Source organism: Camarhynchus parvulus, chromosome 8 (assembly GCF_901933205.1).
Source record: "Camarhynchus parvulus chromosome 8, STF_HiC, whole genome shotgun sequence".
Classification (NCBI taxonomy): domain Eukaryota; kingdom Metazoa; phylum Chordata; class Aves; order Passeriformes; family Thraupidae; genus Camarhynchus; species Camarhynchus parvulus.
In genome coordinates, this window is record NC_044578.1 from 8391340 (window position 1) to 8530801 (window position 139462).

Below are 139462 nucleotides of genomic sequence, written 5' to 3' on the forward strand. Positions count from 1 at the left end.
AACATTTGAGACTGGTGAAACTGCAGCTGGGTGTTAAAGGACACATGGAAAGTTATTAAACATTTGCAGAGAGCCTCTGGAGGGTTGTCTTAGTGCTGTGGATGTCCACGTGATGGCAGTGGGGTCACAACAGTTCAGGCTGTCAACAAGAAACAACCCACTCACACTGGAGAATTTCCATCCCATACCACAGCCATGGACACAGCAGGCTGTGGGATGTGGGATTTGCTTTCTGGGTCTTGGGGATTTCTCCGCTCACTTTAGACACCTAAGCAGAAGAAGGAGAGGATCTTCCTCACTGATTTAACTCACGTGGTCGGAATTCATGGCAGAAAAAGTGGTTTACTGAGCAGGTGAAATGTAGGTGGCAAATGGGTGCTTTGCCCCAGAGGCTGCCCTTGCAGCAGCTGCTTTCCCTGGTTGTGCCTGTGTTTATTCAGATAGGAAGAAGAGTCCAGGCCCATCTGTCCCTGTGTGTTCCTGCAGCACACAGTGATGACAGATGAAATGCAGCAGTAATGCCAAAAAAAATAATAACATTTCAAGCTTCCAAACACATGATAGATGAGAAAATCATGGCAAGAGCCCAGCAAGTGTTGCAGAGTAATGCAAGCTGCCTGGATCCCATCTGACCACACATGTCTTGAGGATGAATGTATATCTGGAAGCATTTAATACAGCTGCCTGACAAATATGTTGCAATACTTATTTAATTTACAGGCTGCTTCCAGTGTAAAATCCCAGTGGAGTTTAGATGAAATTGCTGGTGCCATCTGACAGTAAATTTGCCTGGAGAGCAGCGTGGGTTCTGTGCAGGCACTGCATTCCCGGTGCTGCCAGCCAGCTGCTCTCCCTGCTGGTCCTGCCACTTCCAACATGCCTGGAAGCACCCAAAAAAGTGCCAGTGTGGAACTGAGACAGACAGACACCTTCCTGTCACCGGGATGTGGCTGCACAGCGCCGGTGACAGCCTGTGGGGAGAGGAATTACTGCAGGAGTAGGTGGCGTCTTTGCCCTGCTGCCGTCGGAAAACCAAGCAATGAGAAAAACCCAAGACGTTTTTAAGTGAAACCAAGACTGACCCTTGTTGCACAGCCACCACCAGGAGCTCTTGTTACAATAGTTATCTGAAGGTGTGAATCACACAGTCCAAGGTCAGCTCATCATCTTTGCAGCTACCCTTTCTGCAAAAAGTAGGGAAGGATGAAAGAATGAGGTGAGCTCTCTGCAGCTTGACTGCTCTACAGCAATACATCCCATGTAACCAGGTGTTTTTATTATTGCCATATCTCTAATACCTGGGAGAGGAAGGTAGATTTGGGGAATTGCTGTTGGGAATCAGGTTCTGGCTTGTTCCAGAAGCCCTGCTGCAGCCTCAGCCCTGCTGTCCAGTTCAAAGCAGGGCAGCCTGCTTTGCATAGAAGATCTGTGATGCAGGACATGAGATGGTGCAGGATGTGGGATGATGCAGGATATGGGATGTGGGATGCAGGATGTGGGATGCAGGCTGGCTGGCCTGGCATGCTGTGGATCAGGGAAATTGTGAGCTGGGCTGCCATGTGGGGTGTTATTTAACAGAGTGTCCTTGGTTCCTGGCCTCAGGGGGTGACAGCGCCATCACAGGAGAGATTTGTGAGCAGATTTTACGCTGGGCTTGGGTGGCTGCAGGGGAATCCAGGCTCTGCCCCCTTCTCATGTGAAGAGGCCACAAGCACAACTATGAGAGGACAGTGAGAATGCTGCAGGGCATCTTCCCTTTTCCTCCTCAGATATGGAGAGGCAGCTTTTTAGTGAGTCCTAGAAGTCAGGAGGGAGACAATGACTGAACAGGATGAAGACAGGAGCAGTCAGGCTTTTCCGTCCCAGGGCCAGGAACATTCATGAGTTGGATGGTCCAGCTGGAGCAGCAGCAGTGCAGCTTTTCCTGTTCCCCCAGTTCAACCCACTCACAAAAACAAAACCAAACTTGCCCCAGCCTTCTACCACATCCATTATCTCCTCTGGCCTTCTGGAGTATTTAGTAAAACCAGTCACCAGCTTTTAAAACCTCTGCAGATTCTCCAAATAACCTATGCCAGGGCTTTAGAAATCTTAGGGAGTGCTTGATGTTGGGCAGTCTGTATCTACCCAAATGCAATTTAGCAGCTGCCATGTATCTACATGGGGTATGTCAAGTTCCTCTGGTGCGATCCCCTTTAACCCACTCTCTTTCAGTGGGTACACCATGATTTCAGCCTTTGCTCTTGCTCATTAGATGCTTGTGCTTTAATCTTTCACATTGGAATGCCAAGATTCATCCACTCCTCTTTAGATCCTATTTTCTTCAAATCTTGTCTTTGTAAGAAAATTGCATCCAATACAGAGATGTATGCAATTTACTTCTGGCAACTTCAGTTATTTTAATTAAAATTTTTCTCATTTTGCACTTTAGAGTATGTAAGCTTGGAGCAGATGCTGTTGCTTTTATACTTAAATCTCCAAAGAAAGTTGAAGGACACTGTGTCATTTCATCTACTGAAAGAGACACAAGTGAAAAATTTTTGAGAAATATTTGTGCTTATGCATCCAAGCATGATGTTTGCTGTGATTGCAAGAGCAGGATATTATTGATTCATATTACCTTTTCTGTGTCTCTGTGTACAGAACATCCACTGGAGAAATTGCTGCCTGTCAGTCATTTTTTCTCTTGGTTTTGTGCCATGCCTGTGCCTGCTCTTGTGCTTATGGACTCGCATTCCATTCACAGCAGCAGTTTTTCAATTTATTAAAATAATTTTATATCCTGACATGGCCCTCCAAAGAGCTCGTGGTGTCTCATAGTTTCATAATTTTTGACATTTTGATAAGCATACTCTGCCTCTCTCCATTGCATAATTCTGATTTCAGCTCAAGAGCTGCACCTTGTGTCTGAAGAGGGGACAGGCAACTGGAGCAAGTGGATTTTCTCCTGAGCTGTCCCAGCACACCCCTGCAAACCAGACCCTGTAGGTGAAGGCTGTGTGAAGTCAGCTGCTGTCCAGCTGCACAGCAGCCTTCTCCCAGCTTTTGGGATTTCACAGTTTGATGTGTTATATTCTATCCCAATAATGATTCCTGCAGAGGCAGAGGACAGCTCACTAGTGTCCTCCAGTATACCAACTCTCATAATTTTATCAGCTTAAGAAAATAAAATAATACTAAAAATAAAGATGGAACTCACCCCCAGACACACTTTCTAATGACGAGAACTTTGATTGATGATTGATTATTGGGCCCCTGTTAAAGAGTTGCCCATGGAAGGAGATGCTGTGTTGGCTGGAGACCCACAGGCAGTTTCCTGGCCTGTCCAGGGTAGTCTCTTGCTGCTCGTGGGCTTCCTCTCCATCTTCCATTTCTAAAGGAGTTTTACACTGCATTTGTGATGAAGCAGGCAAGCACCAGCAATATAAAAAACACAGCTGCTGTTGCAGGAAAAATTATTGGTTTATTAAGACAAAAATTACAGAGTATTTTGCAATTTGGGCACGATTTCAGAGCCCAAACTGGAATCAGTGCTTTCAACAAATCAGAGGCCCACTGAGTGTGAGAAGTGAGACAGAGGTCTGTCACAGCTGTCCCCACTGCAGGAGAGGAGGGCTGACCTCCAGGCACTGAGGAAGGTGCTGATGACGGAGCAGGGCTGGAAATGGTCACAGATTTGGCCAGGGCACGAGTGCGAAGGCAGGATTTGGTAAGAAGGAGGCTGGTGGGACCTGCAGATGTTCCCAGACCAGGCCAGGCCCGCTCTTATGGCAGCGCAAGAGGACAGACAGCGTGGCCGAGCCTGGCTGCTCTCAGATCAGTGCCCTGGAGCAGATGGCTCTGTGCAATGGCATCCCAGCCACCTGGGCCTCGCCTGAGAAGGGCTTTCAGCTGGTGGATGAAATCAGGAATCCTCATCCCCAAATCCTGCCCTGCGCTTCGACCCCAGGGAAACGCTGCCCCGTCATCTGCTCGGTCCCTCCCTCTGGTGAAGGCAGGATGTCTGCCAGCATCAGCGGATCTTCTTTAAATACAGGTGGATCCCGTTCTTGGAGCGAAGGATGATCCGAGTTATTTTGAGGGGAGGCGTGGCAGGGTCGGGCAAGAGCTCGAAGCGCAGCAGGGTCAGAGCCAGCGCCACCTTCATCTCGTTCATGGCAAACTGCTGCCCGATGCAGTTCCTGCAGGGAAAGGGAGCAGCTCAGCCAGCCCCATCCAGTGTGGAGAAACCCCACAGCCCATCCCACACAGCTCCATCCAGTGTGGGGCACAGCAAATCCCACAGCCCATCCCACACAGCTCCATCCAGTGCTGGGCACAGCAAACCCCACAGCCCATCCCAGCCCATCCCACACCAGCACACATCCTCCCCCTCTGAGCTCAGGGGGCCCCAGGGGCATGGGCTGAGCAGGAGGAATTGAGAGGAACATCAGGAGCTCCATGTGTGGTCATGGAGAAGGAGGGAGATGGGGAAGCCAAAGGACTGGCCAGCAGGGATGAGGTGGTGGGACTCCAAGGAGGGAAGGTCTGTGATGTGTTGGCCTTGAAGGAGTCAGCACAGGGCAAAGGGAAGGATTGGGAGGAGGGGGGAAGGAGGGAATCAAAACACAGGAGGCTGGGATGGGGTCTCTGCATCAAGGAGAGGAAAGCAGGTGAGCTCAGGAGCAGAATGCTGAAGGCTCCCTGCAGGATGCCAGCAGGATATCCCACAGCTTTGGGACCCAGTTCCCTGTCCCCAAAAGGGGCTTGGCAATGCTGCCTTCCCATTTTGCCTCCTAGTGTCAGAACCCCTCTGTTGCACAAACACTTATACCCTCATTTAACTATTTAACTGTGTAATTCTGCAGGGCCAGGACTGCAGGTGGTGGTCTCTGCCCACTACTCCTTCAGTGTTCAACTCCCTTTACCTCATTCCAGCAGAAAAAGGCAGAAAGGCATGAGAGTGCCTGCCAGAGACATTCTCTGGGGAAAAACGCAGAGGGTCAAACACCTGGAAATGAAGAATATGCAGCAAGAAAAAGCAATTATTTAAAGACACATTACTGGCTGGTTTCTTGAGAAATGTGACACCCCTTAATTTATGAAGAACCCCATAGCAGAGACAGAATTATTCTCTCCTGATAACAGGTGAAGGGTACATGGGAAGAGGCACATCCCTGTCACAGACATCTTTTATGAAAAATCCTTTCCTTAGGATTTTTTCTCCTGAGGAGCTGAGAGGCCTCAGGAACAAAATGTAAACAATGGTTATCTGCTGCTGTGGAATGCAACAGGTGCATCTGTGATTGGTCCCATGTGGTTGTTTCCAATTAATGACCAATCACAGTCAGCTGGCTCGGACTCTGTCCGAGACACAAACCTTTGTTATTCATTCCTTTTTTTTCTATTCTTAGCTAGCCTTCTGATGAAATCCTTTCTTCTATTCTTTTAGTATAGTTTTAATATAATATATATCATAAAATAATAAATCAAGCCTTCTGAAACGTGGAGTCAGATCCTCATCTCTTCCCTCATCCTAAGACCCCTGCGAACACCGTCACACATCACAAAGGGATAGAACTATTAGGAGATCAAAAGAAAACTCACCAAAGGATCTTTCCATACTTTAGGGTTTCTGTGAATGAGGTAAATGCTTATTGCAGTGACGCTGCCTGGAAAACAACAGAGGAGGAGACAAGGGCTCACTGACAAAGGAACAAGCCAACATCTACACAGCCCTGCCTGAACATGTGTGCCAGCAGGACGCAGCTGGTGCCTGAGAGCAGCGCCCTGTGCAGCACGAGGGGGATGTTCAGACCTTCGGGCAGGGTGCGTCCATCGGGGAAGGTGATGGGCTTGCTGAGCTGCCGGGACACACCAGGCACGGGCGGGTAGAGGCGCAGGCTCTCCTTGATGCACATGGTGCTGTAAGGCATCTTGCCCAGGTCCTCCCTGTTGGGACAGGCAGGCTGAGCCCCACATCCCCCCACTGCCTGTGCTGGGAGGTCCCTTCACACACAGCCATCCAGCCCCTGAGCAGACTGCAACAGAACAGAGGGACCCACAATGCCCAGCCACAGGCTGAACAACCTGAACAGCCACTGAACAAGCTCAAGTGCAAAGCGACAGGGAAAAGTGAAAAGCACATCTATGATGCCCTGTGGTGAGAAAACAGGAGAGAGCAAAGAGCAGTGCTGGTGGCCCAGGACTTGGGATGGCATCCAGAATGTCTTAGCTGAAGGATCTGTGAAGTCCCTGTGCATGCAGCAACCTTAAGCACCCCCAGCTTTTGAGCCTTGAAGACATCACTCCGAAATGGCAGCGATAGGAAAGGAGTGACCAGCAGAGGAACTGGTGCACCCTTACCACCGGATTGTCTCTCGGTCCCCCAGGATGCCCTGGATCTCCTCCCTGCAGCGTTGCTGGTGCTCAGGGTGGGTTGCCAGGCAGTAGAAGAGCCAGGAGATGCCACTGGCTGTCGTGTCGTGGCCCTCAAACATGAAGGTGTCCACCTCAGCACGCAGGTCCTCATCAGACAGTGCAGCTCCATTCTCATCCTACAGTCCAGAGATACTCTCAGTGGCCCATACATATAAAATTTATATACATATATTACAGTAACACACACACACATATATATATATAAATATGTAAATATCCCAGTAGGGGCCATTGTATTCTTTCAGCTATTGCAAAAGGGATGTGATGATGCCTGTGGGAGGAATGTAAACAAAATCAATGTCTGTTTACACTGAATTCAGAGCTCCTTTCCCTTCACTTTTAAATCTCTTTACCCCCCCATATTAAACCACCAGGACTACAGAATCCTTCTGCATGCTGTATATTCAAAAAGACACTGCCAACATTTCAGCAATGGGAAATTGAATCACCTCAGCCTCTCTTCAACTGGGTGGGACTGGGCTAATTTTTTTTAATGGCTTGTGCAGTCCTGAGGGTCTCTGGTGGCTTGTGGCAAAGACTCCCTGCAAAGACTGACTTGCTTCTGCACTCTGTGCCCTGTCACACATACACTCCTTGCCACTCACTTTGGCACACAGCAGAATGTCCAAGAAGTCCAAATGTCTCTTCTTCTGAATCTTTTCAAATTCCCGTTCATCTTTAAGGGATTCCTTTCGCTCCTGGATCACCTTGTCTGGGGCAGAAAGGGTTAAAGGTCCAGCTGTAAAATCGTCCTTCCTTTGAATGCAAACCACACCCAGGGAGATGAGCACTGCTCAGTGCATGATGCATTTGACCTGTGCTTCTGCATCCCAGGCACTTTGGCTTTTTCTGTAGAGTGGCAACAAATGCCATGGATATTATAATCCTTTTCTTTGTTCACTATGGACTTCTCAGCCTACTTTACACACCTCTCATGCATTTAAATCACACCTGGCTTGGAATGGAAAATCATTCCTTGCACTGGTGTTGCCTGCAGTGCCCATTCCTTGTCTCACCAGTCTCTGGCCATTTTACAGAAGCATTTCCAGAGGGCAATTCCTCCAGTTTAATGACCAGGAGCTGTGAGACCCCTTTGCTTCTTGCCTAGGTCAGATCACTACTGCAAGGTGATGCCCTGCTTGGATCTCAGCCCTGAGCCTCTGGGCAGGATTCACTGCACAGGCAAGGAGAACACCTGACTGCCTCTGTCCAAAGTTTTGGGAGAGGATGCCAGCAGGGAGTACCTGTGTGGTCATGAGCGATCCTGCAGGCCTTCCTGAACTGAAATCCATGAGGGCTGAGCCAGTAAATGATGTCATTGTGGTAGGGGAAGATGCGGAGGCGCTGGTCCACCATGTGGCAGAGGTCGTAGACAGCCTGGATGTAGGTGTTTTTCCTGGAGAGAGGGGAATAGGAAGCTTGTAAACTTGGGAGCACAGTGACAAGCAATTTGCCCATTTCCCTTCTGAGCTGCAAACTTCCTGCCAGGGTCTGGGGCAGCCAGCACTGACCTGTTGGTCTGGCAGTCGCTGTGAAAACTGAAGGCACATTTCATGATGCTATCGAGAGTCATCAAGCTGACGTGCTCAAAGAGCTCCACTGGCTTCCCATCTGCTATCAGCTTGTCCCACTTATCCTAGGGCACAAAAAAGACAGAAATGAGAAGAAAAGGGTCAGCTCTGCATGGTCTGCAGTCACCCCCTGATTAAATGAGTGCTCAGATAGAGATCCATCCCAGAGAAATTTTTGGTAGTTGCCAGCAAAATCCCAGAGAAGCCAAGAGCAGGATGGTTAATATGAGATTTGCCTCAGGAAGCTGCTGTTCTTGGATCCTGGTGGTGGTGAGCCCTGCTGCACCTTATCCTGAGGCAAGAGCATCCTGGAGAAGCCCAGGACAGGTGCATTTCTGGGTGATGGGGAGTTACCCAAATCTTTCTTAGGATATAGTGTATTTTTCTGGCATTGGGCTTCACTGGGTGCCTTCTTGAGCAGATTTGAGCTTTGTGCTCAAGACACAAATTTTGGAGCAAGTTTTTTTTCTGTCACTTGATCTCTGTGCCAGCAAGTAATACAGGAGCTCTGGCTCAACCTTTCACATAGGGCACCCCCAGAGAGATTATAAATCCTGCCTCTCTTCCCCAGCAGACATGAAGTGATGATGAATCTTCTGTCCCCTCAAGGCTGTAAGGAACGAGTGGACTTCAAAGCTGAGAAAGGGAGGGGAGGGAGGAGCACGGTGACATCTGAGCTCCACAGCACCAAACCAGGCTTATGGGGACAGATGCACGTCAGTAGCACAGGCTACGATTGCCACCTGGTGGCACGGGCTCAGACAACTGGCGTTGTGCACAAGGAATTTCAAACTCCTCGGCACTTCTGAGCCTTGCAAAAGCTCTCCTGGCTCTCCAGCCCCCGGCTCCTGGCTGCTCCCTGGGCCAGTAGGAGGAATCCAGCTAGGATCTATTTGAAGCTGGCAGGGAGGTTGGAGTGAAGGAGGTGAATGAGAAGGAATAGATCCAGCATCTAGACTCCTCCAGTTCACATGCACAAGGCTGGTGCCCTTCTCCTGTGATTCCTACTGGTTTCCATCCTGCCCAGCACCAGTGGATTGAAGAACAATGCAGTTTCACTGTTTATGAGGCATGGAAGGGTTTGCAGTCTAGTCATGGGTATGCTGACAGCAAATAATAACCTTTAACCTTAGGTCACAGTATAGCTCTGCTCCAACCTTTATTTTTGGCAGATTTATTATGAACATTTTTTTACCTCAATTCTTTATTTAGACAAACACCTTATAAGAAGTTGCTGCTGGAACTGACATCATGCATGGGATGGCAGTAACATCAATCCTAAAATCTCAGCCACAGATCCCAAGGCAGTAGTACCAGAGACACTGTCATTGAAGGGAGGCTCAACCTGCTCATCCCTTCCAAGGGATGCTCATCCCTTCCAGCTCAAGGCTGTGGATTTGGGGTGACTCAGAAAGACTGACCACCAGGACACAGCACATCCTTACAACTACCAGATAAAGAAAACCCTGCTCCAGCATTTACCTCCTAACCAGACAGGATGGGGAAAAGCAAACAGGGCAGAGAGAGGAGCATCATCAGTCCTACCAGCATCACATTTGTAGATTCCGCCATCAGGGCCACGTATGGCTTCAAGACGTCGTAGTGAAACCCTGGGGTCAGGAGTTTTCTGTGTTGGTGCCACTTGGGCCCATGTAAGATCAGCAACCCATTCCCTGGGGAAACACAGGCAAGGCATGTTTAGCTGGGCACAAGCAGGCTGCTCTCAGCTGCCTGCAGCTTCAGCCTGCATGGAGTATGATTAAATCTGCTATCTGAGCTGCTGTGAGAGGGTATTTCCAAATGCTGCCATCAGCCCCAGGGTTCCCAGAGCTGAGCAAAGCCCTGCTCACCAAAATGGCACAGCGGTGTCTCCGAGAAGAAACACCAACACTACTGAAATAGAGAAATTCAGAACAGCAGATATATTTTTCACCAGTCCTCCAATGAATTTAAGCTTCCCCCGTCACCAGTCTTTGCTATCTATGGACATGTAAGTATTTGTATATATGTTATGTCTGAACTTTCCTTCCTTGAAAATAAATAGAACTACTTAGAACCTTTTTCAGTAAATGTAATAATTTCAGGAAGCTTTTAGCTATAACTCCATCAAGGAACAGGTACAATGATGTTTATTTAGAGCATGCTTTTGAATAACTTCAGAATCATTCCTTGCAGGCAAAGCCGTGGGAATACATACCAATCCATGGGACAAGATGTTTATAACTGATGTTATCCTTGGGATCTGTAAAAAAAAATAAAGAAAGAGAAAATAAAATGGTAAATGTTTCAATAGCATGAATCCAGGTCTGCAGCTCAAAGCTCCCTCTGGGCTCTCACTTTTGGTTGGGTATGAAGCAAAATTAATGGCATCCCTGCAGAACTCCCAGTATTTCAACATGAAACAACTTTGTCTCTGCCAGCAGCAATAAATACATATAAAAGCAGATGCTCACACTGGACAAAACAAGAATATTGGTAGTCCAAAGTCTGTGCAGTGTGGTAAATGATTAACCCTCTCAGACATCACTGTTCAGCACCTTTTCTTCTTGATGCACTAAAGATACTTCTCTATAGTAGGAGCCAAAACTTTGAATCTAGAAAAAAGCTCCCAAGTGTTTTCTCCTTGCTGAGATCCTTAAATTTTCAAGGAGCACTTGAGGAAGTCTGATTTTCCAGCAATGGATTTAGAGTCAGGTCAGTCCTGCAGCCCTTTGCCTGAAGCACCCAGGGCACAGCATGAAGGAATGGTATCTCTCCAGGCCTTTAGAAGATTTCTGCAAGAAAACCTCTCTGTGAAACCCTGCCTTGCTGTAAATTTTGAGGCTGGCGTGGGAAATCTGCAGGCTGGGGTTGCTGCTTCCCAGCTGAAACCATAATCTCTCACCTCCTCTGCCCAAGAGAACCTTGGCATAGTCGGGATCAGTGATAACCAGGAATGCTGAGAAACTCCCAAACCACATAGGGTGAGCAAGTGGGTACTTCTGGGTCCAGAGCTCTGCCTTGTCCAGCACCTCTTCCTCCTTGAGAAACTAGTTCAGGAGAAGAAAAAAAAAGAAAGAATATACAGATTTGGAGGGGAAAAAAAATCTCCCAATACACTGTTTTAAAAGTTGCGTGTCTTTCTCAGCACAAAACCAGGTAAGGATAAACAAGGGGTTTTCCCTCCATGTTTGCAAAGCATGGGAAGTAGAGATGTTTGCTACTTTTAAAGCTCCTATAAAATAATTCTTCCTTATCACTTGAACTTAAGCTGGAGAACATCCTTAGGCACCGTGGTGGTGCCTATCAGCTCATATGTGTTATCTGCCCTTTTTCCATGGCCATCCCATAGAAGACAAATTTGCCCCAGACAGCATCTGCACTTTATGGCATGCAACTAAATTCTCATTTGCACATGGCTGAGCAATTAGCACCCTGCAGCTGGGAGAAAATAGAGCAGCCAACAGCATCACTGCAAGCCCCAGTGCAGCTGTGGGACACCACAGCCCCCTCCAGACATTTCAGTGGAGAAGGCCAGTGTCCAGGAAAAATGGAACAGAATTAATCCAAAGTCACTAATGGATCATACAGAGGAGGGAACATTGGTTAATAACATTACATTAAGAATTCATTGATTTCTGGGAATTGAATTTTATAGGCAATGAAGAGCTGGTGGTCCTGGGAAGATTTATCTCCTGTCCTTGGAAGCTGCAATCTCCAGCCTGCAGCATTGTCACCAGCCTTCATAGCAGCAGCAGTGGCAGGTTCACTCCAAAGTAATCTCTGCTTTATTGCTTTTACAGCCAGTGTTGTTGTGTACAGGAAATAGACAAAAAACAAGTGGAAAGATCCACAATCACAGGCAGAGGAAGAAAAACACAGAGACAAACCCATGTAAGATTCTTTTTTCTTTGAAGAGAAACTACTCTGGGCCAATAAGCAGGGGGAAGGATTTTGGTAAGCTAGGTCTGACATAGCTGCTGCTGCTTTGACTTGAAGATTAATTAAATCAGCATACTGGTGCAGAAATCAGCCTCAAAGTTATCCTACTGGCTGTATCAAGTGAATATTTGCACAGTTACTTTAGTGCTGAGTTATCTCAGCTCAGCTGTATGGCTGCTTTTAGTCTCAATCCAGGACATGGCTCATACTCAAATAATCACCCACATCAAATATTCAGCCACATGTGGCTTGTCTTGGAGAGGATACTCCTGAGTCATGGGGTGTCTGCCAGGGCCATGTTCAGGTTCAGCTCCAAGACTGAGCCCCCCTTTCCTCACAAGCTGGGGTGTCCCTGCAGCACACCCCATGTGTCTCCCACATTCAGCAGAATCACATCCATCCCATGTGTGTCCCACATTCAGCAGAATTATGAACTACAACCAGTTATTACAGAAAGCTCAACTTCCCTCGCTCATGATCAAGATTTTGAACTTAATAAATAGAACCATCAATTTCTCTGACTTCGGGAATCAAGTTTTGGGGCAAAAGGAGGCAGCTCTCCTCAGCACCCACCTCTTCAACAAATGCCAGCAGAAGCACTGCTTGGCACGGTGCCTTTAGCTAAATGACACCTGAACATGTGAAAGTCCCTTTGATACAGCAGCCTGTGCTTTTCCTGTTGTGAATCACAAAAAACATAATGGAAAGTAACTGGGAGATGCTGAGCAAATCTCATTGGCAGAAGTCCTAATCCTAGAAGCTTTTGCATCCAACCTTGTTTTGGAGCAGCACTTTAGCTCGTGCTATCAAGAACCACCCCTGTGCTGGCAGAGGATTGAATGGGTTTATCTGAGAGGAGTGGTTACCCTCAAGGTGAGTAACCTGCTGCATGAAGCACTCCTGGAGCAGAGGGTGTAAAGTTCTGTGAGCTGCAGAGGGACAGAAAGCTCTCACGCCTTAATCACGGCTCCAGATACCCAGCTCTGCATGAAAGACCATTACTTCTACTTCTTCTTCCCCTGGGGGCTTGAAAAGAAAAGCATAAACCCCACTTGGGTCTAAGAAAGAAAGGTAATTGCCTGATCTCATGCTGAAATGCAAGTTTTGAAATGGATCCAACACTAAAAGCATCCGGGAAGAGGCTTAAGGGCACTTTTTAATGACTACACACTGATAGCAAATGAAAGAGAGAACACAGGAGCTGAAATCTGAGCATGAGGGTGTGCTGCCTGCAGCCAGAGGGGCTGGCTCCTCTCCACACAGGGCACAAGTGGACAAAGGGCTGCCGAGGGACTGATGGACACCCCCCCTGGGCCAGCAGGGCAGTGACCCTGCCCTCCTCTGCCTCCCACCAACCCCGGCCATGGGGAGTCAGTTTGGTCAGCTCAGGGCTGGCAGTCTGGGTTTAACTAAGTCATGCTGCTGCAGTGAGACTGAACAGCTCTACACAACCTCTTCCTGATATCTTAATGTCATTTCTTCTGAGTGATTTGGATAAGCAGAGACTAATACCCAGAGAATGCCTTAAAACAAAGTGATGTATTCCCAGGAGATCCACCCAGAGAATGACAAATACATTTGAGATTTTAAACTGGCCTGGATCAAAACTGGGAAACAATCAGTTAAATCAGCAGAACAGGAAATGTCGGTGCTCTCCCTGAGTACAGCTCACAGGTCCTCCCTTGAGGTGTGTGCAAACTTTGTACTCATTGCGTGCCCAGAGCATTGCCAGTTTCTTTGCTGGCTGTGTGAACTGTTAGGCTTTGGGGAATTCAGCAGCATTAATCAGCAAATTATTAAATCAGAAGAAACAGAAGAACACACTTTATTTAATTGCAGTTTTAAAGTCCAACTGGCAGTGTAACAAAGCTCTGAACTGGCCCATCTTCATGCTTACATTGCCAAAAGACTGCTTGTCCTGTCCAGCACAGCAAAACTGGCACTGCCACAGCATAGAGACAAGTCCTGTGAGGTCTGCTCCTGATTTCCCAGACACTTTTCAGGGTGCCAGCTATTTAATGTGCCACAGAGGCGGCCACGGCAGGACACCAGCAGAGCCCAGTAGAGGGCAAGGTGATTTTAGGCAGCCTTTAGCACTTATGGAAAAACCTTTTGCATCAGGCAAGCTCATGAGGCTGCTGCTGAGTTGTGAAAATCTGTTTGCCAAGGCAGCCATGGTGATCTGTGTGGGCAAGTGCATAGCTCAGGGAATAATCATCCCTGACACCAGTGACTAGAACCAGGCTCGCCTACGTACGTGGGTTTAGTTACCCATGACCTTAATGCAATTGTAAGAAGATCCACGGCCCCTGTGCTGGATGCAATGCCTGTGATGCGTTCTGTGGCTGAAAAGTGGCTCAGAATGACCAATCGTCAGGTTCACATGTCCCCGACTCAAGCTGGCAGGGGAGATGAAGTGCCTGTGGATAACGGGAGCAGCGAGCATCTGCCCAGCATCTGATCAGCTCAGCGCCGCAGGGAGAGCTGCAGCGGCCCTGCGCTGGCTGTCAGAGGAGCAGGGAGGTGACACTGGAGCCTGCCCCGGGACACAGCAGCGCGGCTCGGCTGCCTCCAGCACCGATGCCAGCTCTCAGCCCGGCACGACCTGGCCTATGCCACACCGTGCTACCGCTCTCTTTACTTGCGAGCCAGCCAACACCCTTTTCAACACCGCGCAGTCTGCAGCAGCCTGCGGAGCTCAGCGTGAGCCGTGCTCTCGCTAGGCATCACCGGCAGGGAAAGCACGTTGGTCTGGCTGGGAAAAGGGATGCCCACCTCTCACCCGCCAGCAATTCTCCCGGACAAGTCCCACCAGCATCACTCCCACACGCCCCTCGGGAAAGCTGCTCCCCGCACTGCCCCCGCTCCCGGCAGCGCAGACCCGGCTCTCCCTTCCCCACCTCGTGGACGTGGCCGAAGAGCCAGTGGGTCGGGTGCCCGGGGAAGTCGGCCAGCGCCCGCAGCAGCTCCCGCCGCCGGTGGAACAGCTGGATGGCTTTCAGCAGCACGCAGGTCAGGCAGAACACGGCGGCCAGGTGCAGGACCCTGGAGACATCCACGCCCAGCCACAGCAGCTTCATGGTCCCGGTGAGAGCCGCCAGCCGCTGCCTCCGGTGTCCCCCAGAGCCCCGGCGGCACCGGCCGCGGCAGCCAATGCGGGGCGGAGAGGCTGGTCCAGAGTCCGAGCGGCTGCCAAATCACGGCAGCGCTTGTTGGGAGGGACGGGAGAGGAAGGGAAAGGGAGCATCCCGCGGGAACGCTCCGCTCTCCGCCGCACTAGCTGGGAGCTGCTGCCCGCCCCGAGACCCCGCCGGCCCCGGCTGGCTCCGCGCCGGGACCTCAGGCTGAAGAGAGAGGGAAAGACAGTGCCCTGGGATTGCTCCTCCCGAGGTCTTCATCACCTATTCCTGCCTCACGAGCTTTCACCCTCATCTCCACCCATTCCCATCGCGCATCCCGGCTGACAGCTCCCGCTCTCCTTCCCTGTCTCCCTCCCCGCTGCCGGCACTGTGAGCCGCATCCCAGCGCCGGCCGGGACAGCGAGCGCGGGGAATGCCGCACCGCACGATGCCGTGCCTTAGCCGAGGGCCGGGCACCGTGGCAGCTCTGGCACGGCAGGTGGAGGGCAGGCAGCTGCCGGGCAACACCGCTTCCGTGCCACCGCTGTCTCTGTCTCTGCGAGCAGCAGCTCCCGCCGACCCTGGTGGGCCCCAACCGGGCCGTGCCCCGCCGCGCCTCACCGCCCCCTTCCCCGCCCGTTCCACCCGCCGGGGGCGGGACTCGAACCCGCGGCCCTGCCCGCCCCCGGCGGCCCGCGCGGGGCGGTCCCGCGGCGGCCAGTGGGAGCGCGGCTTGCTGGCAGGCGGGCGCGGCGCGGCCCGAGCGGCCATGGCGCGGGGGGGCGGGCGGCGGCCGCGGGGCCGGGCGAGCCGCCGCGGGGCCGGCGGGGGAGCAACAGCCGCGGCCCCGCGGAGCGCCTGTAAGCCGCCGCCGGGCCGCAGGCTGGCGAGCCGGGGCGCGCTGGCGGCGGCGGCGGCCGAGGAGAAGGAGGAGGAGGCGGGCGGGAGCCAGCCGCCGGCCGCGCCGCCGCCCCACAAGAGGATGAAGAAGCGGAAGGAGCTGAACGCCCTCATCGGCCTGGCCGCCGACGGCCGCAGGAAGAAGCCCGCCAAGAAGGGCTCGGGCCACCGGCTGCTGCGCACCGAGCCGCCCGCCTCCGACTCCGAGTCCAGCTCCGAGGAGGACGAGTTCGCCGGGGCGCGGGGCCGCTGCGGAAAGTGAGTCCCGGGCGTGCGGGGCGCTGCCCGGACGGGTCCTGCTCCGGCTCCGCGGCGGGGCTGCGCTGCCTTCGGCGGGTCGCGTTCGCGGCTGGGGCTAAAAGGGGGCGTGTGGGTCTGGGGACTGCCAGGGGACACCCGGAGCTGCACTGAGCGTGTCCGACCCCCAGGTCGCCTGTCTGGGGATAGAGGTATTGTCGGGTCTCAGAGTGGCTTGAATTGGAAGGGACCTTAAAGATCATTTAGCTCCAAGCCACGGCCAGGGACAGCTCCCGCTCGACCTTCTTCTCGTTTTTTAAATTTTTTTTTTCTGTTTTGTGCTCCACGCAGCACAAGCCCTTGTGGACTAAACTTGGGGGAGATGCTGGGCGCAGTTACCCGCGTGTGTGTGTGTGCTCAGCGTGGCACCGTCCTGCGAGCTGGCACAGTGCTGCTTTTCTCGGGGGACGTGCTGTGCTTTTGCCACTACATAAGCTTTTCAGTTAAGTAACAGCATTAATAATGGGCCTCTGTGCATACCTGAAAGTAGGCATGTCTCAGGGAAACCTGGGCTTTCACAGTTTAGAACGCTCTAGAAGTAACATTATGGTAATTCCTTGTCTTGAAGAGTGTTTTTCAAGCTATCAGGAGATGTGCCTGGCATAAGTTGATGTCGGTAGAGCAGGATATTTTAGTAAAGGAAACCTGACAGCTGCTTTTAAATATGCTAGATGTGCCTACTGAGGATAAACTGAATAGAGAGCAACAGCCCTGACCTGACTTTATAGCCTTATTTATTCCTGAAAACGCTCTTTGTTAGCCCTCGTCAGCCAAAATGTGTGTGGTTAAAATGCTGTCCTTACTTTGTAGCATTTAAAATATCACTTTTCTAGACACTGCTGTATATTCACAAGCTGTTACTTTGTTTTCTGCAGGGGAGACTACCTGCGGTGCTGCAGGTTCTGTTACCCTTTATGCGCGTTTGTCATTCTCGCTGCTTGTGTGGTCGCGTGTGTTGGCTTAGTCTGGATGCAGGTGGCTCTCAAGGAGGATTTGGATGCAATAAAGGAGAAGTTTCGAACTAGTAAGTATGAATGTAGCTACCATTTCACATTTCCTTTGGTTGCTTGCTCAGTCAAAGTCTGAAAATACTGAGTAGACGAATAACACCTGAATTGAGGAGTGCTCTGAGCCAAGAACAGAGAGACGTGGTGAATCTAAGGTGAATGCTAGATAGTCTTGCCTGCTCTGTATCTTCTGAGGAGCAGGGACACTGGACTGGGTGGGCCTGTAGATGCTTGTGTATACATTTCTAAAATTCCTGACTTTGGTCTTCAGAGTGATCTCTTCCAGAGGACAAGTTCTGATCAGACCTGTCAAAGCACTATAGGGAATTCTGAAAAAAAAATTAAGAAAAATTATGGTCTTGTCTTGAACTCTTTTAAGCCGCCTCTGTACTTGCTATGAAATTACTGCCATTTGAATGTTGTTTCAGTACTATATTTTCTCTCTGTATCCTCTGAATGTTTATTTTGCTTGCACTGACCTGTTCTTGTTCAACTTTTATGTCAGATTACATGTGGTATGGAGCTAATATTTTTAATACTTTGAAGTGTGGAGTTAGGATGAAGTGTTTTGCTTGTAAAGCTCAGGTTTTCTCTGTCCATGTCGGGATTCCCATGCCAAGATTTTCAATATAATAACTTCTGTAGGCTGAGGTATAACAAATGGTGATATGTGCATACAAGGTATGCTCTTGGCTCTCTGTACCTCAGCTCTGGGCACAAGATGTGTTTGAAACCCTCTGTAGATTGAAAAAGGTGAGCAAAGGAGTTGTCTTGGTTGTGATAAAAGAGGCATTGAGGAAGTGTGTGTAGAAATTCTTTGGTGTTGGTGTTTGGGTGTTCCTGTTCAGGCGTGTGAGGTGGGAGTTGCCTGCCAAGGTGGAACAGGCTGGCTGGGTGACAGAGAATTGCTGATAGATGTGCTTTTGTGTTGACTGATACTGAACTCTAAAAGTTAGCTGTAGTTGCTGTCCACCCATTCTGCAGGATACCTTCAGTTCCAGGCGCTGCTTTGTGGCTGTGAGTGTTCCCAGCAGTGGCTGTTTCTGTGTTCTGGGTCAGCAAGTGCTGCTCTTCATGAACTGCTCCCCTTAAAGGGTGTGCTGCTGGTAAAAGTTTTGCATGAGGACAGCATTTGTTGGCTTTGGTGTAGCTAAGTTTCATCATTCCTGCTCAACACAGAGCTCTTTGTTAAAGCAGCTGTTCCCCCTGAGCGTGTTCTCCCTGTCTGGCAATTACAGATGGTCTTGTTTTCCTCTTAATAGCTCTGATAGAAAAGCTGTGCATTTAATGCTTTGCCTGGTGATAAACGTGTCAGATTTCCTTGCCATCATAATACCATGCCTAGGAGCTGGATGGGAGCCTCATAATGAGGAACAGCATTTAAATACAACAACAAAAAAAGCAAGCAGCGAGAACAACCTGGTTCCCAAAGGTAACATTTTGCCTTGGTGAAATGTGTGGGTGAACAGAGAAACAAAGGCAGGTAGCCCATCTGTCATACAGCAAGTTTGGAAAAGGAACCTTTCTCTGAATCTTCATCCATCTTTTTTCCCCATAAGAGCAGGTGTTTGTGACAGTATTTGGTATGTTCTGCCATCCTTTGCACAAAGTAAGCATGGGATGAGTGCTTTTTATAAACAAGATGTCTTTGCGTCAAGTATGTTTGGAACAGGAGGAAGTCATGTAGTGTTTTCCCTTCAGTTGTCAGCAATGATGCTAAGAACACAGGGCATTTAACCTTCCTAGTGCTCCAAAAAACTCTTCAAGTGGAGTCCCACTGTTCACAGTGAGAGTGACAAAATGGAAAATAATTTGTCTACAAGACCCTATGAATACATGAGGCTTAGTGTGAGCTGCTTGTGTCAAATGCACACATTAGTTCTCAGTCTGTTTTGGCTAAAATACACTTTTCAAAGTCTTACTTAGCCAGAAGTGTTGTTTGGACCTTGGGTGATCCAGTGCAGATTTCTTTGCACCTAGAAAGTATTTTTAGAACTTGCTTAAAGAGAAGTGAGGTGGGTTTCTGAATATGCTCAGCTTTCCAGTTTTGTGTATTTGGGCTTCTCCTTTTGACTGGATGGGTCACACTTGGGAGTTTGTTCTGGGATCTGCCAGCTACACGTCACACAGGTGCCCTTGGCAGTCTGCTCTGAACAAGGGCTGATTGTTGTGGAGCCTTCCAGTGCTGCCTTACAGGGTGGGTGTGCAGATTTTGGAGAACTCTGTCATCTTCATCTCAAAACCTTTGCTTATTTGTTTATCAGACCTAAGGATTTAGGATTGCCTCACAGCACAGCTAAACAGCTTAGTCACTGCAGATCTGGAAGAGCTGCATTTCTGAGGCTCACTGGAATTGCTTTGAGCTGCATGTTTCCCCCTTCCTGTAATATTAATTGCAGTAATAACTGACTTAATTTCCAAGGACCTTGTTTACCAACAGGCATTAGTGCCTAAGATTACACATTATTTTTTCAGTTGTCTTTCTGTCAGTCAGAGCAACTAATTACATTAATCTCCTTGGAATTCACTTCATTGTCAGCAGCCCCTCTGCAGGCTTGAAAAGGACACTGAGGTTCATTTCATCTGCCTCCTTTGCCCTGGGATTGTTGGCAACTCTTTATTCACAGGCCCATTACTATTTCATGTTCCCCTGTGGAGGTAATGCAAAGTAACTGCACTAAATAAAGACCTACTGAGGTTTGCCAGAATGACAGGACTATGCAAAGTGTTAAATTTAGTACAGTCTCTCTGGGTCCTCTCTGCAGATATTGCTACTCTTAAAACAAAAAATAGCTGTCATTCTGAGCAAACACTGAATCCAGACTGGCAATAAACCTGTATATAGAAACTGTTATTGCCTTCTTTCACTGTTGTAGATGTTGCTGTTTGTAATTTGTTTTATGCCTTTTAGTGTTGTTTGCCTGGATTTTTGTTTTGGTTTGCTTTTAATTATTTTTTCTTTCTTTTAGTGGAATCTAATCAAAAGACTTCATTCCAAGAAATTCCTAAACTGAATGAAGATTTGGTGCAGAACCAAAAGCAGCTAGAACAAATTGAGACTGGAGAACTGGGGCTGAGTAAAATTTGGATCAATATCACAGAGATCAATAAACAGGTGAGAGGGAATCAGTCCTTGGTTTTTAATATTAATAAAATATTCCATTCAGTTCTTTTTAATGGAAATTAATTTTATCTAAGGACTTCTGTGGCCATATATGTAGCTTTTATTTTTAAAGTTCAAATAAAGTATAAACCTCATTATAAACAAGCAAAAAACAGCTTGAGCATCCAGCTGGGCTGGAGACTGATCACAAGAGGAGAAATTGCATAACTAGTGGAGGGAGTTCAGGCAGAATTTAAAAGAACCCAAGAACTGTGCAATTCTTAATTTTCCTGCCAAATAGTTGTGATGTTTATGATGAGAGATTTGACATTTCAAATTTCTGAGAACATTTTGTAAGTGTTTGAAAGAGTTACCTGACTCAGAGCAAGCTCCTGTTGCTGCAAACGAAGGCCTGGTGTCCTCTGAATATAAAAGCTGCTAACACACACTCAGCCTCTGAGCTGGTGTAAATCTTGGCTCTGTTGATGGGGCTAGAGCTAAGCCACTTAGCAGAGAGCTCTTTGCTCAGCTGCTCTATTAACTCACACTTCAAATGAAGCATCCAGCAGGTCTTTTACTGCAATTTCTGCCCTGGAGGGTAAAAGTTCAGAGCTGCTCACAGTGAATGGTATCAAGAGGTGTGTGTGGGGAACTCTTCTTGACCCAGCTGCTCTGGTCTAATTTGTTAGAGTACTGTGGTGCCTGCTTAGATTGATTTTTCTTCAGTCCCTTGTGGTGGTTAAGTGCTTACTGGAGCACATCTGAAAATTTGATTTGCTTTCTTTAGCATCTCACTGTTTTAGCCACAGTTATTCAGGCTCTTCATGAGACTTGAAATGCTCTTATCTGCACCTGGCTGTTAAAGATACTTGCATGTGGTTCTTGCAGGCCCTCAGGTTACTTCAGGGTCTGGTTACACTGAGCCAGATCTTCAGGGGATCAACATTTTCTTGCTGGTTTTTTTATCTGTGAATTGTTGGGATGTGCTGCTGGGAATAATCTCAGCTGGTGTTCACAGCTGTGAGCTAGAGAGTCTGCATGCCAGCTGGTTTACATTGATCTAATGTAAAATTAGGATCTTTTCCTCAACATGCAAAACAACTTTGTTTTTTAACCAGAAGAAAGTGAATTTTAGTCTCTGTTCCATGGGTGTAGTAGCGGAGGGTTTGGATGATGGGTGCAAATTTGTCCATCACTCAGCTGGAGAGGTTGCATGGCTTTGGTGGGTTTTGTCAGACAGGTTTCATTGCTAAATACAGAAGTGGGTGATGGTTTCCTCCACATGAAGACTTCTTGCACAATTCTTTAAGTCTTTCTTGGTCATCAGCCTCTCTAAGAGGATGAATGTAAAATTGGCAGAGGGTACCTTACTGAAAAGAAGGGTTTTCTGTAGCTTTCATTTGGTTTTAAAAACTAGTTAAATAAAAACTTGCTCTTTTGTAAGAGGCAGAATATTTTTAATGTAGCCTAGGCAGGATTTCTAACCTAGAGACAGGGTTGGTTTTTGTGTGTGCATGTATAATTTTGTATTGCCTGATGTTTTAATGTTACACATTAAGCCATCAGTATTGGGGGAGGTCAGAATCAGGATTGTGTTGCCTAATTCTTAGTCCTTTTTGGTTTTAGATATCACTATTGACCTCAACAGTAAATCATCTCAAAAACAATATAAAATCTGCTGCTGACCTGATTTCTCTTCCCCTCACAGTAGAGAAACTTCAGAAGGTAAGTTCTGTAAATGTGGCTATCACTAAATGTGTTCTGTGTGTTAAGCTGCAGCTGGGCTCTTGGGAGCAGCACTGACAGCAGGAGCTACCTGAGTTGCAAGGAATATTTGTCTCTTCTGTCTTTAAAATTTGACTTCATAAATTGTATGGTCCTATGATAATGTGTGGTAGGTAAAAAATTTAAAGGCTTTGTTTATCCCTTTTGGAGATGCATTTGTTTGTATTGTGCTGTCCCATGTGTACCTTGGAGCTGATCTTTCTGGTTGCTTTCCTTCAAGTTGCTAATTAATATCATGTGAGACATTTGGAAAAGGTTTTATAACTGCATGCAAATAGGTGGTTTGTTTAGCTTTTTAAATTGGAAAACAAAATTTATTGCTGTCTGTTAATATGATGTCATTCTGTGTGCCTTATTGAGCATTCTTTACCAAAGAACTGTCCTATTTATTTAGGTTAAAAGAATGGCTTCTTGAAATCTGCCTGGTTATTCCATGGCAGTTCTGTTTATTTAGCAATAAACATTTATGTTGGGCTAACACCTAATGTTAGTCCAGTCTTTGTGGCATTATGGGTTGCCACATCTCATTTCCTATCCCTACAAAATTAATGTATAATTAACAAGATAGTGACATGCAAAGCAATGAGTGTGGTTTGGCTGATGGGGCTGCCAGGATTTCTTTTTCTGGGAGGAGTACAAAGCTGTTTCTAAGCTCCTTATTTGCTGCTACAAGCAGGCTGGATTTTCACTGTGTCCTGGTCAGAAGCAAGTCTGAAGGCGTGTTGCTGTCAGGAGGAGTGTGGCCAGCAGGACCAGGGCAGTGAGTGTCCTCCTGTACTAGGCACTGCTGAGACCGCACCTCGAATCCTGTGCCCACTTCTGGGTCCCTCAATTCAGGAAGGACATTCAGGGGTCTGGAGCACAAGTCTGAGGAGGAGCAGCTGGGGGTGTTTAGCTCGGAGAAAAGGAGGCTCAGGGGGAATTTTATCGCTCTTTACAACTCCCTGAAAGGAGGTTGCAGCCAGGTGGGGGGTCAGTTCTCTCACGTGACGCAGGATAGGACAAGAGGAAATAACCTAAAGCTGTGCCAGTGGAGGTTTAGATTGGATTACAGGAAAATTTTCTTCACTTTTGTTAAACAGTGGAGCAGGCTGCACAGGGAGCTACTGCAGTTGCCATCCCTGAGGGTATTTAAAGGACATGGATGGAGCCTGGGGACATGGATTAGTGGTAGACAGCATTGCTGAGTTAACAGCTGGACTCAGTCTTAGAGGTCTTTGCCAGCCTAAGTGATCCTATGACAAGATTGCCTTTCTTATGTGGGATTTGGTTATCTTGAGCCTTTTTCCTTGTAGGTACCATTCCTGGAAATAAGGATGCCTGCTGGTGTTAAAATCTTGAAGGATTACTGAGGGAATTCCTCTTGGGCAGTGGCTTTTGTCCTTACTGCTGAAGGTGTCCTGAGGTCCTCCAGGGCACAGGTTTCATTGGGTGTAGTTTGCAGTTTTGAGTGCAAAAATCTTCCAAATTGAAAGTCATGTGCTTGATTTTGTGGGAGTCTGCCTGCAGTTTCATTAACAAAACATTGTGTTTAGCTGATTGGTAGTTTGGGACAGTGCAGTTTGGGGAAGGCTGAGATTTCTGTCATGTTTTTTATTGCAGACTGTAGCCAACATAGGTAGCACCCTTACCAGTGTGGCTCATGATGTTGAAAATATACAGACAGCTATTGAGGAATACAAGAAATCCATAGAAATACTCCAGAATGATGTGGTAAGAAAAATGCACTGCTTTCACATTGCCTAATAAGAAGCAAGTTAAAGAAATGCTTGAATTTTGGGGTTGTCAGAATATTGATATAGTTTGTTGATTGAATTAAGAATCTCTGTAAGGATGAAATGACTGACTGTCTTCAGCAGAAACTACTCACTGTGTTTATCCTGACCTCTCACTTGGCATTAACAAACTGAACCAATAATTGCAGTTTTTCAGCTAAACTGCAATACAAGAATTCTTGCAGATAAAATCAAAATTAGACACATAATTAAGCTTGATTCAGTCACTTGGTGCTCTGAAAACGTTGCAGATATGGCAGGGTGTGTGGTAGCAGTGAAATGTGTATCATAATACTTCATTAAATGGTGAAGAGTTAATTAGGAGGGTTTAATGAAAATAAATTTGGACCTTAAGTGTTTAAGTATTAGCCTAGTTAAGATACTGCATGCATAGCAGGCCTGAGTGACTGTACATGTAACAAATCATTCTTTAGCTACAGTCTGCCAGTTATTAAACACTTATTCATAGGGATTTTGTAACACATTTTTCTGCTTCTTTCCTTAGAAGGAATTAAAACAGCTGCCTTCACTTCCCTCCACTGTTGTGCCAAGGACTGAGGGAAATCAGACAGAATACTGTAAAAAGGTATTTTTCTCCCTTGCATAAGGAATTTTGTTACAAGTGTCATGGATATGTAACTTACCAGTGTGTTTTGCAGTACTGTTGTGTGCAAAAAGTATGTTTTTTATCAAGACAATGCAAATAGCATGCTTTAAAGCAAATAATAAGATAATTTTGCTCTAGTTTGTTCCTGTGTATGTGCAAACAGGAAAGTGCCCTAGTCTGAGAGAGGGGTATTTTGTATTCTGACTGGGTGAGTAGTAAAAAGAGTGAAACCAATGTCTGACAAATTATAGGTGTGCTTTGCTAAAGTAAATGAAAATAAGTTAAAGGCTTTTAGTGGAGTGGATTTTATGGCAGCCACTTGCTAATCTGAGCAAACTTGGGAGTGGCATGTACTGAGTCACTCTCACTGTAATGAGGTGTGGAAAACATTAATTCAGCAACCAAAAAAAATAAAAAGGTTAATGTGTAGGTGTTCAGCTGAATGGGTTAGAAGAGAATGACTGCATTTACTTACATTTAATACAGTCAGTATCTTCCTCAAAAATAAATCCTGTATATAAATATGCCCAGTACATGCTTTCTTGAGAAAAATCATTGTTGTGCTTACAAAGCTTGACCTGGAAAATGAGATGAATAGACTTTCTGTGTTCATTGCACAGCTGAAGTGATTCTATTAGCAACAAAGAGGTTAGCCCTGGGGGAGAATCTCAGTTTCAAACTTTTAGATAGCTGGAATAACTTTCTGGAAGCTTCCAGTTGGATGTTTTCAGTGGTGTCAGTGGAGAGCCAGCCTGAAGTCTGCTCAGTTAAACTGGGTCAGTCGTGTTGTTAATAGCAGGAGTTGCTGCAGAGGTTGGGAAAACTGACACGTGCTCTGTTTATATTTCAGGAAAGCCAGGCACTGCGTGCAGCTTTGGAACAGCTAAATAATACTGTAGTGGTGTACCAAAAGTTGAATGACATCAAGCTTCTAAATGTGGATTCAGCCATTGGCAACCTCAGCCGGAAAGTTACGCTGTTGGAAAACTCTCCCCTGGTTGTGAAAAGCCTGGACAAAAGAGAGAACTCATCCACCATTGTGGTAAGAGTCTGATGGCTCAGGGTGTTTCCTCAGGCTACTACTTCCCTTACACTGCAGATACAGCTTTTCAGAGCTAACTCAAGAAAATATGAGAGTGAAACTTGAGATGTTTAGGACTTCATTTATAAAAGGCTGGAGTTTGTTCCTGAGCAGATAACCAGTATTAAGAGTGTCTGAGAAGCAGTATTTAATTTCTTTTCTGCAATATCTACAGGAAAGTGTCCAAAACACTGTGACATTTAAGAGTTGGGTGGTTATTTTATGAGGCAGGACTCACAAACTGAGCTATGTTTTAGGAATCACTCTGGCATAGATATGTTAAGACCCACTGAGGAACTAAGTGGGACTCTGCATTTGTTCAACAGTGGTTAAATTCTAAAAAAACCCAATAATAAAAAATCCCTCCTAAATAAGTTCTTAAATTTTCCTTCATAAATTCTTCCAGTGTTTTCTGTTGGCCACACTGGGGTCAGTCTGTGAGAACATGTTCTGTACGTTTAGCAATAAAAGCATATGCTGACGTTGCTGTGGTAAATTATATAACCCATTTTTATGACTTCATGTTTATTCTATAGTATATCTGCCCTGGTTTACCTCTGCTTAATGTTTGCCAAATTTGAAAGAAAGAAACTCTGTTGTAGAAAATAAAAGCACATGAATAAACTCTGCTCTGTTTTTTCTCTAGGGGAATAATGCAACTACCTCTCTAAAAGTGGAAAATGAAGATCAATTAGATAGTGAAACTCAGTCAAATAAAGAACTGAAGGTAAAGTAAGGAAATACAAATTACAGTGGATTAGTAGAGCATGTAATTGTCTTTCTAAAGATGTTTTAAATGGACCTTAATTGAGCAAAGGTCTGCAAAGAGGCACTAGTGGAGTCAAGGACTTGCTGAAAGCCCCTCTCAGTAATGGTCCATCTCTGGCTGGGAGTGAGTACAACTGAATGGCCAAACTGTGGGCTGGGAATAGGAGGGGATGCTGCTGAGTTTAATTTCCATCTGCTGGAAAGAAGGTGGGTGAGTGAGCAGGCTGCACTGTCAGTTCTGGGCTTGTACTGATGTGAACTCAACCTGTCCTTGGGAATGTACCAATTAATAGAGCTAGGAAGCTGCAGATTAAAAAATATGGGAATTTTTCTTTAATAGAGATGCAGTGGCTCCTGCACAAAGGTGTTCACTACTGCAGACAAACCTTTGAAACAATGATGCAGTTTAGTTAATTTGTAAGTGTTCACTCCGAGTATGCTTGACTGTTTTATATTACACCTTTCCAGTGTCTTGCTCTTTTCTGTAGGAAATGCAGAAAGTAAACATCAGATGCTTTTGAAATGAGTGTATGCAAAATAATTGACTGTTTTTCAGGTTGAGGTACTTATTCTGTTGTTTTCCTACAGACCATTGTATTGTTTTATAGATTATTTATTTATTTATTGTTTTTAAATCTTGTTTATAATTTTAAACTTGATCGGCCTGGATACCTCAAAGTCAGTCAGAAGTGCTGACATATTTTAAATGACTACATTTTCTGGTCTTCTACATTTACTGAAGAGGTGCATTTTAAGGTTTTTTTTTTTTTTTTTGGTACATGTGCAGGAAGCAGGAACTACTAGAGATCCTCAGGTATCAAAACTAAAAGAGACTCTTCAGCTGATCAGTGCTCTCACAGGCAAGTCAGAAAATGACAGACCCATTGAGGCATCAAAGAATGGTAAGAATGTCTTGTAACAGTAATCCATGAACCTGGAGCTTCCTTGTGTAATTAAAGAGTAACTAATTAAGGTGGATAATTAGACTGTTCCTTAAGATTTTGATGAAGGCTTTTTTAGTTAAAGTGGTAGGAAACTGATGTTGCTAAAACAGAAAACTGCTTATGGCTCCAAAAGTTTGAAGGTGACTTAAAAGGTGTATGGCAGGATTCACATGGATCAATCACTGAGGGCAGGCAGTGATTAACTGTAGAACTTTATAACATCTGGTTTTGCTTTTTCAAAATGTAAGTGTGACAGGGAGGAAAGGTCTCTGCCTCTGCTGACTTCAGTTCTGCACTTCTGCTGAACATCAGATTTTTAAATATTTTATTACAACAGAACTGTGCTGCTTGTTCATTCCAAGCAGGTGCTTGGAAACTTACGCCTTGTTGTTGGGGAATGTTGGTATTGATAAGGTGAAAGCAACCCAGGTGGGCAGATGCAATTTGCTTAATGAAGCTTCTTCAGCACCCTCAGAGTGGGGAGCAGAAAACACTCCCAAGTCATTCTTTGTATGGGAGTTTATAAATAGCAAGTAAATAAACACCTCCTAGTACAGAATGGAAGATTAAAGCTGTGTGACTGTTCTTTCAATTAAAGTAAAAAGGGGCAATATTGCTGCATTCTGAAATATTCCAGCTACAATATTGCTACATTCTGAAATATTCTTATCCCATAGAGCTAGTGTAATTAAAAAAATCAGTTTTATTGGATTTTTATTTGGTTTAGGTAGCTGTAATTCTGTGGAATTAGTAAGACTAATAGAAATTGTTTCATAACAGTTGAAACTAGTCAGAGTACTACAGCAAAACCCACAGACCTTTCAAGGGTGGCTTCAAGGTCAGCTGGTGACTACACAGAGAGAAATGGGCAGCTGAGCCATCTGTCCTTACCAGGAATTTCCAGCATTGAAGGTATGTCCGTTTTAGGCTGACCTTTTCTTCTGAGTATTTCATGTAAATGTTTAGGAGAGGATAAGTATAAACATTCTGGGAGGTGTGAGGTCAATTTTAAAAGCTTAACGATAATGTTTTGTCTTTTTTTAAAGCAATTAAGAAAATAACTGAAAGAAGAGTATGTGAAAAAAAAAAAGAAAGTGATATTTAAGGAGAAGTGTGCATTATTAGTGAATTATAATTGTTTTGAGTACCAAAGTATTACATTGAGTGCCCCAGAGACTGGGAGAAAAGTCAAGGGCAGAATTAACATGCTGAAGGAAAAAGAAGTAGCTATGAGTGTGTATGTTCTGGGGCTTTTTTCTGGTCTGTATTTTTTTTTCCAAGAGAACACTGCCTGGTCAGATGAATGGTTTCTGGATCTTGCTGTTCAGTCTCTTCAGCTCCTGAAAGGGCAACTCTTTGCATCAGGAAGTGAATAGACACTTTTCCCTTTATATCATCTGTCCTGTTGGTATAGCAACAGTCATTCAGAGCTTGCTTTATTGGGGGATAACTGCATCTGTATGCAGTTAGTGGTTGTAAAATGGGCTGTTAGTTGTAGCCCGAAATGGGGATTACTTTCTTCAGATTTAGTGTAATTTAATCCAGAAATGTTCATGTTTTTTTCTCCTAAACTGCTACCAGCAGCTTGTGACAACACAGGAGGCAAACTCCTCACTCAGGGATGCTGTTTGTAATCACTGGGTACTAAGAGCCAGTGCTGTAAAACTGGGAAAGCAGCTTATAGGATATTCCTGTGTACTTAGAGGAGCTGTTTCTCAGTCCTTGTTCTCTTTGCAGATCTTCAAAAAGTGTTTGAAAAAGCACCTGCAGATGCTGATGGAAAACTCTCTTACAAAGACCTTCAAAATCTGTTTGGCTCCACAGCCCAAGAATCACAGAGCTTTAGGGAGTTTGACACAGATGGAGATGAAAAATACACGCTAAAAGAACTGAGATTAGCATTAGGTCTATAGGGTATGTGTTTAGGAATGTGATATTGGTGGATGTTACTGTAGCTAAAGGAAGCTACAGACATGAAAAACTATGGCTGCACTTTCCCAGTGTTTTACTGATCTTTGGAGCTAAATTACTGTACACATTACCACCTCTTTTTCAGTTGCATTTATTGAAAAGAAATTTACAAATTTGTATGTCGATAGGACATAATATTGGGACTTTGTTAAAATCAAGAAAATTCCCAAACTTGGAAACATTTTCCTCTCGTTATTTCCTTTTCAAGGGAGTTATTGCTTATAATTTAAAATGTATACATACTAAAATAAAACTATGGTTTTATATTTCACTGAAATTTGCCTTAAATTAGAGAGCTGCACTTTATGTAGAGCAGAAGGGAAATCTGTCTTGTGAAGATGGGCTGCTTCTGCTTGTAAATATTTGAGATAGAGTAAATTATGCATATTTAAGGACAAGTTGTGTCAGGGGCTGTGTTGGTAGTAATCTGTTTATGAGAAACTGAGCCTGGAATGGAGGTTTAAGAGATTCAGCTAAATTTCTGATTTTTGCTAACTATATCCATGAATAAATTTGGCCTCAGTCAGAGGAAAGCAGGAGGGGTTAGTCATGCCCATCTATAGCAGGATGTATTTTTAAAGGGAAGAGTTGAAAGTGTTTTTATATCATGAGCCTACAGGAGCAATTAACTTGCTGAGTGCTTGAGTTTTCACTTCAGCGTTGTTTAGGCTTTGCTGTGTTGCATTCAGATTATATTTTGTGAGATGAGCCTGTCTATTTATTTTTTTTAAATGAACATATTTAATAGCTTTAATAGATAGCTTGCTGAGCAGCACCGGAGCAGTTCATATCTCAGTGGTGCTCTGATACACTCCAGGAGTGTGAGCAGGTGGGAAGGCCCAGAGAACACTTGTGAGCTCTTTCCTGGCTGTTGTGACCGTGATCCCTTCTTGGTACCTTTATTTTTTGTCTCCTTGCCAACAGAAGGATGTAAAAAGCTGTGTAGGCATGTGCAATCACATCATCATTCTGTACTGACACACAGTTTGTAAGTGAGGTTTCCTTACTAGAGGAACTTAGATCTGTCATAGTAGTGGATCTAAACTCAGAACATAGAAAAATGACTTTTGCAGAGGGGATTCTCTCTTGCAGACTAGATCACAGGGCCAAGTTGGGTGATTTTGCTCACAAATATCACTGATCCTGTTAAGAGTTTTTTGCATGATTAGTGAGTTGAAATTTCCCACCTTGCTGAAACATCAGCTTATGAGGAAGTCAGTTCATAATTGTTGACTTTTATATTACTTCAGACTGGATGTTTTATCAATAATTGTATTTTGGAAGTATGAATCAGCAAAGGAATGTATAAATTGGAGCCTTGTTACCCATTTCCTAGGCTTCTTTCACTGTTGCTCTTCTATCCTGCTTGGGTAATGCAGATGCCACCCAGTACCAAAATGCTTTTGATGTGACATTTGAAAACGCTGTATTTTAAAACAAAACCAAACCAACCAACCTTGGCTTCAGAGAGGACAAGAAGCCAACACTTGCTTCTTGCCACTTCCCATACCCTTTTATACATTACTGTATAAATCCTTAACCAAATAAAGAAAAAAAGCAATAAAATGTAACCATTCTGATATTTTATTTGTACATACTGTATCATAGCCATATGCCAGAGTTTGCAAAATATTTTTGGAAGTTTATTTGTATGAAATTTAACTTTACCTTAAAATTTAAAAGATTATAGTACTGCCTTGTGAATCTTTTAGTGTTTTGTTTTGTTGCAGTCTGCTTTATTTTTAGAAGGCTTTTCAGCAAGCAGCAGTAGTGAAAATGCCAGCTAGACCTGATGTGTGCTGTTGCACTGCACTGCCCAGGGAGCTCAGCTGGTCACTGCTGGGACACGGCTGCCCAGGGCTGCTTCTTAACTTGCATGTCGAGGGCACAGTCGATGGCTGAGTGCTGTGGTCACTTGTAGGATGGGCTTGTGCTGTCAATTAGACAAAATCCGAGCATCCCTAAGCGCAGTGGTCTGTTCTGTGCTGCAGCCTGGGGGCACGGGTGCCATCCCAGCGAGATTTCTGCTATGCCATTGCTCTCCATCCCGCACGCTTCCCAAAGCCCTGATGCCAGGTGTGGGCAGGGCTCTCCCTGTTTATTCACAGTGCAGATGAAGAGCCGTGAGTGTAGTAAATACATTCGTCCGGATCCCCTCCCTGCCCTAACTCGTGCAGCTGCTGGTGGGGTACCGGAGGGGCGGCTGGATGCTCTGGGCAGCGAGTCCTTGAGAAAAATGCGATATCTGAGTGAAATCAAAAACAAATTTTGAGAGCAAACTGTAACAGAAAAAGAGCTCTGCCCTGCCGAGACTTGCTGTTGTGCCGTGATTCCTGGGCTCGCTTTCGGGCTGTACCTGTGGGTTTGGGTGACCACTGTGTCTCTTCCCCTGCGCCGGGAGCGGGGCCATGCCTACCGCGCTTGTTCGCTCCGCGGCGCTCCAGCATGTAACGCGGTTTTGCTCTCAATAAAAGCTCCTTTCCAGCCTGCGGCTCCGGCCGGTTCCTGGCGGGGGAGGTGGGGCCGAGGGCGGGCTGAGGGGAGAGCGGAGCGGAGGGCGGAGCGGGCTGAGGGGAGAGCGGAGCGGAGAGGAGGGCGGAGCGGGTTGAGGGGAGCGGAGTGGAGCGCGGGGCGGGCTGAGGGGAGGGGAGCGGAGCGGAGGGCGGAGCGCGGGGCAGGCTGAGGGGAGCGGAGCCATGGCGGGCCCGCTGTGCCAGGGCTGGGGCCTGGGGGTGGCCCTGCGGAGCCGAGCCGCGCTCCGGCCGCTCGGGCTGCTGGCACCGCCGGCAGGGGGGGTGCTGGGGCCGGCAGCGGGATCGGGAACGGCAGCGGGATCGGGAGAGGCGGCGCTGGAGGAGAACCCCTTCTACGGGAAGTACCGGCACAAGATCCAGGAGCTGCGGAGGTGGGCCCTGAGGGAGGCGGCGGCCGGACCGGGGTGGGCGGGCTGGGTTTTGCGAAGCGGGCGGGCCTGGGGAGCGCTTTCTTGGAGGAGAGATGTCCTTCTGTTTTAGCTTTTCGCCCTCTTGAGAAACTCGATTAGTTTAGGCCAATTGCCTTGAAATTCACATGTATTTGACAGCAGGTCAGTGAGGATCGTCTCCCAGCGTGGTCAGCTTGACAAGAGATAGGTTTGCGTAGATTAAATTAAAATTTTAAGTTAAGAACATGAGTCAGTATCACAGTAAGCATTTTAAAAGGCCAAAAGATGTTAATCACCCAGCACTGCTCTCCACCTTTGTAAACCTTTGGAACAGGCAAAGAATACTCCAATTTTGGAAACCATTGGAGCAGGCAAAGAGTATTCCAACTTAAAAGTCTTCTGTCTTATTATAAAGGAGGATTTGAACAGAAAATGAGTAGGCAGAAGTTGAGTCTTATTTTAGGTGTAAGTCCATCTGCTGGCAAGGCCACAATGAGAACAGCCCATAGAAGAATCATGGTTTTGAATTATCCTGATAAAGATGGATTACCTTACTTAGCAGTATAAATCAATGAAGCAAAACACAGACTCACTCACAGAACCATGGAATGGCTTGGGTTGGAGAGCACTTCAGAGATCAGCCACTTCCAACCCTCCTGCCATGGGCAGGGACAGCTTCCACTAGGACAGGTTGCTCAGAGCCCCGTCCAACCGGGTCTTGTTGGAATGCAGTGCCAAAAACAAATCCAAAGCCTTGGGTCATAGGAGATATTGTGCAACAGCTTTCACAGTTTCTTAGCTGTGCATTGATTTTTCCTGTTTATCATCATAATTAAAAACTTAAGGTTATTTAAAAGCAAACTGGAATGTTTTAGTTACATGGATTTATGTCCAGTTGGACAAGGAGCAAGGAGTAGGACTTGGATGATCCTTGTGGGTCCCTTCCAACTCGAGCTGTTCTATTGCTCTGTTGTACTGTTAACAGCCCCTGTTCCAATTCAGGTCCAATCCAGATGTGTTTGAGTCCCGTATGGAAAAAAGAAGCGAAGTGAAAAAGCAGCCTGTGGGACATTCCAAACAAGGAGAGTTTATCAGATGCATGGAGGAAAAGGCAAGGACAATTTTCTTTGTAAATCACCTACATTGAAGCTCTAATGTTATTTTTATGGGATCAGAGTAATGCTACAAATTGGAAGTATCCCTGTCAGTAGGAACTCTGAAATTTTACTGTGTGATGGCTAAAAGCATTGTTCTGTACTCCTCTGTATTATTTTTTAGACTGTAAATTCCCTCCTTGAAACCTTGTTTAATTAGTTCCAGATTAGTTTGGCCAGAAGAATGACACAATCCTGCATCAATCATTTTTTTAGTGAAAGCAAGAAAACTGTTCAATAATATTGGATCCAAAATGCATAATAGTTTCCTTTTGACTAATCTTTTGTGGCCTTGAAATTCATAATTCATATTAGGTTACTAATCTTATTTACTTCACCTAATCAATCACTTATTTTATTAAAAACACACTGCAGTAATCTTCAAGTATCTTGAGCTCCCACTGAGGAGTTTTTGTCAGCAGGCACATTATGTGTAGCAGGGAAGGCAAATCAATGGTATGAGCTGTAAAACTGAAGAAGAATGTTTTCTTGCAGGCAGAAGGCTTGGGCAGCAAGGCATTAAAGGGAGGATTCACAAAGGATAAGGTAAGAGAAATGACCCCAAGTGTTAGGAGGGTGGCAAGGCAAGAGTGTCGATTAACTTGTATTGCCACAGCAAGCTTCAGTCAAGAACACTTTGATATAATTCTGGTGTTCCTTATGCTGCGTTTGAGTGTAAGATCTTGGTTAACTGTTGGGACCCCGTTCAACCTTAGAACTCCTGGCATTCTGGGTTTTTATTGCCCTGTGCTTCTCTGTGACACCCTGGAAATACCTTCCAGTTGAGGCATCTGTTCTGAACATTAAATGGAAAGGGTTAAGCTTCTTTTTGCAGCATGGAAATACATTTGTAGTGATCAGCCAGCCCAGGGACAAGAGAATTCTATTTCACATTCTTGTATTCCAGCGACTCTTCAGTGTAAATCTGCCAAAGATCACATCTTTGAGATGGCTGAAGGCAAAAGCTGCTCCTCTTGCAGCGTCAGTAGAGATCTGCACAACTGGAGCAAAGCATGTGCTGTGTCCTGAAAGAATCTATTCTGCCTCAGTGTGTGAATCCACTTCTCAGTGTGTTGCTGCTGTATTTTATTTGGCAATTAGAGGGACTAAGTAACTCTGTAAATTGAATCAAATTCCCCTAGGTTCATTTTGTTCTCTATAATTGCATCCATTCATTCTGGATTCTTACAAGGTCAGAGAACTGCCATCATGCCAGGTTCTTTATGCTTTCTCTTACAGACACTTGATTCAATTCTTAACGTTGAGATGGTGAAAGAAAAATCAGCAGAGGAGATAACACAGGTGATGGATTTAAATGGAATAAACTTTGCTTCACATCTGTGCTTAATAGTAATCTATGTGTAAGGATGGAAATTTTACTTAGACTGAAAAATAAAACACAGCTGTGGATGTATATTTACAAAAAGCATATTCACATGGGGATCCATAGGAGAAGATAAAGTTTTCTCCATCTAGGTAAGTCCTCCTAGGGGGTACAGGTACACTGGGTGCTGCCATCCTGCTGTGGTGAAGAAAAAGGCTATCAACACAGAAAAGCATCATGCAAAGACTTGTCCTCTGTTGAAAATGTTTTCTATGTTCTTCATTAAAAAAAAAACACCAGCACCAAAAAACACAACCAAAAGTCACTAGTGTGATTGTTGGGAAAGATGTGAGAAGCACTTTCTGATGGTTAATAAATACTGAGCCACCTCTGAGCCCACTGTTGATTTCTGTTACCTGGTTGGAATCTGTCCTTTGGTACATCTGGAACCTTTGCAGAAGTACCTTGCATTAGCAGGAAAATCAGTCAGCCTTGATTGAAAAATGACTTCCCAAAGTGCTTACAAAGGTTAATTGACATTTTAAAGCATTTAACATTACTGCTAAATGCTGGACTTTAACTATATCTCATCTTCTTTGTTTCCTACAGATTTGGAATCAGTATTTTTCTGCAAAAGACACAGTTTATGCTGTTATTCCTGTAAGTAGTTCTGCTATAGTTCTGCTCTTGAAAAGCCAGCATGCAAGGCTTTCCACCTGAGATTCTGCTGCTTTTAAGAGCAGTTATTAAAGTGAGGTTTCAAGAACAAGCTTACTTTCTAGGCTGAGTGATTTTATTGTCCCAAACAAAGGCTTTTGTTTTCAGAAATGCATATCCCTTTTTTCCTCACTCAGAGGAGTCTCAATAAATCAAGGACCTTTTTCTGCACACCTGGCTGGAATTTCCAGGCTTGTTTTAATACAAGCCTCCAACACTTTTTGCAAGGCCCTAGTGTTTATTAAGTAGCATTTGTATTTTTGGAGTTCTTTTTCTCAGAGTTGCTTGTTCCTTTGCCCTCTTCCCCACAGCACAGGCAGCTGCCTCAAGGTTACTGTGGCAGTCCAAGAGCACTTGGCTGGTAACTTGCATGTGGCTAATCACTTAGGACTTATTTCATACATTTACAAATATTGGCAACGCTGTCTTTCTTGAGATTGCAGGGTGTTTCCTGAGATAAGATCATACTTCGTATTCCTGATAACTTTTCCAGATGTTAATTGTTCTTAGTTTGCATTAGGCTGAAGGAGACTTTTTTCACTTTGGGGATTTCTCTTTATTCTTTTCTTCAGGGTCATTCTGTGATTGTGATCTCTTAAATCTGTCTTTTCACAACTGTGTGTTCCTTGAGTTCTTGAAGCCTCATTTAGATCTGGGGTCTGATTTGTAATTGTATTTGGCCCTCTGAGTTGCAGCTGAACTCAGTGGGAGGCAGTGTTCTAGATGTGTGATGTGCTGAATGCTCTGAAAGTGGAAGTGTGGGATTTGAAGTCAAGCAGCCTCATGTTTCAGTTTACTCAACATGTGGATGTTGTGAAAATAGTTTGATTTGCACTTTTACTGTAGCAGAGGGCCAAAGCCAGGGACTCCAGCTAAAATGTAGGTCTTTCATTAGCAGGGCTGGCACTGTGCTTTGGTGCACTGTTTTAGAGGAGTGTTGGAAGCTTTTTAAGACTTCAATGCAAACCAGATCCCAGGCACATTAGGAAGCAGTTCATGGTGTCATCGAGGGGAAAAAAAAACCTTTGTCTTTTGCCAGAAGCTTTTTGTTGGCTGAAAGAAAGGCCTTGCATAATTCTCCCATGCTCAAAAGTACACATGAAGGAATGTCTTCTTGATGAATGGCATATGTTTTCTTTCCTGAACACCTAAGAGTAGATATTAATACAGTGCTGGGAAGCAAAAAAAAAATTAGGCAAAAGATTTGGGGAAACACAGGGAACACTGAATGAAATTGCCAGGTTTCATCAGGGCTGAAATAGAGTTGTGGTTTTAATTTAAACCTGAGCAATAAGTATGTTATTGAGTGTATAGATGGGCTGCTTTTTTATACTAAGAACAGATGACAATGATGTAAATCCACAATTTGGAGCCAGGGATGTGTTGTCTCGCTCAGCTGTTGACACTACGTGATGCAGTGGAGCAATTACTGAAAGAGGATGTAAGCCTCAGGCTTGGGGCCCCCACATCCAAGGCATGAAGCTCTGGATCCAAGGATTTTGCTGCTGCATCTTAGAGAAGCCTTGTTAAAACAGGATGCTGATGACTTTTAGGTAAATAAGAACTAAATGCAGCTTTCCAGGCACTCGTTGCCATCTGTGCCCCCAGTGGGACCTTCTCCAGATGGAAGCTGTGCCCTCTAAAGGTTAATGAGGTGATTGTGAACAGCTCTGCATCCACGTTTGTGTTACAAATATTGAACTTCTCTTTCTCCTTCCCCAAAGGCAGACAAGTTTGATTTGATGTGGAAGAGAGCCCAGAAGTGTCCATCGGTACGTACAGCAGTGTGTGGTTGTAGAGCTGTAATGCTTCTCTTCAAAGCCTGATCCATTAACTTTTGACCCTCCTGTATTCATACCCGTTGTATCAGCCTGATTAGTAGGTGTTCAAACACTTGTCCTGGTGCTCAGATGAAGCAGTGCCTATTCATATGTGTGACACAGTTTGATCTAGATAGAAGAGATGGAGGGTTGAGAGAGCAGCAGCACAGAATCTCCCAGGGAATGGAGACTTTACTGGGCTGATGGATTAGTCCTACCTACTTCACTTGCCAAGAGCAAGATCAAATGTATCTGGCTTCCCAAGCTACTTGGAGATTGGGAAGTTATTTATAGCCTGAAGTGCATTTCTGTGCACTGCACTGAGATTCAGTCAGGGGTTCTGCAAGATTTTCTGCTCCCATGTTGTCCTTCCCTTGGTGTGGTAAAACACAGAACTGTACCTGTGGAGCTGGATAGGCTGTAAATGTCTAGAGAGGAGATGCTTGCTGCCTGTTCTGGAGCAGCTGATAGAATGATGGGATTAAATGCTCTGCTCCATATCTTATACTTGACCATTTCTTCTGTTAGTTTTCTAGGTGAGAACAAAAAGGTCAGAGGTTGAATGTTCTCCATTCTCCTTTCCTTTTTATGTCTGAAAATACTGACAAAAGTATTTGTCAAGATATTTGCTAATGACTTAATACTGATAGGGTAATTCTGATTTATTGTGTGCTTTGAAGTCTGATTCTTGCTGTTCTGTCACTTGTAGTGAGGCAAAGAAACTTCTTTCCTATTGTGGTTCTCTCACTAAAGCATTAATGCTTGGGGCCAGTGTGACATGGGCATCATTTTGTTCTATGTAAGGGAAAATTGGTTTGGTTTTTATAATTTCTTTGCAGTTTCTATATGCTTTGCCAAGAAAAGAAGGCTATGAGTTCTTTGTGGGGCAGTGGTCTGGAACAGAATTACACTTCACTTCCCTGATAAATGTTCAGGTGAGTGTTTGAGTTAAAAAGTTCAAAACTGACTTAGGATCCAGAAATAGATAGTATCAACATATTGCAATATATGTTATTTACCAAGTAGTTTAGCCAACAGGTTGTCTAGCTTAACTTGAAAAGACTTCTCATGACAATAGCTGTTATTAATTATGGTTTAATTGTACATTAGTTACAGGTAAATTAGTAAAGTTATGAGTATTAAGTGTCTCTGTAGTGTAGAGGATAATGAGGCAGAAGTTCAGTAGACTCCAAATATGGGCAAGAGCCAAGCTTTTTAGAACTGTTTGTGCAAGCTAATTAAAATAGCAGTAGATGCTGTAAGATTAAATATCTTCCTAAAAATTGTGGGTTCTTTTAAATGCAAAATGGTCTTCAGTCAAATTAAAAAACAACCTAACTCTGCAAATCCCTTGTTTTCTGTAAATACCAAGAATAATAAACTTTTAATTAGAGCTGACCCTTAAGCCCTGGGAAGGAACTGCCTCTGTGGCAGTTAATGCTCAAAGGTTTGAAATCAAGCACCCAGATCTGCAGTGGACTGAACGTTTTTATGGGATACTGACAGGTTTCTTTCTCTCCTTCAGACCCAAGGTGAAACTGCTCCAAGCCAGTTGGTCTTGTACCATTATCCTGATCTGCAGAAGGAGAAAGGGATAGTACTAATGACAGCAGAAATGGACTCCAAGTTCTTGGTAAGAGAAGTTTGCTCATTGGCTTCCTTCATTTTATGCTGCAACTCCTCCTACAGTTTTGAATTAAAATTAAATTACAGTGAAGCCTTTCAAAGACCCTTTGCCAAAGAATGGTCCCATTGTCTTTTTTTACCTAATGTACTTCAGGCTAGGGAAAGCCAGGAGGGAATCATCAGTCTTTGGTGATTTCAGTTCGTGCATTCTTTTTTTTAATTTGGGTGTTACAGGTGGTAGTTGTAAAAGAACAAAGCTACTGTTTTTCCTTCTAACAGAAGCAAATTTAAATGAAAGCTGTTGCTACCTCCAGACAAGTTAAAACAGTGTTTGAAGCTTAATTCTGTTTGTCAAAGCAGGAGACTCCAGAGTTGTGTGTTCAGTTTGTGCACACCCGTGCTCTTTCCCTCTGTGTGGGCACACCATTATTGGTATAACTATACCAGTGCCTGGACTGGTGGCACTGGGCACAGTAGTGGTGGAACAGAATGATTAAAATAGCCCTCCTCTAACTGACCTCCTGCCACCCCTTCTGAAACAATGAGTGGAGTAATTGGTAATGTTTTTCTTTTTCCCTGTTGGATCTCAGAGCAAACAATCAATCTTTGCAAGTAGGTTAGCTGTAAGAAGGGAAGAATGAGGATTTGGTGCATCTTGGAGTGGGCAGGGATCACAAAAGCCACACTTGACCTCTGAGGCAGATGCACAGCAGGAGAGTTGCTGAAACACACAGTGCTGGAGTGTTTAAGTAGGTCAGCAGCCACAGGGAGGTGCTTTGTTAAGAGATTTGCTGAACTAAGGTGGCTTGGAGTTGAGCCACGTGGTGAGTAGGATTGTGGCATTTCTTTCCCAGTGGGACAATGGCACAGCCCCACCCTGATGGTGACAGCTCTGTTCTCACTGCCAGGTGGTCCATGATGCCCAGTGCTTGTGACAGCTCTGTTCTCACTGCCAGGTGGTCCATGATGCCCAGTGCTTGGCCAACCAGGTGCAGCTGTTCTACGCCACGGATCGCTCCGAGACCTACGCATTAGTGGAGACCTTCAACCACAGATCCAGTGAATTCAAATACATGGCAGTTATAGCAGAGCTTGAGCAAAGTGGCCTTGGAAGAGAACTGAGACCTGGGCAGGCTTCTGACAAGTCATAGAGCCTGGCCTGTGGTGAAAGGAGCCAGCAGTAGCAGGGGGTCCCAGGAGGGGTGGTCCGGTGTCTTCTGTTTTACAGCTTGGATTTGGCCACAGAAGGAGTCTGCAGACATCCTGGGAGAGTGACAGTCACGCCTGTCTGCTGCTGGTGCAAGATGAGGACTTGGGCCATTTGAACAACAGTAACTAATTGCTAAAAAATGGAGCCCAGTGCTTCAGTGTAACTTCATCAGAAAGAGCCATTTTCCCAGTCTTGTAACTTCCTGCTGCCTGCTGGATTGTGGAAATCTGAAATAAAGTGACAAAAGGGGAGCTGTGTAACGGCTGTACTGACATCAGGAAGGAGATGACAACCAATGTTTCTTCTCAGTAAATGCATTTTAAAAGCCCTCCACCATTATAATTGCATGGTTCAATGCTTTTTAATCTGTGTGGAATTCATACAGGCTTGTCCATCAAGAAGAAAGAATAGGAGCAATGGTCTAAGACAGACACCTCTTTGTTTCTTTGTGAAGTTTCTTACACAGATGTATATTGTGGTCTGAGCTTTTCTCAGGATTAAAAAACCAGAGTCACTAGATTTGTTCTGGGAATTTACTGCTTCTTAATTGATTTATTAATTGTATCCTGTCGTGATGTTTCTGTATTTAAGTTGTTGTTTTTGAGCGGTATGAACATAGTTTTATTTTTTTAATATATTTTTAATAGTGTAGAGGGATCATTGCCTGTTTTACAGGATTATTTTTTTCTCAGGCTGGCATCTAGTCAGCCAACTCACAAATGACATTTGAAGGAACAAAAAATAACTCTTGTTCCCACTTCAGGAAAGGCACTATCCATAATAAAGGAAAGATGGACTGGCATAGTGACAGAGAGAGTCACCAGCCAGCTTCTTGTTTGTCAAGTGAAAAAAATGTCTTGGTATGAAAATGAAGAGCTGCTTTAACCTAGAAGTGTTAGTAAGAGCCTGGCTTTACAGACTGCAGCACGTTGGGGGTTTTAAACCTGCCCCCAGCAAAAGAATCCCAAAACTGATGCTTTGAGCTTCTCTTGTGAAGCTCAGAAACTTGTGAGCCAGCACATCCATGGACAAGGACACTGCAGCAGTGTGATGTGCAGCCTGTGGGGGTTACCAGCACTGCCACCACTGCACAGGGGGACACAGGACAGCCAGGAGCTTCCAGGAGCCACTCTGAAATACTTCCCATGTCTACATCAGACCCCCAGCACTAACTCATCCTTAGCACTAATTAGCTCTGGTCCGCATTGCACCTTGTCAGCCTCCTGGAGCTGGCAAGCATCCATCCCCTCCTTTGCCAGGGAAAGGGGGAAAGAAGGACCTGCAGTTTGTCTCTCTGTTGGAAGGCATGCCTGGTATAAGTTTTCTTCATTAACCACAACCTGATATGAAGCTGTGATGAATTACGAAGGTTTCTTGCAGCATCTTTTTGCTGTGTAGTTGTAGGATCCTGTTGCTGTAATGCCCACTGTCACTCTGTACTTTCTCAGCTCATTCTTTGCCCTACATGGCCTTTGAAAGTCCCTTCTAACCCAGCCCATTCTCTGATTTTATGACATGAGGCATTTCTGCTTCTGGTTTATGGTGTTCATGCTCTGTTTATCATTTTTCCTTAGCTGATAGAAGGGCTGTTTTGATTTATAATTCACTTCCAGCTTAGAAAAAGTCGAAGTTGTTGCTTTCATTTTTAATGTAGCTATAATGTAACATCCCCGAGAGTGAAATCTAAGGCTTCCAAATCCACACCTCAGCCTCTTTCTGAGCATAAAAGATCAAATTCTCAGGTATAAGGCTATAGTGATTTGCCTGTAATTTTGAGTGGTGCTTTTAAAACCCATAGTGGGATTTTTTCCTAAAATAAGAACTTCTCCCGGGCTTAAAAAAAAGGCAGAAATGGCCAGTGATGAGCCTAAAGCTGGGATGAAGACCCATAATAAAAAGGTCCAGCAGAATCTAATCCTCTGCCCCACTGAATGACTGCTGCAAGGGAGAGTAACCCAGCTGAAGAACTGGCCCTACAATCCACCCTTGCTGCAGAAGCCAGCAGTGAATTGTGGCTGTGTGGCTTCTCCAGTGCCTGGGACACATTTATGCATGAACTGTGCTGCTGACCACAGGCATGGATGGGCACTACAGGCTGCACAGTGGGCACAGACCCCCGGGGCTGTCTGGCTTTGTGCAAATCAGCAGCTCTGCTAGTTTCAAGCCACTAAAAACTCACACAGAGTTTGTAAGATTTGATGCCCTTAGGATCTGTGCTGAGCCTTAGGGCTGGTGAAAAATAATGCTGTTAGGCTTGGCATGGGGAGAGAGGTAACAGAGGGAGAAGGTGGCTGTGGGATTCGTGTGCCATCCAGCCACTAGAGGGAAGGTTTGTCTCCTGATTCTGAGCTGTGGGTACTCACACAGCTTGCCTGAGCCTGTCTGCTCAGCTCTGTGAACTTTGTGAGTTGTGTGCTGAGAACCATACAGATGCTCAGGCTGCTGTATGGTTCATAACGAGTGGGCTGTGCTGAGTTCAACCCATGGTTCCCCCAGCCCCATGTCCCCGATCGCACCTGAGCTGCCTCGGGGAGGGCAAACATCCTGCAGTAGTCTCCCAGCATGTTTTGCTGATTGCCAGTCTTTCTTGGGCCAGCACATTCCCAAGATGGATGTGTCTGGTTTTAGCAGCCGTCAAATGGGCACATTCAGGGAGAAGAAGCCCAAGACTCCCAGTGGCCCCATGTAAACTTCAGCCCCTGCAGTATCCCGCAGCAAGGTGCTGTAGGAGCCCCCTCAGTGCTGGCTGTGCTCTGCCTCCAGCTGGAGGAGAGCCCGGGATGTGTCAGGAATTCCCGCTGGGAGTGGCGGAGCAAGGGCAGCAGAGGCCCTTTGTTACCAGCATCCCAAACCTCTGTCTTGCCCACCCAGCCCTGTCACCCTGGGGAGATAAACCCAGAGCCCTCCTGGGTTTATCTCCCCAGGGTGGAGGTGGCAGTCGAAGCAATCAAGGAAGTGCAGATTGATGGACGACGTTCTTACCCTCCCTTAAAATGATGACTCCAGTGCTTTTTCATCTGTGCCTGGCTTTTTTCCCTGTGCCTTAGAAAATGGCAAGACTCCAGTGGCCTGTGACCCACGGCTGAAGAAGCTCTCACTCCCTGTCTCTGAGTTTGTGCAGGACACGGTGGAGCAGAGCAGAGCAGGGGAACTGACTGTTCCCAACGCTGCAGAGCTGTTTTCTGGACACGTCCTGTTCCCCTCTGGGAATAACCAGAGCAAACCCGCTGCTCCCTCTGCTTTGTCTTCTGGTCTGCACAGGCGTTCACAGCCTTCCAGCCCTGTCTGGGAACAAGCACCTCCCCGGCTGCTGAAGTGGCAGTGCCCAGGAGGCGCCGTGCAGGGCACTGTGTGAGAGCCCAGCACAGTGGTGGGGCTGGCAGGGACTGCCCCCTCCCTCCCTCCGGTGCAGCCATGTCCTGACAAGCCTTGCGAAGCTGCTTCGCTGCCCGGGGCCTCTTCCCGTGCCTGCCCCTGAGCTCCGATGGAGCCGCCCAGTGCTCCGGGCTCACTTCCGTCCCTGCTTCCTTCCCCCGATAAATCCAGCCATGCACCTGCCTTCAGGAGTGAGGCCAGCATTCCCCTCTTCCTTCCTCCAGGGCAGACAAATGCCCTCTTCACAATAACGCATCCCTCCTTCCCCAAAGCTGTCCCTCGGACCTTTTCCTCTCTCCCAAGTGACTCCTGCTTCCCCTCCCCACAGCTGGGACACCGGCTGGCTCTGGGACCATGGACTCTCTGGTTTTGGAGGTTTTCAAAACCTCACATGAGGGGTAAGTCCCTGAGCAGGAGGTGCTGCTCACCCCTGTGGACTGGTGGGGCTGCAGCTGATGTAACTCCAGCCCTCCTGCTGTTCTCCTGGCCCCTCTTGTTTGGCTCCAGACTGCTGAGGGTGGGAGGACCCCATCTCCCCTCCAAGTATTTTGGCTCCATCTTGCCTGGATGTAAATCCTGGCTATGAGTTGCTTTTGGGATCTTTGCTATTTGGCCAAGCCCCCTCACTTTTGGATTTCTGCCCATTTTCTGCAGGGATTTCAGTTGAAAGTTTCCTCCTGGCTTGGCATTTGCTGTTGGGAGTTACATCTGCTCCACAGACCTGCACTTCCCACTCACAAGGTCTGAGGACATTTTGTTGTTTCCTGCATCCCAGGTCCCCGGGATGGAGGACAGCCCTTGCTGGGACATGGGATGGCTGTAATGAGCATCCAGCGCTGGGAATGGGAAGACTTTGCCTGAACCTGCTGGAGTCAGGAATGTGGCTGGTTTGCTGGTGACCAGGAAGAGTCTGCTGGAATACTTGAGCTTGATGCTGATTTTAGGGGTGTTACTTGGACTTGAGACTACCTGCAATGACTGTGAGAGATTCACTCATGAGCAGGACAAGGCTGATGTGGAAAAGGCTCAGCCTGCAGGTCCAGGGAGGATGCACACACAAAGCCGAGCTCTGGGGTTATGGCTCTTGTACTGGGTTAGCTGGTGATGGTGGTGGTGGGAAGCAGCTGCACAGATGAATTTCACAGCTTGTGCTTCCCTCCTGCCTCAAGAGCTGTGCAGGGCACTTCACCTCAAGGTTTTACCTTTTCTGCAGATGTGAGACACCTCAGCCATCTCATGCTGAGCACAGATGAATCCTGCATGTCCTTGGTGTGTGCTTCTCCTGCCACCTGGATCAGGACCTGCCCTTCAGCCATGTCCCAAATAGGGACAGGAAGAAAAGCAAGGGGCTTCTGGAGTATGCAAGCTCCAATTCCCTTCAGCTCCAGTCAAAATTGTTCCACCAGTGGCTGCTGCCCAATTAAATGGACCCTGCAGTGTCTTCTTCACTACTAATAAGATGCTGCTGCAGGTGCCAAAGAGTTCCTATTGCACCTGCACCAAACCAACCTCACAGACAGAGGGAGGAAAGCAGAGCAAATGCCTTGCAGGGCTGGGCTGAGCTCCCTCGTGGCTGATTGGTCTGGGAGGCTGCTGAATGAATTTATTTTTAAAGACTGCCTCTGAACATTGTGCCTCAAGCAAACCCTGGCATCACCTCCAACTGAGAAGCTGTGTTCTGGGGAAAGGAGTATGGATCCTGCTGCCGGACAGGGTTCAGGGAATCAAACCCTCATCCTAAACCCTCCAGCTTTATGCAAACGTGCCCATCAGCCACATCCTCCTGGCCCTGTGCCCCACTCCCCAGCTCGCCCCATCACCTGCAAACGCTTGGCTTGACCCGAGTTTAACACACATGTAAGAAAGGCCAGAAGCGTTTCCCTCACTAGAACTGTCCCGCTGCCAAGCAATTGCAGACGTTTCAGTGAGGCCAGAGCATCACACATCTCATCCCCGGGGAGCGACACGTCACCGTGCCCGGAAGGGAACCGCGAGTGTCAGGGCCACGCTCTGCCTGCCCTGCCGCGACACCCACCCGCATCTCCCGCGGGGTGCTCAGCGCTGTTCCTGCCCCACCCGGGACTCTGACCCCAAAGCAGAGTGCGGCTCCTGCCAAGCCATCCCACGCTGGCTGGCCGCTCCTGCCGGCGCCGAGCGTGCTGGCTCAGGCTTGCCTTTGCCGAGCAGGATTTAAATACCGCAGCGCGCTTCAGAACTCACCCCACCTCCGACAGAAACGGAAAGTAAGTGCTCTGTGCAGAGAAAGTTTTTCTCTTTCTTTTCCCCTCTCCGGCATTTCTGTTTTGGGTGGCATCCAGCTTGGCCTGGCATGGAAACCCCCGGCTGTTTCTGTGTGTGTGTGCAGAGTTGGGAAGGATGAAGGGAGAGGGACTGTGAAAAGATGGGGGGAGGAGGGGTGGAAAACACTCCGGGATTTCATCTCCTTTCCCCAGCTCCCCGCTGTCCTGTGAAAGCCGGAGCCAGCCAGCGGCACGGCACTGCCCGCCAAGCAGGATCTCAGCATCCAGGAATGGAGCGTGGGTGCGGCTGTGAGTGAGTGCCCACCCAGGAGCCTGCGAGCCCACGGCGGCGGATGCTGGGGGCTGGCAGGCTCGTTTCCAAGCGGGTTTTCCAGGGACAGCTGGAGCTGCCGGCAGGGTCAGGATGTGACATCACTGACCGGAGAAAAGCCCTCGGCCCCGGCTTCTCTAACGAAACCCCCGTGAGCGCTGGGGCGAGGCGGTTCTCCCTGCCGCTGTTGCTGCTGCGATCCCCAAACTGCCAGCAGTCCCGACAGAGAGCCCGGCTTGGACTTTGTATCTTTTAATTTTTTTTTCCTTTTCCTGAATAAGAGCACAACGTGCAGCGGAGGGATTTGAGACTGGAAGCCGCCGTGCCGGGGGATGAGGTGAGTCCTGGGAGGTAAAAAGGCAGCACCGCACTCCTGAGGATGCTCCTGGGGTGCTTTTAAGCACAGGATGGGCAAGACCGGGGTTGGCATTAGCCTAGGAAAGAGCAATTCTTCACCCAGACGGGCCATGGACGCCTACAGAAGGCTCTTCCCCTTCCTCCGGGGTGTCCCAGCTCGGCAGCCAGTGTGTAAATACTGGGGATCCCCTGTTTGGGAGATGCTGGGCAGGGGTCCGTGCGAATGACCGGCGGTGCGCAGGGAAAGGGGGTCCCTCGGGGGCAGGGGACAGGCAGGGGAAGGCAGCACACGCGTTTCCCGAACGGGACAGCCCCGCAGCGGCTTTGCCGGTGTCGGTGTCGGAGGGAGGGTGGAAGGTTGTGGGCGGGGGAACTGGGTGAGAGCAAGCGGCGGAGATGGGTTTTCCGCAGCTGGCTTATCTCCTCTCCGTCTTCTTCCTTGAGCTCGCAGGCCTGGAGCTCCCGGTGTTTGGAATTACGGCTCTGACAACGGAGTAATCACCCTTGGGACTGAACCAGAACTGTTGGACCCCACTGAGGCCGTTGGACACTTCTTTTCAGGGCTTGCAGCAAGTTACTGCTAGTAGCAGTAAGATCTCAGCTCCCAGGAATGAGGTACCCCCAAAAAGCCCCCAGCCCCACTGGGTAGCATGCTTAAAACGAATGGGCCATGCTGCCTCTAACCTGGAGAGATGCTGCTTTGCTTTTCTGCTTGGAGGTGTCTTGTGTGATCTGGGAAAAACTTTTTTTGGTGCCTTAGTGCCAGAGAGCTGCTGCTCTGTTGGTGGTGTGGCAGGGAGGCAGGGCAAGGAGCAGGACAGAGCAGGGGGACAGCAGGGGACATCTGTAGGGCGGGTGTAAGCAGCCTCGTTCCTGGAAGCCATCCAGGTCCGTTTCTCACGAGCTGGGGATTTCCAAGCACCATGTGAGTTGGGGGAAGCACCAGCACAGCTTCCCCCTGGCAGCTGTCCCCAGCTGGAGTGTGGGGGCTGAGTCCTGCTCTGCTCCAGGGATTTGGGCTCATGGATGCTCTCATGGGTCTCTGCAGCACCAGGGGAGTTTGCACAAGGAAGGTTTGGCAGCAGGGAGATACTGCTGAGAGCCCAGGGCTTCTCTGAAGCTCCCCCAGCCCATGTGCTGGGCCTTGATCCCCCTCCCGGCATCTTGCCTTGGCTCATTTCCTGGAATTTTCTATCGTTTAGGTTATATTTGGGAGCAGCAGCCAATAACCCCGTTCTCACGGACAGCCCAGCTGGGGCTTGGCTCCAGCAGGAAGCACAGAGGGAGTAGGGCCAGTGCCCCAGGACTCTGCTCCCCAGCACCCTCCTTCTGCAGCCCCCCTGCCTTAGATGATTACAAGGCTGGTAAGACTTATAAAAAGAGGGAATATGCTCCCTTCCCTGGAGCACCATTTGCCCACAGTCCCTCCTTGGGTCAGGGCTGCAGTGTCTGCAGTTCAGGGATGCCTGAGAGAAGTCTTTGGGACATGAGTTCCAAGGAACAGCCCTGGTTGCAGAGATGCTCTAGGACAGGCTGAAGGCCAAACTGCATCTGGACTTCTTTGGGCTTGAAGGGAAGCTCAGAGACAGGGCTGCTGACTCCTCAGCCAGGCAGTGAGGCTTCCTAGAGCAGTGAAGCCAGCTGGGGCCTGCAGGTTTCTGGGCAGACTGTCCATCTGGAGGCTGTCTGTCTGTCTCAGGGCTCTGGCACATGGTGGCTGAGCTGATGCTGTCCTTCTCCATCTGGGATGGGGCTAGGTGGGACTTTGACATTGCCTATGGTGGGGAGAAGGGAATCCCCTAAAGCAGAGAAGCAGTAGATATCTGGGTGCCCCAAAAGCAAGATCCCCTGGGGAAGCCCGAGGGGGATGTGCAGAGCTGGTGGTAATTAACCTACACTTTGCTCTGAGGTGCCTGGAGCTGGACAGGTCTGTGCTCTGCCTCCTTGGCCTCTTCCCAAAGCAGTGGGAGCTGGAGTCTCCCTGCAGGCTGCCACAGTGCTGGACCCCTCATTGTGCTCCCCAGTGGCGGCACTGCCCACGAGGGTTGGAGTGTGCTGCTAACCCAGCAGTTTCCAGGCAGATGCTTCTGCCAGGGTGTCGCTGTCTCGGGATGGATCCAGGGAGGATGCACTTGGCACTGGAGCATGGGAGGTGCTGGTGTCAGAGCTTTCCTCTCTCCTTACCCTTCACGGTTGTGAGTACTTCCCAGAGACACTTGCAAAGCACTTTTTCCCCTGAAGCCTTTGTTGTTGCTGCCCTTAAAGGGAGCCTGAGGAGGGAGATAGTTTTGAAATTGGGGACCCTGAGGCAGGGAGCAGCACTGTGACCATCCTGGAGTCTGGCAGTGCATCTCTCTGATCCTTCCTTCTGGTTTTCTGACTAAAGCTTATTTAGGCTCAAAACCAGAGGTTTTCTTTGGCGACCTTGCCCCCATGCCTGCAGGACTGTGAGGAGGAAGCCACACTCCCACAGCTCTGCCTGCTCTTCCTTTTTGTTTTGTCATTTCTAAACAGATCCTTCGGAGTTGTTTTTAATTTACCACAAAGCCTTCACCTTGTTGTGTTCCTCTGTGGTTTTCAAATGATAAGAAAGAAAGAAAGAAAGTAAGAAAGAAAGCAAGCTAGTTTAGATAAAAAACAAAACCAAGCCTCAAACCTGAAATTAGCGCCTAAGTCTGACCCTGAACTTGCATCCCTCCCATCCAGTTAATTTCCTTTCATCTCTGGACTTGCCAGCAATCTAGGACATCAGTTTTTCACATGTCTGTGCCTGCTACCTCCCCAACAATGGTTCTGCCTTGTCCTTGCACAGCTGAACCCTGTGCTTTTTTGGTTCTTGCTAAACCCCACTGAGTTTTGCTTCTGCTGCTGCTTTTAAAACCAGCAGGACTGAAGCCAGCAGCAAAAACAGGGGTAGGACTGAAGCCCAGCAGCCTTCATGGACAGGGATGCGATTTGTGGTCACTCAGCTGGGTTTGTAGCCAAGCTCCTCAAAGCCAAGGCTATTTTGGGAGCGTGGATGGGGGGTGAGCACTAAGGACACCACAGCGTGGATGTCCCATGGGAAATGCCAGTCTCTCTCCTCCCAGAAACTTCACTCATCCTCTTCCAACCATTCTCTGTGGGGACACAGGGTGACAGCAGGGCAAGTCTCCAGCTCCACCTGCTTCACTCCTTGTCTACTCCAAGCGCAGGACAAGGTTTGATTTGGGGGTTTGCAGATACTTCAGAAAGGGGATTTGTGGACGCCTGGAGTGCCAGCAGCACCCTGTGATGGGAACTGTGGCGTGGGGAAGAGGGTTTGCAGCCTTTGCCAAGGTTCCTCTTGGAAAGCTTTGATTTTGCACGTGGGAACTGAAGACAGGGAGCTGCAGGCTGCTGCCATGGCGCTGGCCCAGACCCTGCCGCGCCGGCCGGGGCGGGACCTGTAGGATCATGTTGTAGGAAGTTGCTGCCTAAGCTTGCTGGATAACACTTTGCCCCTAGGATTTCCCAAAACAGGCAGGGTGAGCAGAGATTAGCACTTGGACGGGTGTCCTGCCCCACCCCAAGCCCCAGTGGACCACAGCATGATTTCTAGGAACACGACAGCCCTGAACATCAGACTCAGCTGAACTTTGCACCATAAACCTTGGAAGATTTCCCATTTTCCATCTCTTTACGTGGATCTGCCCCAAATACTTGGTCAATGATGGAAGAGCACCGGTCGGGCCGGATGCATAAAGGTGGAAACTTGGAAAATCTGATTTTGCATTGGCTGAGGACCTTTTCTATCAGTTAGACTCAGGATGTGTCTGTGTCCATTCACAAAGGATTTTGCTTTTCTTCCCAGATAACAGGTGGGTGCTGAGTCTCGGCCTGAGGGGAATCTGAGGCATTGGTGACCTTGCAAAGCCTGTTTGCTCCAAGCTGGTGCATCCCATCTCAGTGTCCCATCTGCAAGGGCCAGAGCTGGGATCTCATCTCCCGGTCCTGGCCACCACTGCTCCCATATTTCCCTCTACATCGATCTCTCTGGGCAGTGAAAGCTCTGAAGTGGGGTAGAGAACAAATGTGTTCTTTGGCTCAGTGCCTCTCTCTGCTTCTTCAGGTCATAAATCCCAGGGTGTATTTTTGGCTTTGTGCTAAATGTAATTTCTGGAGAACATTTTTCTCCAGTAAAGATTAACAAGGTTGTTTTAATGACTTGGTGATTTGGTAGTGGTGATGGTGAGGATCCTGAAAAGAAAACTGCTGCCTGGGGAGCAGAGAGGCTGTGGTGCCATGCTGGCATCCTGCGGGCTCAGGGACAGGTCAGCTCCAAGCACTTGGGCAGCAATGGGTTTTACTCTCCATTCCCACTTGAACAGATGAATGGTAGAAAAACACCTGGCAGATGTTTAGCAATCTTGTTGCTCTGAATTTCTTTGAACTGGTGTTTTATTCAGATGATGCTGAACCACGAAGCACATTCCCACCTGCCTGATGAGTGAGAGCAGCTTGCAGGGTAACACAGGAATCCAGCTGTGGATGATGCAGGGATGCAGTTGTAGATGAGTTACAGGTCTGGCTTCAGCAGATGAAATGTTTATTTCCCAGTGGCTCAATATTTGCAGAGGACTTACAGTGTGGGCACTAAAATAGAACTGATTTCACTGCTGTCAGCCCCTGCAAGTGACATGTTTGATGGGATGTCATCTGCCAGGGTGGCTGCTCATCACTATGGAACAGCCCAGTCTCTGCATGGAGGAGTCTTCAAACAGCAACAGCTCCTGAAGCAGAGCAGATGGAGCCAAGGCCAGCAGAAATGGTGACACAGAGAAATGTTTGTTGGCATGACTTCCCTAGCTGAAACTCCAGGGAACCTGCCTGCAGGGCCAGGCACTGCTCAGCCCCATCATTCCCACTTTGCACTGCGGGCAAAGCCTGCTGAGTGCCTCATCCTGAGGGTATCCCAGCACTTCCTTCATTACCAAATTAGGAACCCTGTTGCAGTGGTTATATATAAATATATATGTATGTATGCATACATGCTTTTGAAAGCGTTATGTGTTAGCAAACTCCCCAAAGCGTTATGTGTTAGCAAACTCCCCAGAAGGCTTTTTTTAGAGGTGTTATCAACAGGATATGCTTGAATATGTGGAATCCAGGAAGTCCTGGATAAGGGCTTTTATTTAGAACTTCACTGTGCCCAGAGCCCCCTGGCCTCCCATGGGATCCATAGGGATTGCTGTAGCATAGGCCATTCCTGAGGGACAGATGGGAGTCATGACATCATGCTGGCTGCATTTTGGAGAGATTGTGCTCTTTTCTGAAGTGGGAAACAAGCTCCTTCTCATGGTTGGAGCCAGTTGCTTGGAGCAGGGAAGAAAAAGCATCCAAGAAACAGCCCCCAGTCATTGCCCAAAAATAAAAGAGGGTGACAGCGATGTGGCCCTTAAAATCCCACCCAGTCAAATGAGATGGGGAAGGTCTGCAGATACCCTGGTGTTGAAGTCATACTGCATAACCTTGTGTGGTGGCTGTGACCCCCTCTGGGGAGCAGAAAGCACCTAAAAACACACAGAGTTTTGTATTTGGGTACAGCAGAACGTGGTGGGGTTCACACTGTTCTGTGAGCTGTAAGAGTGGCAAAGCTCTGACTCCAGCTTGTGGGAAAGGCTGTGGTTGGGCACTAATGGCATTCATGCTGGGCTTCTCACCCACGTCAGGGTGTGCATCCATGAGAGGGTTTTACACATGCTGGCTGCAGTGCAGAAATCCCTGCCAGGCAGATCCTGCAGGCATTGAGATGATCACTAGGTGCTGCTCCCTCCCAGTGATAACCCTCACCCTTAAGGGTGAGCCTTAAGGGGGAGCAGAGGGTATCACTTGAGAGATGTTTAGCTGATCACAAAATAGAACCTGCCTCGGGCTCAGGATTGAGTTTAGAAAACAGAATTTAAGTAGCAAGCTTGTGGTTAAAGTTATCTTTTTAATGATCAATGTTCATCCAAGGTTTGTACCATTCCCTCCTGCTTGTGACTTTGGGTCAGTAACTTCCCTTTTCCGTAAATATTTTCCTTCCTTTTTCTTAACTGCTTCTCCATCTCTTCCCATCAGAGGGAGGCTGTTGGAAGACTTTCTCTTCCCTAAGCCTCAGCAAGGCATTTAGCACAAGGAGGCTTTGGTCTCACATTAATACCACTGGTGATTAATGCAGGTAACAAAACACCCAATTCCAGCCTGTCCAGGACAGCCTTGGGCGGATGGGATTTCCACTGGATTTCAGGGAGGAAAAGGAAAATACAACCCTCATCTGTGCTGCTACTCTTGTGCAGGAAGGGGTGAGCTCAGCACTTTGCTGAGCCCTGGAGTCACCCGGAGCATCAGCTGCACCACCCGAGGGCTGCCGTGTGCATTGTGTGCATGCCGGGAGAGCCGGCGGCATCCTGGCAGCGTTGTTCTGCTGTGCTGGGCTGCGTTTCCCTCCTTCGGATGTGGGTTTTGTTCTTTTGGACAAACACACCAGGCAGAACAACAAAAATAATCCCCCCTCTTCCCATTGATCCTGGCGCTGGGGCTGTGTGAACCAGCAGCCAGCTGCGGTCGCAGCGCCGTCCCCGGGGCCTCGCTTGCCAGCCGCTGCTGCAGGGTCGGGGGTTGTTTGTACTGACAAGTTCCTGGGAAAGAGATGCTTCCCCTTTGCCAGGAGAGGAAAAGGCCACCAGAGTGGGACTGCCTGAACTGGTGAGCTCTGCTGATATCATGGCTCTCACTTTATTGCAGCACTTGTTGGTAAAAGCCTAGAAGGAAGAAGTTGGCTGGAGCCTGGTGAGCTCCTGGGGTGCTCAGGAGGGAGAAAGGGCTCTGTCTGCCATCAAGTCTTGCATGGGGCACATGTGGCAGGGCTTACCCTCTCCAGTGCCAGGAGCTGCTGTGTGAGGTGGCAGCAGCTGCTCCAGGTGACTCTGGTGGGTGTGAAGGGGCCAGAAGCTCACTCCAAATCTGTGTCCCCACGTGCTGTCAGAGCAGTGGGGTCAGCCCTGCAAACCCCTGCAAGTATGTCCATGCATGCAGCTGTCTTCATGTGTGACTGAAATGTGTCCTTCTCCTCCCAGAAACCTCCATCCCTGAAGACCCCAGCCCTGGATTCCATGTTGCTCTGAGTCTCTGCCCTCACCCTGGCTGGCCCTGCCCACAATGGCCCTGTGTCTCAAGCAAGTCTTCAACAAAGACAAAACGTTCCGTCCCCGGAAGAAGTTTGAGCCGGGCACACAGCGCTTTGAGCTGTACAAGAAAGCCCAGGCCTCCCTCAAGTCTGGGCTGGACCTGAAGGCAGTGGTGCAGCTGCCTCCTGGTGAGAGCATCAATGACTGGATTGCCGTGCATGTGGTGGACTTCTTCAACCGCATCAACCTCATCTACGGCACCATGTCGGAGTACTGCACCGAGAGGAGCTGCCCCATCATGTCTGGCGGGCTCAAGTACGAGTACAGGTGGCAGGATGACAGCAAGTACAAGAAGCCCACCAAGCTGTCGGCCCCACAGTACATGTGCATGCTGATGGACTGGATTGAGATGCTCATTAACAATGAGGATGTCTTCCCCACCAGGATAGGTGAGTGGGCTCTGGTTCCCTGCAGGAAAGCTGGGCTTGTAGCTGGTGCAGGTTCCCAAGCTGGTATTGATGAACTTTGTGATTCAAAGTATTGTGGTATTTCCCTTTCCAGGTGTTTCTGTGTCTGTCCCACACCCTTTTGCTCCAAACTGAGTTTGGGATTTCTCATCCTACTACTAGGGGATGAGGAACACAATGTTCTCCTTTTCGGTGCTTGACCTTATTCTGTGTTTGTGAAAAATGACGGCTGCTAGGTCATTAGCTTCCTTGCCTTTCCTCAAGAGGCTGAGCTGCAGAGCTGATTAGAGGTGGTCATCACATCCCTGCTTTTCTTTCAACTAATCAACTCAGTTTCTTTCTGGTTTTCTAAGAAAGGTTTTCCACGTAGGTTCATGGTCCCAAGATCCAACCCTTGCTGCTCCGCTCCTCAGCCCCTTTCCATCTCAGCCCTGATTAGACCTCACATTTTGCCAGGTAGCTGAGGCACTGCTTGAGCAGAGATGTCCCTAGGATGTGGCCTTGCCACTGCCAAGGCCCAGGGTGTATGATACACGTCCTAAAAAGAGCTGCCTGGAGCAGCTGCCAAAGGTAGCACAGCTTTCCAACTAACCCCTCTGCTGCTGACCTGCAATGCTCAGCAGTTGCCAAGGCTGATATTATCTGCTACTTAGCTGCTTTTTGTCATGTGGGGAGATGAGTTCAAGGGTTGGAGCTGGTGGGGCTTCCAGAGTGTCAGGTCATGCCTTGGAGAGGTTGTTTTTCAGACGGAACATGAAACTACTTGAGTGTAAAAAAAAAGATTTAAGGAGCTTGGGGCTGGAAAGGCATAGCTTTGCAAGTCTGCTTGACCTTTTTTGTTTGCCAAGCAGACAGAGCTTTATGAAATCAGTGCAGCTTATGGTCAAGATTTTCATTAATGTGCTGGGAAACATTGAGGAAAATGGTCTGTGTGGGATTACTGGCATTACTCACTGTTGTAGCCCTGTTTGGCTGTGCTGTACATGTAGCTGGGTGTCTTTTTAAGGAAAGTCTCTGGCCCTGGGAGCCTGAGAGGGGTCGTGAGTCTCTGCAAGCAAGAGGGCAGGCAGTGCCTGCAGCCTGATTGTGCCAAACTCTTTTGGCTTTGGGATGGGATGACTCCTCCAGACCCCTGATCTGATCTGGCTGCTCTGGCTTCGCCTGGAGTGAGGGTGGGACAAGTCCCTGAAACCCAGACCAGCAGGCACTCGCTGCTTTTTCCCCTCTGGTGGTCTGGGGCAGGCAGGGTAGCACAGTGCCAGCTGCTCCTGCTGGAGGACAGGCAGGATGATGCCTTTGGGGTGCGTGGGAGGGGCAGTCCCTGGGACTCACCAGGGCATTCACTGTGCTGTGCAGGCGTCTTTCCCTCGTGAGCGCAGTGGTGTCCATGCCCTCCCGTGAACGGAGGAGGCTGGAGGTGTGGCTGGCTGACAGTCAGTGCAGGATACCCTGGGCCAGCAGTCCCAGCCCTGCTGGGGACAGCAAAGTCCCTGGTCATTCTGGCTGCTCAGACTTGCTGCTGCTGAGGGGTGAGACAGCAGCCACAGGGAGCAGGGTAGGTGTTCCTCTTCCCGAGATGGCTTGTCCCCAAGGAGAAGATCTGCATGCCATTAAAAGCATGGATATACTCTGCTTTCCCTCCAGCCAGAAAGGAGTGTCCTGATCCAATTTCATGCCTTTCAGTAAGGATTTGGGATGTGATGCTGCTTGACATTGCTCTGGGAAGTAAAGGTGTACAGGGAGTATTAACACCTCGAAAAGCAGCCAGCCATGGGAGGGACATTGCAGCATCCTCTGCTCTCCCACATCTCTCTCTCTGAGGTACAAAAGCCAAATACAGTCATGGTCCTGGTGGTTTTCACTTAATTTCTGGCACTTCTCCCTCTGAGTTGTAGCACATCCTGATGTGGGGAGGGATGGCTGGTTTCCATTTCTCCTTTCATTTCAGTTTGGGGGCAGTTCTGGGTGAGATCCAGGATGACTGTAGGTGAACATGGATCAAACCCATTTTCTTCTCTTCCAAGGCTGTTCCTGGGGTCCCTTTTCCTAGCCCTTTTGTTGTGGGGATCCTCGTGTCCCCTGAATGACTTCAGGCCCTGTGTCAGCATGTCTTGGTGGTTTTGGCCTCACACAAGTGAAAGGGAACTCAGGCTGAGGTGGCTGACTCTAAAACACAGGAAAGGCTGTTGGGGGAGGCAGGGGGAGGAGGGAGCTGGTGGCACTTTGTCATCAGTGTGTCCCCAATTATCTGCCTTTCACTGGCCTGCCTAGCTCACTGGTAATTGCTTGGCAGCTCTGGCATTTCAGAAGATGGGGTGTTTGGCTGAAGGGAAATGCACTGGATGACAGAGGAGGCTGGCCAGGATGGGGGGCTCAGGGACAGTGGCCAGGGTGACCAAACGGAGGTGCTTAACCTCTCTCCTAAAGAGTAAGCCCTTGGGAAAAGACCCAGGACAAGGGGAATAAGGCACTGAGAGGACACAGAGGAGATGTGAGCTGTTTTAAGGAGAGGAAAGGAGCTTGATGAGGTGATGAGGGGAAATTACAAATGTCATGCTTTGGAGTTGTGGTGAGACTCTTGGATGTTAGCAGCAGAGATGAGATTTAGCTTGAAGGTTTGTTTCACTCCTGCTTGTGCTGGAGAGGTTCCTGGGCACAGCTGCCCACTGTCTCAGCGGGTGTTTAATGAGCTGTGTGCATCTCAGCTTTCCCTCCTGGCCCCTCTTTGCCATGTGCAGTAAAGCTGTCCCAGCACAAAGATTTCCCTGGCTAAGGCCACCTGACCGCAGACAAAACAGACTTTTTTAATTTTAAATTTTTTTTTAGAAGCAGCAAGTGTTCCCCAAACTCACAAACATTGCTGGAGGCTAACCTCAGCATCCTCCTGCATCCAAGAACTACACAGCCTGAAGCAGCTCATGATTGCTGGTAGGCTCCTGACAATTGAGAGGTATCTCATGGGTCAGAGGGGGGAAATCTTTCACCCCAGAGTGAGAGGCTTGGCTAGAAATGAGCAGTGATGGTTCACTGACTTGTGGGTTCACAGGGTCCTTAGGGATCACAGGGGAGACTTTGGCTGGGATAAATGGTCACTGCTGCAGCGACCAGACCAGAGCTGGCCTGATTTGCACATTAAAGCATCTGCTCCTCCAGCACAAGTCAGAGGTGGGAGGGGAGCAGAGTGACAAACACCTTTAGTTTAGCCAAGTTGTGTGATACAGAGCTCTTGCCATCTCTGCCAGAGGGACAGCTGGCACCCAGCATGGCAGGAAGGGAGCCTGACACCAGCAGACAGTTTGTGACCTGGCAGAGTTAACCAGCAGGACTGCAGCCTTCGGATGGCACCAGCAGAAAATCCCTATGGTGGAGATCATTAGCAGGTCTGGGGGGGCTGCCAAGCCCCCTGCATTCCACAGCAAGGGTTGGGAGAGATTCTGTGCCTTCCCCATGCCCAGGGAAATCTACCTGCAGGGCTCCATCCCACTGTCTAATCCTTTCTCTGGAGTGGGAACCTGTTTGTCAGCAGGTTAAGATGAGACAAATCCCTGCATGGCATGAGCTCTGCCAACCTGGTGGCTATAAATCTACAGAAGCAGCAGCTTTCCCAGACAACCCATATCATTTGGTGTGCTCTAGTGCTTTGTTTCCACTCTTCCAACCAATACAGCTGTCCTGAAAAATACATTTAAATGGAGAGTAAACATTTTCCCCAATGCAGGGAGAAGAATAAATGATTCTACAGGTGTACTTTCACCAGCTGGTAAAACTATATCAGTAGATTTATTCAGTGAGTGGACATCCATGAACAAATTACCACCTGGAAAATATCCTCTCCTCCCAGTAATCATTGTGCCCCGGGGTGCCTGGTCTCAGGGAGCTGCTGCTGGGCAGTGCTGTGCTGAGGAGGAAGGATGGCTGGGTGGGGTCTCCAGGCTCCATGGCTGTGTCTGCACTGGTCAGCCCAGCATCAGGCTGGTTGCACGAGGCCCGGTGTGCTCCATCAGCACCATGGTGGCTGCTGAAGCCTCGCTGCTGTTGGATGAGTGCAGACACAGGGTTTGGAGCAGCCCCAGTGCCACAAGCACCCCGCGCTCTCCGCCAGATTTGCCTGTGGCTCTACAGAGCACCAGCCATGGGAGGTTTTATAACAGTTCTTGGAAAGCTTTTCAAAACTCAAGCCTGTCATTCAAGCATAGTCCCAGAACAATTATAAAAACCAGAGAAAACCTGGTGTGAAATTATCTGATACTTTCTTGCCATAACAACAGGAGAAAAATGTTCAGAATTCAGCTAAGTATTGGTGTTCTCTCAGCTGGCTCTTTTTTTTTACATAATTTGTTGAGTTTTTTTTCCCCTGCTTTTTTTCTTCCAAAATTAATACCACACCAGCTTGCAGCTGCCATCATGCCATTAGTTTTAAACAGGGCTTTAAACACTTATTTTTAGGAAAAATGAATCACTGAACACCACGGTGGCCAAAATGAAATTGAGAAATAACAACAACAATTCATCATGAAGTTCACTGAATTACTGCATTTGCAGAGGAAAAAAAAATACAATTGCCAAGAAGCAAAATAGCTTCCCAGTACTGATTCATTGTGAAAAAATTAAATTGGCTGGTGCACATGTGTTGGGGATAGGAGATGGCAGGAAAGATCCAGGACCCTTTGGCAGTCCCTTACCCTAAGCACAGGCACTTTGTAACCTCTCATTTTCATTTCCTTTTACACATGCTTTCCTTATGTTTTGAAAAAATCAGCACAGAGTGGGGAAAACAGATTCCTTGAAGCTTTAAATCATATCTTGGGATTTTCAAGCAAAACGTCCAAGACAAACTAAAGGTGCCAATTCATTTCAGGGCTGTGAGTCACTCTGCTTGGAGTGAAATTGTACCTGCTGTACTTACAGCTTTTGCCTTGGCTTGGAGCAGAAATTCTTCCTAATATCTAAACCAAACATCATGCAAGAGCAGTCAAAGGGCGGCTGCCGCCTGCCAGACAGTGGGCTGCTGCTGCTTGCTCCAAGGTTGCTGGTTGGTGAGCACCAGGCAACTAAATGTAAAGGTAATTTCAGTGCTTTTAAATCAGCCCAGGTGGGTTTTGCGATGTTCTGCCGTCCCCCTGAGGCAGTTAGACCACCATCAGAGGGATGAGCTATGATGGTGTTTTTTGGTCTCTGCAGGTGCTCAGGGCTGGGGAGGGAGAAGCAAACCCAAGCAGTGTCACCCTGTTGGGGTGATTTGTCCAACCTGGAGGTCCATCCTGGCTTTCTCCTGGCCTGCTGTATTTCTGCTAAGAGGACATCTCAGCCATGCAGGGCCTGTCCCACCAGACTCATCCCTCTGTCTCATCCATCTGCTACTGTCCCTGGTTTGTGCCACGATGTGCCACCTTCGAGATGGAGCAAGTCCCCTGACCAAGAGCCACCAGTGCCCCACTCCTAAGTGGGAGCCCTGGGGGGAGCAGCTGCCCCCCTCCATGCGTGGGGAAGGGGCCCCATCACTCTGCAGTCACTGTTGCAGTGACCCCTCCCAGGAGCCAGAACAGCCCTGGAGGGAACGGCAGTGAGCTCAGTGTGAGGCTGAGCACTAGAACAGGCAGGAGGGGCTCGTGTGGCCACAGATCCCTGTGCCATGGCTGTCCCCTGGCCGGGACGTGCTGGCTGCAGTGTGTGCCTGGCTGCAGGGAGGAGGCACAGCCTGCCCTGCTGTGTCCCCTCCGTGCTGGGGAGGATGTCACATGTGCTGTCTGCTGGACATCCGCTGCAGCAGCGCTGACCCAGGGCAAGCCGCGTTTATGCCGGATCCTTCTGCTGCTCTCGGATGCAGCCTTTACTGCAGAGCCTCTTCTTTCAGCTCAGGGCAAGGGGATGGGGTGTTTCTCCAGCTCCCCACCATCCTGGCCAGCGCCTGCTGGGGCTGCTGTGAGTTTCTTTCCAAGTCACTGGAGATCAGCAGTGAGGCACCACTGCTGGCAGAGGCAATCTGCATGGCAGATATCCACCCTGCTTCCTTCCCGAGGGGAAGTGCTTTGATCAGCTGGCACGGAGCCCTGTGCCAGATGCAGGGTCCAGTCAAGCATCTTTGGCTCGTATCAAGGGTCCTGGCACAGGAGACAGACGTGGCTGCAGCGCGGGGACAGGAAGCAGGACCCTGCTGTGCCTCCCTGGGCAGGTGTGCAAGCGAGGGTGTTGTGGGGAGAAAGAGTCAGAGCCGGACCCCAACCATCCCAAAGGACCATAGTGAGGGGGATGTCCTGGCATGCGACCTGTAGAAATCCATTAGTGACAGGCAGCCACCGCTACAGCGGTGCCTGGAGGGGACGGCCGCACACTGACACCTGGTGATGGACACAAAGAAGGGCAGCTCAGCCTCTGCTCCGGGGAGCTTCCGATGCTCCTGGTTCATGTGAAACAGTGGTTGAGTAGTCCAGAAGTGAGCTTGGAGGTCCTGACAGCCTGATGGTATCCTTCCATACATCATTAGGTTTAGGAGTTCAATTATAGTTGCTGATGACCGTGAGATTTTAACTAGCTAACCTTTAAAGATTCTTTGTAATTCAAACTATTCTTTGATTTTGTGATTTAAGCTAAATCTCTGTTCTCTGATACAAAAGCTGCTTCTGGAGAACCTAGAATGTAGCTGAAGGTGCCTCTTCTCTAAGTCTCTCAGCTGCTAGCTTGTCCATGAGGACTTGCTGGTGACAGATGTATGAGACAAGACAATTCCTGGCTAACCTCAGGACAAAAGCTGTGGAAAGCCATTTGTCACCATCTGCCATGTCTGGAGGTGGCCCATCTGACAGCAGGATCTGCACCATAGGTGCTGTCAGCCCTGGGAGCCTGTTTGATCTGCTGTTCACTCTGAGCTTATTTCCTTCTCAGCTCAGGACTGGGTTGTGGGTTGCTGCTTTCCTTCACTATCACTCTGCAGTCTGGCAATAAATTCCCAGTGATGGTCAGCTTGGATTCCTCCCTCACTGCCTGCTTTGACTGGGGAGGCAGTTGGTGACTGGGACAGGTGACAGACTGAAGGCAGCAAATGCCTTCCTGCCTGCTCCTGGGCACTTGCTGAGATCTCAGCTGCCTCTGGTCCCAGGGAGATGACAGACTGCCCAGGACAGTGTGTCCAGTTCCCCAGTCACTGCCCAGAAATGTGCATTCACCGGCAATTATTTGCTGTGATCAGCTTTACTAAAAATAAGCTTCTTAACCAGTTCTTCAAAGCTGGTCTGCAGGGGCCACCCCAGCATGTCTGAGTCCCCAGCTGGGTGATTCCAGCTTTTATTTGCTCAGCAAATCCTCACTCAGGGCAGAAAGCTCAAATGGAGCCACTGATAAAGCACTGTGTCCCTCCAGCCTGCAGGGGAACCTGGAGAGCTCTCTGATCCCTGCCTGTGTCAGACTAGCAGGCAAGGAGAGCTCTGTAGCCAAGGGTGCTGGGCAGAAGTGGATCTGCAGTCACATCTCTGAGGTGTTGGCATAGGGACAGCCTGGTTGTACTTTGCCAGATATGAACACTTTTCCTGAAAAGTCCTAATGGGATCTACCAGAGCTGGTGGTGAAACAGGTCATGCTGAGGTCCCTGCTGCAGGAGCAACCCTGGGGCTGCAGTGTGCTCGTGGTTATGCAGAGCAGTGGCCACAAATCAGTCTCAAACCACCTCTGTGTGATGCTGAGCCAAGATCTGTGTCCTGCTCCAAGAGGTGGCTGGGACATCCAGATGTGGCACGAGCACGGACGCTTCAGCCCTGCCCTCTGCTCCAGCACTGTGCATGCAGGAAAGGGAGACTGTGACTCTGCTTTAGACCAAAAATTATATTCTTTTATGAGTTCCAACCCCAACATCTGCCCAACCCTGGTGACTGAAAACAGGCTCCACACATGATGTGGGAAGGACAGAACCTTTGTGTTTGCCACCCACAGAGGAGAGGGGCTCGGCACTGCTGCTGGGAAACAAACCTGCCAGGAGCCTTTGGGAAAAAAAAAAACCAACAAAAAAAACCAGCTTTAATTGCCTAGCAAGGCTGGTGAGAAAGATTCAAAGATAAAATTACCATTTTTAATTTTTTAGCTAAGATATTTGCTGATGCTTTCCTGTGCACAAAATGTGTGAGCTGGCTATGGTTGAGCAGAGTTTGTTTGGAAGGATTTTCAAGAGGTTATGTGCTGCATTAATAAGAAGCTGAGGGAGGAGGCTGGTATAACCGTGGGAAGGGAGGTTTTTATTTTGTTCTTTGTGTATTTGCATTGAATTGCTCTGGGGAGAGGAAGAAGCCTCAGGAAAACAAATATCAGTTGTTTCATTCTCCTCCTCACAAAAAAAAAAACCCAAACAACAAAACAACAACCCAAAAAGTTTAGTGTTTCAAAGCCATGTTTCCTTTAGGGATTTACCCCAAGGTTGCTGGCACTGATGGTATCACACCCTGAGATTTTCACTGTGATAGCAGTGTATTTTGAAAAGGATGGAAATATCCCACACTGTGCCCTTGTGTGGGACAAAGCTGAAAGTATTGAGCCAGATGTGGTGGGTCCCATCCTATGAGGATATCTCAGAATTATACAGGCACAATGAAATTAAAACCCAAACATCATTAAGATGGACTGTTTTCTTCTTGATTTAATGAAACACTTTATTGAAATAAGGATCAGGAAAAAGGTAGAAACCCCACCCATTTCTGCTGATGCATCAGAAGTGATGTCTGAGGGTGTGAGGAGGAAGGAAAACAGTACAAGCCATGCTTTTGGGCTCTGAGGAAGGTATCTTTTCTGGTGGCAGATGGTTTGGCTTTGTTCATGGACCTGGGTAAATACAATTTGACTTACATCATGCCTGTGCAGGCTTGTAGGGGAAAGGCAGGGAGAAGGGGCAGAAGGATCTTCTGCCAGATTGCTGTGGATTGAGCCAGATGTGGAGAGTTGCACCCTCCTCAAAAAAAAACCCACTTTTTTTCTCTCCTATGGCAACTCTCCACATCCTGAGGCCATGTGCATGTGAAGTTGCTAGTTGGGCAATGAGGGAATATGTGGGAAGAGCTCAATGGCACACTGCCCCAGTGTCACTCCTGGCATTAGCCAAGGGTCTCCTTCCTTGTCATCTATGACTGCCTGTCAAGCATGACAGAGACTTTAAATGCTAACTGGTTTCTTTTAAAAAAATGTTCATATGGCTTCCAATTTGCTTCTGCTTTGCAGGTGTTCCCTTCCCCAAGCAGTTCCAGCAAGTTTGCACCAAGATCCTCACCCGCCTCTTCCGTGTCTTCGTCCATGTCTACATCCACCACTTTGACAGCATCATCAACATGGGTGCTGAGGCTCACGTCAACACCTGCTACAAGCACTTCTACTATTTCATCAGGGAGTTCAGCCTCATTGACCACAGGGAGCTGGAGCCTTTGGTAAGGATGGCCCTGGCATGGGGAGGTGGAGGGTGAGGGGTGTGGGCTGGACACAGCACTGGTAGGTTCAGTTTGGGGCTGGACTCCAAGCAGCGCTGACCCTCTCTGGACTCTTGGCCACCCTACCTCAGACACGCAGTCATGTTTTCTGTCCCGGGACCATCAGCCTTGGTGCTCTGAGAGAGAAATTCCCAGCAGCACCAAGGAAACCATTGATCCTTTCTTAACCTTTGCCTCTGTTGTCATGTCTGCGAATTGAACTTCAGTACCCTTAGGACCACCACAGAGTAGTGTCCCCATAGTGATTGGTATCTCTAATGCAATTTGCACATCAAACTGTTTCCAGCCAGTTGTGCCCAAGTGGCTTTCAGGAGTCAGATTTGAGCCAAAGTCTCTTCTCCACAGTTTTTCTTTTAGCATTCCCTGCTTGAGATTCTAGTGTGAATTACACTGAAGCTGCAGTGAAGGCAAGCCTTGATAGGACACACAGCTTCACACAACAGCTGTCAAGGCCATGGTGGAGAGGCCTCACTGGATCTCCCAGTTTCCCTACAGCTTCCCTTGGGAAGCAATTAGCCAGGCAGAAGGTGAGAGCCCTTGACAACAGCAGGATTTGTGGGAAGCAGAGGCCAAGAGCCCAGGGCTCATGAAGCAGAAAATGCACATAGTTGATTTTGTTAGAGAAGTTTGTCACAGACAAGGTTGAGTGTAGTCTGACCTAGGAAGGACATGTTGCAGGAAAGAATTAATAGGAAACCCAGTAGACTGCATGCTGTGATAAGGGCTGGGTTGCAGAAAAGGCCATATCCAGGAGCAGAGAGTCAGGGAAGACCAAGAGGATATAATCCAAGAAAGAGCTGAGAAGAGTCCCAGCTGCCTGCTTAAGATCTGAAGGTGGGGGAGATACCCCTGTCCCTAAGTGCTAAGCCCTTTGCTCCTCTGCTTTCATTTGTTTCAGTCTGCCTATCTGCTCTAATTATGATTTAGGGGGATGGAGAGGTGATGATCTAGTTAGGGGAGACTTGAATGACAACAGTATCGACTTTAATTATTTTGTAGAATTCAGTTGTAACATATATTATCACAATGGCCCTCAGCTCCATAAAATGGCAGCTCAGCATCAGCCTGTCCTCTGTTACTGCTCCTCATGACAAAGCTCTTCAGCATTGCTATACAGTCCATAGAGGTGTCATCCCCTTGGACTGCTGCTTGCTAATGTAAGTAATTAACACCTAGCAGCCAAAGCAGAGGCTGACTTTGCTAAATAGGCTTTCAATGCCAGTGACTCACATGCAACATGAGATGACTGATGGGTCTCCATAAATCTCAGGTGAACAGATTCTTTCCCTGTGATGCAACCACTGCCAAACTACAAGGAAATGAGACACATTTGCCCCTGTCTCATTGCCTGCCATCCAAGCCTCAAGCAGAACCAACCACAGGGTTGAGAGCAAGGATCAGGGAGGAGGAAGGGCCTCCTTCCCTCAGGCACTGAGCTGCTTTAGGTGTGTATGAGAGTGTCCTGCAACCAGGCTGCCTCATCAGTCCAGACAGCTGTCCTAAACTTGCAGTTAGTTAGTCCCCATGAATCCCATGACAGACTTCCAAGTTTTCCCCTGGCTGAATCTCTCTTTGCTGCTTCAACTTCCCTTTTGTCAAGCTTCTGTGGGATGTGATTTCTTAGCTGCAAATCTTGGGAACTGAGAATGAGATCCTTTGCACGGCAGAACTAGCAAAAGGCAGTGATTCACTCTCTCAGTAAATCAGGGAAGATGGGGCCAGAGAGAAGCCATGCACTTGCTTCCTTGATGAGGGCAGCTCGTGGTTCTGGGCTGCAGCACTGGCAGGGCTCCACTGGTTATGCTCTAAAGCAGAGCTGTGGGGATTTCCTGGGTGTGAGGAAAGCCTTGGATATTTGGGGCTGGTCTGAGGAGCTCACTGGTGACTTATCAGCCCACTGGTCACTGCAGTCCCCCCTGTTCATGGCTGCTTTTGTGTCTGGTGTTGTGCTAGTGGAGTGGGTGCAATGCTGTTGCAAGAGGATGTGCACAGGCCTCTCAACCTCTTCTTTTCCTTTCAAGATGTTTGCAAACATTTCCTGTTTGCAATGTGATTTTGTGGCAGAGCACCAACTTTTCATTTAATGGCCAGGTTCTGCACTCAAGTGATTTTGTATGTTACTCCTACAGGAAAACCCTCTCTTTGCCACTGTCCCTGATGTACTTGAAAAACAAAGTTCTCAGCACTGAAAATCAGAGTTTGCTGCTTCTGTCTCCCTTGGTTATATAACTAAAGGACCTTCTTAGGGTTACTCAAGGGTCATCATCCTTTCCTAGTTCCTCTTTTTTCAGAGTTGCATTCTTCCTTCTCCATAGACCAGTCCTCCTTCCAATCTATTTTTAATGTGCAAACCTTCCTGTGGGGTGCACGAGGGGACCTGGGCACACAGATTCACAAGCCACGAACCCAGTGAACCAGAATCACACTTTCCTCACTTCAGGATTTACAAGATGCTAGTTGAGCTTTTCAAGGCAAGGACAAATACCATCTTCCACCAGCTGAAAGCTGGACACCTTCCCAATGTGGCTGGCACGATGCCATTCTGGCTAAAGAGAAGTCTGTTTCCTGTGGCCCTGTTATTAGCACTCATTTGCATTGCAGTGTGACTGTGGGATCCCTTGCTGAAACCACAGGTCCTCTGGGTGAGCTGTGGTCAGCTCCTGGAGTGACAGCAGGGACCTGCCCCGTTTCCCATCTCCTAAGGCTGCAAAGAGGGCTCTGAGAGTGTCATCATCTTGTCTGGCTGCTCTGCAGCTGAGCCAGGAGCAGGACCTTGATCTTTCAATATCTCAGCCAAAGCTCTTTCCTTGGACTGCTCTCAAGGCTAGGGCACAACCAAAATAACCTTGTGCCACACAGACAGGGGAGAGTGCCAGCATGGAGCTGCTGAGGCAGCTGAGTTCCCAGGAGGGCTGTCATGGGAAACAGAAGAAGGCTCCCCAGGACTCCCACGGTTGTTTCCCTGGGTTGGTTTTGGATGCCTCCCAAACTGCCTGACACGTCACACTACTCCAACCTGTCTTTTGCACTTAACTGTTTCTTTCTTTTCTCTTCCCCTTCAATGCAGAAAGAAATGACAGAACGAATTTGCCACTGAAGTCTTCTGGCAGACCAACTCAGCTGGCTCACTCATAGTCTGGTGGGACAAGACACCCTGTGGTGGGAGACCTCTTCCCTAGGACTTGCTCTGGGCATTCCAGCTCCCTGACCTATGAACACTGCAGAAGTGCCTCTTCAGGCCAGGGCTGAATCCTAAGTTTTCCAAGAACCTCTGGACAGATTTTTCTTCTTTTAATAGATCCCAATGTCTGTTGTATGGTTCCTGTTTTAGAAAGCTACTGACTTACTGGAGAATGAGGCAAGTTGGTTTACTTTTGCACACTCTAAGACTCAATCTGACATCAAATTTTCAGTGACTTTCCCTCTTATTTTGTCCTCAGCTTCACTGATCTCCAGATATTTCATTATCAATTCCTGCCCTGCGAGCAGGTGTGACCTTGGCTACCAGGTGTTACCTTTCCCACAGGCAGTGGGTTTGTGGAAACACCTGAGATCAGCCCTGCAGAACTGGTGGCATTTCATCCCACTGCCTTCACACGGTTAGTTGTTGATGTGCTGTTTTTAATCATGAGCTGTGAATGTCTTCTTCTGCCTTAATTCATGCTTTACCAAAGGGACCATTTTTCCCTTCAAGGGATTTTTCACATTTGAAAGAAGGGACTTGATGATGTTCTAAGATGCATCCAGTACTGCTTGGACTAATGGCAAGTGACCCCATGAGGAGGTGAACTAAGTCACTGTTCAGTGTGATCAGCACACACTAACTGAGAAAGTCTCAAAAACTGGTGAAAAGAGACTCTTGCCAGAAAACAACATTTTCAACACATCAGCATTTCCTGAGGTGTTGGCTCAAGGTGGGCAAATGCTGGTTGTAGAAACTGCTGGTTTACCATAACCCAACCTTACAGCAGGTGAAGGACTCGTAAGAGATATCTCATAAGAGATAGACTCATAAGAGAACTACTCTGTTCTCAAGGTCCCCTTCCAACCCAATATTCTGTGATTCTTAAACCTTTTTGACCATCTGCAAGCATACTAATGCTTCCTGGTCTGTGCCATTACTCCCCTGAAAGGTATCATGTCTCAAAATTTCCTCCCCTTCTGCTTGCAGTGTCTGATAATTAGTGTTGTGTTCCCTGTGCCTTTTTAATTTTGACAAAAATATTTCTATTTTTCCTTTTTTATTGTTTTGGGGGAGTGAAAATGAATTTGTCTGAGCCACAGAATTGTTATGTTTGTGTTTTCTGTTCTTTTTCTGGGAAAGTTTTCTATATCTGACACAGATAATATTTATAGTCTGGGGTTTGCCCACTTTTGGGGTAGGGAGGGGATGTGGCTAGAAAATGTAAATGTTTTGGCCAACATTAAAGTGCACAAGTGAATTTTTAGTGCTCAAAGCACTTATTTTGTTGCGAAAATATTTTTTTAATCTTGTGTACCAGATTTATATTTTTACATAGTAATAAAACGGAACAAAATGGACCCAAAACCACTTGATGCATCATTCCAATATTCTCTGTGTAAAATAATCAAAGTCCAAACATATTTGTTCTGTTACTAATTAAAGAAACATTAATAAGCCTGCTGTACTTCATTCTTCTCTGGTCCATCTGTATTAAACAGGCCTAATGAACAAGGATAACTTGCCCAGTGGTTTTCCCCTGAGAGCTGCAGCACTGATGGATCTCAATTCCATGCTGAGACCTTGGCTTGCATCTCAGAGAGTGGCTTAACCGAGGCCAGTGCTGCTGGCCAGCATCCTCCCCCTGCAGGTTTTGCACCAGAATTCCCCTGAAGGCATTTTCCCAGCCATCCATGGTGGTGAACTTCACTCACTATTCTTTTCAAAGCTATGTAGGTCCTGGAATCCATGTTCCTGCCTCTTCACATAAATCAGAACTGCAGGCACAAATTGTGTGGCACAAGTCGACAAGAGCTCTGTCATGAAGCTTCTGCTTTCCTGAGGAGTGAAGCCTGGCTGGACTCAATGCACAGCACCCTCTGGGAGCTGGGAAGGTTGGGAATTATGGAGAAACTGTTTCAACAGCTAGGTCTAAGGCATGAACTGATAGCAGCCTACAGCTACTTCCAGCTGAGGTACAAGGATGACAAAGTCCAGCTCTTCTCAGCAGTGGAATATTGTGAGACAGAGACCAAGAGCAACAATTTGCAGCTTGGGAGGTTCAAAGTAGACAGTGGAAAACAAAACCCAAGGGAATGGTGCAGTCAGCAAACAGGTACCCAGAGAGAAAGTGTTAACCTTCCTTGGTTAGACGAGACTTGGTGTAAATAATTTCCATAAATAAATGAAGCACAGAAGCCTGCTTTTATTTCTCTCTTCATAGTCCTGAGGCAATGAGTTCCACCAAGTAATTTATTCACTATGAATTGCAAAAGGGAAGTATGCTTCAAACCCATGCCTGAGGAGTTCAACCTCGCTGCTTTGGGACCTGTTTATCTCCTCCACACCATAGAGCTCCTATAGATTCCTGGGGAACAGAAAACACTATTTTTGAAAGATCAACTCACAGCCTCATCTCAAGCACTAATTTACAAAGAATTTCAAAGGTCTAGTTGTGGTTTTTTTTTTTTCCATTTCTCTCCCTTTTTAATCTGGTTTACCCAAGGAAATAAAGCTCACGATTATGCTGTGACAACTGTCCTCAATAACTCTGGAAGCAGTTTAGAAAGGAGACAGGGAGATCATTCACTGCCAGAAAGATCTTTTTGTTTCTCCTCAAAACACCGAACTATTCCCCAGGTCCTCATCCGTCTGAATGCCTCCCAGCCTGGAGACTTTAAGGTCTGAGATATTTATGAAGCAGAAAGTGCTAAGTATCAGAGTCAAACTGCTCCTTTCATGAGTCTCAAGTGTGCCTGTGAAGCTCCAACATCCCCAGAGCCTCAACAAACATCCCTGAGCAATTTGAAAGCAGACAGGAATCCTGGGATACATTAAATATGCACATACCACTTGTCAGCCCCAGCTCCTCAAATGACTCATCTGCTCAGCTGCCTGCCAGGTGCTTGGACTCATCCGTCCCTGTGCAGAATTCCTGGATTCCTCTGATGAAGGGCAGATGTGCTACTGCCAGGACTTTGGTTTTCGTCTCTGCAGCCAACATTTCCTTTGGAACTGATCAAAAGGATCAAAAGTCTGTGGTGCTGGTCACCGGGTCAGGTAGAGGCTGGCATGGGACAGACTGTGCTAGACAATATCTGCAGATATTGAGGAATTTAGGAATAGCTTTGGATGGGAGAAAAAGGGCTTTGTGGAACATAATGGCTGCTGTCCCAGTTGCCACAGGGATGTGGCATGGAGAGGGCTTGGGCTCAGCCAGTGAAGCAAACTGCCTTTGGCCAGGCATAGGCAGGGATCAAGGCTGACCTCCCCTGGCAGGACATGGTGGGGTGGTGGAGGGTTTGCTGGTCTGAGTGGTAGCTCCTGAGTTTAAACCCATCCAAGCTAAGGCTGGACAGTCCTGGATAGATGCTCAAAATAGCATGATATGATCTGGGCTGAGATATTCCTCTCCTGGTAAAAGTTTGTGAAATGTAAGAGAAGTCTGGGGAAGAGCAAAAAAAGAGACAATTAGAATCTGTTGTTTCCAAGGGTTCAAAGTGTGTCCATGCTGGAAGATGGCCATGAATCCACTCAGATTCAGAAAGGGATGAGATGAGTTAATAACACTAGGTAAGGTTTATTCCACTTACTACACTGCTAATTCCTTGCTCACTCTTTTGGAACTGAGATAACATGACTCAAAAGACTTTCACAACTAGCTACAAGAGTGCTTTTCTTGAACGTGTGCTACTTTTACTTTCTGGGGAGTGATGGCTTTGCTAACACAGCCTGGTTGGCCAGGTTCCCTCATGCAGGTCAGGGAAGGACAAACGACTCATAAATGTCAGGAAAACCCTGAAGCAAGAGTGCAGCGTTTAAGTTCCTGTTGTGAAGAGACCCTGAAATGTCATGTCCGCACGGAGAACAGAGCACCATGAGGTCTTTCACACAAGAGAATTTCTTGCTGTAGAGGTGGCTGTGAGGAAAACAAAAGCGTGGACTGTCTGCAAATTTCTTGAAGGTTTCAGTGGAGCACAATCCATTCATCTCCAATGAGACACCTTCTGTTTATCCATTGGGGATTCCAGGTGATGTCATCTGCTACTGACACCCCCAGAGCAGGACTCACTGCCTGTGTACTCACTCAGTGCTGGCCACACTTTGGCTGCCCCATCATCTCCGGTCTCTCCCAACGCCTGAGCACACCCAACCTTACACCCATCCAAGCTGGCTCACCAGTGGGGCCAGCCACAGCTTCCTTGGCAGCAGCTGGATCACTGGGATAGCACTGTTCAGGCAATACCCACTGGATACTGAGCGAGTACAGCAGCTCCACAACTGCTGCTTTTAAATGGATTTGGCACTTGTTCTCCCAGATCATGTGTTTTACAGAAAACCCGAAGAAATTTTGGGACTTTGTAGGAATCCTGGATTGTAGGGCTTTTCTTACAGAACAGCTGGGTCCAAGTGCTGTCTGCTGGTCACAGGTTACCTCATATTTAGCAAGTGGTGGCATGCATTTAACAATCTGCTGCCAGGAACAATAATCATGAGGAGAGAGGATCCATATTTTCAGGATTCTTCAACTTTTACGACTCTGCAGCCTGTGCTAGAAGGAGAAGCTTCACTGCTATTTGGGTAATCCTCCAGCAGCAATCTGCTGGGTATTACGGCTCTCTGATGCAGAAATAAATACATAAATAGATGAGGAACATGAGACAAAACTGGGATTCTGCATTTGAAAATGTCACCACTCAGAGGGAAAATCATCTTCCCACTTCTGTTTCCAGCAGTGACAACAATCTTCTCCCCAAGACACCCTTTTTGTGCTATGACTTACAAATTCATTAAAACTCACAGACACTTTTATATTACACTATCTTGTAACAAGCCCATAGCAATAGGAGGATTAAAGAAGCTCCTTCTCCTGCAGAAGCACAAAAAAGACAACTCTGAAGGCTTCCCTCTTCGGTGCTGATCACTTGTACAGCAGCATCTCTCCCATCTGAGGAACCCACCTGGGCAGGATGAAGTTATCAACCCTCCCTTATCAAATGGACTTTCTGGACTGTTGGTCATCCCTGGCCCCAAGACTTCTATCTATGTACAAATACTGCCTAAACCTCAGGACAGCTCAGAGAGGTGTGGCATGTACAGTGTCACGGGATAAAACTGCAGCATCCAAAATAATTGGCCAAAGAGGTTGTTACTCATCTGGGTAATATCCCAGGGAGACCAAGGACATGAGACAGCTTAGCCCTGCTCATTCTAATAGGAATATATCATCAAAACACCATGTGGAACATCACCAGATCTCAACCCTTTTGTCCAGTGAGGAACTCTTGAGGACGGAATGCAGTCTGGACTGGTGGAAGTCCCTGCTGCTGCTGAGAAGCTGCTGTGGGTAGATGGGGCAGTTCAGGCTGCACAGTAACAGCTTCTCATGACCAGCTTGTACAGTGGGCACAAGCATTTTGCTGCTTGTGTCCAAAAGGTTTGAGTTGTTGCTCTCCAGAAGGCCACATGTGTCACAATAAGACACAAAATGAATGACATGCATACGCTGAAATGTCTAAGCTAAAAAGAGGGTAGTTTATTTCTGAACTCCAATATTTATAGACTTTCAAAAGTGACTATGGATTGGAGGATGAAATTGCTACTTCTCCAGCCACACTGGTCAAACTAACAGTCTATTAATTTTCTCTTCCTCCAGAAAGGAATGCAAAACAATTATTATTTACATGAAAAGTGTGTGAGAAACTCCATTACAAAAATGTAAACATTAGAAGGCTTAGAAGAACTTAGAAGAACAGGGTGACACACATGTTGTCCAGGTCCCTTGTTACTCTCCATTAAACAGCCAGTTCAGGGTCTCTGTCCCAGAGGGCAGAGGGGTGGCAGTGTGTGAAGCTGTGAGTACTCCTCATGTATTTGGCTACAGGAAAAGCGGATTTCAGCCTGGCATGCACATCCACATGGAAATTTTTAGTGCCCATTTTGAGAATATTTCCTTGTCCCCTGATGTGAAGAACTTTGCCAGATGGAACACTGAAACCTGGTCTCTAGGGGTAGAGATATCCCACACTATTGATCCACTACATGTGAATCATAAGGCTTCCTGCGAGGAACAGTGCTTTCTCTCTATTTTCCTGGTGTTTTTTAGGGGGTGGAGGTAAAGAAGGGACATTCACAACAAAGGAATGACCCAGAAGCTTGATCCTGGCAAGTGTGATTGCATAACCCTCTCTCTCAGTTTAACTGCCTAAATTTTCAGGGAAACTGAGCCTGTACAGATTCCTTGAACAGCAGAGAGAACAGTACATGCTGTGTGTCCTGAAAATCAGAATAGATTGCAGGTGCTTAAATATAGATTCAGGTGCTTGGCTGTGGGCAGATAAGAGCAGAATAATTCTAGTCAAGGCTTGAAATAATTTCAGCAGTAAAACATAGGCCAGAGTACTGTGATCCATTTGTAAAATTACTAAATCAAAAGTAGCTTTGGTAATTACTTTTTATTTTGCCTAACAGCCAACACAGATGGCTCCTTCTCTTCTCTGCTGCATATGCTGCATGGGTAAAAAGCAGCTATGCACTTGAAAAGCTATTAAAAAATAAAAGGAAAAGTCACGTGGAAGAACGACTTATTGTCGTTAATAAATTAATTATACCATTTGAGGAGGAGCTTTCTTCTTCACTTTACATGGGACTTACCCTTAAAATATTAGCATAAACATTTCCCAGAAATGCCATGCCTATTCTATTAAAAACAACAAAATGAAAACCAAAACACTTTTTATTTTTTATTTTATTTTCCCCTCCTGCTTTATAACAGACTAGATTGAAACAAGATTTGCCCTCTGGTTAAGTGTGTTGTGCAGCTGGGTTATCTTTCAAAGAACAAAAGGGACAGAAAAACAAAAACTCAAGTATATACACCTTGCTTTGAGAAGAGACATCTGCTCCCATAGTAAGAAGATGCTGTTTTGTGTAAGAGCCCTTTAACCCAGCAGAAAAAGGTGGAACGAGAAGCAATCAATGGGAATTAAAACCACAATTAATTAAATTTGAAAATACTCTACAAAAGTTTGGCATTACTTCCTCTGAATTGATACAGTTCTAGATGTTGAGAGTCTGAATGTGGTTGCTTGGATTTGAGCTATTTCCACAGTCTTACCACAGTCTACCCTTTACTTCTGTTCAAGTGGAGATTAACATGAGAAGTTGCACAGACTTGATCCTGACCTGTTCAAGGATAAAAGGTTTTGAGGTCTTGTGGAAATAGGTGGGCAGCTAGTGGAGAGCAAAAACTACTAATCCCTTCCCTGAGGGGAGAGAGGGAAACAGGAGCATCCTCAGCCTGGATGGGCAACCAGAGATTCCTGTGGGAACAGCTGCTGGGGCTGGCTTTGCTGCGCACAAATATTCCTGGGCTGGCACATTCTTAGACATCAGATACTGCACCAACTTGCATGAGTGCATCCCTCAGAAAACAGGCTTCAATGCTTCTGCTGTTTATACTGCCAGCTTGGTGGCAAGAACAAAGCATGCTTTCATCCTGGGAGAGGATCCCACAGAGGAACCACTGATGCCACTGACCCCATCCCATCCTGGGACCTGTGGGCTGTGGCTGTCTCAGGCACTGCTCTGCTTCTGAGCTGTGTCCTTTGAACCCAGGGGAGGAGCTGGCAGCTCTCTCAAACTGTGCTGCATCTTCCTGGCCCCTTGGCAGGGAAGGCAGCAAGAGGAGGTAACACATGGCTGAACTTGCCTTGGATCTGCCTTACAGTGGGAAATAGCACTGACAGCTCTCTCTTCCTGAGCCTTTTAAACTTTTACTTTTTGTGTTTTTTACTTCCTGTGAAGTAAATCAGAACTTTTCTTTGTAGGACTGAAAGACTGGACTCATCTGTAAACTCTGAAGTAAGGTTTCTGCTATTATTTTTTCTCTTGGAGCTATTATACAAAGCAGGTGCCTTGTGTCTCTACTGAGAAGAAAACCTGATTGTTTTTCCAATAAAATCTATTTTCTGGCAATAATAACAACCTAAAAAGGGGATAAAACTGACAGATTAAAAGCCTAATTCAATCGTAGTTGTTAAAAAATATTTTTTAAAGTATGTGAGTGGCATGTTTGTCTTTCCTCCACTGCTCTTACACTGCCGCCTCTCTTCTGTAGCTGTATTGGACACAAAGGGAACATATGTTTCACTGCTAATATAAAAAGAGATCAGTTGTGGAGAGGTAAGGAATTAGCTGGAGAAAAATAGGCTGCATCTAAATTATTCAAGGAAGAGTAGAAAAAATGCAGAAGGACTTTGATTATCCCAAAGGGGATGGGAGCAAGTGAAGGTGGGACACAGCGCTGCTGCTGAGGAGGTTTTCAGCACCACCTTCTCGGAGTCCTTCGGACTCTGTCCAACAGCAGACTTTCCACGCTGTGCCTCCCTAACTTTATTCAAGCTCTTGGCTGTTGTCACTTTACTCTTCCTTTCCGTTCTTAGTCTGTCCTGTCTGAAGGTGTTTAAGGAAAGATGGTGAAGCGTTCAAGGAAAGACGGGACGCGGCACTCCCTTGACACAGCCGTGCTCGCTCATCGACCGGACTCGGCGATCTTCGGTTCTCCAGCCGAAGTGAAGCTGTGATATCGCTCATGGGGGAAGGAGAAGACGGCAAGCAGCCAGCCCAGCCCGGGGAGCGGGGCCCGTTCCCCGCTGTACCCCATTGATATAGTCCCATTGATTTGCCCCATTGCTGGTCCCCGCTCCGTCCCCTCAGAGGAGCCGCCGTGAGGGGGCGCGGAGGGGGCGGTGCCGCGCGCAGGCGCGCTCCCGCTGCTCCTCCGGCTCAGGGCGGGGGCGGGCGGTGCCGCCCCGCCGAGGAGGGACCCGCGGCCGCCATGGAGGTGAGGGCAGGGGGGGCTGCGGTCACGGCGCTTCCCGGCCCGGCCAGCTGAGGGGAGGCCAGGGAGGGCAGTCCCCAGGGGCTCGGTCCGTGCCCGCGGGAACTCCTGCGGCTCGTCCGGAGAGTGGCGGGCTGCGCGCTCGGACGCGGGAGCGGCGGCAGCCCCCGGCTGGAAGGTGCCTCAGCCCTCCGGCCGGCAGCTTTGGGTCTGGGGGCCCTCCCCGAGGAATGCGGGAGTTTCCTCCTGTCTGGAGCTGGGAATCTGTTCCCCGAAGGTTTAAAGTGCTGTGTTTCATACCTAGTGCGTTTTTCAATAAAGAGTGGTAAGTGTGTACTCTCCTACTGCAGCTGCTTTCTGTTGACATTGCTGGAGTGGGAAAACAGGCAAAGGCGAACGGAGCAACTTCTAGGTGTGATCACGAGAAATCTTTTCGTTCCTGCGTTTTTCCTCTGGCATAAAACGAGAGCTGTGAGCCCCGAGGAGCACTGAAAATCTGCCTGATGTGTACTTTGTGGCATTAGCTCGAGCAGGGTGACCTTCTGAGGCGAGAGAAGCAGCGGGACAGCCCTGGGTGACAGCTCGGCTGCTGGCATCAGCAGGACTTGTGATAGCCAAAAATCAGCCCATTCCCTGACACCACTGGCACTTGTCTGTGAAGTGTCAGATTTGTTGAGAAATAAGCCACTGACTTTTTTTTTTTTTTTTTTTTCCCCATTTACAAGCTGACCTCTTCTACAACCCTCTATCATCCAATGTTATGACTCACAATTGGGCTTGGGAAAATTGGTGTATGTTCTGATAACTTCAAAGAACCATTGTTTTTTTTTTTTTTTTTTACCTAAACAGAGCTCCTCTTCATGCCTGCCAGGTGCTGGATGGAAGCAAGGCAAAACACTCCTGTGGAGCTGAACCTCTTTCACTTCAGTTCTAAAGGTGTTTTGTATTGGCAGCCCTCCAGGTAAAGTGGGGTGCTTTGTGCATTTGAAACTTTCTTGGTTCTTTAAAGGTCTTTTTCAACCAAAACGCTTTTATGACATTATTTCATGGTACCAATACTCAGTAATGCTTTCAAAAAAAGTATTTACTGTTGTGAGGAATGTCCTCTCTCCTTCTAGTACCTTCCTGGTAACAAATGGTACAAATCTTATGTGACATCAAATGTGACAATGCAGTGGAGTTTAATGACTTAATTTTAGAGTTGAAGGCACAGAAAGGGGAAAATAAAGAAAAATCAATCTTGCTTCAAGGTTTAGAAAAAACATTAAGTTAGATTAGCTTCTCCAAACAAGGCTGCTTGTTGATGTAGTTGTATGTTGTGAACTTTTTTTTCCAGTGACAAATGTGATTATCTGATTGATCATTTGTAGGTGTGGAGCAAGAGCAGGAAATGTTTATCTTGTATCTGTATGAAAAGAAAAGTTGTCTTCAAAGAAGTTTTTCTCCTTGGTTTATGCTAGCAAGGGAGCTGAGGGGGATTAGAGGAGCTACTTGGTGATGCAGAGACAATCTTTTGAGAGTTGTTCATGCCATCAGATGTAGAAGAGAATAAACAGCTTGCTTTTTAGTAAAGGGCCCTCAGAACCTATTTACATTGGATATCTCCTTAATTTAAAAATGCTCTAGGGGTTGGAGAGCCTTTAAGTAGTTGAGTCAACACACTATTGCTAGGAGCTTTCTCGTTTAGAATGTGTGTGATGGAGTTTAAAATAACTTTGCTGCTAAGTTCTTACTGCCCTGTGATGGCAAGTCTTAAACATGAGCTACCTGCCAATGGTCAGTAGCAGTAAATATTCTGTTTGCCTGTTCTGCTGGCTGTGGAAGGACAGAAGATGTTCTTTAGTGCAATAACCAGTGTGTGTGCCATGTTCTTCCCAACAGAGCTCACCATTCACAGTTATTTGTTTGCCCTGTGAAATACACCCTCTTATATCCTCCCATCCATGTGGCTGCCTTGGAGACACATTGTCCTTGAACAAGAAATTAAAAAGATTACAGTGTTTTTAAGCCACGCTCAGTCTAAGTTGTTCTCCTTACTTGTTATGTCTTCGCTGGATCAGGACACTTCTCTTGTTTGCCTTTGTCTTTCCAGTGGGGATGATAACAGTTCTTTTGCTGCCATTCTGAGTGATAACTACTGCTTTTTAAAAAATGCATGTCTGCCTGGGGAAACACAGGCTCATTTCAGCAAGTCTCATGTCTGCAGCATGTGTGTCAAAATATGCTGTTCCTCCAACACGAGAGGGAAAGGAGAGCTGTGTGCTCTCCTCTCCATCAAGGTTCTCCCTGCTTCCCCAGCAGTAATCCTGGTGAAGTAAGAAATTGGGATGGGAGGAATCTATCTAAAATAACTTGATGTGCTGTCCTGAAAAGAGAGATCCACCCATGGCTGGAGGGTTTGACTGGGAACTTCAGAAAACCCCTCTTAGTTTGCAAGGGAAGTGTTAGCTGAAAGTACCAAAGAGTTACTCTGCAAATTGCTCAAGCAGGCAATGATGTGACACTGATCTTCTGGAAGTGTGACAGAGGGAATGGCAGGGGGAAGCATGGACATAAAGAGAAAGGTTGCTGTAACCTTTTCCTCAGTGTGAAGGGTTTCAGGCAGGTGGTGTCAGCTGTGACACTGTGGGTTGTTACAGTAATTCTGTGATAAGGCTGGATCAATAATTTTTGTCAGACTTGCTCTTTCATGAAATTGGATTGCTTGGGTTTCCTGTGAACTTTTGGGTGTTCATTTGAAAATGTTAATGCTCTTGTATATTATTGAGAAGATGATGGAATGTTTTTAAGTTCCTCTCCCTTCATAGATAACTCAGATTAAATAAAACTAAAAGTTGTGCTGTAGGTGGAATGAGAAGGTAACTGACAGCTAAGAATGAATTGTGGAAAACTGGTGCAAAAATCAAGAGTATTCACTTCTTAAAATTTGAAATGAATGTACTTAATACAGAACAAGTATAAAATAATCTGATTTGACACAGGACTGTCGTACATCATTGCATGTTCTTCCTCTTCAAATTGTATCTCTTGATGTGTAACATTGCAAACACAATTAATCACTATGTAGCTGCTTTATAAAGGCAGCTTGGGTTGTTCTGAGCTTCCTGCAACTAGATGGTTTTTGCAGAATCAGCACCTGCTGAGTGTGTCCAGTTTCATTATGAGCCACATCTATAGGAATCAGTGTCGATGGAGGAAGAAGGGTCCAGGAACAATGTGAGACACTGAGCTGGGAGGAAAACTGGACTGAAATCTGTTTTCATTTTGTTCCAGTGAAATTGTAGGGGTGTGCTTTTGCTGTGTGCTCACATGAAGCCCAGCACAACAGGTCCTTGCAATGTCTTTAGGCTCTGGGCACTACCTAAATGTGTGGAAAAACATTTTCATGATTTCTGAGTGGTAATGTGATGATGTTTCTTTTCAGCTCCAGACCAACTTGGCTCAAGCAGGACCTGTTTTGGAAGCAGGTGGTGGTACCTGGATTCTGCTTTCTTCCACTGAGTTCAAACACACAAACAAGGTATTTTCTTCTAAATAGAAAAAGGCACCTCTTCTGTGTTCCCAAGTGCTTCCTGTTACACACTTGTGCTTGTTTTCCAAATATACCCTTCCTTCCTTTGGGAAGCAGATTAGAATGAGAGGGGAGTTAGGTCTGGGTAGTGGATTTTGGTATGTTCATGTATGGAGTGTTAGGAAGCAAGATGAAAGATTACTTAAAGTCTGAATGAAGTGAAACTTGTGGTAATTGTTCCCTTTCTTTTTCTCTTGGCTTTGTTTGCAAGTTTCCTTTACAGCAAAAGAGAAAGGCTGTAACTACCTTCCCACACAGGCTCTGAACAGTGTGTGTTAAATATTGCCTCAACCCTGAGTTATGATGATGGTAATAAAATTCAGGGGCTTCAACAAAACTGCAGCTCTCATTTTGCTTACACTGTGGATTTTCCTGGTAACATTAGCCTGTGAGTAATAATCCTAACCTGACTGTAGAAGGACAGATCAGAATTTGAAGACACCCACCTTGGACCTGATGTGTCCACAGGCCATTTCCCTCCAGAGCAGTGCGTGCAGTCCCTGAGCTGTCTGGCAGGGTGAGCTACCTCAGGGCCCACAGTGTACCTGTCACCAGAAGCACTCCTGCAGTATGCAGAACACCTCAGCATTGCTTGGATGGTTGTGGGACACTGTCCTTCAGTGTCTCCAGAAACTCTTTTGGTTGTACAGTTGCAGGGAAAAAAAGCATTTCTTGGAAAGCTTGGAAAATCTCCAAAGTGTTTGGCTGGACTAAAGGCATTTTCTTGTAGTACCAGCTGTTACTAACTACTGGCTCATTATAACAAATGAGTAATGGGAGTGAAGCTGTGATACCTTTAAAGGATGAGCTGTGTTGACAGAAGTGAGCTTCACAATGATGTGAAATAGCAGACCAGAGCAGTAATAAGAATCTAATACAACTAACACTTCATGCTTTAATGTGATGGTAAGTTTAGTCAAGACTATAGGTTAAAAATGTCAACTTTTCAGCAATTTGGTTTCTGTATACGTAACTAGTGAACTTCCTGTTTTCAGGGAAGCAATTCTCTGTAATTTAGGAATAGAGTCAGACTAAAGGGAATTGAAATAATGTAGTGAGGTAATAAACAGCTGACTGTAAATATCAGAGCCAGCTGGTAGAGTGCAGGAGCTGGTTGTGAAGCTGTCAGCTGTGCTGAGAGACAGAATTCATATTCTGGAGTTTTTGCTGATTTTTAGTCAAAGCTAGATTTTTAGTTTCAAGCTCTGAAGCTGTGATATTTGAAATGGAATAGAATCTGTCTAGCTTTGGAAGACAGGAAGGTCAGGTCATTTAAGTTACTTGTTTGACACCTTGTGGAAATCAAGCACCACCTTCAAGCAGAGCAGCTTCACATGTGTCATTTTAGTCCCAGTTCTGAATAACTCCTGATGCAAGTTGGATTGAAAAAGAGGAGAGCTGGAATTTGCTGCCAAAGGCTCACCTTCTCTTTATGTTAAAATTTGAAACTGTAGGTGTGTCAGTTTGAGTTAAAAGGAAGCTGTTTCTTCAGAAACTGGTAAAATGTGTTTTATATTACTGTATTTGAGAAGTCACATAGAACATCCATCATGGTGATTTCTGAACACATTCTGCCTAAGACTTGAAAATGAGGATTTACTGTTGTTTTGAGGCTTTGAATGATATATGTTTAAGTATTTCCCTAAGTTGCTAAGGAGAAAGGACTTTCAAAATAACATCCTGAATTTTCAGACATGTGGGTTCTAAGTGACACTCACAGTAGCTATTACTGACAGATAAGAACAAGAAAAATGTAATGGAGGAAAGAAAAAGTATTTAATGTATTGGTAGATTGTTGTGAAATGTTTTCTGCCTTGGAGCTTCTCCCATGTTTTGAGTACTTTAGAAACAGTGAAAGGCAGAAAAACTGCTCATCACAATCTCTGTTAAAAGAGAATTGATGGAAGTTTTTGGCACTTGTCTTTCATTGTCAGTGTTCTCATAATTACACTATTTCTATTGATTTAGCTTTTTCTGTAGTACAAGATGATTAAAATTGAATTTAGTCAGAATTCCTCATGGCTGTAAAATGTCTTAGGTGCACTTTGCTACTGCCTTGAAGACTTTCAGCTGAGATTTTAACTGTTGAGGCAAACTTAGCTGGATGTGACTGCTGTGAAGTGCTCCTGCCTAGAACCTCAGTGTGGAATCATTTAACTTTTTGGAGATAGGTCAGCTGTACAAATATGGCCATGTTTTTATTTAGGCCTTCAGTAACAATATGCAGGTGGTTTTTCTCCCATATTATCTTGCATCAGTGAATTGTTACCTCTGACTAAGCTCTTGTAGTATCTGCAGCTAGTAATGTAGGAAAAAAAATATAAATGCCATAAACACTTCTTGGTTTGGAGCATAAATTACCCACTGATCTGTCGTTTAGAAAGGTACATTATGGTTCTGTGAGAAATGGTTTTCTTTATGGCCTTTTGGCAGCATCAACTGACCTAGATTGCTCTTGTGATACTTTAGCTGCTGTGGTTGCTTTGTTTCACTGAGTGATTTGAAACTTCCCCACACCTTCCTGCTGTTTTAGAGGCTCATTTCCTTGAGCTGATTTGAAAAAAATCTCTTTGTAAAGCAGCAGAATAGCTCAGAGGAGTGCCCTTGTGAGGGCTGCAAGTGCTGTCTGGTATCAGGGCATGTGTTCTGTTCTGGATTACTTCCGTGCTTTACCTTACTGTGCTGTGAGAAAAGGATTCAGTATAGATGCATTATTGTTCCCTCCTGTTTTTACATTTATTTATCAACCCCCCAAACTCTTAATTGGCACCTGAATTGCCTTTTTAGGTTTCCTCTGGTATTTGGAAAAGAGGTGGCAGCCTGTGATGAAGAAAAGCAGAGAAAGTTTTGGATAAATAAGAACATAAACACACAAGAGCATGTGCATTTTCTCTTGAAATAATTGATTGTTAAAGTCACCTCTATGTTCTGCCACACAGAGATGGTCAGCAGCCAGCCTGTCCCCATAGCAGACAGTGGGAAAAGGAAAAAGAAGAAAAGAACCAGAGCCACAGATCAGGTCCCTGGGAAGTTCGAAGGTTGGTGACAATTTAAAAGCTTTTAACTGTTACAGTCTGTTTTGCTTCCAATGTTTTTCTGTTTCCTTAGCTAAACATTGTATTTTTAGGTAGGAACAGTGCTGATGTCAAAAGATTTTGATTGAATAGATGTGTGCATAAATGCTGTGAAGTTTTGTAAGTAAAATATAGTTCAGTGAGAAAACTGAGCAGTATAAAACTTCTTAGTGGGTGAGTACCAATGGAAGGTACATTTCAAATAAAAACGGTTGTAGCATTCTAGGTTTAAATGTTCAAGTTTGTTATACTTAAAACACCATCTCTGCAAGTGTGTATGGTAGGCATTTTCTGATCAAAGAATTAATTGTCTTCCATCTGAAAAAAGGTTTCTGAGTTTTACTTTAAGATAGGTAGAGTGGCTGAGATCCTAGAGATTACACATTTGTTCATACTAGAAGTGTTTTATATCTCAGCAATTTTGATGCTGTAATAAAGTTTGCTTCTTAATTTTGCTGGAACTTGAAAGAGGGAGGTGAAAAAGGAAGTGTAGTTGAGACTGGCATGTCTGCTTTAATACTACATAAATTTAAGGGAAGCTTATCAGATAAAGAGCTTGTCTTGATGTTATTCATTAAAATAACTTTCAAAATTCACTTTGATGGATATGTCCTTTCTTCTGGATTTCTTTGGCAGATTTGTACAAGCTGACTGCTGAGCTGCTTGGTGAGGGAGCATATGCTAAAGTTCAGGGTGCTGTCAGTCTCCAAACTGGGAAAGAATATGCAGTCAAAGTAAGTAGAGAGTAAAAGCAGCATCACTTCTGTCTGTGATGTGTCTTCGCCCTCTGAGTATCTCAGGGAAAACCTGCAATAGTGGGTAATAGCAAATCCTTCTAGGAAATTTTTGGTGCTTGAAATGAGCTTGTTTTATAACTGTTGAGAAAACCTGTCATCTTAAGTGTTGTGCCTCCAGACTGTACTGGTTTATCAGCTGCAGGTAGAAATCACAAACAGTAAATCACTGTGATTGGATCTCAGGGCAAGCTTTCCTCTCATGCCCTGCTTTAGTTGTAGTCTACCTTTGTCTCTTCTTATGATAGAAGTGGCTGAGTCATTTTACAGCATGGCCTCCCAAACAGTGCAGGCTTTTGGGTGCTCTTCAGAGAGCATCAGGTGCTGCCAGTGGTTCATGTAAAGCTGTCTTTAATTTTTGATAGAGGCCAATCTTCTTTCTGTAATATCACTGAAAAGCTGGGCTCATTTACAAATATCCTGAGTCTCCCATTTAATTACAAACACAAATAACAGCAATAGGGAAGCTTTACATTTGATTCTATTCAAAAATAGGCACAAAATTTTAAGCCCCTTAAAACATGTAGTTCTATAGATGCTGGATTTTTTTCTGTACTTTGTAAAATATTGACATTTAAAGGTTGAAATAAACAAAGCGCTGCATTAGGAATTTGATGTGATCAGATGCAGAGACCTGTGTAGTACTGGTGAATGGTTGCCTGTTCTGCACCAGAGAGCTCAGGCTGCAGAAATAAGAAACCAGTCCTGGATACAGGTGGTGGTGATGTCTTGGTAATGTCATGAGCTTCCAGTTTATGCAGCAATCATTGAGGCTCAGCCTCTTGCCCTCTTTCAACCTGAGGATGGTGTGAGGGAAGGTGACTTCTGATGACTCTGAGCTTGAATGTATGTTTTCTTTACGTTCTATTATTGGGTCTCCATAAAGTTTACACTATGAACTTTTATTTTGTGGTGAATTTGGTACTTGTTGCTTAAATGCCTCTAATGACAAATCTGTTCTTTTTGAATGTTCAGTGTCTGATGTGACTATTCTTGGTAGAACTCAAGAGGATATCCTGTTCTGCACATTACAGAGTTAAAATTATGCAAGAAAAAGCTTGTGGTAACTGGTCACTGGCTGTGTAATGTGTGGATTTAGTTCCTTTCTTCTTTCCTGCCCTAATTTCTCCTGTCCTCTGAATGCCTTCCAGAGCTCTGCTGACACTGCTCTGTAAACAAATGCCAGATGAGAAATTGAACAAACAAACAAAGGTGGAGTGTTGTTCTCCAGTGGGCATGCCCTAGATTCAAACCTTGGAACAGTTACCTAATTCCAGAGCTATATGCATAGTTTCTGCAGTAATTTTTCAAATATGAGTTCTTAAAACTCTTTTTCACAGATCATTGAAAAAAATGCTGGGCATAGTCGGAGTCGCGTTTTTCGTGAGATAGAAACTCTGTACCAGTGCCAGGGTAACAAGTAAGTATAGTCTTGTCTTTGTTTATTTAAAGTGTTTTGATTATTTGTTTTCAAATTTTTATATGTGAAAAGGTTAGAAGCTTTGCAGCAGTCTCCTTAAAACCACTTTGAAATTTAGACTTGACTTACTTAGATTAAGAATTTCCCCTTCTTTACCTGTGAAATTTAGGGGAACTATTTACAGATTAATAGTTATATAACTCAATTAGCAGCCAGGTCAATGTAGCTTCATTGTAGCTTCAGTGATGCATGGCTTTTGTCCAGATGAGGAATTAACATTTTGACACTCTCCCCTGTGATTTCACTATCAGCAAAAACTGACATGATACCAGCTGCTGTGGAAAGGAAATCTCACCATTCCTTTCCCTGATGTGTGGTTTGTCCTCATCCTTGTGTCAGCCTTCCTGCTTTTGCACTGGAACTCTTAGATCAGCAAAAAGCTAACACAGTTCTCATTTGGATGTGTGCTGACTTCATGCAGCCACAGGATGAGGCAACTGCAAAGCTGCTACTCATGACTGAAGAGGAAGAAAAGCTGTGCAGGCACTGGGAACTTTGTGATGGGTTTGAGGCAGTTCTGAAGCTACTTTTAGATGTCTCTGTTAATCTAGAATGTATATACAACAGATGGTATATACATTACAATTGTGCAGCTTATATTGAATTTTTCAAACAAATGCCTAATATCACATACAGAAATAATTTCAAAACCAACTTGTTTACCAAACTCATGGGCTTATGTTGTGCTCTAGAGAAGCAGAGCATGAGTTTCCTCTTTTGTGAGGTTAAGAGTAAATAGTCATCCAGTGCACGACTGATGAAGAACTCAAGCTCACATGACCACATGCAGAATTTCAGGGGTTGAGTGTACCATTAAATGTAAAAAATTCTGACTTACACATTTGACATTCTCAAAGCAAGGTGGGGTATTTGTGCTGCAAAGAATTTACATGAGCCGAACAGGAGTTGGTCTAAAAATGGCAACTAAGGAGCTGGATTTAATATCTTGTTGACAGATGCCTGTCTCCTTTGAGCCCTGTGTGTTTTGCTTTGTGATTTCCAGAGAGAAAGAATGCCAGTTTAATTATTTTTTCTTTATTTCTGCCTTCAGCACAAATGCAGTGTTTTAAATTATTAAATACAACCTACAACCAGTTATCTTCCTGTCAATTGAGCAGTAGCAGAGCTCTCACAATCTTGTCTGAGTGTGGTGTTTGGCCTCTTTCCCGTCCTTAAATTTCAGTGGGAGTTGGAAATGTGGTTTTAATGCCACAGGCAACCAAAGCAACTTGATTAATTAGAACTTATATTTTTGGTTACTTCTGGCACTTCCTAGTTATCCACTCTGGACTAAAACTCTTCATTGCTGTGTGTACACTCTATTCTTGTTTCTTTTATTCCCTTTTTTGTTTCTTTTTTTAAAGGAACATTTTGGAGTTAATAGAATTTTTTGAAGATGACACAAGATACTACCTGGTCTTTGAGAAGCTACGAGGAGGTACTGTGCAGAAACTATGCCTTTGCCCATGGAATCCTTTTGGCTCCTATTTGCCTCTGTTTTAAAGTAGTAATTGAAGAACTAAACTTTAAATGCTTGAGAATTTAGTGCAGCATCTGTGTACTCTGGCAGAATTTTCCTTTGATGTAGGATTGAATTCATTGCCTGGAACTCTGACATGAAAATCGTCTTGCCTGTGCCTGGGGTTGCTGGTATGGAGAACCAGTTGTGCTTGTGGGTGTTTGAGAGTCCATCAAGCGGGCCTGAGTGGTCACTGGGCTCCTGCACTTCCCACTCATCTGGGGAATGAGAAAGTCCATGAAGTGCTTGCTGCAGCGTTCTCACATTTGTCTGCATGGAGTATAATTACAGTACCTGCTAATTGCATGGCTGTGCAAAAGCAGGAGTTAGTGTGGCCAACCCTTCAAAGGAGAGCTGAGCTTCTGGAGTATCCTGCTGCCCAGAGAACATTATCTATTGTCTCTGGCCAAGAAGGTTTCCAGGAGCAAACTGTATGTGCAAGAAATAAAAATCCTTTCTGCACAGATGCAGAACTATTTTTGAAAGAGAGGGATGTGTATATTTCTTGAGTAAAAGCTTTTGTTTAACTTTTCTCAAAATTCTGCATCTTTTTATTGTATTTTCCCATAACACTTTTTCTTAATGCACAGATGTCTCTGACAAATTAGCTGTGCTGGGGCTTGTTTGAGATGAATCTGAATTTGTCTCTTTTTTCATCTCCACATTCTTCCATTAGTTAACCCTCTTTGTGAGTCAGTGGTTATCAGTGTACCTGCATGGCTGCTGAGAGGATATTAATGATACTCCCCTCTTAGCTACTGATTTTACAGGCTCATCTAGGGCCAAGGCTAGTTTTCTCTTAAAAGAAATCAGTATTTAAAGGGTTTGGTATGTGGTTTGAAGACAAAGAATGAGAATTAGGGTCAGATCTGATGCACTACAGATTCTGATGTGAGTAGCAAGGCTGGCAAGAATGAGAACATTAATCTTCAATGCAAGTCTTACTTCAGTAACTCCAGTCTCAGAGGCTGCTCTTACAGTGTTGGAGCATAATTTGGGCTTTCCATTTTCAATTTTGCCTTCCAGTAGCTGTGGTAACTGAAGGAGCTCTGCTCCTGTTTTATCTGTTTTCAGTTCACTGTGATGTCCAGAGTCCCTTTAGTATCCTTGTCTGACAGCATTTTATAATTGTGTGAGTTAAAATTGAGCTGATTAGATTGAACTTGTATGATTTAAGAGGTTTTTTTCTCTCTTTTTCTCCTCTGAAATGCATTTTGAGAGGTGCTGTTTGATGCTTTCTCTCTGAGTACTGGAGAGGCAGGAACAACTAATGCCCTGCTATTCTTTCTTCATGAGAATTCTCTACGTGGGCTGAATATAAAGTCAGTAAAGTGTGTTTTTATTGATATTGATATAATTCTTTTCTGAGAGAGTTTGAACATCAGCTCTATTCAGAAGGGTAATTTCAGATAAACCTGCTGAGTGAAATGAGCACTTCAGGTAGCTCAGTATTGTTTCCTGCAAAGTATGGGGTCTTTTCCACAGGGCTGGAAACATTGAAGAACTTTCACTGCTTTCTAAAGGTGCAAAGAACAACTACAGCAGGAAACCCCTCTGAACTCTGTGCACTCAAGAAATCTGTAGCAAACTAGGTGGTGTTGGTTTTGGCAAGGGAAAATGTCTGTGTTTGAAATCTGATAACCTGGTCCAAAGTGGCTTTCCTCCACCCAGCTGACACAGCATGGCTGTGCACATCTGAGCACATCTCTCTTCTTTTTGAGCATCCTTTCTCTTCCCTCTCTGAATGCTCACTGTGGAGGAGTGCCAGTAGCATTGATGGTATGAGAATAGGAATTACCCAGTAGGAGATTTCCTTCCACATTTAGAACTAAAGCATAAAAGTGAAATCACCTGAGATAGAAAATGTTGAGTGTACTGGGGCTAATAACAAATGGCAGTTACTACTGGAGTTTCTTTGCCTGATTGCTTTTACAGATACACCTCTCTGAATAAGAAAATAGAAGGCAATAGTAAAGGCTGCTTAGGGAGCTGGGATCTCTGTGGACTACATGGGTTTTTAAAAGACATTTTTAATCTTTTGAGAGGAATGATTGAATTCACTTTATTAAAATGAGGAATCAAACCTCCCTTTATTCTTTGTTAAAGGGATACCAGTGAGGCTCTGCCTGCAAGCTACCAGCCCTTCAGTATGTTTTAATTTAGAAGTCTTTTGTCAGATTTTATGTCCCCAGGCAAATTTTGCCTTAAGTCAGTGCAGAAGCCTTGCCTTGATGCCTATGAGGAATTTGATGTGTATTTAAAGGTCAAATCTCTTTTTACTTTGATGGTGTTGAGGCACAAAACATGTATCCTTGACTTTCAGTGCAGGGTTTCAGTGGTGACATTATAGCAAATGAGGGGAATTTGAGTATGACCATCCATGACCTGGGGTAAGTTGGGTTTGCTGAAGTGTTTATGGATCTCCTTAGCTCATGTTGAGTTTTACTCGTACTATTGGCAAATCTCTACTGTCCCAGTGTGTGGAAAACAGGCCAGTCATGCCCTAGGTCAGTAAAAAGTGATTGCCTCTCATACTGTGTTTAAACTAGAAGCTGCAATGTCTGAAAATTATGTTCTAGCACACTTAAGTGGTGCAGCTGCTCAGTTGTGCCTTTTCTTCTTAGTCATTCCCCTCTTTGCTCCACAGAAGTTGCCTGCTGTGAAAGGCTGCTATAAAGTGTGAAAATGAGATTATGGATTCATGATGCTTGGAACTAGCTCAGCATTCATACTGAGGTTTTCCCTTTCACCTGTTACCCTGACAGGTTCAATCCTGACCCATATTCAAAAGAGGAAGCACTTCAATGAACGAGAAGCAAGCAAAGTGGTGAGAGACATTGCCTCTGCTCTGGACTTTCTTCATACAAAAGGTGAGAGAGGCCTGTCTCCATCTTTACTAGTTTATACTGTACACTCAGATTATAAAGCACATTTATCTCTAAGTAGCCAGCTTTTGCTAGTATTCCCATTTACAGTAATGCCAGATGACTTAAGCTGTTTTCCTCTATGATGCTATTTTCATATTGTAGTATTTTCAGTAATTGGGAGTGTTAAGATGGTACAAGCTTTCCAAGAAGAAAACTTGAATCATCATCCAGAGAGACTTAACATTAGGGTTGAGTCTATTTGTTCCTATTACACAAGCCACCATATAAAGGTTACTCAAAAGGGTTCTAATAAAAATTTAATTTCCTCATCTTTTCAGGTCAACAGAGTTTCTCTTTTGTAATTACTCAGAATTTCTGCTGGTCACAAGACTTGCTGATTTGCAGTAGCTGAGCTCTTGGCCCCCCACATTTAGACTCCCACTGTTAAATTGAGGAGACCTAAGTGAGGCATAGTCTATATTTGAAGATGTCCTCAATGCCCTTGGAATTTGCTTAGATTTAAAGCAGTTATGTTTATAGAGATATTTTTTTTACGTTAGTGTTTTTCTGCTGCTTTTTTGACTTGGAAATACTTTGGTTTAAATTCAAAAATTTCTGTGCATTATGGTCATCCCAGAGTATATTGTTGGGCTGAATATGATGGATACTTCTGAAGTTTTTCCTAGGTTGTGATTATCTGGTCTTGCAGTTTCAAATACAGTGACTAGCTCTGCATAGAATGGCATGTAATTGGACACTGTTTATGGGTTATTTATTTTGATACATTTCTTCTTTCCTTTTTGCCATTCTGATTAGCCTGGTAGATCTCAGCAGATTTGGTTTGCTGCCTAAATTGCTCAGTACTGGCCCTGGATCAATAAATGTTTGGTTGTAGTTCATACTTTCAAGTCATATATGCTGAGTTGGAATCACAGCACTGGTACCTCAACAAGTTGAACCCATTAAAAAGAAAATTGTAGCAATGCTTGGAGTAAAAGGGGTAAGCCTGAGGAATGTGGATCTTGTCACATGTTGTGACTGTTACAAAAAGTTAATTGGAATGTAAAACCAAACTTAGTTTGGATCAAGAGTTTTTGTAATCTTGACAGCCTGTCAATGTGATAATTCAGCATTAAACCTTCAGAGAATGTGCTTCTTGAATACCTGTGTTTAGTAGATTTTGACTTTGAGATATGGGACATACAAGAAGCAGGGAATTTAGGCACGAATATGTGGAAAAAATATTTTTTTATGTGGAAGGCCGTAGTGGGTTTCTTAACAGCTGCAAGTCCAGGTACCCCACTCAAGAGGTTTAACATCAGCTGAGCTAATACCTTTCTGTAGTTCTCTCTCAGCTTTTAGTTTTAATTCCCCTTTTCCCAAACAAGAGGAGGGTGATTGATTAAAATAGCTGTAGAGCAGCAGTCTGCTTTCTTGTTGTTAGTGAGCTGGGACAGCAGGGATATAGCTTGCAGAATCAGCTACATCCCCTTTTCATTTTATTGTTCTCTTTATGGTTCTTCCGTGTGACATTAAAATAATTAGTAAGTAGGGTACAGAACACTAAAGTAAGCAGGAAATTAAAGCAGTTTTATTGCACAGCTTAATGGTGAAGTCCTATAGCTAAATCCTTTTAAAAAAATTTGAATGAGGACAACTAATTCTTTTGACAGGAGTAGTTTAAAACTCAGCTGGATGATAATCCTGCCTTACACCCACTTGGGATGTGTGTGCTTTATTGCTAATAATCTACTGGAGAGGTGTTTAAAGGCAGTTGTTTTCTCAATGCTCTGTGCAACTGCAAAATCAAATGTTACATAATCAGACATTTGAATTCACACAATAATACAAAAAGACACTGTTGGCTTTCCCATTGTGAGCCAAGCCAACTGCTGGGAGTTTGGTCAGCCTTGTTGTAAATGTCAGTTCTGGCCACCTCAGTGGGTTCACTGTGCCATCATTTGTGCCAAACCCATGTGCACTGTGTCAGTATGAACACTGATTCCTTTAGTTTGGGGCTCTGCTGTTATATTTTAAGCCACATCTTGTGGAGTGTGCTGAAGAAATTACATTAAAAGCTCCCTTGCCTAGAGTTTGGTGGAATTTTCCTTCCTGTACTCTGAATTAATATAAGGTGTTCTTGGAGTGTAAGTTGCTAAATCAAGACCAGACTGCAGTTAAATTACAGCCAAGTTGCTCATTTGATTTGATTTTTTTGCCTCTCATTTTCTACCTTCCATTTCAGTTTGATCATATTAAATGAAGAACTTCCAGAAACTGTGTTTTTAGGCATTTGAAGAACTTCTTTGACAGAGAACCACCTTGTGTGTGGATTACACAGATAACTTTGTGCTTCCCTGTTAGGTTTGCCTATTCTGATAAGAGTCAAATGAAGAAGCCTTTTGGCTGTTTTCCTTTATCTTTTCTTCAGCATCTCTAACTGAAACTCTAATTTTTCATTTGCTTCAGCAATGAGTATGTACCTCAAAGGGATATTTTCATCTGGGAGTCAGGGGATTTTTTGCAGGGGAGAGTGCCTCAAGTACTGTCTGTGCTGGTAGGAGTTCAGCAAGCCAATTGATCCAACTGCAAAGAGCAACTTCACTGTAAAAGGCACCAAAATAATTTCATTGAACTGTGTAAAGCACTAAACTTTCCTACAGGTCAGTCATCTCAATAAGCTGGTTTTAAGGAACATAATTAATTTGGGCTAACAAAATGTTCTGATGTTACGTTCTTACTTGCTTGACAGACTCTCCTGTCCAGTAAAGGATGATAAAGGTATAGCAGGATGCAACAGTGACATTTAACAGTTGTATTTCACAGTTAAATTATTATATTTAAGTGGGGCAGGTGTGTGTAGCAGGCTCAGACCTAGAATATTTCCCAGGCCACCTTCTAAAAAAGAGAAGTTATGAGGAATAAAACTGCAGAGTATCCTTTCTAATGAACATTTGTACTCTGTTTAGGTATTGCTCACAGGGACCTGAAGCCTGAAAACATCCTGTGTGAATCTCCAGAAAAGGTGCTGCTCTGGTCTCTTAACTTTCCAAACTGAATTTTGTTAACTTGGTTCCCAAAAACAGTCTTTGTGTTTTTTCTCTTCTTGAAAACTTTTGAACCCATTAGTGAACTTCAACTAAATTTAACAGAACTGAAGCTTGAAAGAGACTAAATTCTTCTTTGAGAGACTAAATTCTTCTTTGAGCTGTGAAAATGTGAACATCTGGCTAAGAGATAAAAAGCCAACTGGCCTTGTAGAGGGACAGCAGTGACACCCTAGTGCCTCATCTGTTCTGAGCCAGTACCCAGATGGACAAGCAGCATTTAGTGGCCAGCTGGTCACATTAAATGACCAGTTTTCAAAGTGCCCTGATGTGTACTGGCACTTGCCTAACCAAATAAAGGATAATGTAGCAGGATCAGGTGCAGGTGGTGTGGGTGCAGCTGGGGCAGGGCAGGTGAATGCAGGGAGTAGAAGGTGGCTGTGAGGGACTGGGTCTCACTAGGGATTTGTGTTCTGTGCTGGGGTTCTCTACTTCACATATATACATATTCATAGATTTTGCATTAATCCCAGTCTTCCTGACCTCTTATATTTTTTTAGATATCACCAGTAAAAATATGTGACTTTGATCTTGGCAGTGGGGTGAAGCTCAACAGTGCATGTACTCCCATAACTACTCCTGAATTAACAACGCCGGTGAGAGACCTGTTGTGGCTTTGTGCTTTCTTTGTTCTGCTATAAACAAACCAGTTTTTCTTATCTCCAGAGAAGACCTTCCAAAGGGCTTACTGCCACTACACCCAGTGCTGGGCAAGTTCATTTCAAGCAAGTGGATGTGTGGTGATTGCTGTCTTGCTTTCCCAGTTACAGAACAAATACACAAAAGCACAGGAGCTCAGTGTTAATTCTCCAGTTGGCCATTGGGACACATTGGTCCTGCTTATCTCTTACACAGTCAAATGGAGAAACTTTTTGTGCCCATCTTTGTGTGCTTATAGACAGACTTTGAACCTTAGTTTTGTGTTCATTTCCCTGTGTTTTGGTTCTGTAGCCAAGCCAATGAGCTAAGGAGAATGCAAGCTCTATAATCAGTGTGTAGCTTTATAATACACATTATTTTGAAAAACTACAGTCCTGTGCTTTTGCCATTTACTGTGAAAGAAAAATCTGACAGTGTTGCAGAAGTCTTACAGAAATCTATTCCCCTGATACACTTGTCTGATAACTAATGGATAAGATTTAAAAACCTGAAAGATGTAAATTAATGTCTTGACCTTGGATTAAAGGTTCACAGCCGTGTAGAACAGCTTGTGGTGCTGCTAAAGAATTTCAGTATTCACTGATGCCTAATTTCTGCTTTTCCACCAAGCTACTTGGTGTAAAGAGTGGAAAATGATAAACCTGAGTCTTGTTTTGATGTGACTGTCCCTTTGAAAACTTGATGGAATTTGGTTTCTTAGTGTGGCTCTGCAGAATACATGGCACCTGAAGTGGTGGAAGTCTTCATGGAGGAGGCCACGTTCTATGACAAGAGGTGTGATCTGTGGAGCCTGGGGGTGATCCTGTACATCATGCTCAGTGGTTACCCCCCTTTTGTGGGCAACTGTGGCACAGACTGTGGCTGGGACAGAGGAGAAGTCTGCAGGGTTTGCCAGGTGAGTGTGCATGTCCTGGGTGTGTGGGGAGAGCAGAGTTCTCCCCGAGCTTTGGGTGTAGAACTTGCTGCAGTGGAGAGCTGTGCCTGATGCTGGCAGGTGGCTGGGAGGATGAGCTGTCACTGAGAAGTGAGGGTGGCAGTAGAGAAGTTGAGTGATACCAGTTTCTTAAGTAGGGTTGGGCAACTGCCTCTCCTTCCTCCTGTTGTGAGATCTCAGAGCTTCTCCTCACCCTCTTTCCCACTCTGGAATCCTTTCTTGTTCTGTAATCCTTGATCTGGTTTATGGTAGTCACTGCAATTCTTCAGATAAAAGCTGAGCCCTGCGAGGGTTGCCATGCAGGGGCTGAATTTACTTTCTAAAAATGGAGTATTTTAGCTGCCCTCTTAGGGGTGGGGGGAAGTGTTTTCAGGAGACAGTGTATTGTGTCCATGAGCCACTCTGTCGAGCTGCCTGTCACTCTCCATTGACTGCATAAGGAGACTGGATGGTTTCAGTTGTTGCCCTCCACATGAGGTGGATAAAAGTGAGTGGGAAGTCTCACCTGAGAAACCTTCTGGTTGCAGTGTATTTCACTTGAATAATTTTTCCTTTCCCAGAACAAGCTTTTTGAGAGCATTCAGGAAGGCAAATATGAATTTCCTGACAAGGACTGGTCACATATTTCCTCTGAGGCCAAAGATCTCATCTCGAAGCTTCTGGTCTGTGATGCCAAAGAACGACTTAGTGCTGCTCAAGTTTTGCAACATTCATGGGTTCAAGGAGTATGTATCTCCCTTTATATAAATAGAGTTATTCTTCTTCCAGAGTGACAAATAAGCTGTTCCCTGTCTCTGAACTTTTATTTGAGTCCTTGTGTGTTTCAGTGCTTGTATCTTGATTAATTAAATGATACACAGTGGCTTTATTTTTTTCTGCATGGTAAATATTTGGATGAATATGTCATCCTTTAAGTGTTTGTTTTGTTTTGTTTAATTATTGCTTTGTGCATTTTAAATGGCTTTCTTGTGAATAGCAAGTACTGCAGTACACAAATTATTGTGCTAATACAGTAATGCAGAATGCTGGTAAATATGGTTATAAAAGAACAGCAGTGTCCTCTTATGTTTCAGTTCCCCGTTCAGAAAAGAAGGAATAGACATTCTGGAGAGCTTCCAAAGCTGTAGTCTTATACCTGCAAGCTGTGAAATCTTCTTGTGAGGGGAGACAGATTATGAAATATGCTTTGCCCACAGTGAATTAGTTTATTTGCAATATCTGTAAAGATTTGGGGGAGTCTCTTGTTTTTTGTCACTCTTGGGAAAGCCTGGTTCCCAGCTGCTAATATATAATTAACTTCTCTTCAATGCTTCTCCTAGCAGGCTCCTGAAAGGGGATTGCCCACCCCTCAAGTTCTTCAAAGGTAGGGTTTATTTTCTAAACATCTGTAAACTTGGCCAAGAATAATTCCTGAAAGAATGGGTGGGAGAGAGGAGTTGACAAATTAGGAGGTAACATCCCTGGCTGAGAATGGAGCTTCGTAAATGTGCCACACTAATTTTGTTAAGAACGTCAGAAATATTAAAGCTCTGAATTTTCTTTATGATCTAATCTTGCTTGTTTGTGGAAAAAGCATTAGAGGGAATTCCTGCAGTGCAGTGTTCATCTTAGACAGGAAATAATGATGGTTTTGTCAGCTTGCTGCCCAGGAGGGGTAGAAAAAAGCATAAAGGCATGTGTTACCCAAAGAGACTGTTGTCTGATGGGTGAATAATCACCATAAACACAGACTTGGATCTGACTTGCCTTGTAGTTGGTGGCACTCACAATATCCATTTACTGTGAGCCGGGCAAGCCTCATTGCAGGTGATTTGATGGGAGATTCTGTATGCCAGAGAGCCTGAGTCACACATCTGTTTCTATCTCTGTCTGCTGCTGGTGATTTCAGGTGGTTCTCCCATCAGAAAAGCATTTCCTTAAGCCACAGGTGCAGTTCTAGTGGGACTGCAGTTCTCTGGAGGAGGACAGCAGAATGGCCCCATTTGCCCATCCTTTGAGAGCAGGTAGAAATTAAGGATGACATCTCAGGTGGCTTCCCAGGTTTATAATCAGAAGTCCTTGGCAAAAGGAGGAGTAGAACTGTGGCTGTTTCCAAATCCCAGAGTATTTTTGTCATGCATTGCTGGTCCTCTGAGTGAGGATAAATGCAAATACTAGCTGGTCATTTTGCCTGCTGTCTCTATGATTTGCTAGAAGAAATAAACACGCCTGGAAATAGATACTGTGCTGTGAGGGCAAGTGGGTGAAGTGCCTGTGTTGAAACTGCTTCCTCTTTTTCTTGCCCTGGCCAGGAACAGCAGCACAAAGGACCTGACCCTGTTTGCTGCCGAGGCCATCGCCCTGAACCGGCAGCTGTCCCAGCACGAGAGCGAGCTGAGCGCGGAGCAGGAGAGCGCCGCCCACGCCGTGTGCTCCATGAAGCTGTCCCCTCCCTCCAAATCCCGCCTGGCCCGGCGCAGGGCCCTGGCGCACGCCACCAAAACCAGCGACTTCCAGCCAGTTCCCCATAAAGCCTTCTAAAGCTCCGTGCTGCTGTGGCGGGGGCAGGATGAGTCTGTGTTCTTATTTGGATTTTCAGCGCTGATAAAAGCTGCTCTGCTTCCGACACTTTGATTAGGAGCTTGCTCTTGTGATGTGACTTGTAACTTAAAGGGGACAGCTTTTTATGGGAATGTTTTTTGCCTGTCAGATTTAGTGCATTAAGATAATTCAACTGTTTTTTTTTTCAAACTGCAGAAGATGAGTTTGCTGCTGTATTATTATCTGAGGTGATAAATCACTAAGTTTTCCTCATTTTCTTCTTAGAAGAGCACAGTTTAAAATGCAAACTTGAAAACATCAGGAAAAACCCACACTTTGCCAGGCAGAGCATCAAGCCTCTCCCTGCTGGTGGCTGCTCTCCTTGGTGGCACGTTTTGAAGGTGCTGCTGTTATTGCCAGCAGTAGGGACTGTGCTCAACCAGCAGTGCCCTCCTCTCTTTCTGTAGACTCAGGAATGAAGGTGATGACTGGGTGGATCTCTGTCTCTGTTACATTCACTGGGTTTATATGGAATGAGATGGGACTGTAAAGGTGCTCATATTTCTAGAGGTGGAGAGAGCTCTGCAGCTTTTTTTGTGTTGTTGATAATTTGTGTGTCAGCATGTGGAGTGAAAACTGGGAGGAGTGGGGTTTTTATCTGACATATCTTTGCCCTTAACTCTAATGTACTCCATACGATCTCTTTTTTAAATTTCTGGAGTTTGATGTCCATTATGTCCCCTTGGAACAGTTACATTCTTAAATCCGATATCTGCAGTGTAACAGACTGTTTATGTAACAGTTTATAGTTACTGTTAGGCTTTTTAATACTAATGTGGGGTTTTATTATATTAATGCTATTCTCAGCTAAACCTTCATTTCTGTAAAATTGTATTTCTCCCATGACCTTTTGTGTGTCCTACCTGGACTTCCTAATGTGAGCAGACAGACATCAGTGAATTTTGGTGTGTGAATAATTCAGAAATGCCACAGGCAGAGTACAGCTGTACAAAAATGGTGCTGCAGCCACAGAATTCTGCCTCCTGTAGTAATCTCAGGCTGGGTATCTAGATTTTTACTTTCAGTTTCAATACTGTGGTGCAACAGAGCCAAGAATAATTTGGAAGGGTTTTGGCTGAAAAGCTGAAGATTTTAAGTGACCAAAGGGAGGTCTGTGGAGAAGGACACAGATGTTGAGCACTTTCTGAAACATAAGCTGTGAAAATTGGGCCACTGAGATGCCCATGATGCACCTTAACTTGTCAGCCCTTTTTTGAAACCTTTTTCCAGGGCTTTGTGTGCAGGGGGGAAGGAGGAGGCCCCCAAGTGCCAGCACAAAACCCTCCCAAGCAGACTGAGAAGGAATAAAGTAGCAGATGCAACAAGCACTTGGAAGTTGAAAGGTCAAAGCTGAATGTCTCTGCATGGCCTATTCAGAGTGGTTTTACATTATCAGTAATATCAGTACATATAGCTATTTTTATAAAACATGCTGTATTTTGTGACTAATATTAAAGTTGTTATTTAAATGTTTTTATACGTCATGCCAGCCGATGAATGATGAAATGTATTTTGCTTTTTTAAATTAAAATGCCCTAAGTTATGTATTTAACACATTTGGCAGTTCTTTGTGGCTTTTTCCCCCTCTTTTTGACACAGAAAAGTGAATTACTTCTTTATGTGACACTGGATTTAAGACAGCTGAAGTCTCCTTGAGGACTAGGCATACCTCCCTCTTCTATTGATTTATTTTATTTATCAGTCTTTGGTCTCAGATTTCTTTTTGGGAACTGAGAAAAGTGCCCCAAGCAGGGAAGAGGTGTTAACTTAAGCCAATTGTTGTGCTCTCATGTGTAGTCTAGTTCTGAGTGCCTCTAGCAGAGTCATTTTTTAGTTTCTTTGGAGGTCTGTGGCTCTGAGGTGGAGAAGGCTGTTTTCCTGGAGGCGTGGGATGCAGCACTCCCCAGTGCTCTGTGCAGCTCCTGCCCTGAGTGAAATCTGAGCAGAGCAGGAATCCCAAACCAGGTGCCAGGCCCTTTATTTGTACTTGCCTTTCTTTTAAAGGAAATGCTTGTAGTTGAACTGTGCTTTAAAATGATCTTCTCCTTCCCTTTTCCTCCTGAAGAGAGGTAGCAGAGAGCACAGGAGACCTTTTGGCAGGGGTACAGGAGTGATGTTTCAGTAGGGCAGGTCTTGGATCTTTCTTTGCCCTGAAATGAGGAGTCAGATTCAGCTGATGATCCAACAGGTGCCTCTTTCCCTCTGATCTTTACCTTTCACTGAGAGTTCAGCTTTCTTCAGGTGAGGGCCTCATTTGGAAGGTTTTCACAATGCTCTTTTCATGTCAGTGAGGAAGAGTTCTTCCTTCTAGGTGGAAGGTCACTAAATCAGGCACTCTGATCTGTGCTTTTGAGGTACTGCTGGGTTTGCTTGTGTTGCCTGTGAATCTCTTGTTTGGCAGCCTGTGGAACCTGAATGCTTCATCACTGAATCCCTGTGTCTTCCCTTTGGGAAGGGCTGAATCTGTGCCATGTTTTTTCAGCTACATGTGATAAACTACACCAGGCAACTTGTGTGGGCTCCCTGGCTTCTGAAATAGGATGGAAAAGTGTCTTCTTGTGGGGAAACTGGGTTGGGAAGGCACAAGGTGACCTTCAAGAATTCAAAAAGATATTCTGACCAGCAAGGAGAGCATCAGAGCAGCTAAGCTGATCTTTAATATTGATTAGGCAACCCACAAGAAATTTTGCTTTCCATCCCCAAGATTTTTCTGGGAGGTGGGTGAGCAAACTGGGGGAGAGCCATCAGCATGATTTATGGGGAAATAATTTCAAACAAATGGCAACCAAGCAGCTCTAGTCTCAAAGCAGTCCCCTCAGGAGCCAATCCTACAGGATGTTCTGTAGGATTTTGCTGACCTTTATATGCAATATTTCACAAAGTGCACTCAGCCTTGTGCTTACCAGTGTGGTTTCTGCATTGTTGGTTGTATAAAAGGAAGCTCCCGGTTTTCATTTTGTGGAATTTTTTCTGCTCTCTCTTCCTTCCTCACATGTTTATTGAATCCTTTGTCAGGGATGCAAAGATGCCTTTGTTATTTGGAGGGCTGTGGGTGGGCTGGCTTTCAAGGTACTGAGTAGCTTTGTTAATTTTCAAAACTAATAATTTTCTTCGGGCCACTCCAGTGGCAGCAACAGGCTTCAAATCATCATCATTTGGCTTCCATGGAAACATGCTGCCATGGTAACTGAAAGGCTTCCCTTCCTTCCCTTCCTTGCCTTCCTTCCCTTCCTTCCCTTCCTCATATGTGTTTAGTTACCCCTGCCAGACTCCATCAGCACTTTTAAAATTCTCCAACCATAGAAATTCATTTCTCTGGGAAGAACAAAAAAAGTTGTAAAACCAATGGTGCCATTTCACTGCCATTGTTTTTGGGGAAAAAGAAAACTCTTTCAAGTCTGGAGGGAGATGTCACTGAGACACAAATTCCCTTCCAGTGTAGGAAAAAAAACCCAACTCCAGAAGAAATGCTTCATCTTTAGATTGTCTTGTGGGAGCTTGCTGTCATGGGCTGCTTTGGGAAATTGGGCTCTGCACCCAGCCCAACATCTGTAATACTGAGCAGGGTGAGAATTGACTCATCCAGTGGTTATGAGCCACAGTACCAGTGTTTGGCTGGGTCCCTTCCAGCTAATTAATTTGACACCAGATTTTCTGTTGCTGTCTGTCACAGCTGCTTTCACACTAAGATTGGTTAGCAAAGTTTGGCAGGCTGACAAGCAGCCCCAGTTCAGCAACTTTGCTGTGATTCAGCCTGGAGTGGGAGAGAAGAGGGAATTGGGCCTCCTGGAATGTTTTGCTAAGCAAGAAGCAGGGTAAGGGCAAGGACTCTGCAGAGCAGAGGGTGCAGAGGAGCTTGGAGTCAGATGCTTCATGGTTTTGCTTTCTCTTTGATCCAGAACAAAGCTAACTGGCACCACATCTGATTAGAGTCCTGTGGCCAGTTCTGAGGCAGCACTGTGTGTGTATATGGGTGGGAATCCTGCTTCTCTCATTGTTCCCTTGCCCAAAATCATCACCCTCAGGACTTGAGAGCTTTTCTTGTCAGCTGCCTTTGTAAGTGCAATGCCTGCACCCAGCTCCAGACTAATAGTGGGGAAGGCAGAGCTGCCTCATCTATTTCCTGCTCCTTTTTTCATTCATATTTTTCACTCTGATGTTCTTGCAGCAGCTCTAGATCCACTTGCTTAGCCAGGGGATGCTCCTGCAGCCTGCCATGGCCTCTGCAGCTTGCTGTGGGATGAGGTGGAGAAACAAGCCCTGGAGGCACATAGCTGTTTGCTGGAGACCTGTGAGAAGGCTGCTCCTGCTGGTCACCAAGCTTTCCCAAGGGATTTTGTTTGTGACAGTGACAATCCAGGGACTTCTGGTGGTGGTCGATGAAGCAGATTGATTTTTGTTCCCTAGCAGAGGGGCGGAGGCAAGTAGTGCTGGAGAGGGGAGGGCAGAATGGGCTGCACTCAGCACTGCTAGGATGAACAGGAGTGGGCTCCATTGGATAATTCACAAGTGAGTGGTGTGCTCTGTGTGACATTATCCATGGGCATGTGCTGCTTTCAGAGGAAAATGTATTTCCCTGCCATGGAAGACTTTTGTGGAGCAAATGCTTTCTGTGCTCAGCCTAAGCACCAAGCTCTGGTACAAAGCTTCCAACTGACTTCAGCAAGTGTTGCTCCCACACTGGCTGATTTCGTCTTATGTTGAGCTGTGTCATACCCTTGCTGCTCTACAGAGAGTTCTTAACCTAGTTTGGGTATTTTCAAGCTGAGTTTACAGCAATCTCCTAATTGTCTCCATGCTAAGTGGAGTACACCATCCAGAACTTCTTTCTGCATTTTGTGAAAAGTTCATGTCACCCCTGGCTTGGGAAGGTCCTGTTTATCCCCCACACGTTCTTCCAGCAGCATCAGGATGCAGCTTTTCCTTGTGACTGGCCTGCAACTGCCCCACAGTGCTATGATGCCCTGCAAAGCCATTTTTGGGGTGTTTCATCAGCACAGAGTGTTTCCCTCCCATCCCTGCGCCTGTTCTCAGATCCATTGCAATGCAGGGAAGGGCAGCTGTAAAACTGCCCTGTTCTGAGCAATTTGCTTCAAGATTTACTTGAAACTAGAGCAGTTTCTCACTCCTGCAGGAAACACCATGAGGCTCCTAAAGGTTTGACAATCCCATTTCTTTTCATTTTGGGTCTAAACAGCTTGGGCAGCTTTGAAGGCCTTCATCCTACAATTTTTCACCAAATGTGCTGCTGGAGCAGCTGATTTCCCCATTGCAGGAAACCAGCAGTGATATCTGTGCTGGTGGCATGAACACAGTCCTGAGGCTTGGGCTGGAAATGCCAGAACAGTCTGGCTGATCCTCACTGGAAACCTTGCTGGCATATCAATGAGCTCTGCTGCAGTCACAGGCTGCAGTTGGGGATTTATAGGGGGAGTGATCAGATTAATTGAGCAGCAGTGGGAGTGTTCAATTACACTGGCTCCTGATTAATCACCCTTGGTTGGAACATGTCAGCACACTTCCTCCTGCCAGAGGCACTGCCCGAGGTGTGTGCAGCAGCAAGGCCTCCACTGCAATCGATGGCAAAGCCATGCACTCCTCAGCACCAGCAGCTCCTCTCCTGCTTGGTTGATTCCGTGGAGAAATTTGCAAAAGTCTCAGCCAAGTATTTGAATTTGAATTTTGCTTTTGAGTCTAAAAAAAAAAACTGGGGTGATGAGGAAAACCTTTAGGAAAGATGATCCTTAGGATCTGATGGTGACTTGGACTCGTCTCCTTGATGTGGAGACATCAGCTGTCCTCAGTGTAACATTGCAAACACTGTCACTGAAAGTGATCCTGCTAGAGTTGGGGTGCTTTCCTTCCACACCCATCACCCCAAAGGATGGTGATTTTAGGGGATCTCTGGGGAAGACACTAAGCTGGCACCAGAGCTTCTCCAAGATGCTCCATCTTTTCAGCCTGTTTCTCGTGGCATGCCTTCCCTTCTCTACAGGGCTTGTGTGTTGGGAGCAAGGGCTACTTGCCTTCCCCACCTTCAAAGCCATGTCCAGATGCCAGTTGTGAAGGTTCCATAAATTTGAGGCTGTGAAGGTTGGAGGAAAGCCTGAAAGGAACACCAGAACACATTTGTAGCCTCTCCACCCCTTAGTCCATGCAATAACCTCATCTTCCTCTGTAAATATGTCTTCTTTTCTGAATGTTACTCCTTGTAATTACATTCCTTCTGAGCCTTCACGTGTCCAGGTAAATACCCTGAGCCCTTTGGGTGGGAACCCCCCATTCTGGTTCCAGCTGTGTGCACCAAGGCAAGTCAGTGCCTTGCACAGTGCCCTGATGCCTCCCTGCTCCACAGAAATCTCTCAGCCCACTGTGTAAGATTTCTCTGGTATCTTAGTATCTGCAGTCACTAGCTTGCTTCTGTTTATGCAATCCTTTCCTCCCCTCTGGGAGCAGTAGACCAGAGGTCAAGTTTTCCCAGCAAAAATTCTAATTGCTCCCTAAGAGCAGGGCTGTCTGCTGTTCTCTTTCAGCCCTGTTACATTACTGAGGTGCTCTTTAATATCATGCTTGTGATATTCAGGTCCTCTTCTAAATGAGGGCTCAGTGTCATCACCAGATGTCACTGACTGGCTTCTCTTTCTGTCTGGGTGATCAGCTAAAGTGATTTAATTGTTTCCATTCCAATAGAATTCTATGAATTCCATTGTTCCTGCTTTCTCCTCATTTGTTAGATCCTGTCCTGTCAGCATGACCATGGCATGGAATTCTGGCTTCTGTGTAGATTCCTCTCAGGGGCTCACATCACTGAAGTTACTTTTGCACAAAATGTATGTATGGCCAATCTCCTCACAAAAATATCCACAGATCTATTTGTACAGTGTTTCTGGGTGAAAGGAAGAATCTGCCTGGGAATGAGTGTGTGGGTGGCAGCCTGCTGCATAAGCAGTGATGCTCTTTCAGGCTCTGCAGTAGCTAAAGGATGTGCTTTCCTGCCCTCTAGACTCAGGTTGTACCTTGCTAATATCACACGCCAATTAAAATAAAGAGATGCCTATAACTTATGAAATGTTATAAAACTCAATGCCCTTTGCTTTATCACAGGAAATTATATAAGCTGTAAGAAAAGTCAGAGATCTCATCTGTGTTTTTCTTGCTTTTTTTCTAATATTTGAGTATTTCTGCTTTGAGAAATACAAATTCCTTTTTATTGCCAGCTGATATCTAAATCACACAGTCCCTATTTATGCTTTAACACACACCCTTCTCCCTGTCCAGGTTGCTTCTGGAGCATGGACAGTTCTCCATGCTCTTCTGTGCCATCCAGCTGAGTACTGACTTCTGCAGGGGAGGACTTGGTCCATGATCTGGAGGCATCTCCAGGTCACCAGCTCTGTTTTACCTCTCATCTCCCTCAAGAGTTAAGATGGAGACCCCAGGTTTGGCCACCTCCATGCAGCTTCTCTGCAACATGAGGGTCCTCAGGGTCTTCACCACCCTGCTTAATTCTGTGCCTGAATCAAGCACTTTCTCTTTTTAGGTTACACAAGAACAGATGCTGGGCAATCTCAACTTTCTCATCAGTTTTTGGTCCAGTTCACAGCTTTATTGTGGCACAAGATGTCCCATGTCATCTCCTCTTGCCGCTGGCACATGTGAGGCAGCCCTCTCCTCTGCCATGGGTGGTTAAGCTCCCCTGAATTAGCCAGTATTTTTTGCACAATAAGAACACACACAGACTATTACTGTGACTCCTCATGGTGAGTTGTTTCAATGCTTAAAGCCTGTGGCTGGATATGGAAGATTTCCAACACCACCAGTTACTCACAAACTGCACACAAACAGATCCCTTACATTATGGTTTTGGAAATATTTCCCCCTTGGGCTTCTTCATTATCAGTCCAAGACAGCAACAATCCAGTCCTATATCTGAGTTATGAATGCCAGCCTCTGTCTGCTGCTGTGCAGCCACTCGGCCTTGCTGGAGCTCCTTCGATGGGTTTAATCCCAAAATGAGTTCTGAGGAATGCTGCCAAACTTTTACAGCAGCACCAAAGTCGGTGAACTGCCCTTCCCTCCCTACTCTTGTAGCTTTTTATTATTTTTATTTGTCGTGTGTTTTTTCTTCTGTTGAATAATTCAGCTAATGGGCTGGCACCAGAGCGCTTGAGAGCTGCTCCCTAATGAGGGAAGCGGCTTGCCAGCTTTTTATCTTTCCAGTCCCTTGACTGCAAACCCAACATTATTAACAAATCACCATGGAAGAGCCGTGGCAATACAGAACAAAATGTTGTTGTCTTAACTTAAGCGGGCGAGCAAGAAAAGATAAACAAAATAAAAGAAACCCAAGCCCTGCCTGGAAGAACAAAGTGTGAAAGTGAAGCGTGCATGGAAGAAGTGATGGTAATAGAAGTCTCTTTGCAACCTCATTCTGTCTCAATATCTGCAAGCAGGAAAGCTGGATGGGAGAAAGGATGTTAACTTGCTGAAGAGCCCTAATTCAGAGGATGAGTGTAGGTGTAGCTGTTGGCAGCTCTGTTTCTTGCCATGTTTTAATGAATAAAGGTTTGTGTAGAAAGCCTTTTTTTTTTCTTTGCCAACTTTATTATTTTTTAAAAAGCTGGATGATTTATGGTCCATGTGATAGAGATGGGACATAAAAAAAATAAGTATGTGATGCCTTTTTGCACATTGCTGAATCCCCTTTAAAATGACATTGACATCACTTTGCCTTGAGATCCACCCAGACAAATTTCAGATAAGCAGTTTAAGCTGTGGTCCTCTCTGCATTTGTCCTTCCCTGGATGCCCAGGGTTCAGCATGTCTGGATGCCTGAGGAGTCCCACTAGGTAGGGCATCTGCAAGGTCCCTCCTCTCCTCTGCAGAACAGTAATGCCACAAGTGGGGAGCAGGCAGAAAGTCGACCTGATGTGGCTCAGATGAGCCTCTCCCAAGCCAGCAGCTTGTCTGACACCAAAACTCTCATCTCAGATTCCTGCCCAGTGAAATTCTGCAGCTGAACTAAAATTACACCAAGTGCTACATCGTGTTTGAGGTTGTTAATGTTGTGATGTTTTCTGCCACACAGGGAAGATACCCATCTGTGGTCTCACCCGTGCATGTAGCATGAGATGCTCAATTTGATAAGGGGATTTTATCTCAAATACTGACCTAAAAATATACATCTAAAAATCTCACACGTGGCAAGGTCCCAGTTGCACTGTACAAACATGGGTCCAAAAGAGTCCGCTCTCAGGAAGTGTTGTTTTCTCATCTCTTTCCTGTTATGTTGCCAGCATTTGCACAAAATGCAGAACTCTGAGCTGAATGGCACAGCTGGGCAAAATTTGGCACTTCTGAATTGAGCTAACCTGGCTTGATTGGAAAATAAAATCCCACTCATCTGGCCTGTAATTGCTATTAAAGGGTCCTTTGAAGATACAAGGCTGAATTAAATCAACCTTGCTATATGGACATCCAGGGAATTGCACCAAATTAGAACAGTTAAAGATCTGACTTGTTGTGTTTGCACTCAAAGCCTGGAGAACGGAAACTGAGATGAGCAAAAATGATGATGGTAAGGAAAAACTGTGGAAAACAGACAAAAAGAGTGATTGAGAGCTCACGGAGCATTGTTCAAAATGGGCCCTCAGGGAATGCAAACTCACAATTGTTGCTTCTGGAAGACAGAGCCCCTTTTGTTTGCATGGATGTATTGCTGAGCACGCTCCCCCTGCCTCTTGCTCGGTTATAATGCCTCCTGTTTCACATCAGTCGTGCTCCTGTCTTAGTCCATCCTTCAGCTACTGGAGGCAGGAGATGAAATACCCTTTGCTTTGCCTGGCAGGGATGTGTGTGATGTGCAGCCAGATGGCTGCCAAGAGGAGCATTTGAGAGTGTCTCCACATCATTGAATTGCAGCTGCTGTTTCTGCAGTCAGAGGTGATGGGAGGGTTCCCAGCAGCAACCGGGACCAGATGGGCAAAGAGGGACATGTCTTGGTGGGGTGGGATTAAAATCCACTGGGATGGGGTGTGCTCAGTCCCACGCCAGGCTTTGGCTTTGTTGGACAGTGGGATCATAGGAATGGGTTTATTCTGCCTGCCCATAAAGGTGCTGACCAGGAGCTTGCTTTGATGCACCAGTGTGATCCCACTGTAGCTGGATGAAGCCAAACTGATTTCTGTTATTTCTTGCTCTCTTTTCTTTGTTTTCCTCTTACTGCTGCATTACCTTACTAAAAATACCTAAAATCATATCATTTTCTGAGCTGCTTCCTCTGCTTGTTCTTGTTGCAGGCACAAACATCCATCTCTCTCTAAACACTTCTCTCCTCTGCCCAAATTAAGTCACTGCTGCAAAGTAGAACTTCATCTTTAGGGAACCTGTTATTGCATGGTCCTGACTTGCCTCCCCCCGAGCTAATAGGAGATTTGGCCCTCAGGACTGGGGTCTGGCTTGGGAATAGCTGCAGGGAAGGCTGACAATGCCATCATCCTCTAATTTGGATGTTGGAACATGGTGGCTTCTTGCTGAGAATTAGAAGGGCTGGTTTGGGTCAAGCTGAATCCTGTGTAACTCTGGATCCTTTTTCAGTCAGAGGCCAGGAGGACATGCTGAAAGAAGAAATGTAATTACTGTGCTTTTCCTGCTGGTAACCCCCAGCCTTTGGCAAGCAGCAGCTTAAGGACTTCATGTGTGCTGTGCAGTCAGGAGAAGGCAGAGATATTAGTTGCCTTTATGAAATTTATAGAAGACCTCCTATTCCATGTTTCCCTGCTGTCTGATTCACCCACAGCACACCCCTCCTGCAGCCTCATGGCGCTGAAGTCAGGCTGAATTTCGGCTGATGTTGTTCTCGAATCAGGATGTTTCAGGGTGGGTCCTGCTGGTGATGAGTTTTGCTGTGTGCTGTCTCCTGAAGTGGTAAGTTGGCAAGCTGCCCTCTACATTTGGATTGACAGCAGAGGTGTCAGAATGTGGTGTTCTGGCTGGGAGCTTCCCATGGAAAATCCTGCCCTCCAGGTAAAAGGGAACAACAACAAGCCAAAGGCCAGCTCAAGAGTCCTTGTAAAAGGACCCTTGGATGAAACTAAGTTAATGTAAAACAATGGAGCTGTGTTGATGATGTCATGAAAACGATCTCAGAGTGGGAGAGGATCTGGCTTGTCATTTTGGAAGCCTGTAATGGTGGCAGTGGCCTAAGGTGGTACCTGACTGGTGACCACTGCCATGGTTTAACCCCAGTGGGAAGCTCAGCTCCATGCAGCTGCTCACATCTCCTGTGTGGGACAGATGGGAGACAGAATTGGAAGAGTAAAAGTGAGGAAACTCATGGGTTGAGTTAAAAACAGTTTAACAGGCAAAGGAGAAAAGCCATGAACACAAGCGAAGCAAAACAAGGAATGAATTCAGCACATCTCATGGGCAGGCAGGTGTTCAGCCACCCCCAGGAGAGCAGGGCTCCATCATGCCTGATGGTAACTGGGAAAGGCAAACACCAGCACCCCAAACATCTCCCCTTCCTTCCTCTCCCCCCAGCTTTATATGCTGAGCATGACTCCATATGGCATGGAATGTCCCCCTGGTCACTTGTGCTCAGCTGTCCTGACTGTCCCCTCCCAGCTGTGCACCCCCAGCCTGCTCACTGCTGGGCTGGTAGGGAAAGCAGAAAAGCCTTGACTTAGTGTAAGCAGTGCTTGGCAACAACTAAAACATCAGTTAGCAACATTATTCTGGTATTAAATCCAAACCACAGCACTACACCAGCTACTTGGAAAAAAATTAACCCTATCCCAGGTAGAGGATAGCGTGTCCCGAAACCAGGACATCACTGAGATACCTGGATAGCTCAAGGGATGCTATCAGAGCTTTTGCATTAGGACACAACTGAGTTTTCCCTGGGTTTCTTCTACAAAAGAAGCCTTGTTTCTGGAATGGGATGCAGAATGAGCAGACAGGCAGTTTAGGATGGGGTAAGGTCCTTCTTCAGATGGAAAGTATGGAATTTGTACCCTGTCCTTTCCCTAGGATGTCAATAGGCTCAGTTACAGCTGTGCATGGAGCTATCTGTGTTCTCTGCATCTCTGAGATCAAGTCAAAATTGGTTCTGTTGTCTCAAAAAGTGTATCCCCCATTTTAAAAGATCTTTTTTTTTTTTTACCTTTAGTCACAGCCAGGCATGCAATTGCATGTTTTCTGTGCGTGTGTTTGCACATACAGTCGCCCCAATTCTGAGCACAGCTATTTCCTATCTGTTGTGATCTGACTACAGCAGAAATTAAAATAAAGATTAGATTAGTTACCCTGGTAACAGCTACCCTTACTTCATATGACGCACGGATTCTGTGAAGCAAAGGAGCACATATCAATTTGTGCTCTTAATTTTTGGGACACTCAGGGCTCAGCTCTCCCCAGGAGGTCCTCTGATGACAGCAAAGTGATATCTTCCCATTCCCAGCAGGAATCCTCTTTGACGTTGAGTTCATAAAAGCTTCAGAGGTGCTGACACCATCTCTTGGCAGAAACAATCTCATTTTCACTTCAATTTCTTTCTTGAAACAACAACAGCAAAAGGAGCAGGAGGATGAGGGAGGAACAAAGTCTGGCCTAGGGGATAGTGAGGCTGTGAGAGGGGTATTTGCCTCCTGGGGTGAGGGAACAGCCAGGATCTCACAGGGCATCAGTGAGGAGCCTGAGTGAGTTCTGTGGCTAATGAGTAATTGCTAACGAGGGGGAGAATTGTCACATAACATCAACGGGCATGAATGAGCAAAGTGTGCAAAAGAGGGGAACTGTCAGATGCGCTGGGCACTCAGTTCACTTGTTCTCATGGCTGCACATCGAGGTTTTAAATGTTTCTGCTTTGTATTGAAAAATGAACAGCCTTGAGTGGAGGCAGTCAGAGTAACGATGTCTTGTGGAGTGAGATGTCACTTGTTGCATCTCCCAGCTATGGGATGTTTGGAGGTGTAGGATGAGATGAATTGCTGGGCCTGCAGGAGAGGAGCACATGAGGAGATGAAACGCTTGGCTGCAGTTAATGATGGCTGCTGTGTGCCTGCACACTCCACAGGGATAATGGGTCCTTCTGGTTCCTGCCCATCGGGCACATATTCATGCTGTCTTTCAATCTGCACCCTTGGTCCTTCCTCAGAATTTATTCCAGAGCTATCACTGGTCCCAGAGCTGCATCTTGCAGTGCAAAGGGCACAGCTGTGAGCCTGCCTGTAATGAAAAGGTGGCAGAGGAAGGTCTGGGGGGTGCCTCTGCCTGCACTCTTCCCACATTTCCTGTCCATTGTTCCCTGCCATTTTTGTCTGTCACCCTAACAAACATATTTTAAGCCCCTGCTTCCCAAAAAAACCTGCTGCCCTTGGGGACATTAGGTATCTTGTTCAGTTACAGATTGAGCAACCCACCAACCTAAAGACCCATGGACCTTGGCAGGGTGTTTCGAAAAGGGGAAGTGGAAAATAAGTTTAATAACTCTTCAGCTCTCTGTATCTGGCTTGCCCATAAAAATCAATCCCTGTTGATCTGCCTAGCAATGTGTGAACCTGCCTGATAGCACAGCCCAGCCCCCTCAGCTGGAAGCCCAGCTCGGGGTTTCTTGCAGCCTTTTCCAGGGATGCAGCCTGTGGCACCTGCTTGTCCACTTGAGGAACTGGGAAACATCTTGGGGCTGCTCAGCAGCGTGCTCAGGGCTGGATCTAACAAAGCTGCTTCCAAACCTGGGATGGGGAACCTGAGGCTCTTGTGAAATATCAAATCTTCTGTTTTCCTGACTTTCCCTTGAAAAACATTCAGGAAGAACTTCCTTTGGGGCAGTGGCAAAACATGCTGAAAAGGGACAAAACGTCCCAGCTCACACCAGAGAGGCAGCAGTATAGATGGAGGTGTCTGTTCTGCCACAGCTGTAAGAACAGAATATATTATGAGTGCTAATTATATTAATTAAAGTTGTGCTGCTGTTTGTGGGAACATTTCCAGAGAGGAATGCAGATTTTCCCCATTGTTTTATTTCCAGACAGAAGCTGCAGGCCTGACAGGGGCCGAGTCTGTACAGCACAGGAACATACGTGCTGCGGTTTCCGAAATGTCACAAAATACCCAAAGTATTTTAAAAATGCAGTCACCAAAAGCAGAATTCCTTTCTTTTGGATTGATTCCCTAGAGATTTTTGGATAGATTCCCTAGAGGCATGACGCAGTTTGCTTTCCCCAACGCCCTTAACTTGAGCTGTGCACACAAATGCCTGTCCTGGGAACTGCTTTGTGCCTCAGTTTACCTCCAGTTTCAAGAAAGGAAATGCAATAATTAATCTTCCTCTGCCTCCTTGTTTTATTTGGGACATCCTCTCTTCAGCACCTTGGCCTGTGTTTCTACATAGCCCAACATAACGTGGCTGTCACCTTTTCACTCTTAGCAAAGCAATGTCAGTGTCACAGACATCTTTTATGAAAAATCCTTTCCTCAGGAGTTTTTCTCCTGAGAAGCTGAGAGGCCTCAGGAACAAAATGTAAACAATGGTTATCTGCTGCTGTGGAATGCAACGGGTGGATCTGTGATTGGTCTCATAGAGTTGTTTCTAATTAATGGCCAATCACAGTCCAGCTGGCTTGGACTCTCTGTCCAAGACAGAAGCCTTTGTTATCATTCCTTCTTTTGCTATTCTTAGCTAGCCTTCTGATGAAATCCTTTCTTCTATTCTTTTAGTAATGTTTTAATGTAATATATACCATAAAATAACAAATCTGCCTTCTGAAACATGGAGTCAGATCCTCATCTCTTCCCTCATCCTCAGACCCCTGTGAGCACCGTCACATGTCAGCACTAAGGAGGTGCAGCTCTGTATGGTCTGGGGGGAGTCCTGGACTGTGCAGAGCCCCCATGGCCTCAGGGATGAGCTGTGCTGTTTATCCACCTTGCAGCTTCTCCTCCTTTCAGCCCCTCCAGCTCAGCCCAAGCCCCGAGACCCTTTCATGGGCAGCCCTGCTGTAGGTTTGACAGAGCTCTCACCGCTGTTTGTTCCTTGCTCCTCCTTCCCCAGGCCCCGCTGCAGGAGCTCACACAAGGCTCCATCTCCAAGGGCAAGGTCCTTTATTGCGCAGCGCTCTCGCCTTGGGGGGAGAGGGCAGCTCCAAGCGGGAGGAATGAGCTGTCTCTCCACACAAGTGCTCTATTTATGCGCTGTTAAGGACTCTGGCAGAGCCCTGGCTGGCTCCTTTCGGGGGCTGCAGAAAGCTTTGTCTCTTCTGCTCTCGGTTTGGCTGCAGGGTACCTGTGCCAGCTCCTGTCTCCTGCCGATGCCATCGCCCCGGCTGCCTCAGCACTGAGCACTTGCAGAGCAGCCTCACCCTGACCTGGCCGAGACCATCTCGTTTTCCACCTGGATTCGTTTAACAGGAGCCAGCTCTTGCCCTTTCTTCAGCAAAAGCATTCCCCCTTCTCTGCCTAGCAGCCTGATTTCTTTTAAAATCTTGTGAGAACACAACCTCTCTCCAAAATTGACTGGGGTCTTATGAGCTATTAGAGGACCTTGTCCTTTTCTGCTCTGGGCAGCTGGATAGTCAATGTGAAAAGGAAAACAAGGGGAGAGGCCAGATCTAGTAAAACCTTGGAAAAAAACCCCACTCCTTTAATTAAAGGTCATTTGTATAAGTGGCAATAGCCGGTGCAGGAAGGTGTGTGCTGTGTGCAGGCCAGCAGTGCTTGTGTTTGCCTGCTCTCTGAGCGCCTGGCCTTGGATTGGTGCTCCCTCTTTGTCTCACCAGAATGGGAAAACCTGCTGAGCTCCCTCCCAGCTTCTGACTTAAGGAAGAAGAGTAGAAATAGATTTTGGGACTGGAAAAAAGGCTTGGTGAAGACTTTCCTGCTGCCCCAAGGTAAGCTTGGTGCATTGTTAGGATCGGCACATGTACATTTCTGCATTACTAGATGCAATAATGGTTCTGTGTCTTTACAAGCAGCAGATTCAGATCCATCAGTTGGTACATGGTTTGCTACAGAGAGAGAAAATGAGGACAAAAACCCGATCAGTGATTTGGGTGAGGGAGAGTGGCTGGGAAAAGAGCAGATTTAGTCCTCAGCCCTGCTAGAGCCTGGCAAAAGAAATGGCAAAAGAGAAACGGCAAAAGCCGTTTCATTTCAGCATGTCAGACAGGGCCAGGGGGATTTCTTTCGTGGCACATCCCAGCTGCCTGTCAGCACCTCTGGGAGGCTCTTGATCCTGTCCTGAGGAGCAGACACAGCTGCACTGACCACAGTGGTCCTGCCCACCCCAGAAATGTTTGCCAGGCCTAAATGTGGGACCCAGACCTGGCCTTGCTCAGCAGAAGCAAGGGAGCAGGTAGCAAGGTGTTTATGACATCCTGCATGTTCTCCCTCACTGCTGCAGCCCCTTGCTTTCATTTCCTCAGGAGCCCTGGCTTAGCAGTGTCCAAAAGATTTAGTGCAGCCACACTCACTATTGCTCTCCCTAACCTTCCCCATTCCCAGGGACATCCAGCTCTCTCTTTGTTTTGCTGCTGTTTGGTGTACCCAAGATTTGAGCCTTTCCATCTTTCAGCTTGATACCTTTCTGAGCAAATGTAATCCAATGCTTACAGCAGCTTTTCTGAGGCACAATGTGTTGTCCTCCCAGTACAAGCTGTCTCTGTTGGCTCAAAACTGCAATAACAATTATCTTTAATAATCTTTCTTGTTCAGCTTGTGTAAGGGAGCTTAACTACAGAAGATGAACTTGAGAATTTTCCTAGCCCACGTCTGCTATGATCCCAGGCTGGTTTCTATTTCCTACCCCTTTGGAATAATTAGTTGGTGGTGAAACCTGAGTGGAAGCTGTCTGGGCTCAGAGGGCTGAAGTTTGCTTCCTATGACATATGAAAACAGGAGGACAGTGGGTAAAAAACACCAGGTCACTCTGTTCTCACAAGACTTGGAGAGCCAAACAGTAGCTCGTCTTCATCCTGAAATAATCACCTGCAAAGTTGGAGCTTTACAGGTGGGATGTGCCAGCTGCAGCCTTGGCAAGCCTGCCTGAATCAGTGACCAAAGAGCTCAGCCCAGCAGGGGATGAACATCTGCTTCCATCTTCTGCTTTCTAGTCACAGATCTTCCCCCAAACCAGTCACAGAGGGTTCCTGTCCCTCATGGCTGCCTTGCCCTGCTCTCACAGCCCAGAGCCCAGGGGGTGTAACTTGTGCATGAAGCAGAGGGAGGAGAGCAGTGTGGGGTTCAACGAGGCTGTGGGTGGGGAAGAGAGGAGGGAATCACGCTGGTTCCAGAGGGTGATGGAGCCCCTGTGGGCTCAGGATGGGCTGGGATGGTGCTCTGGGGTGAACGGTCCTTGGTAGTGCCAGAACTGCCTCCCCCATCCTCACACCTGCACCCAAAGGGGATGCTCTGGCTGGAGCTGATGGGAGCTGCTGGCCACAAAACTGGCTTGTGTCATTGAAGATCAGGGAGAAAGAGGAGACAAACAGCACTTCCCACACATCTGCAGGGTGCAGGCACTGGGGATTGCACCTGGGCTATGGGGACGTGGGAGGATCCTGATTTATACAGGGCTTGCAGGCTGAGCACAGGCTGCCTTTGCTCCTTTGCTTTGTGTGGGTTCACCTGTGTGTGAGCTGAGCTGTGCTGTTTGACAGGAATTGCTTCTGACACTGTTTATGTCCCTGCCTGGACCTAGGAGACCTGAGTGAGTGCCCACACAGCAGGAATGCAGTGGGGGTGGGAGCCTGCAGCGCTGGAGACACGGGATTGCACTCCAAAAAGCATGAAAAATAGCTAAAAATGTCTTTAGAAGGGTCTAAAACACAGTGGTGCTGCCCAGCCAAGGGAATTTTACAGAAAGCATGACTCAAAAAGGTAAAGTGTGAGCTTGGGCTCCTTTTGCAAACTGGCCTGAAGTCAATCTATGTCCTTCACACCCCAATAAACCCCCCTCAGGCCCTGGGTGTCTGACCTGTACCATCCACTGTGTGCCCAGGAAAATAAAGCTCAGCAGGTGTCAGAGCTGACACTTTACTGTGGATTCCTTTTCCAAACAAACCAATGGCTGTCCTGGTCTCAGCCATGCTGATTTCCTCCCATCCCAAAACATCCCAAGCAGCCAAATAGACCTTGTTATTTATGTTGGGGGATTGCAGCTCTCCTTGAGAGTCTAAAGCAAGCTTAAAAATCCAATTTTTCTTCGGGGTAGAAGACTTCAGTGTGGAGTCATGTTTTTGTGTGAGCTTGATGCTCTCAGGCCTGGTATCTGCTTGGGACGTCTGTGGGTTTTACCCTCAATGTGGCTGCCTTTGGTAGCTGCTGAAGCCTTTTAGGGGTTGGTGCTTCTGTGGGATCTCTGTATCCACCTCCAGGCTCCAAGGTCTCTGCTGGAAAGCTGCAGGGAAATCTCTGCCCTGTTTAATCCACGTTCCAGCAGGCTGTGGGACCTGGTGCCAGTCCTCGGGCACGCTAGGAGGAAAGCTGGCATCCAGTCTCTGCAAAAAAATCAGCTGAGATTCGTGAGATCTAAGAGGTTTTGCATGGTTTTCTTGGTGCAACAGGGGTTTGAAAGGCTCTCATCAGCCCTGCCTGGTTCTGCTCCTCACATCCCCACCCAAGCAACCCTGGTACCCAGCACTGTGCTCAAATGCAGAGCAGAGAGATGAAAAATTGGGGCTTTCTGGTGTGGGTTGGGCTTTCTGGGTTACAGTGGGTGCCCTGTGTGATCTGTGTGCCTGCATTGCTCCTGTCCTGTTTTATCCTGGCTCTGTGTGCCTGCATTGCTCCTGCCCTGCTCTGTCCTGTGTGCCTGCATTGCTCCTGCCCTGTTCTGTCCTTGCTCTGTGTGCCTGCATTGCTCCTGTCCTGTTTTATCCTGGCTCTGTGTGCCTGCATTGCTCCTGTCCTGTTCTGTCCTGGCTCTGTGTGCCTGCATTGCTCCTGCCCTGCTCTGTCTCTGTGTGCCTGCATTGCTCCTGCCCTGTTCTGTCCTTGCTCTGTGTGCCTGCATTGCTCCTGCCCTGCTCTGTCCTGGCTCTGTGTGCCTGCATTGCTCCTGTCCTGCTCTCTCCTGGCTCTGTGTGCTCTCCTGGCTGCACTGAGGTTTGTGGTGCTGCTGTTGGCAGCAGGAGGCAGGACACAGGTTATGTTCAGTGTTTTCTCAGTGCAATCAGCAGCTGTCCTGGCTCTCCCCCAGTCTGGCTGCTGCTGTTTTTCTCTCTGCTCCAGGCTAGAAGCAGCACCTGCATAGCAGCAGCTCTGAGATGATACTTACTGGGCAGCCTGCTTAACAAATTACAGCTTGAGCAATTTAAAAGCAAATGGAAAAGGAATGATAACAAGCAGAAGGGGTGGTTGTTGGCACTTTCTCAGGGAATTCAATTCTTGGCTATTTTTCTCCGTCTTTTACACTGACTTTCTCCTTTCACTTTGCTGCAGAGGGATCTCTGGGTGCCTGCTGGGGCTGGAGGGAGCTGTGCACAGAGAGTGGAGGCCCAGAGCATCAGCTCTCCCTTGCCCTTGCTGGCTCCAACTGGCAAGGGTATCAATAAGTCTTAATTTTTTTTTTTTTGGCCAGGTTTCCCTCAGAACTGAGGCTCACATGGTGCTGTTCATGAGCCTTTGTGTGTCTCCCTGATTTGCTTTTGTTCCTCTCTCTGTTCCTCTCTGCTCTGTGCTGAGGGTGCCCTGCTCTTGCCCTTCCTTGTCCTGCCTCCTGCTCTCACAGGCACTGGGGGTACAGCTGGGAGGGATCAAATGAAAAACTCATCTCACTTCTGCTCTGGCAGATGAAAAAGCCACATCAAAACCTGAATCAATGTGGAGGGGAATTCTGCTGCCTTGGAGAGACCAGCAATCAATGCAAATGCTCTGGCACAATGCTAAATCCCACAGAGATTCCTGCCACCCCAAAAGAGGCTTTCTCTCCCCCTGTTTTTCTCCTCTTGCTTGGAGAGCAGAGAGAGCTTCCAGCCCACCCAGGAGTCTCTCTTCTGGAAATGAGCCTCAGTACTGAGAATATAACACTTTGCAGCAAACCCATAAATTCCCAGGTAATGTTTCCTATGAATTCTCCTGGATTATACTGCAAGTTTTATTAATGCTTTCCAGCAAACCCTCCACTCCTGGTACAAGAAGTGGTACAAGAAGTCCCAGATAGTCACACAATATCTGGAAAATTGTGTTGCATTAATTAAAAAAAAACATTATATCTCCTTCAGTCAATCCTTCTGCTCCTCCCTCCTCACACAGACACTTCTGCCACTATAGGGAGCCAGAATCAGCTTTATGTTGTCCATAAAACCAGGTCATTGTCAGTTCAGTCCCTCTGCAGCTGTTTCTGGCCCTCTGGTCATTCAGATCACTGCAGACTTGGAGCAAGGTGCAGAGCAGCAGAGTTTGTGCCTGCACAGATGAGTTTTGAGAGGCTCAAAACTCAATTAGCCACGTGCGGCAGAGGGGTGAGCAAGGTGCAGGGACATGGTGTCATTCCAAAGGTGCTGTGTGGGATTCAGGGCAGAAAAGGGCACATCCCCTCATTCCCAAAGCCACAACCACCTTTTCTCAGTGCCTGGCTGGTGCAGGAATCCCTGTTCTGTGCTGTGGGTGGTGTGGTAATCAACAGGAGCTGAGTAAAACCTCCTGACCAGGAAAAACAACCAAAACTCTGCTGCATGATGAACACAGGGAGGGCTCAAGTGCCTGTTGATGCTCCAGAGCCCCTGGAGAGTCTGCCTGCTGGCAGCTGGGCTCAGCAGGGGCCCTGGGCCTTGGCTGCCTGTCAGGAGGGGCTGAGGCTCTGCAGGAGCAGATTTGGAGGAAGCACAGTGGTGAGTTAGATGAGAAAAGCATCTCTGTGTGTGCTGCACTTGTGCATCCCCAGGGTGACCTGCTGGGTGATCCCTGGAGGGAGCAGACAAGTGAACTGGGCTGAACTGGACCCAAAATGCCAGAAAACAGCACTCTGGCTGAGCCAAGGGCTGAGCTGTTTCCTTAGCAGCGAGGAAGTTGCTGTGTTATGGGGAATAAATAGTTACACCTGAAATAATGCTCATAGATTTCCAGGCATTGATCCAGCTTGGCTTGCAGGTCTCAGGCCTGGAAAATGGGCTTGAATGGTTATAAAAGGTATAAATTACTTTAAATTAATCATTGATTTAATCTGCCTCTCCTGAACCTGGGATCACCATGCTATTGAATCAGGAATAAGCTGCAGTTGCATACAAAGAAGTATTTGAAAAATGCACGTACTCAGTACTTTGGCTCTCTGCTCTTTCTATGAAGCACACAGCATTTCCCACTGAGATGAGTAGGTGTTGTACAAGCCCCAGCAGCGAGCAGGAAATCTCACAGGGAAGTGCCAGAGCACTTTCAATCCAGCCAGCACCAAATTGTGCCTGTTTGGGCACATAGAGGAGCCAGCAGAAGATTCCTCCTGGGTGAGGTAGGGATGGGGAGAGCATTTGCCTCTGATTTTATAAAATGGGGTTAAATGTGACAAACACCCAGGTGAGCCAGTGATCCTTCTGTGCCTGGGCATGGCCTGAACATCCTCGTGGGTGATATGGTGGTAAAAGCCTGGAGACAGAGAAGATGGGGGGGGCCTTGGTAAGGTGAAGCTTGTCAGGAGGTTGGAGGCCTTGGAGAAGATGCTGGAGACCATCTGAGGAGCTTCTTCCCTGCCAAAGCAGTGCTGATGACTCTTGTGGGCAGCCTGGGAGCTGGGGGAGCAGAGGGGGAATGCTGGGGACACACACAAGAATTCCGTGGGAGGAAAGATGACAGCAAGGTGATGGCTAGGCTAGAAAACTTGCTGAGGGAGCAGAAAGGAGCAATCAGGGAAATGCTCAATAATTTACAGACTTGTGTAAAGATGTGGCAAGTCACTGAGCTACTGCACTTAATGAGGCAGCAGTCATGAGCAGACTCCTTCCAGCACTCCCTGAGAATGCTCCAGGCCTGCCTTGGGTGCAAAGGGAAGCACATCAGCTGAAGGCTTTCCCTGAGGTACCTAATGAGGTGTCCCTCGTTAGCTGAACCTCCAGAGCTGCCTCTGTGTGCGCTCCCAGCCTGTGCCAAGCACAGTGAAACTGGTGCATGGGCTGCTAACACAGCTCAGCCCCTAATGGGGAAGGGGTGGGAGTGTGCAGGGTCAGGTCCTGAGAAGGGCTGAGAGAAGCAAGTCTGCATGGAAACCAAGAGCAGCCATTAAGAAGGGGGTTTCTTTAACTCACTGGCTTATGGACCCCATCACTCTGTAAGTGGTGTGGTGGAACAGGAACCTCTGCTGAGTGCCTGTTGTTTGAAAGAAGAGGTGGCTGCTCTTTCCAGGAGCCAGAACTTGTTTGACTTGGGGCACCACCTCGCCTCTCTCTTCAGCTACTGTAGATAAAACTCTGCAAGAGTTATCAGGTCCCAGTGCTGCTTTGTGCTGGGGATCTGATGCCAAAGCCTGCTCAGTTAATCATGTATGAGCAGCCATAGTTTTCATAGCACATAACTATTATGGGATGTCTTTTCCTTCTCTGGATCCTGCACTTGAAGGCATTGGCTGCACATCTACCACGCACAGTGCATCTCAAACCCGTGGGAAGCAGCAGATCCCTATGGACCTGTGGGGACTTGAGGGGGCTGTGCTTCTCTGTGTCTGCCAGAGACAAAACCAGGACTTGTGGTCTGTGGTGCCTGAGGCCTGAATCCCTCCTGAGAGCAGGCACTTGGAGGGAGAGGAGAAGCTGCTCACCGTGTCCGCTGATGACGCTGGGAGGGCGATGTAGGAACGGAGAGGCAGAAAGATTAAATGTGTTAGGAGAGAGGCTTTGTGGCACAGCTAATGAGCTGGAGTCAAGTGCTTTAAGCAGATGCTTCCCTGGGCTCTGTGTAAAATAAAACTTGTGCAGGCACAATGGTGCTAGGCAGGGTCTGACGTGATGACCTTACAGCCACTTCACTGAAGGATGTGATTAATGACCTGGGCTTTGTCCTGGGATAACTTGATATCCCATACTGAGGTGGCAGACATCTGGTCTCTACCAGAGGGTAAATACTCACAGGACAGCATCCTACAGATCTTGTTCACAGCCTGCTGAAATCACTGCAACCACTTCCATGGAGTTCTGTGGGATCTGGATAAGCCCCAGAAAGATCTGAGCAGTCTGGTTCTTAATGCACCCCACAGCTGAGGAGATAAAATACTCACTGAAAAGCTTTTCAGGCCTTCACATAAGGACTTCTAATTCTGATCTTTAATTTTCACTTAATTCTTGCCTATTTTGCTGCACTGAAGAGTTAAGGACTCACCTTGAGAAGTGTTCTACTGTTGTACTGCAGATCAAGCCATGGGGGGCCCAAGAGGTTTTGAAACCACAAAAACTTATAAAAGATGACACCTGTGCCCAAGCTGATAGATATTTTGAAGGGACATGGACTCTGTCACCCTGACATTGCTTTTCTGCCTGTATTTCCAGGTCCTAAGCATCTTTGTAGACTCTAGGCCTTGTAAAGCCTCAGCCCTTGGGTGAAGACTGTTGGATGAGAAACAAAAATGTCAGCGCCCTAAGCAGTGACAGACTGATCAAGGACATGTCTCCTCCCCAGACAGAAACACCATCTGTTCATGATGTTGAGTCTGACATCCCTCAAAGCAGGATTTTCCAGGAATCCAACCTGGTGAGGGCAATGTGATTTGTGCTGCTGGTAATTAGCATCTCTTGTGGGCTGGCATGCTGCAAGGTGACCATCAGGTGGATATAAGAGGAACAAATTCAGTTTCTTTTCGTTGGCTCACAAAGCAGAAGCAGATCTGTTCCAAAGGGGGTTTGGTCTCCATGTCCAGGGACAGTTTGAATGTGGAAAGTGATGATCCCTCATTTTGCTCATAGTACCTTAGCCTGCTTCCACTGGGAAATTGACTCTGTTGGTCCAAATCACCATGTGGCTGCTTTTCCCCACATTACAATTTTAATTACACAGGGTTGAGACAAGTGAACATATCTGCATCTGAGGCACCCGAGAGCAAGTTTGCAGTCAGGCTCTGATGTTGTGCATGGCTCAGCTGGGCAGCAGTGCCTTGCTTAAAGGGGTACTGGAGTGCCTGGATGGACAGGAAAACTCTGTGGGCAGGATAATGGATCCCTGGGTGGAATTGGTTCCCAATGGATGATGCACTCCTGTGGTCCATCATCCCCATCAGAAAGTGGCACAGCTGGCTGGCCTTTCCCTGTGTGTAGGGCTCAGCCCCAAGAAGTTATTGCTTTTTCTCAGATGCTATCATCTTTGTTTTTCTTCATCATCAAAATTCCAGCGCTGGTTTGTGATGCCGCCTGAATCCCATCCTCAGGAATGGCTTCAAATTCACCTGAGGCATACTCCCAATAGCAGAGCATAAATCCCTTGGAAGGAGAGTTCCTTGCTCTAACCCTAATCCTAACCCTGACGCCTCCTGTTTGGGGCCTGACTCTGTTCCCATGTGCATCAGTGGTTCTTGTGGTTGTACCCAAACACAGGTCAGGTGTATTGGTGTATTCTTCCTGGAGAAGAAGGGAAAAATAAGGAAAACTGTTTCAATATGTAACATCCAATGTATAATCTCTAAGATGTGAAGCACACTCTGATTTCAGTTTATGAGGAACAAACAGCCCTTCAACTAAAATCTCTACCAGCCGTTCTTGTAAAGAAGAAGGTGTAACACTGAATTGCCTGAAGAGTAGCGTTTGAAATGATGAAGTAGAGCTGCTGATGGTCACAGTGTGTGTCAGACCAACTGCCCTTTGGTGTGATCTGGCTGGCAGAGAGAGCCAAGATGTGACAGAGGAGGATCAACTGGGTGTTTGCCTCCTGGGTGAATAAAACCACATAACTTCGGGCCTCCTCTTCCAGTGATGCTACTTGCTAATTAGACTGTCAGTGGGAACCTTTGAGAAACAAAGAGAATGGACCCAATCCTCCCTGCAAGGTAATTAAAAGCACTTCCCCCTGGCTGATAACTGCCCCAATGATTTCCTCCTGTTTGAGAAAGCTTTATTAAAAAACTACTGAGCTGTTTGTGTAACAGGACAGCCACTTGCACAGATGTTTCCTGTCCACTAACCTTTCAGAGCTGTGAGAAGATGTCACAGGAAGGAGAAACATGTTTGAAATTCTGGAAGCCTGTTTAGTTCATTTGTTTGTTTGTTTGCGTGTTGGGGAAAAACTATCTCCAGATTATTAAAAAAAACATAATAAACCACAGAAGTGTTCTGGTAGACCAGCAGGTCAGAGGGTAGAGGCAAAGCTTTAGTGATGCTGAATGTCAGGCTGGCAGCTCCTATTATACTGCCTCAACAGCTGCCAGTATCACAGGTTAGGACAGTGGCAAACCCAGAGCAAGCTCTCCTCCCCAGGTCCTTCCCAGTGATAACATCGTGTGCCTGGAGCTGCAGCTGCTCTGTTGTGTTTGACAGGTCCAGCTGTGTCTGTGTTCTAGGTCTGAGCACATTAATACTGGTGTTGTCCACAGCAGAGTCCTGTGATTTTAATCACTCAATGTACAAGGAGGTGTGTCCTTCGTGGGTTTGAATCTTCTGCATAGCAATTTCACAGCTGCCTCTAGGAATGACAAACACTAAATTTTTTTGCCTCCTTTTTGATGCTATAGACAGATAAACATTGCAGAAATTAGTCTCTGCCTCTTCTGAATTTCAGAGGCAGCACAGAACCATGATCCTGTGAGGATCCTGATGTAGAGCAAACTTTCCCACAGACATAGTGGCATTTAGAGTTGGTTTGGAGCAACAGCAGCTTCAGCCTGGTATTTCCTCCCCTTAAGAGGCAATTAAACTGTAAACTCACAGAGAGGTGCCAGATCTGGAGACCTCTCTGGAAATCTGCAGGGGGGGGTTTCTGCAGTGACCTTTGTCTAATGATCTAATTAAGGGACACAAACTCCCCAGTGCTCTCTCTGTGATGGGCACGGTTCAGCAGGCAGCAGAATGGGCTCTGCACTTTGCTCCTGTTGTGCTGAGGGGTCAGGCTGCTGGTCTGCTTGTGTGCCTTCCCTCAAGGATCAGTCCCAACCAAAATCCTTTGAAAGCTCTAAGGAGCATTCCCAGCCTTCCTACATTTTTCAGCCATTCTCACACAGAGAGAAACCTCTCATAAGCAGTGTGAAGTCTAAGGGCTTCCTAATGTGGCACTCACCATGCTGACCTGCTTCAGGGCAAGATGTGGTGCACTAAAGCCCAGCCTTGGTGGGTGCAAGAGTGCCTGAGACAGATTTCTTAGGGCTGAAACCAGTCAGGAACTGACAGTGGGAAAAGACAAGCAGGCAATGCTTCCTCACATTCAGAAATTTCTGACTTCAGTTAATCTTTGAATTCAGCAGAAGCTGGGAACAAACAGTTTCTCCCAGAGGAATATTATTTCTAGTCAGCGCAGGGTTGGGATCTTTCCTCTGAAAAAGGCAGGGCTTCCCAGTCCCTGGCAAGTTTGAACCTAGAAACCATCAGTCTGGCAGAAACCCCTTGGCAAATCATGAATGCTCATGAGCTATCAAAGCTCTGCAAGGAAATGAATCTGCTCTGATTTATACCGGTGGGAAATCTAGCCTTTAATTTTAGTTCTTGAATTAGCAGTTGTTTTAATCACATGAATGCAGTCTGCCAGTTGTCAGGGCCACATATGCAAAGCACAGAATTACTGCTTCAGTGGAGCCCGAAAAATGTAACATTTTTTTTTTCTAAAGCCTTTTTTGGGGGCTTATGGGCCATAAAGAAGAAAGTGTGAGGGAGAGTCATGCAACAAGCAAAGGGAAGCAGGAGCAGCTTCTTCATCACTGCTTTGTGCAATTAGGGCACAACTGACAGGTCGTTCAGTATTAATTGGCCCCTTTGGAGCCTGAGCTGAATGCTGTTACACAATGTGAGAGCAGTGGGCTCGAATCAATGACCCTGGCAGCCTCTTCCCCTCTGACAGCCACAGTTCCTACATAAACATGGATTATTGGAGTGTTCCTGCTGGACCCTGGCGTGCCACACCAGGAATGGGTTCAGCCACTCTGGTTCTCCCCCCAGCAACAGGCAGCAAACACTGAACAGCAGTTCTGCCACAAGTGGAGCTGTCTCTCTCAGAGGTGCTGGGGGGAGATTTTCTCCACAAAATCTGCCATTGTACGCTCTCTCATCACTTTTCTGGTAGGGTTGAGTACACTGAGGCATTTTGAACTTCATGTTACAGGTCCGGGAATCCCTAGAGGAGACACTGCATCTCTGGAAAGGTCTGAAATGAGATTTCCCAGTCATTTCTGTCTGTAAGCCCAGGCAGTTAACACATCTGAGCAGTGCTGGTTTTCTGATACCCTCCTGTCCTGTTGTTCAAGCCATCCTGTGTGCTGTGGGCATTGCTCAAGGAAAAAACAGTTGTCTTCCTCAGCAGAGACTGAACTCCTTTCTGTGAAGTTTGTTTTTTCCTGAATTTCTGGGATGACCTGTAAAGTGAAATGCAATATGGTGCAGTAGAGGATGCTGCTGTATTAAGAATCCTCAGGCTGAAGTGGTGCCTAGAGAACAGAGAGAAGTGTTCATTCCTCCTCAGTGGTTTCTCTCTTTGACCTTTGTTTTTCACTGCCTCTGGTACCTTTCTCCTCTCTCTCCTCTCTCTCATGAAAGCAACAGTCTTTGAAAGAGAGGGCGGCATGATGGATGTTCAGTGATCTCCAGCCTGGTTCATAGCAGATTCTTCAGCAATAAATTGGAGAAGAGCCTGTGCTCAGCTGTCACTGGCAGCAGCCAGGCTGGTTACAGCAGTGGGAGCAGGGGGAGCAGACGAGGACAGCTGAGTGTCAACACATCTTAAGCTCTGGGAGAATTATCTCTACTCCATCCAGTGCACAGCTGCAGTTTGCCATGTCCCCTGTGCTCACCAGCTCTGCAAACAGACAGAGATTGGCCCCTTAATGTGGGAGTTAGGCTGTGCTTAACACAGGGTCTAGCACGAGGCGTGGTTTTAGACCAACTACCTCTAAGTGTACCATAGATCTGGAAACATTAATTTTGCATCTGGGGACTTTTTATCTATCATCTATGTATCTATGTATCTATGTATCTATGTATCAATCTATAATCTATCTATCTGTCTATCTATTTATTTATTTATTTATTTATTTATTTATTTATTTATTTATTTATAGCAGCTCCCCACACTCCGGACGTCTCGCCTCTCACTGCCAGCCGCCCAGCACGGACTGACCCCCTCGTTTGAAACATTAGTTTTGCATCTGGGGACTTTTTATCTATCTATCTATCTATCTATCTATCTATCTATCTATCTATCTATCTATCATCTATCTATCTATCTATCTATCTATCTATCTATCTATCTATCTATCTATCTAATATCTTTATTTATTTGTTTATTTATTTATTTGTTTGTTTGTTTGTTTATTTATAGCAGCTCCCCACCCTCCGGAGGTTGCGCCTCTCACTGCCGGCCGCCCAGCACGGACTCCCCCCCGCACGCATCCCTCCGGCATCCCCCCACCATCCAAAGGCACCGAACACCGGTTGTAATTTTTTATTTAATTACTGGTTACGTGCATTTCAAACCTTTGAGGGATCCGCGCCTGGCTGCAGCACCGGCGAGCCCGCACGCCGTTCCTCGGCATCCGGCGGAGTCTCCCTCCCTGCCCCGCTCCCCGCCCCGGGGCTGACCCTCGGCGGAGATGCGCTCCCGGGTTTTGCCTCTCCCCGGGGGAAAAAGGGGCTGTTCTGCTCCGGGCACCTCTGTCAGCTGAAGGGGGCGGGAGCTGCAGCCTTGAAGTAGAAAAGGAAGAAGGCAAAGCAGCGGGGCGAGGATGAGCGGCGCCGGACAGCGGTGGGCGGTGGGCTGAGCCTCCCGGGCACCGCGGGCTGCGGGAGGAGGAGGAGGAGGCAGCAGAGGATGCGGCGGGGCAGGGATGCTGCGGCTGAGCACCCATCTGCCTAAACAGAGCAACATCGTCCTCCGAGGGCGAGGGAGAAAGTGGGGGGAAAGCGGCGGAGCTCTGTGAGCTCTGCCAAGGACTGCGCGCCTGACACCCCAGCAAAGTTTCCTGAGCTCGGTGACAAGAGGGGAGGAGGGATGTGAAATCCCTCTGCCCGCAGGCTTCCAGCCCCGGTTCTGCTGGGACGAGCCATGGCTTTGCCATCCCCGAGTGAAGGGTGAGGGGGAGACCCCGGGCAGCCGCTCCCTCCATCGCCTTCCCTGGCTCCGCGCTCCATCCCAGGTAAGCATCCTCCCCTTGCAGACACCCAGGCTCTCTCTGGCCCTACCAGAGAGTTTCCCAGCAGTTTGCCCAGGAAAAAAAAAAAACTCTTGTGCTTCCCCTGGCAGCGAAATGTTGCGTGTCTGTGTGTTTGTGAGCCTGCCTGTGTGTGGGGTGGTTGTGGCTGTCTGGCTGCAATTTCAGTTTGCTGATCACTGTCATTATTTTTCTGTGCCATCACACCTCTGGAAAGGGGACTCATCTGTGGTCTGTCAAATATTTTCATTGTGCTGCTGCACTGAAGGATGACAGCTCAATTTCTCTCCACTAAAACTAAGAGGGAAGCGTGCTTGGCTGTACACGCTGCTGGTGCTGCTGCTGTGGTTTTAGACAATTCTCCTAAAATGCTGGCTGAATATGTCAGTATGACCTTCAAGCTCTAGGAACTCTCAGAGATATGGGTGAAAGTCTGTCTTTGTCCCCCTGAGAGTATAGGGAGGGGTGGCTATTCCCCTGGAAGGAACCATTATAGCCTCTGGATTTCCATCATGCCAGCTTGAGTGTGCAGCTTTTATTTTTGCACAGCAGTGCTTGCAGTAGTGCATTTCATGCTGAAATATTGTTTGGAGAAGAAACCTACACTCTAACTGATAAGAAAAGAACCTGTTTCAAACAAAGAGCCCAAAGAGAACTTCTTACACTCCTGATGGAACGGAAGTTGGTCATTTTAATCAGAATAATTTGGCTGAAAAGTTGGTAATTTTTTAAGCCATTGATTTCACTGTAGTGAAAGGTAAAAGCTGCCAGATATCCCCAGGCAGGTCAGCAGTGGGAGCTGACCCACATCAGCCCATCCTTGTGCCTAAGAACGGGACAGAGAAGCATCAGTCTGGGCTTTGGGAGATGACAGAAGAGCAAAGATGCTCCTGTTGTACATGAAAATCAGAATAAAGATGGACTTTATGTTGTCATGGGGCCTTGTTAGGTAGAGATTAGCATAAGACATTCTGTGGCTTTGGTTTCTTTTTTGCTTTATCCTCCGCTGCTCTGTTGGCTTTCTCAGCCCCATGTCATCTGGTGGTCTAACAGCAATTCCTTGTGTGCAATCCTTGGTGTTTCATATGGAGATGAAGACAAAAGCAACCATTGCTCTACTTTCTGTGTGTTCCCAGTCCAAACATCTCTCTGTGCTGTGAGTTACCCTGTGGTGTGTGTGCAGACCATGTTCTGGAATCATGTTCTGCAATCATGCTTGAATTCCAAGATCTCCTGCCCCCAGCCTGATGGGAGAGGCTCCAGGCTGGAATCTCCAGTGAGTCCATTGTTTTCTGCTGGGAAAGGCCCACTACCCCATGTAGGTGTAAGCAAAGACAAGGGGAAAGAAGTTTTGCCTTGGGCATAGCATGGCCGGAACACTTCTGGAGCAGCTGTAGAGAGGGTGTGACAAGCTGCAGCCCCTGTGCTCAGGGACCTGTAATGATGAACAAAAATTGCCAGGCAGAGAGAATGAGCTGTGAGGGACCATGCTGGGTGAGCTCTCTGCAGCCTTGAAAGCAGCCAGAAACCACAGGGTCTCTTTGGAGAGGTGCCCACTGACAGATGGGATGGGCAACAGGTTGAAGCTCCTCTTGAAAACCACAGGGGCAGGCAGACCTCTGGTGATGCCTTGCCTAAGAGCAGAAGCAGCTGGAGTGTTTAGTGTCCTGCTGGAGCCCAGCTGCCTGGCTCTTCCAGGAGGGAGAATTCCTTCAGACTGGAAGCAGGTGAGTGTGAGAAGCCAGGAGGAAGAAAGCTGAAGGAGTGAGTCTGTGATGTTTTTAAACCACGAGCAGCCACGCAGTTCCCTGGTGGGTATTTTGCAGTGGGAGAATGTGGGGCAAAACAAGGGGAAGAGCCACACTGGGGTGTCTGCAGCCTCTGTGTGCTAAAGGTTTGGGCTGGCATCTGCAAACAGTGCAAAAATGTGTTTTTAACCAGAAGCTATCTTGCTGGTGGAGGAGGCAGAATCAGGGCTCCAGCTCCCATCAGCATGCCAGGGTTCCCAGGCAGAACAAAAGGACACTGCTAGGCAAACATGGATGTGTGTTAGCCTGGCTGATGGAGAAAACGCCCTTTCTCTCTCACACTCTCTCAGTATCCTGAAAAATCTTTGCCTGCTGAGAGACCTCTCTCCAGTCAGGCATCCCCAGATGAGGAAGGATTCAATCCTGTCCCTGGCAGCTCCAGCTGCCTCACGGAATAGTAACTCTGCTGAAAGTTCACTGCTGCACACATCCAGGTCTAAACAAAAGCCCAAGCCAAGGAAATGAGATCTGACACCTGACAGAGCAGCAGAGAGCTTTGCCTCAGCTGGAGGTGCCAGAATATTTTATAACCTAGGAAAGATGTTGAAAATGCCCGGCTGATCCCACTGGTGTGTGTCAGTGTGATGGGTGATGGCTTGTTTTTTGTTGTTGGTTTTTGTTTGTTTGTTTGGTGTTTTTCCTTTGTTTTGTGTTTTTGTTTGGTTTTGGGGGGTTGTTTTGTTTTGGTTTTGTTTGTTTTGGTTTTTGTTTAATTTAGTGGCTACAGAGTGTTGATAGCACAACAGAGATTCTTGGCTTTTGCCATAGAAACTGAGTGGTATCAGTTTTTTGCTGACAACACTTTTGAAAGGGATTTGACAGGAGAGGAGGGCAGAAGCTAGAGAGCTAGGCAGGAGAGGAAGGAAGAGCAGCCTGCTATTGTTTGCAATCTGGCTGGGAAGAGAAATGCTCTCCTGCCTGTAAAATCAAAGACATCACCAGCAAACTGCTGACAAATTGGCTTCTGGCAATTTGACTTCCCAGCAAGTACGGCAAACACAAATCCAGCTCTCATCACATCCAATAATCTCCTCCATGGAGAAGCTGCTACTGTCAGCCAGGGCTGTGTTACTGCCTTGGGTCCTAGACAGATCCCCACACAGGCTCTTTTTCAGCTTCAGCATCTCAGTTTCCATGAGCCTCCATCCTGGAGCTGATACTGCTCAAGGCTTGTTGAAGTTTGGGTTTATTGCTGCTGAGGCAAACAAGATTCCCATTCCCCTTCTGTGGGGTCTCCTGTGATCACACCAAAGATGGTGAGATGCATGGTAGAAAGCATGGTCTAGCTGACAAAACACCCACATTTGCTCCATTTTATTACAGATTTATGTGACTGACAGAGTGTCATTCAGTGTCTGTCGATGGCTTTTGTATCACTGAGCATCCAAGTGTTACCTGCTCGAGGGATCTTCAGGATTGCCTCTGTAGTCAGCTCAGCCTCCCAGTACAGACGTTTTTGAGGATGTTCTGGGTCATCTTCTGAGACCTTTTATCCCACTGGCTGGAAAGGCAACCTGGCTGACTCATTTCAATGACTGGAGAACTGAGACATGGAGCAAAGTGTCCCCCTTTCTGCCACAACTGTGGACCATTACCCGTTCAAAAATACATCACCAGTACTGCAGTGAGGGGTGTTCAGGGCAGTCCTGGAGTCTGTTATTTTGGGCAGGTGTTGTGTGGGTGGTGACAACCCTGTGAGACCAGCAATGGCACAGGTCCTAGCCATGGCACGCTCGGATTCACTTGGGCATCATCCACATGGAGAGCAAAGGACATGGAGCACGCTGGGCTCAGTGCTCCAGCCTGAGAGTGACCACATGTGACCACCACAGTCAGGGTGGTCAAGTTCAAGATCAAGCCAAGTTCAGCCTTGAAAGCAGGCTTGAGTTTGTGCTTAGTTTCTGGCACCAGCAGACCCGGAGAAGATGCAGGTCACCAGGAATGGCAGGGGAAATGTGCTTTGGTTCATTGCTCTAACAGCTGCTGCTTCATTCCTCTCCAGGATTTCAAGGCAACAGGAGACTGGAAACAGCCTTCCCAACACAGCATTCACCCTGTGAGGACTGAGGTGACCTCCAAGACTCTTCCCAGCATGTTCAGTGAAAAGAGCAGTGCCTCTTTGCCCCAAAAACCCACCCAGAAGAAGACCCGACCCCAGGGCCTCCCCTCCCCGGCTCTCTGCTGTGCCTGTGGACTCTGCATCATGCTAGCAGGGATCAACATCACCTTAGTGGGAGCTTTTGCCTTTGGGACCTTCCTCCCTGTGAACAACCCTCCCATCATCATCGGGCCCATCCTGCTGGTGGTGGCCTTCACGTTCTTCGGTGCCTGCTGCATCTGCAGCCGGAGGCCCCCGGCCCACGGGGCCAGGAAATCCAAACCAGGCTCCAACATTGGCCTCATCAAACCTGGCAACACAGCCTTTGAAATCGAAACCAGCGAGCACACGGTGCAGGACACCACTGCTGTCCAGCTGAGCCCCACCAATTCCCCCATCTCCTCCAAAAAGTCCACCCCGGTTCACGAGAACGCCAAGGCTTGCAAACTCTTCACCATGGAAGGCAACGGGCCAGTGGCCAAATACTCCACAGGGGGAGAGGCCATACAGCTCAACCTGCCCAGGGACCTGGCCACATCCTAAACCTGGGCGAAGCTTTTGTCAGCAGCCAGCCAAACGCTGCCATGGGCGGGCTGGAAATGTGCCATCAGCCAGAGGCGTGGGGAAGGTGCTTGTGGAAAGCCAGCAGTCAGTCAGGCCTCTCTGAACCGCTTTAAGGGAGATGGATGCAACAGCAGAAAGAAAAATAATCCAGATTTTTTTGCTGAAACATGCCCATTATACAGTTTTAAAAAGAAAACTGATAATGATGCTGCTGTGAAAAGATGATCTCGGTTCCTGGAAATACGCTGCCGTTTTTGGGGAGCAGATAGAAGAGGGGAATGAATTAATTTGTCTGATATAATGTGACAGTTGGAAGGAGAGGCTACATGGGACTGACAAATGACAGCTCTTTCTTCTCAGAAGTGAAGCAATTCTTGGACATAAAAGAAGCAGGAATGCAGTAAATTACAGCTTGCTGCCACTCAGTCACAAGAAGATTTCAGCATTTTTAGTGCCAGACTTTTTGGCAGTAGGGACAAAGCTATGTCTTTGCTACTGAAAAAGCTGTGTGAAACCATCTCTCCTCCGTTGAAAATTCTTGCCCCATCCTGCCCTCGTTTGGGTGATTTTACTGCCCATTCTAAGAGAAGGAACCACAAGGATCACAATCAGCACTGGTATTTTCCTCTCATGTTAATGAGTAGGAGCTGCAGCTGTGCTACTCCTCACAGTGTATTTCTTGGAAGATCAGTCAGGCTGGATCCTTGGGGATAAGCTCCTGGGGTAACCAGAGACTAACAGGAGCCTGCAAATTAAATTTTTGAGCCGTGATTATGCATTGAGTGCTAGGCAACATTCTTCCCATATTTTTGTGGAAGGCTGGCCTGGGACATGCCTCAGGGCAGGGGGTAGATGATGTATGGGCTTCAGAATAGCTCTGCTGGAAGATGATGACTGTGAGGTCCATTGCCCAGGAGTGCATCCTTGCTGCAGGAAATGGGCTGCTCTGGGTGCTCACAAAGCAGTGGGGTGAGTTTGCAGAAGAGAATTTATCAAGAGCTGTTCCAAGCAAAGACGCCCCCTCTGCCTCAGAAGGACCCTAATCTGATGGAATGATGCTGCAGAGGATTTGTGTTCTTCTCTGGGGGACTCTGGCTGGGAGCACAGTGCTGTGCTGATGGGCTTTGCTCTGACTCCTGCTCAGTGTGGGGAAGGACAGCACTGCTAGGCAGGACTTGTACATGGGGAGGCAGCAGCAAGAGAGTGGAATTAGAGTAGGAATGGCTGCACAGGTCCTCTGTTTATGGTAACTCTATATCTGAAATGTGTTTTTTGGGACTTTGAATGACAAGGAAATCATCTGGACCACACCACATCACTGCAGTGGCCCAGCTAGCCCAGAATCCAATTTCTGACAAGGCAGAGGGCAAGGTCTGAAGAGGAACATAAAGACAGGGGAAAACCAGGATGCTGCTTGCCAGAAGTGCTTTCCCAGCTTCCAATGTGCTATTGCTTAGGAGCTGCCTGAGCTGGAAGTGGTGCCTGTATGTAGCAGCCCTGAATGGATTTCTCCCCCATGAAATAATCCATTTGCGCCTTGACTGTCTGTCAATTCCCTTCATTTGTGATCCTGCAGCAGAGAGTTGCACACTTTTGGCTTCTTTTCATCCTGCATCCTCCTACCTCCCTTTGATGGCCCAAATTTCCAGGTTAGAAGGGTCAGCAAACAGCCCATGCCCTTGTCACCACTTGGGTTTTCTGAGATGTGTTTTCCATGTCATGTTCCCTCCAGTCATCTCTCTCTTTTACAGAACTTTATATGTCCTGTAGCCAGAGGGAGAAAACTCTTCCCATTCAGCCCAGCAGCAGCTGCTTGCTTGGCTGAGGACAACACAGCCCTTTAACCATCAGAAATCCGTGTAGAGAGAGGTGGGAGGGCTGAAGGGGAAGTGCTGGAGGAGAGAGAGGGGTTGTGGCATGGCCAAGGCTCCCCTTGGCCACCAGGAACCTCTGTGGAGAGGTAGCCCTGTGGAGAGAAAAGCCCTGGTGCTGTACAGGCCATGCAGGAGGTGTCCTGGCTGCTCTGGGGAGCCCCTGGGCAGCTCATGGTCTCTGCATGAGCCCAGCTAGGATGAGGTTGAAGTAATTCCTTGACAAAAGGTTAACCAAAGAGTCAAAATGTGAGTCCTTGGGTCCTCCAGCAGTTTGCTGCCTCCAACAGCTCCTTCTCCACCAAGGAATTACATCTTGATTTTAGCAGGGCGGGTCTGCACTGATTAGGAGGAGAAGAGGCAGGTTTGGGAGAAGGGTGCTTGTGTAGGGCTGGGTAGATGTGGGTTCAAGTCTTTGGTGCAGCCTCCAGGTCCTGGGCCAGTCATTGATGTGTGCTGTGAGAGGCAAACACCTGCTCCCAGCTCCATGGAAAGCTGCTTTAGGGATGAGCATTGCCAAGGAGCAGGGCTGGCATTGGCACACGTGAATCTGGAGATTGCTCTGAGCTGGATGGGCTGCACAGCCTGACCTGATCTCCCTTAGTGCTCATTTTCTTGGGGTCTCTGCCCCAGGAATGCAGGAACTGCTGTGCTGAGATAAAGGCTCCCTCGAGTTTTGCCTGCCCATGAGTGCTGCAGCAATTAGCCAGAACAGCTTGCTGATGTAGGTTTGATTCCCAGCTTGCTGGCCTCACTAGCATACAACAGCTTGGAAGTCTTTTAGAGACATTTCCCGTGTAATATGGTTACTGCAAGACTTTTCTTTGAGCACTCGGAGCCAAGAAATTAGTAAAATCAAGTGATAACCGCACAATTCCTTTCTTTGATCGCTGAAGTCTTGAAAAGCAGGACTGGAGAGCACCCTGGAATCACTCCTCATCACAGCTGCCCTGTGAAATGCTACCAGAGGTGGACAATGCAATGCCTGACTGAGAGAGGACAACCAGCAGAGATGGTGTCTGGGCAGGCAGAGGGGTAGGAGCAGTGAGATGCTGATGCCCTGGTGTGGTGGGTGTGCCCACCAGGGATGCCCTGGTGTGGTGGGTGTGCCCCCAAGCTGTGATCCCAGCTGCCTGCCCAGCACAGTGGCCATGAGAACATCCTCTGCCTTCCTGCTCTTGCCTTCTTCTGTCTTTTGTAATTTCCACGTCTGTCTGTCTGCTCACCCCCACGGTCAGCTGTGCCTGATGTTGCTGTGAATCTCGTGCCTCCTTGTGTAGTGGGAGATAAGGAGAGCTCCTATTCTCCAAGTCAGCATTTCTGGTGTGAGTCTTTTTTTAAAAATATTGCTGTTTCTGTGTGTGCAATGTGGAATTTGGAAAAGAGAGACACATTAAAATAATTGCACTCAGAAAGCATTTGGCCTGCCTGCCTTTTCATTCTAACAGCCAGCCACCTTCTCCTTTATCCCCAGACTGTGTGTGCCCCAAGCCTGTCTGTGTGCATTTTGCCTCGTGCTCCTCACTCTCCTGCTTGTTCTCCCAGGAAAAAGTGTCCCCAAGAATTCACATTGTCTCTCAAATGCCACTTTCCTTTGAAGTCCTGGTTGCCTGAACACTGGTCCCACTGGAGACTCCCACTATCATTGCTCTGACTAACAGGGGAATAACCAAATTCAGCCTTTTTTGGCTGCAGGTGTGTGTTTAACCCCCAGCTGGGCACCTGGACAGGCCAGATGTGAACTCTGGGATCTCAGGGACACAGGAGGAGCAGGGCTGTGGGCTGGGGTGGGTGAGGGCTGTGGGCTGCTCTGATTCAGTGTCTCTGAATCAGAGGGGACTGGACTGGATTATTTCAGCTGATCCTCCCCAGCCCTGGGTAGAGCTGATATTTAATTTATGGTGCAGGGGAGGGAGCTGTATCTGTGTGTGCCTGTGTGTCTAGGATTGGTGCTGTCACCTTTCTGTGCCTGTTCTGGGCTTAGCCCACCATGGTCTCTTGGAGATGAGTCAAGGAGGGATGGCACAGGGAGAATAAAGAGGATTTGAGAGCCTTGCAAATTCACCTCGTCAAAGGGCTTCTCCTCCATGTGCAGCCAAGTGATTTGAGATGAGAGGAAATCTCTCCATTCCAGGCAGCCTGGCTGGTTAAAGACCTCAGAAATTAGCTGGCTAAGAAGGCTCCACTGACAATGTGTGTAAAATGAAAACCTTTTCCCTGCAGAAAGGATTTTTTTTGGCCTTTAGGAAAAACTTCCTGGAAATGTTTTTCCTTTTTAAAAGTGGGGCCAGTGAGAAAAGCATGGAGGAGAGTTTGCTGAGCATCCCCTGCCATCCTCCTGGACTTGCAGCCTGTAGCATTCCTGCCACAGCAGCTGCTCTGCACCAACCTGAACCTCTCTTTCCCTCTGAAAGAATAAACCAGAAACATTCTATGAAATGTAATTAGCTTTTTCTAATTTCCAGCCCAAATTTATCTTTTATTTCCTTTTATCCTTGTACCAACAATGGCTTTTAATGAAGATATCTTTTAACCTCCTGGAAATTTTTATCCCTGAAGCATTTTGGGTTTGCAGCAGATCTCCTAGAGCTTTTCTTTCAATGGGCTGAGCTGGCTGATTCCTTCCATCCTTCCCTCCTGTGAAATGCTCACGTTTGCCCAGGAGTCCTTCCTTCTCTCTGCCTTATTCCTCTGATTTTGGCTCAGGAGCTCCATGAAAGCTCCTGCACAGCCATTCTTCTGCAGGACTCCCAAGTCCACAGTGAAATACAAAGCTTCCAGGTCTGTCTTGTGCAAGAAACCGGGCATTTTCCTTGCATAAAGAAAGGAAGAAGGAAAAAAATCCAAAAGAGCAAAAACATCCATGAAAATGTGAAATTTCCATTTGCAGAGTCTCTCTGTTAAAAAAAAAATAAAATGAGCTTTTATGTCATTAGTCTCCATTGAGTCCATGGCAAATGTGCTCCATTTAAAGGTTGAAAGGCTGTTTTCCTCACACTGTCAGATGTTGTCAGCTCAGCTGAGCTTTCAGCACTGGGAGAGACCCTCAGGCACTGCCAGCAGCCCCACCACAACCTGCTCTAGGAGAGGTTTGAACATTTGTTTAAAACTCCTGGATTCCAGACTGAGGACCCCAAGGAGCTCCCACTTTGGGGTGGCCCTGCCACATGTCCCCAGAGTGCTGTGAAGCCACAGCAGATGTGCATCCTCTCCAGCAGCACAGCCCTCTGAATGCACCAAGGGCATGGAGCAGCTCCCTGCTGCTGTCTCACACAGTTTGCTCTCACACACTTCCTAAGGACGCCAGGAGCTTGACTTCTTTAATTTTAAAATGAATTTGAACATCCTGGAGATTGACCCCATGAAGTGGTGGCCAGTCTAGGGGTTTCTGCTGCCCCAGAGAGCTCCAGCAAGGAGGTGACCAGGGCTCACCCAGGCTGCAGAAGGCAGCTGGGCCATCAGGGCTGGTCAGCAGCGATGGCTCCACACAGGCTCCTTCCCACACCTCTGTTCATCTCATTTACACAGCCTGGGCAGAGCAGATTTCACTGTTTCCGCCAGCAGATCTCCTGCTACTCATCATCATCATCACCCTGGGCCTGTCCCTGCACGACCTGCACACACTGAGCTGGTTTTGGAGCCTCAGAGCACAGACAGTGTCAGCCTGGGAGGACAGATGAGGTTTTTCAGGGCATTCACGCACACAGAGTCCCCAGGAGTTTTTCCAGGGAGCCCAAAGTCATCTGGAAATTTTGATTTCTTGAAATTGGCCTGTCCTGAGAATACACTGGTTCTCATGATGCTTTTGCCAGGAAATAAACTTCCCAGGTTCCAGATGAAATTTCCGATCCAAATGCTTGAGTGCTGCTCTATTACCCAATCCTCCAGGCACCCCTAAAAAAAGATCTTGCTGAACTCTGTCTCCACATAAGGACCAAACTTCAAAGGCAGCTTGGGGACTACAGCTCCTTATCAGACCCCCTGTTTTCAATCAAATCCAAAAAGCCAGATTTCTCAGTGCTTCTAATGAGCCCTGCCTCTGAGGATCTGTGTACCCTCCCCAAGACATCACAGTGGGTTTCTCCTGCTGAAATCTTCACTGGAGTTTCTCACATCCATCTGCTGTGAGAGCCAATACAACTTCACACATAGTGCTCTGGCCTGGTGCCAGATGGATATTTGATGAAGTTATAAAGTCAGACTGTAAAATAATTTCTTTTGCTGGTATGTAGGCAGAAAAGATGCTTCTTTTGGAGACAAATCCCTCTCTGTCGTTACCTCGGCATGAGAAATCAGTTTGATCTATAGTTCATCTTTTCATCTCCAGCTGAGCCAGGCAAACATGATGCTATCATTAGGAGCTGATCCTCCTTCCCCCACGGCAAGCAGCTGCTGCTTTATCCCTTTTGCTGTCTCCAGGTCTCTGCAGTCTCCATTGGGAGGCAGATTTTACATGTACAAACCCAGGGGGTCTGGCTTCTGCAGCTCACTCAGGGGCGGGCACACCACTGCTGCCTGCACCCCAAGGCCGCTTGTGCAAAGCAGTAGCCAGAGTTGTTTTCTGGGAGCCTTTCACAGGACCATGGAGTTCACTGGTGGAAAATAACCTTTATCTGGCAGCTACAGCTGCACCTGGGAGTGGCAGAGCTGTTTGCTCCAGAGAGGTGAGCCCAGGCAGCAGAACACAGAAATCTCCCTGAGGCTCCCTTTCCAGCTTCATCCCACGTGGTGGTCTACAAATGGCTTTGCTTTCTCATCCTTTGTCTGAAAACACCAACCTGCCCCAAAACTTTTGCTGTGTCCTTGCTGGATAAACGGATTTTCATTGCCATAAATCTTTGGAAATCTCTCTGAATGTGTACTGGCACCATGCAGATGTCCAGCAGCCCCCTCCATGGCCCCGGTGTTTTGCTGTGTGGGCACCAGTAGGGCAGTTCCTGCTCTGGGTAAAGAGAATGACAACAGGCAAGAAAGGAAATTGAGACACAGAGCTGAAAAGCAGGAACTCAGCTTTTCCCAGGGTAAGAATAAAGCTACAACTTTCAACATCTGTAACATCCTAGGGCAAGGACTTCCACGCCTTAATCCTGTGTTGTGTGGAGATCCACCTGCTCGTGTGTGCTGGCTTCCTTTTCCTGATTAAACCCCCAAATACACCTTTTGGGTGGGCCAGATTCAGACACTCTATAAATGCATGTGGAGCCCCTTGCTCAGGGCAGCAATCTCTGAGGGTCAGCAACACAGAGATGGGTTTTCCCTGCAGGGAACTGAGGGATGAACCGGCTGAATGATCCTGTTGGATGTTGTTTTCCTGACTCGATGCATTTCTCTGGCACAGGGCTGAATTTCCCAGCAGCTCTGGGCTACATATGTTTTCATAGAGCCTCATTAAATACATAGCTTCAGTTCTGAAAATCACATTTGTTCTAAATAAGAGCTGTCTGCTGGGAGAATTAATTCCTCTGACTTAAGTCACCTCCCTGGAAGTGATGCTGTTGTCTTCGATTTCATGGCTCGGATGATTACACTTTTCCAACACGCAAAAATAACGAGATTAGGGAATTTGTGGCAATGAAGGCAAAGAGGGGGAGCTGGCTAACAAAAAAGGCAAGAGAAATTGAATTTTCCTCTTAAAAGAAAAGAAAATGCCTACTTCACAGAAACAGTTTTGCTTTGGGGAATAACAGTGGGGGAAACTCCTTTTGAACCAAAGTCTCTGATTAAACCTCTCAGGTTTGTTGCCACATCCAAAAAACTTTGTGATAATGGTGGTAACCTCCATTATTAGTTATACCCACCCATCAGCAAGGCTGGGGGTAACCCTCTGTCCCTGTGACACAGGGAGGAAAACCCAGGAGTGTGTTTCCTCTGAGGATTCAGGCAAGCTGACAGTGAGCCTGTGGGCTTCTGGCAGGGCATGGTTGGTGGAGGGGCATTCCAGGATGCAGGGGCAGTGGGGAGATGCCAGACCACACTGAAACTTGATTGTCAGAGAGTTTGCTGGTTGGGAACAAAGTTGTCAGAGCAACTTTTTACACAGGCAGACAGTGATAGAACAGGGTGGAAGTGGTTTTATAAGTCCTTTTAAAACTAAAAGAGGAGAGATTTAGATATTAAGAAGCAATTCCTTACTCAGAAGGTGATGAGGCACAGGAACAGGTTGCTCAGGGAAGCTGTGGATGCCCCATCCCTGGAAGTGCTGGAGGCCAGGCTGGATGGAACCCTGAGCAGCCCAGTTTAGTGGGTGGCATCCCTGCCCATGGCAGCAGGGCTGGAGCTGGCTGATGTTTAATGTCCCTTCCAGCCCAGATTCTATGATTCTGTTCTAAAATGGGGCTGGTCTCTGCCTGTGCACACATGGCACGCGTGGGCACCCCACACTCCTGCTGCCAAAACTCAAAGGACCAGCCAGCTGATGTGCCTCTGTGATGCCAGGGATGGGAAGAAAATACCCCCCTGGGAGTGGGAGAGACAACTGCCAGAGGGAAAGGCTCTTCTTTGGTGACACTGGGAGCACTTTAACACTCGCAAAATCATTAGGTTTAATGTTTCTGTTATTTTGCTGTCAATTCTCCTAATGGTGCTCCAGCAGCATGGAGTTGAGTGAGTCATAGAAGTAATTATTAACTAGGCTATGGCACTGAAAAGGCATTCAAAGTTCAATTCAGCACCAGCCCCAGTCGATGTGCAGGGTGTACATTCATTAATGAGCTGGTGCTAAGTGCTCAGGAGAGAAAAGGACAGAGCCCATTCTGTATGAAATATTTTGCCTCATTATTCCCCACAGGGAAAAAGGTAGCAGCAGCAGTTGGAGGGAATAAATAGGAGTAAGGGCGTACATCTTGATCCTCACATTTTTAAGGGCATTTGAAAGCCAGGCACTCTGGGTTTTACTACATCAGTGCTCAGACTGATGCAGGGACCCAGAGGTGTTGGCATCTGTAGGTGCTAAGTATGGCAGGAAGCTGTTCCAACAGAACTTGGGAGTCTGAGTGGAAATAAACAGGTAAAAGGGATGTTTTGGATGTCGAGAACTGGATGTGCCAGGAGATGAAGTGATGTGACTAAGGTCACATAAGGATTTGGTGGCAGAGGAGAAAACACTGCACAGAGTTAGTGCAACTTGTGACTCACCCAGCAGAGTTCTCCTTTTCCTAGATGTGCTTTCTGCTGAGGGCACACAGCCACCCTTCCAGACAGACTTGTAGCTGGGGGGACAGAAGTACATCAGCTCTCTCCCAGCCATCCGTCCTTCCTCTGTCAGTACCTGCAGGAAAATGGCAGAGCAAAAGTTCCCATCAACAGTGCCAGTCTAGCCTGGGAGGCTGGGTTTGTGTAAGAATTTTTTATTCTGTTATATTTCCAGGTTCTGGGGAAAAGGTTTTGTTTCAGTTTGGAGAGCAGGAGTGATAAAACACATTTCTGGAGGCAGGAAGATGGTATCTGCTGAGATGAGCAGCAGCTGCCTGGAACAGCAATTACAGATCCTGCAGAGGTGTCATGGGTCTGGGCAGGGAACGACCCAAGGCACTTGGTTTGCATTTCATGAGCCTGGATCTGCGTGAATAAAAGTGAAGAGTCACTCCGAGGAGGTGATGGGCTGTCTAGAGTGAGAACAGCAGTGATCTGCCTTCTTTCATGATGTGTGAAGCAGGGTGATGGAGATGGGAGAGGAACTTATCTGTACCAAGCCACAGGCAGCTTCCTGAGGGACTGAGTCCATCCCCACGGCCACAGGGGTGAGGTGACCTGCTCGTGTGTGCCATGGGAGCAGAGCTGTGGCAGACAGAACATGGAAAGGGCTGGGCAGCCTTCCCCAGGGCCTTGGGGATGCTGTGCATTCTACTACAGGGCTCCTGC

At 46.8% G+C, this 139462-nt stretch overlaps 6 protein-coding genes across 12 annotated transcripts; 5 read left to right on the forward strand and 1 right to left on the reverse strand.

Annotated features, from left to right (window-relative positions):
* Positions 1-3450: 3450 nt before the first annotated feature.
* LOC115906197 (cytochrome P450 4B1-like) lies at positions 3451-15618 on the reverse strand. The gene is made up of 12 exons (XM_030953234.1): positions 14813-15618; positions 10876-11020; positions 10189-10233; positions 9537-9664; positions 7932-8056; positions 7665-7816; positions 7026-7132; positions 6346-6536; positions 5798-5931; positions 5587-5651; positions 4908-4990; positions 3451-4181 (listed from the first exon to the last, which is right to left on the reverse strand). The coding sequence occupies exons 1-12, from the start codon at positions 14990-14992 to the stop codon at positions 4013-4015; spliced, it is 1524 nt and encodes a 507-aa protein (XP_030809094.1). The 5' UTR covers positions 14993-15618; the 3' UTR covers positions 3451-4012.
* A 301-nt stretch (positions 15619-15919) lies between these two features.
* Positions 15920-31746, forward strand: EFCAB14 (EF-hand calcium binding domain 14). The gene is made up of 11 exons (XM_030953818.1): positions 15920-16189; positions 17104-17252; positions 20205-20350; positions 21965-22063; positions 23726-23836; positions 24404-24484; positions 25356-25547; positions 26233-26313; positions 27142-27256; positions 28079-28210; positions 29036-31746. Exons 1-11 carry the CDS (start codon positions 16014-16016, stop codon positions 29209-29211), a joined length of 1458 nt encoding a protein of 485 aa, XP_030809678.1. The 5' UTR covers positions 15920-16013; the 3' UTR covers positions 29212-31746.
* A 188-nt stretch (positions 31747-31934) lies between these two features.
* ATPAF1 (ATP synthase mitochondrial F1 complex assembly factor 1) lies at positions 31935-40294 on the forward strand. Of its 2 annotated transcripts, none has more exons than XM_030953315.1 (9): positions 31935-32174; positions 33195-33303; positions 33842-33892; positions 34586-34648; positions 35280-35330; positions 37112-37159; positions 38047-38142; positions 38733-38840; positions 39790-40294. In XM_030953315.1, exons 1-9 carry the CDS (start codon positions 31966-31968, stop codon positions 39982-39984), a joined length of 930 nt encoding a protein of 309 aa, XP_030809175.1. In that variant the 5' UTR covers positions 31935-31965; the 3' UTR covers positions 39985-40294. The 2 variants fall into 2 exon arrangements, with proteins under 2 accessions (XP_030809175.1, XP_030809176.1); XM_030953316.1 differs by having other exon boundaries at positions 39742-39876.
* Positions 40295-45529: 5235 nt separating this feature from the next.
* MOB3C (MOB kinase activator 3C) lies at positions 45530-68039 on the forward strand. 4 transcript variants are annotated; one of them, XM_030953423.1, is made up of 6 exons: positions 45530-45661; positions 46271-46326; positions 46791-46961; positions 53426-53925; positions 63139-63341; positions 66469-68039. In XM_030953423.1, the coding sequence occupies exons 4-6, from the start codon at positions 53508-53510 to the stop codon at positions 66496-66498; spliced, it is 651 nt and encodes a 216-aa protein (XP_030809283.1). In that variant the 5' UTR covers positions 45530-45661; positions 46271-46326; positions 46791-46961; positions 53426-53507; the 3' UTR covers positions 66499-68039. The 4 variants fall into 4 exon arrangements, with proteins under 4 accessions (XP_030809283.1, XP_030809285.1, XP_030809284.1 ...); XM_030953425.1 differs by having other exon boundaries at positions 46798-46961; XM_030953424.1 differs by lacking the exon at positions 45530-45661 and having other exon boundaries at positions 45779-46326; positions 46798-46961.
* Positions 68040-75372: 7333 nt separating this feature from the next.
* On the forward strand, positions 75373-97566 carry MKNK1 (MAPK interacting serine/threonine kinase 1). 3 transcript variants are annotated; one of them, XM_030953872.1, is made up of 14 exons: positions 75373-75427; positions 76274-76385; positions 78849-78944; positions 81935-82033; positions 82706-82803; positions 84204-84283; positions 85708-85781; positions 88628-88732; positions 91699-91754; positions 92337-92432; positions 93197-93391; positions 93991-94155; positions 94750-94793; positions 95722-97566. In XM_030953872.1, exons 4-14 carry the CDS (start codon positions 81937-81939, stop codon positions 95948-95950), a joined length of 1239 nt encoding a protein of 412 aa, XP_030809732.1. In that variant the 5' UTR covers positions 75373-75427; positions 76274-76385; positions 78849-78944; positions 81935-81936; the 3' UTR covers positions 95951-97566. The 3 variants fall into 3 exon arrangements, with proteins under 3 accessions (XP_030809732.1, XP_030809733.1, XP_030809731.1); XM_030953873.1 differs by having other exon boundaries at positions 94753-94793; XM_030953871.1 differs by lacking the exons at positions 75373-75427; positions 76274-76385; positions 78849-78944 and having other exon boundaries at positions 81919-82033.
* Positions 97567-129161: 31595 nt separating this feature from the next.
* TMEM275 (transmembrane protein 275) lies at positions 129162-129710 on the forward strand. Its single transcript, XM_030953549.1, has one exon. The coding sequence runs from the start codon at positions 129162-129164 to the stop codon at positions 129708-129710; it is 549 nt and encodes a 182-aa protein (XP_030809409.1).
* The last annotated feature ends 9752 nt before the right edge of the window (positions 129711-139462 follow it).

Coding starts and splice junctions, on each gene's coding strand:
- ATPAF1 (XM_030953315.1), top strand. CDS start 31,966: ATGGCGGGCCCGCTGTGCCAGGGCTGGGGCCTGGGGGTGGCCCTGCGG. Junction 33,304..33,841: donor TCAGATGCATGGAGGAAAAG/GCAAGGACAATT, acceptor GTTTTCTTGCAG/GCAGAAGGCTTGGGCAGCAA. Junction 33,893..34,585: donor GAGGATTCACAAAGGATAAG/GTAAGAGAAATG, acceptor TTTCTCTTACAG/ACACTTGATTCAATTCTTAA.
- TMEM275 (XM_030953549.1), top strand. CDS start 129,162: ATGTTCAGTGAAAAGAGCAGTGCCTCTTTGCCCCAAAAACCCACCCAG.
- MKNK1 (XM_030953871.1), top strand. CDS start 81,919: ATGTTCTGCCACACAGAGATGGTCAGCAGCCAGCCTGTCCCCATAGCA. Junction 92,433..93,196: donor CTCCTGAATTAACAACGCCG/GTGAGAGACCTG, acceptor TTGGTTTCTTAG/TGTGGCTCTGCAGAATACAT. Junction 94,156..94,749: donor AACATTCATGGGTTCAAGGA/GTATGTATCTCC, acceptor TGCTTCTCCTAG/CAGGCTCCTGAAAGGGGATT.
- LOC115906197 (XM_030953234.1), bottom strand. CDS start 14,992: ATGAAGCTGCTGTGGCTGGGCGTGGATGTCTCCAGGGTCCTGCACCTG. Junction 11,021..14,812: donor TCTTCGGCCACGTCCACGAG/GTGGGGAAGGGA, acceptor CTCCTGAACTAG/TTTCTCAAGGAGGAAGAGGT. Junction 9,665..10,188: donor ACATCTTGTCCCATGGATTG/GTATGTATTCCC, acceptor GTGTTTCCCCAG/GGAATGGGTTGCTGATCTTA.
- MOB3C (XM_030953423.1), top strand. CDS start 53,508: ATGGCCCTGTGTCTCAAGCAAGTCTTCAACAAAGACAAAACGTTCCGT. Junction 53,926..63,138: donor TGTCTTCCCCACCAGGATAG/GTGAGTGGGCTC, acceptor TCTGCTTTGCAG/GTGTTCCCTTCCCCAAGCAG. Junction 63,342..66,468: donor ACAGGGAGCTGGAGCCTTTG/GTAAGGATGGCC, acceptor CCTTCAATGCAG/AAAGAAATGACAGAACGAAT.
- EFCAB14 (XM_030953818.1), top strand. CDS start 16,014: ATGAAGAAGCGGAAGGAGCTGAACGCCCTCATCGGCCTGGCCGCCGAC. Junction 16,190..17,103: donor GCGCGGGGCCGCTGCGGAAA/GTGAGTCCCGGG, acceptor TGTTTTCTGCAG/GGGAGACTACCTGCGGTGCT. Junction 25,548..26,232: donor AGAACTCATCCACCATTGTG/GTAAGAGTCTGA, acceptor TTTTTTCTCTAG/GGGAATAATGCAACTACCTC.